Genomic DNA, 144,179 nt, shown 5'->3' with positions numbered 1-144,179 from the left:
GTGACTAAAAGCCCAGCTTAACAACTACACACTCCATTCTGTTGCGAAAGACCCGAGGTCTTTCAGACCACGTTCTGCACTATTATCAAAAAAAAGGGAGATTAAAACCACCGGCTGGACCAAGAGTGAGCGACAACTAACCAAGACTGAGAGCGACCACAAAGAGAAGCGCCTTTTTAATCTCAGCCTTTTCTGGTGGCTGTTACTCAAACACGACTAGCAAAGGAAACAGTAACGGAAACATTAAACACGCCGTTTGAGCTTGAAGTGGAATAATCTCTCTCCCCCCCCCCCCCCGACTCTCAGAGAGAGAGGAAAAAAAAAGCGAGAATGATGTGTAAAACTGCTCCCGTTCTGATCTGGTACCCTCCCCAGCCGGTTTATCTCTGTGTGTGTGTGACCCCCCCGGCCGCCGCGGTGCCTGTGAGAAACTAGTTCAAACCATTTCGACTCCACTCCAAATGACCTCAGGGAACCACCAAGTACCCAAACCACACACAGACAGACACAGAGAGAGAGAGCAGAAACTTACTCTAAACCCACAACCATCTCACACACACACGGGGGGGGGGGGGGAGATAAGGCGCCGACACTCATTTATTAGAGAGAGAGACAGTGAACTCCGTGCTGGCCGTGAGGGACAGGGAGGAGGTGGTGGTGGTGGAGGAGGACAGCTCTCCCCTCTCTATATTAATGAAATGTTAATGGCTGCTTTAGCCAGCGGCTACGGCACTCTCCTCTCACCCAGCTCCTGCTAGTTAGTGATCTCGCTGACCGCCTGCCCCCCATCTTTATTTACACTCAAATTTCCTCTAACTCGACCGACTCTCTCACACACAAACACAAACACACTCACACTTCTCTTCGTACTTACTTTGTTGGTGTTCCTTTTTTTAAAAAAAAAAGGTATTTTCCCCCTCACTCGCGTTCCTAAATCTCCTCCAGTTAAATTCACTGCTTTTATAATATTTTTTTAAACAGTTTATTACAGGTTATTTTTCTCTCTTCCCCCGGCGGCGCTCCCACTCGTGTTTTATACTTGTGATAATCTTCTCACTCGCCGCCTGTCCTCATTCACTCCCTTTGTGTTATTTCTCTCTCACCAGAAGTTGGAGCCCCGGCTTCCCCCGCGCGTGCCCGCCGCCGCTTCTTCCCTCCTCCCCCTGAGAGCTCCAAACCCGCGCGTGCGCGTCCACCACAACCCGCGCGGCCCCGCCACTCCTCCCTCCCCGTCAAACCCAACGGACAATCCGGCTCGCCCCTCCCCCACCATCCCAGTTGCGTACGCGTCACCCCCGTCCCCGCGGCTTCCCAGCAACCTCCGGCCCCCACTCCCCGACTAACCCGGAGGGCGTTCTCGCGCCGACGCAACGTGCGCGCATCCTGTGTGTCACGTCAGAGGGGCTGCTTTGCATGTGCGCCCATTGCCGCCCCCGGATTGGACGTTTAGCCACCCCCGCCGCGCGCGCGGGCGGTGAGAGAGGGCACGCGGCCGCGAGCGCCAGGAAACGGGATTCTATTTTGAAAAAAATTCAAACGGCAGGATTCGGGACGTTAACGGCGTGGAGTCACCACCCACCTCCCCCCGGGCAAGGAATGGTCTCCACTGCTTCCTCCAATCTTTCACATTCCCTTTTAAAAAAAACACAGGCAAAGGGAGAGATTCCTTGAAGAAACGAAATGTTGTTCTCTGATGTTTATCGATGGGATGGACGGTTGGGGGGCGATGGGAGAGAGTGGGGGGAGGGGGTAATGGGAGAGAGTGGGGGGAGGGGGTAATGGGAGAGAGTGGGGGGAGGGGGTAATGGGAGAGAGTGGGGGGAGGGGGTAATGGGAGAGAGTGGGGGAGGGGGCGATGGGAGAGAGTGGGGGGAGGGGGCGATGGCAGAGAGTGGGGGGAGGGGGCGATGGGAGAGAGTGGGGGGAGGGGGTAATGGGAGAGAGTGGGGGGAGGGGGTAATGGGAGAGAGTAGAGGGTGGGGGTAATGGCAGAGAGTGGGGGGAGGGGGTAATGGCAGAGAGTGGGGGGAGGGGGTAATGGGAGAGAGTGGGGGGAGGGGGTAATGGCAGAGAGTTGGGGGAGGGGGTAATGGCAGAGAGTGGGGGGAGGGGGTAATGGCAGAGAGTGGGGGGAGGGGGCGATGGGAGAGAGTGGGGGGAGGGGGCGATGGGAGAGAGTGGGGGGAGGGGGCGATGGGAGAGAGTGGGGGGAGGGGGCGATGGGAGAGAGTGGGGGGAGGGGGCGATGGGAGAGAGTGGGGGGAGGGGGTAATGGGAGAGAGTGGGGGAGGGGGCGATGGGAGAGAGTGGGGGGAGGGGGCGATGGCAGAGAGTGGGGGGAGGGGGCGATGGGAGAGAGTGGGGGGAGGGGGTAATGGGAGAGAGTGGGGGGAGGGGGTAATGGGAGAGAGTGGGGGGAGGGGGTAATGGGAGAGAGTGGGGGGAGGGGGTAATGGGAGAGAGTGGGGGAGGGGGCGATGGGAGAGAGTGGGGGGAGGGGGCGATGGGAGAGAGTGGGGGGAGGGGGCGATGGCAGAGAGTGGGGGGAGGGGGTGATGGCAGAGAGTGGGGGGAGGGGGTGATGGCAGAGAGTGGGGGGAGGGGGCGATGGCAGAGAGTGGGGGGAGGGGGCGATGGCAGAGAGTGGGGGGAGGGGGCGATGGCAGAGAGTGGGGGGAGGGGGTAATGGCAGAGAGTGGGGGGAGGGGGCGATGGCAGAGAGTGGGGGGAGGGGGCGATGGCAGAGAGTGGGGGGAGGGGGCGATGGCAGAGAGTGGGGGGAGGGGGCGATGGCAGAGAGTGGGGGGAGGGGGCGATGGCAGAGAGTGGGGGGAGGGGGTAATGGGAGAGAGTGGGGGGAGGGGGTGATGGCAGAGAGTGGGGGGAGGGGGCGATGGCAGAGAGTGGGGGGAGGGGGCGATGGCAGAGAGTGGGGGGAGGGGGCGATGGCAGAGAGTGGGGGGAGGGGGCGATGGCAGAGAGTGGGGGGAGGGGGCGATGGGAGAGTGGGGGGAGGGGGCGATGGGAGAGAGTGGGGGGAGGGGGCGATGGGAGAGAGTGGGGGGAGGGGGCGATGGCAGAGAGTGGGGGGAGGGGGTGATGGCAGAGAGTGGGGGGAGGGGGCGATGGGAGAGAGTGGGGGGAGGGGGCGATGGGAGAGAGTGGGGGGAGGGGGCGATGGGAGAGAGTGGGGCGATGGGAGAGAGTGGGGGGAGGGGGCGATGGGAGAGAGTGGGGGAGGGGGCGATGGGAGAGAGTGGGGGGAGGGGGCGATGGGAGAGAGTGGGGGGAGGGGGCGATGGGAGAGAGTGGGGGGAGGGGGCGATGGGAGAGAGTGGGGGGAGGGGGTGATGGGAGAGAGTGGGGGAGGGGGTAATGGGAGAGAGTGGGGGGAGGGGGTCATGGGAGAGAGTGGGGGGAGGGGGTCATGGGAGAGAGTGGGGGGAGGGGGTCATGGGAGAGAGTGGGGGGAGGGGGTCATGGGAGAGAGTGGGGGGAGGGGGTCATGGGAGAGAGTGGGGGGAGGGGGCGATGGGAGAGAGTGGGGGGAGGGGGCGATGGGAGAGAGTGGGGGGAGGGGGCGATGGGAGAGAGTGGGGGGAGGGAGGGGGCGATGGGAGAGAGTGGGGGGAGGGGGCGATGGGAGAGAGTGGGGGGAGGGGGTAATGGGAGAGAGTGGGGGGGAGGGGGCGATGGGAGAGAGTGGGGGTGATGGGAGAGAGTGGGGGGAGGGGGCGATAGGAGAGGGTGGGGGAGGGGGTGATGGGAGAGAGTGGGGGGGGAAAGGGCGATGGGAGAGAGTGGGGGGGGAGGGGGCGATGGGAGAGAGTGGAGGGGGAGGGGGCGATGGGAGAGAGTGGGGGGGGAGGGGGCGATGGGAGAGAGTGGGGGGGGGAGGGGGCGATGGGAGAGAGAGGGGGCGATGGGAGAGTGGCGGGGGAGGGGGCGATGGGAGAGAGTGGGGGGGAGGGGGCGATGGGAGAGAGTGGGGGGGAGGGGGCGATGGGAGAGAGTGGGGGAGGGGTGATTGGAGAGAGTGCGGGGGAGGGGTGATGGGAGAGAGTGGGGGGGATGGGAGAGAGTGGGGGGAGGGGGCGATAGGAGAGGGTGGGGGAGGGGGCGATGGGAGAGAGTGGGGGGGAGGGGGCGATGGGAGAGAGTGGGGGGGGATGGGAGAGTGGGGGGGCAGGGGGGGATGGGAGAGTGGGGGGGAGGGGGCGATGGGAGAGAGTGGGGGGGAGGGGGCGATCGGAGAGAGTGGGGGGGAGGGGGCGATGGGAGAGGGTGGGGGGATGGGAGAGAGTGGGGGAGGGGTGATTGGAGAGAGTGCGGGGGAGGGGTGATGGGAGAGAGTGGGGGGGATGGGAGAGAGTGGGGGAGGGGGGATGGGAGAGAGTGGGGGGGAGGGGGGATGGGAGAGAGTGGGGGGGAGGGGGGATGGGAGAGAGTGGGGGGGAGGGGGGATGGGAGAGAGTGGGGGGGAGGGGGGATGGGAGAGAGTGGGGGAGGGGGTAATGGGAGAGAGTGGGGGAGGGGGTAATGGGAGAGAGTGGGGAGGGGGTAATGGGAGAGAGTGGGGGGGAGGCGGGATGGGAGAGAGTGGGGGAGTGGGTAATGGTAGAGAGTGGGGAGGGGGTAATGGGAGAGAGTGGGGAGGGGGTAATGGGAGAGAGTGGGGGAGGGGGTAATGGGAGAAAGTGGGGGGAGGGGGATGGGAGAGAGTGGGGGGAGGGGGATGGGAGAGAGTGGGGGAGGGGGCGATGGGAGAGAGTGGGGGGAGGGGGCGATGGGAGAGAGTGGGGGGAGGGGGCGATGGCAGAGAGTGGGGGGAGGGGGCGATGGCAGAGAGTGGGGGGAGGGGGCGATGGCAGAGAGTGGGGGGAGGGGGCGATGGGAGAGTGGGGGGAGGGGGCGATGGGAGAGAGTGGGGGGAGGGGGCGATGGGAGAGAGTGGGGGGAGGGGGCGATGGCAGAGAGTGGGGGGAGGGGGTGATGGCAGAGAGTGGGGGGAGGGGGCGATGGGAGAGAGTGGGGGGAGGGGGCGATGGGAGAGAGTGGGGGGAGGGGGCGATGGGAGAGAGTGGGGCGATGGGAGAGAGTGGGGGGAGGGGGCGATGGGAGAGAGTGGGGGAGGGGGCGATGGGAGAGAGTGGGGGGAGGGGGCGATGGGAGAGAGTGGGGGGAGGGGGCGATGGGAGAGAGTGGGGGGAGGGGGCGATGGGAGAGAGTGGGGGGAGGGGGTGATGGGAGAGAGTGGGGGAGGGGGTAATGGGAGAGAGTGGGGGGAGGGGGTCATGGGAGAGAGTGGGGGGAGGGGGTCATGGGAGAGAGTGGGGGGAGGGGGTCATGGGAGAGAGTGGGGGGAGGGGGTCATGGGAGAGAGTGGGGGGAGGGGGTCATGGGAGAGAGTGGGGGGAGGGGGCGATGGGAGAGAGTGGGGGGAGGGGGCGATGGGAGAGAGTGGGGGGAGGGGGCGATGGGAGAGAGTGGGGGGAGGGAGGGGGCGATGGGAGAGAGTGGGGGGAGGGGGCGATGGGAGAGAGTGGGGGGAGGGGGTAATGGGAGAGAGTGGGGGGGAGGGGGCGATGGGAGAGAGTGGGGGTGATGGGAGAGAGTGGGGGGAGGGGGCGATAGGAGAGGGTGGGGGAGGGGGTGATGGGAGAGAGTGGGGGGGGAAAGGGCGATGGGAGAGAGTGGGGGGGGAGGGGGCGATGGGAGAGAGTGGAGGGGGAGGGGGCGATGGGAGAGAGTGGGGGGGGAGGGGGCGATGGGAGAGAGTGGGGGGGGGAGGGGGCGATGGGAGAGAGAGGGGGCGATGGGAGAGTGGCGGGGGAGGGGGCGATGGGAGAGAGTGGGGGGGAGGGGGCGATGGGAGAGAGTGGGGGGGAGGGGGCGATGGGAGAGAGTGGGGGAGGGGTGATTGGAGAGAGTGCGGGGGAGGGGTGATGGGAGAGAGTGGGGGGGATGGGAGAGAGTGGGGGGAGGGGGCGATAGGAGAGGGTGGGGGAGGGGGCGATGGGAGAGAGTGGGGGGGAGGGGGCGATGGGAGAGAGTGGGGGGGGATGGGAGAGTGGGGGGGCAGGGGGGGATGGGAGAGTGGGGGGGAGGGGGCGATGGGAGAGAGTGGGGGGGAGGGGGCGATCGGAGAGAGTGGGGGGGAGGGGGCGATGGGAGAGGGTGGGGGGATGGGAGAGAGTGGGGGAGGGGTGATTGGAGAGAGTGCGGGGGAGGGGTGATGGGAGAGAGTGGGGGGGATGGGAGAGAGTGGGGGAGGGGGGATGGGAGAGAGTGGGGGGGAGGGGGGATGGGAGAGAGTGGGGGGGAGGGGGGATGGGAGAGAGTGGGGGGGAGGGGGGATGGGAGAGAGTGGGGGGGAGGGGGGATGGGAGAGAGTGGGGGAGGGGGTAATGGGAGAGAGTGGGGGAGGGGGTAATGGGAGAGAGTGGGGAGGGGGTAATGGGAGAGAGTGGGGGGGAGGCGGGATGGGAGAGAGTGGGGGAGTGGGTAATGGTAGAGAGTGGGGAGGGGGTAATGGGAGAGAGTGGGGAGGGGGTAATGGGAGAGAGTGGGGGAGGGGGTAATGGGAGAAAGTGGGGGGAGGGGGATGGGAGAGAGTGGGGGGAGGGGGATGGGAGAGAGTGGGGGAGGGGGCGATGGGAGAGAGTGGGGGGAGGGGGCGATGGGAGAGAGTGGGGGGAGGGGGTAATGGGAGAGAGTGGGGGGAGGGGGCGATGGCAGAGAGTGGGGGGAGGGGGTGATGGCAGAGAGTGGGGGGAGGGGGTGATGGCAGAGAGTGGGGGGAGGGGGCGATGGCAGAGAGTGGGGGGAGGGGGCGATGGCAGAGAGTGGGGGGAGGGGGCGATGGCAGAGAGTGGGGGGAGGGGGTAATGGGAGAGAGTGGGGGGAGGGGGTGATGGCAGAGAGTGGGGGGAGGGGGCGATGGCAGAGAGTGGGGGGAGGGGGCGATGGCAGAGAGTGGGGGGAGGGGGCGATGGCAGAGAGTGGGGGGAGGGGGCGATGGGAGAGAGTGGGGGGAGGGGGCGATGGGAGAGAGTGGGGGGAGGGGGCGATGGGAGAGAGTGGGGGGAGGGGGCGATGGGAGAGAGTGGGGGGAGGGGGTGATGGCAGAGAGTGGGGGGAGGGGGCGATGGGAGAGAGTGGGGGGAGGGGGCGATGGGAGAGAGTGGGGGGAGGGGGCGATGGGAGAGAGTGGGGGGAGGGGGCGATGGGAGAGAGTGGGGGAGGGGGCGATGGGAGAGAGTGGGGGGAGGGGGCGATGGGAGAGAGTGGGGGGAGGGGGCGATGGGAGAGAGTGGGGGGAGGGGGTGATGGGAGAGAGTGGGGGAGGGGGTAATGGGAGAGAGTGGGGGGAGGGGGTCATGGGAGAGAGTGGGGGGAGGGGGTCATGGGAGAGAGTGGGGGGAGGGGGTCATGGGAGAGAGTGGGGGGAGGGGGTCATGGGAGAGAGTGGGGGGAGGGGGTCATGGGAGAGAGTGGGGGGAGGGGGCGATGGGAGAGAGTGGGGGGAGGGGGCGATGGGAGAGAGTGGGGGGAGGGGGCGATGGGAGAGAGTGGGTGGAGGGAGGGGGCGATGGGAGAGAGTGGGGGGAGGGGGCGATGGGAGAGAGTGGGGGGAGGGGGTAATGGGAGAGAGTGGGGGGGAGGGGGCGATGGGAGAGAGTGGGGGTGATGGGAGAGAGTGGGGGGAGGGGGCGATAGGAGAGGGTGGGGGAGGGGGTGATGGGAGAGAGTGGGGGGGGAAAGGGCGATGGGAGAGAGTGGGGGGGGAGGGGGCGATGGGAGAGAGTGGAGGGGGAGGGGGCGATGGGAGAGAGTGGGGGGGGAGGGGGCGATGGGAGAGAGTGGGGGGGGGAGGGGGCGATGGGAGAGAGAGGGGGCGATGGGAGAGTGGCGGGGGAGGGGGCGATGGGAGAGAGTGGGGGGGAGGGGGCGATGGGAGAGAGTGGGGGGGAGGGGGCGATGGGAGAGAGTGGGGGAGGGGTGATTGGAGAGAGTGCGGGGGAGGGGTGATGGGAGAGAGTGGGGGGGATGGGAGAGAGTGGGGGGAGGGGGCGATAGGAGAGGGTGGGGGAGGGGGCGATGGGAGAGAGTGGGGGGGGAGGGGGCGATGGGAGAGAGTGGGGGGGGATGGGAGAGTGGGGGGGGAGGGGGGGATGGGAGAGTGGGGGGGAGGGGGCGATGGGAGAGAGTGGGGGGGAGGGGGCGATCGGAGAGAGTGGGGGGGAGGGGGCGATGGGAGAGGGTGGGGGGATGGGAGAGAGTGGGGGAGGGGTGATTGGAGAGAGTGCGGGGGAGGGGTGATGGGAGAGAGTGGGGGGGATGGGAGAGAGTGGGGGAGGGGGGATGGGAGAGAGTGGGGGGGAGGGGGGATGGGAGAGAGTGGGGGGGAGGGGGGATGGGAGAGAGTGGGGGGGAGGGGGGATGGGAGAGAGTGGGGGGGGAGGGGGGATGGGAGAGAGTGGGGGAGGGGGTAATGGGAGAGAGTGGGGGAGGGGGTAATGGGAGAGAGTGGGGAGGGGGTAATGGGAGAGAGTGGGGGGAGGCGGGATGGGAGAGAGTGGGGGAGTGGGTAATGGTAGAGAGTGGGGAGGGGGTAATGGGAGAGAGTGGGGAGGGGGTAATGGGAGAGAGTGGGGGAGGGGGTAATGGGAGAAAGTGGGGGGAGGGGGATGGGAGAGAGTGGGGGGAGGGGGATGGGAGAGAGTGGGGGAGGGGGCGATGGGAGAGAGTGGGGGAGGGGGCGATGGGAGAGAGTGGGGGAGGGGGCGATGGGAGAGAGTGGGGGAGGGGGCGATGGGAGAGAGTGGGGGGGGGTGGGAGAGAGTGGGGGGAGGGGTGATGAGGGAGAGTGGGGGGAGGGGGGATGGGAGAGAGTGGGGGAGGGGGTAATGGGAGAGAGTGGGGGAGGGGGTAATGTGAGAGAGTGGGGGGAGGGGGCGATGGGAGAGAGTGGGGGAGGGGGCGATGGGAGAGAGTGAGGGGGGTGGGAGAGAGTGAGGGGGGTGGGAGAGAGTGGGGGGAGGGGTGATGGGAGAGAGTGCGGGGGAGGGGTGATGGGAGAGAGTGGGGGGGAGGGGGGATGGGAGAGAGTGGGGGGGAGGGGAGAGAGTGGGAGAGGGGTGATGGGAGAGAGTGCGGGGGAGGGGTGATGGGAGAGAGTGGGGGGGAGGGGGGATGGGAGAGAGTGGGGGGGAGGGGGGGATGGGAGAGAGTGGGGGGAGGGGGGATGGGAGAGAGTGGGGGGAGGGGGGATGGGAGAGAGTGGGGGAGGGGGTAATGGGAGAGAGTGGGGAGGGGGTAATGGGAGAGAGTGGGGGGGAGGGGGGATGGGAGAGAGTGGGGGAGGGGGTAATGGTAGAGAGTGGGGAGGGGGTAATGGGAGAGAGTGGGGAGGGGGTAATGGGAGAGAGTGGGGGAGGGGGTAATGGGAGAGAGTGGGTGGAGGGGGATGGGAGAGAGTGGGGGAGGGGACGATGGGAGAGAGTGGGGGGAGGGGGCGATGGGAGAGAGTGGGGGGAGGGGGCGATGGGAGAGAGTGGGGGAGGGGGCGATGGGAGAGAGTGGGGGGGTGGGAGAGAGTGGGGGGAGGGGTGATGGGAGAGAGTGCGGGGGAGGGGGGATGGGAGAGAGTGCGGGGGAGGGGGGATGGGAGAGAGTAGGGGGGATGGGAGAGAGGGGGGTAGGGGGGATGGGAGAGAGGGGGGCAGGGGGGATGGGAGAGAGTGGGGGGAGGGGGGATGGGAGAGAGTGGGGGAGGGGGTAATGGGAGAGAGTGGGGGAGGGGGTAATGGGAGAGAGTGGGTGGAGGGGGATGGGAGAGAGTGGGGGGGAGGGGGGATGGGAGAGAGTGGGGGAGGGGGTAATGGGAGAGAGTGGGGGAGGGGGTAATGGGAGAGAGTGGGGGGAGGGGGATGGGAGAGAGTGGGGGGAGGGGGGTGGGAGAGAGTGGGGGAGGGGGATGGGAGAGAGTGAGGGAGGGGGGATGGGAGAGAGTGGGGGGGAGGGGGGATGGGAGAGAGTGGGGGGGAAGGGGGATGGGAGAGAGTGGGGGGAGGGGGGATGGGAGAGAGTGGGGGGAGGGGGGATGGGAGAGAGTGGGGGGAGGGGGGATGGGAGAGAGTGGGGGGAGGGGGATGGGAGAGAATGGGGGAGGGGGATTGGAGAGAGTGAGTGAGGGAGGATGGGAGAGAGTGGGGGGGAGGGGGGATGGGAGAGAGTGGGGGGGAGGGGGGATGGGAGAGAGTGGGGGGGAGGGGGGATGGGAGAGAGTGGGGGGAGGGGGGATGGGAGAGAGTGGGGGCGAGGGGGGATGGGAGAGAGTGGGGGGAGGGGGGATGGGAGAGAGTGGGGGGGAGGGGGGATGGGAGAGTGGGAGTTGGGGGGAGGGGGGATGGGAGAGAGTGGGGGGGAGGCGGGATGGGAGAGAGTGGGGGGGAGGGGGGATGGGAGAGAGTGGGGGGGAGGGGGGATGGGAGAGAGTGGGGGAGGGGGTAATGGGAGAGAGTGGGGGGAGGGGGATGGGAGAGAGTGGGGGGAGGGGGATGGGAGAGAGTGGGGGAGGGGGATGGGAGAGAGTGAGGGAGGGGGATGGGAGAGAGTGGGGGGGAGGGGGGATGGGAGAGAGCGGGGGGGAGGGGGATGGGAGAGAGTGGGGCGAGGGGGGATGTGAGAGAGTGGGGGATGGGAGAGAGTGGGGGGGAGGGGTGGGAGAGAGTGGGGGGGAGGGGGGATGGGAGAGAGTGGGGGGGAGGGGTGATGGGAGAGAGTGGGGGGGAGGGGGGATGGGAGAGAGTGGGGGGGAAGGGAGAGAGTGGGGGGAGGGGGGATGGGAGAGAGTAGGGGGAGGAGGGATGGGAGAGAGTGGGGGGAGGAGGGATGGGAGAGAGTGGGTGGGAGGGGGGATGGGAGAGAGTGGGGGGGGAGGGGGGATGGGAGAGAGTGGGGGGGAGGGGGGATGGGAGAGAGTGGGGGGGAGGGGGGATGGGAGAGAGTGGGGGGGAGGGGGGATGGGAGAGAGTGGGGGGGAGGGGGGATGGGAGAGAGTGGGGGGGAGGGGGGATGGGAGAGAGTGGGGGGAGGGAGGATGGGAGAGAGTGGGGGGAGGGGGGATGGGAGAGGGGGGGGAGGGGGTGGGAGAGAGTGGGGGGGAGGGGGTGGGAGAGAGTGGGGGGGAGGGGGGATGGGAGAGAGTGGGGGGAGGGGGGATGGGAGAGAGAGGGGGGATGGGGGATGGGAGAGAGAGGGGGGATGGGAGAGAGTGGGGGGAGGGGGGATGGGAGAGAGTGGAGGGAGGGGGGATGGGAGAGAGTGGGGTAGGGGGGAATGGGAGAGAGTGGGGGGAGGGGGGAATGGGAGAGGGTGGGGGGAGGGGGGATTGGGAGAGAGTGGGGGGAGGGGGGAATGGGAGAGAGTGGGGGGGAGTGGGAGAGAGTGGGGGGGAATGGGAGAGAGTGGGGGGAATGGGAGAGAGTGGGGGAATGGGGGGGAGTGGGGAATGGGAGAGAGTGGGGGAGGGGGAATGGGAGAGAGTGGGGGGAGGGGGGATGGGAGAGAGTGGGGGAGGGGGTAATGGGAGAGAGTGGAGGGAGGGGGGATGGGAGAGAGTGAGGGGAGGCAGTAATTGCACAGAGTGAGAGGCAGGGGTTAATGGGTGAGAGGGAGGGGGTAATGGGAGAGAGTGGGGAGACGGGGTGATAGGAGAGTGAGAAGGAGGGTGTAATGGGAGAGAGGGAGGGGGAATGGGAGAGAGTGGGGGATGGGAGAAAGTGAGGGAGGGGGTAATGGGAGAGAGTGGGGGAGGGGGTCATGGGAGAGAGTGGGTGGGAGGGGATAATGGGAGAGAGTGGGGGTAGGTGGTAATGGGAGAGAGTAGGGGGTAGTGGGGGGAGGGGGTAATGGGAGAGAGTGCGGGGAGGGGGAATGGGAGGGAGGGGGGATGGGAGAGAGTGAGGGGAGGCAGTAATTACACAGAGTGAGAGGCAGGGGGTAATGGGAGAGATGGAGAGGGTAATGGGAGAGAGTGGGGAGCCGGGGTGATTGGAGAGAGTGAGAAGGAGGGTGTAATGGGAGAGAGTGAGAGGGAGGGGGAATGGGGGGGAGGGGGTAATGGGAGACAGTGGGGGGAGGGTAATGGGAGACAGTGGGGGGAGGGGGGTGATGGGAGAGAGGGAGGGGGTAATGGGAGAGAGTTGGGGGAGGGGGTGATGGGAGAGAGTGGGGGAGGGGGTAAGGGGAGAGAGTGGAGTTAGGGGGGATGAGAGAGAGTGGGGGAGGGGGAATGGGAGAGAGTGGGGGGAGGGGGGTGGGGGGAGGGGTTGGGAGAGTGGGGGGGAGGTGGGATGGGAGAAAGTGGGGGAGGGGGTCATGGGAGAGAGTGGGGGAGTGGGTAATGGGAGAGAGTGGGGGAGGGGGTAATGGGAGAGAGTGGGGGGAGGGGATAATGGGAGAGAGTGGAGGGTGGGGGTAATGGGAGAGAGTGGAGGGTGGGGGTAATGGGAGAGAGTGGGGTGAGGGGGTAATGGGAGAGAGTGCGGTGAGGGGGTAATGGGAGAGAGTGGGGGAGGGGGTAATGGGAGAGAGTGGAGGGAGGGGGGATGGGAGAGAGTGAGGGGAGGCAGTAATTGCACAGAGTGAGAGGCAGGGGTTAATGGGTGAGAGGGAGGGGGTAATGGGAGAGAGTGGGGAGACGGGGTGATAGGAGAGTGAGAAGGAGGGTGTAATGGGAGAGAGGGAGGGGGAATGGGAGAGAGTGGGGGATGGGAGAAAATGAGGGAGGGGGTAATGGGAGAGAGTGGGGGAGGGGGTAATGGGAGAGAGTGGGTGGGAGGGGATAATGGGAGAGAGTGGGGGTAGGGGGTAATGGGAGAGAGTAGGGGGTAGTGGGGGGAGGGGGTAATGGGAGAGAGTGCGGGGAGGGGGAATGGGTGGGAGGGGGGATGGGAGAGAGTGAGGGGAGGCAGTAATTACACAGAGTGAGAGGCAGGGGGTAATGGGAGAGATGGAGAGGGTAATGGGAGAGAGTGGGGAGCCGGGGTGATTGGAGAGAGTGAGAAGGAGGGTGTAATGGGAGAGAGTGAGAGGGAGGGGGAATGGGGGGGAGGGGGTAATGGGAGACAGTGGGGGGAGGGTAATGGGAGACAGTGGGGGGAGGGGGGTGATGGGAGAGAGGGAGGGGGTAATGGGAGAGAGTTGGGGGAGGGGGTGATGGGAGAGAGTGGGGGAGGGGGTAAGGGGAGAGAGTGGAGTTAGGGGGGATGAGAGAGAGTGGGGGAGGGGGAATGGGAGAGAGTGGTGGGAGGGGGTGATAGGAGAGAGTGGGGGAGGGGGTGATAGGAGAGAGTGGGGGGAGGGGGATGGGAGAGAGGGGCGAGGGGGATGGGAGAGAGTGAGGGGAGGGGGATTGGAGAGAGTGAGGGGAGAGAGATGGGAGAGAATGGGGTGAGGGGAATGGGAGAGAGTGGGGTAAAGGGGGTAATGGGAGAGAATTGTGGGAGGGGGTTGGGAGAGAGTGTGGGAATGGGGGATGGGAGAGAGTGGCGGCAGGGTGTGATGGGATAGAGTGGGGCGGGATGGCAGAGAGTGGGCGGAAGGGGGTAATGGTAGAGAGTCGGGAAGGGGGTAATGGGAGAGAGTGGGGGGGTAATGGAAGAGAGTGGCGGGTGATGGGAGTGAGTGGGGGGGGAGAGGGTGATGGGAGAGAGTGGGCTGAGGGGTGATGGGAGGGAATGAAGGAGGGGTGATGGGAGAGAGTGGGGGGAGGGGGTGATAGGAGAGAGTGGGCGGGAGGGGTGATGGGAGTGAGTGGGGGAGGGGGTGATAGGAGAGCGTAGGGGGTGATGGGAGAGATTGGGGTTCGGGGATGATGGTAGAGAGTGGGGGTGATGGGAGAGACTGATGTGAGAGAGTGGTGGGGAGTGGGGATGGGAGAGATTGGGGGGAGGGGGTGATGGGGGAGAGTGGGAGGAGGGGGTAATGGGAGAGAGTGGGGGGAGGTGATGATGTGAGAGTGGTGGGGAGGGGGTGATGTGAGAGAGTGATGGGGAGGGGGTGATGGGAGAGAGTGGTGGGGATGGGGGTGGGAGAGAGTAGGGGAGGGGGTGATGTGAGAGAGTGGTGGGGAGGGGGTGATGTGAGAGAGAGGGCGGGAGGGGTGATGGGAGTGAGTGGGGGGGGTGATGGGAGAATCTCAGGGAGAGGGGTGATGGGAGAGAGTGGGGGGATGGGGAGAGTGGAGGGAGGGGTGTAGGAGAGTTGGGGGAGAGGAGATGTGAGGGAACGGGGGGGTTGGGGAAGAGTGGGGACTGGGGAGAGTTTGGAGGGGATGGGAGAGGGTGTGGGGTTGGTGAAGAGTGGGGGGAAGAGGAGGCAGGGGAGAGATGGCGGGAGGTGGGAGAGGAGATGTGGGGGAACTGGGGATTGGTTGGGGAAGAGTGGTGACCGGAGAGAGTTTGGAAGGGATGGGGATAGTGGGGGAAGGGGAGGGATGTGGGAGACTAGGGGTCCGGGGAAGTGGGAGGTGGGTGAGGGGGATATATGGGGACTGGGGGTGTTGGGGAAGAGTGGGGATGCAGGGGAGAATGGGGCGGCAGTGAAGGGTGGGGGGTTGGGGGAATGAGGGCCGGGGAGATTGGGGGTTTGGGGAGGAGTGGGGGGCAGGGAAGAGTGGGAGGTTGGAGTGAGGGGCAGGGGAGATTAGGGGTTGGGGAAAGTGGGGTTGCAGGGAAGAGTGTGGGGACCAGGGGAGAATAGGGGGCATGAGAGAGGTGGGTAGGGTGTGTGGGGAGAGTGGGCTGGCCATGGGGAGGAGATGGGGGGCACGGGTGAGAGTGGGCAGGGTGTGGGTGAGAGTGGGGTTGGGAGAAAAGGGGCAGTGGAAGGATGTGAGAGTGGGGGGAAGTTGAGGGGAGTGGGGGCACAGAGGGGAGTAGGGTGGCGGTGAGTGAGAGGGATGTGGGGGTTGGGAGACAGTGGAGTGTTGGGGGAGAGGGAATGGCTAGACTGGGGGATGGGGTGTGGGAGAGTGGGGGCAAGAGATGGGGATGAGGGAAAACTGGGAAGGAAGTAGGGGGAGCTGGGAGTGCATGTGGGTAGGGGGAGACTGGGAAGGGCCTGAGAGAGAGGGGTGTCAGGGTAGGTGGAGGAGATGGGAGAGTGGTGTAGCGGGGATGGGAGAGTGGCATGGGGGATGGGAGAGTGGCATGGAGCTGGGGGGAATGGGAGAGAGGGTGGAGAGTAAGGGGGGATGAGGGAAGAGTGCAGGGAGACCGGCAGAGGATGTGGGAGAGTGGATATAGACTGGGGGGGACGTTGGGTGAGAGAGAAGAGAGTGGGGGTAGAGGGAGGGAGGAGAGGAGTTGGGGGAGTCAGGGGGGAACTGGGGGAGTATGTATGGGATGGCAGGAATGGGGGAGAGGATGCATGAGAAGTGGGGGCATAGGGGACAGGAATAGTGGATGCGAGAGAGGAAGTGTGGGGGAGTAGGTGGGAGGAGGGGACAGAGAGGCAAGGGGGAAAGGGTGATGGGTAAGGGAGTGGAGAACGGTGAGGGGTGATGGGGAGAAGTGGGGTGGGATGGGGAGGCAAAAGAGAGAGGAATAAGGAGTTGGAGAGAGATATAAGAAGGAGGTGAGATTGGGGTGGGGAGATGGACTGAGGGGTAAACAGAAGGGAATGGGAGAAGTGGGACGAGGGAAAGAGTGGAAGGGGAATGGGGGCGCTAAGAAGGGGACCAAGAGTACAGTATGGGATGTGGTAAGTGGAGGTGAAGCGGGTACAGGGCGAGGTTGGCAGTAGTAGGGAGGGAGATGGAAGAGAGGTGGAAAGGGACAGAGGAGGTGGCTATGTAAGAAGGAAGGGAAAGAGGAGAGGAAAGGAACGTGTGGAAATGGTGGGGAAAGGGGATGGGTGAAAGTTGAGGGAGGGGATTGGCAAGGGCTAAGAGGAGCAGGTGAGAGGGTGAGGATAGGGGGTTGTTGATTCGAGCCCGTAATGGATCGGAGGTAATCGGGCTTGATGCCTGTACCTCTTGTCGCACCCAGTCGGCCATCCTGGGTACAGGGCTGTGGAGACCACACCGTCGAAGTGAAATTGAAACCAGGCTGAAAGTTGCCCATTTAATTTGACCCTCCCGCCTCCCCGTTTGGTGTCATTCTGATTTGTTGCTCTCGGCCCCTGGATGACCGCGGCTGAACAATCAAACGGACTCGCATAGTTCCCATGAATGCAGTCGCGATGGAACGTTAACATGTTCAATTCAGTCAAACTTAACAATCGTGTGTTTAAATCAGATTGGCACCTCACTCCCATATCCCCAACCCCATAATAAACATGGGAGTCTATAGGGCATCCAGGAAGTTTTGCCTTTAAATAAGCGTGTACTACATTTTTGCCATCTGCTATCGCCTTCTCATGTGGATAATCTTGCAACAACCGACGCAGAATCGGTTTCAAATTCAGCTCTTTGACGTAAGTTAACAAGTCACAAGGTGCAATAACCTTTTGTGGAGCAGGTGCATTGTACGCCAGGGTCAACCATTTCAAGTGTACGGAGTACACAATACTCTGAACTGTCAGCTCCTCAGTTTTCTGAAGTTTCTTGTTCAAAACGCTATAACCTTGTAATCAAAGAATTATAATGTTCTAATTGTGTATTTTTAATTAAGTGTGACAATCAAAATCTGTTCTTTTGAAGTTATTAATTTAGGATGATGTATTTGTGATGCAATCTGTATGGGAAAAATGTATTTACCAAACTATGTTATATCCGTACTTCCTATCCATATACTTATATGGTAGCTTTAGAATTGCAATAGGGTTAGGCCTATCACATAATAATGTGTAAACAACTAAACTTATTTTTGTGAAAATAGCTATGTTTTACAAGTTATTTCCACTGACAGAATTAAGCACAAGCCAGAAATATTTGCATATAAAGCTTGCATCTTTGAAATCCTCATCGCAAGCTCTGTGTAAGCAAGAAGGTTGATGAAAGTAGTATGGTAGATATTTACTACATGGACTTTCGCAAAGCCGTTGACAAGATTCTGCATGGTACACTGGTTAGTAAAGTTAGATCACATGGGATCCAGGGAGAGCTAGCCAATTGGACAGAAAATTGGCTTAATAGTAGGAGGCAGAGGGTGGTAGTAGATGTTTGTTGTTCAGACTGGAGGCCTGTGACCAGTGGTGTGTCATAGGGGAAAAAAAAAACGAGGTCCACTGTTTGTTATTTATATAAAATATTTGGTTGAGAGTGTAGAAGGCATGATTAGTAAGTTTGTGGATGACACCAAATAGAGTGAACTTGATTTCTAAGATAGAACATGATCTGGAACAACTGGGCCAGTAAGCTAAGGAATGACACATGGAGTTTGATTTAGATAACTGCGAAGTGTTACATTTTGATAAGCCAAACCAGGGCAGGACTTACACAGTTAATACAAGGTCTTGGAGTGTTTTGATCAGAAAGACCAAGGAGTGCAGGTCCATAGTTCCTCAAAAGTGGTGTATCTGTAGACAGAGTGGTGAAGAAAGTATTTAGCTTGCCTTCGTTGGTCAGAGCACTGCGAACAGGAGTTGGGACATCATGGCACAGCTATACAAGAGCTGAAAATGTGTTGCTGGAAAAGCGCAGCAGGTAAGGCAGCATCCAACGAGCAGGAGAATCGGCGTTTCGGGCATGAGCCCTTCTTCAGGAATCCTGAAGAAGGGCTCATGCCCGAAATGTCGCTTCTCCTGCTCCTTGGATGCTGCCTGACCTGCTGCGCTTTTCCAGCAACACATTTTCAGCTCTGATCTCCAGCATCTGCAGTCCTCACTTTCTCCTCACAGCTATACAAGACATTGGTAAGACCACATTTGAGTATTGTGTACAATTCTGGCCAACCTACTATAGGAAGGATGTTGTCAAAGTAGAAAGAGCGCAGATAAGATTTACAAAGGATGTTACCAAGATTAAAGGTTTGAATTAGAAGGAGAGGCTGGATAGGCTGGGGCTATTTTCCTGGAACGTAGGAGCTGAGGGGACCTCATAGAGATGTATAAAATAGTGAGGGGCACAATTAGGGTGAATAGTGAAAGCCTATTCCCCAGGACAACAAAGTCCAAAATTAGAGGGAATAGGTTTAAAGTGAGAGGGGAAAGATTTAAAAGGAAACCGAGGTGCAACTTTGTCATATAGAGGGTGGTGCATGTATGCAACAAGCTGCCAGAGGCAGAGGCAGAGGCAGATACAATTACAACATTTAAAAGGCATTTGGGCAGTTACATGGATAGGAAAGGTTTAGATGGATAGGAGCCAAATGCGGGCAAATGGGTTTAGTTCACTTTATGAAATCTTGGATAAGGTGGGCAAAAGAATCTGTTTCCATGCCGTAAGACGATGACTCTCAGCAGATGTAATATTTGCAATATGCCATTTAACAGCAGGCATAAAATAGTATTTTAACATTGGAAGGGAAAAGCAGCAACAGTTATTGTTAGTTCACAAATGGCAACAAGTATCAAATTCATTGTGTTGCATTTATTTGGATGGGAAACCACGTTTCCAGCAATGATGTATATTCTGTACAGGAAAGCTCTTTTTAAACACACACTAAAACAGTGCTGCTCTTAAATTTTTCAATTCCTTTGCAGTGGAAAAAAAAAACAAAAGCAATTTTTGCTTTTATATAGAGCTTTGCTACGTACTACCTTCAAGGTAAGTGCTAAGTCCAAGTAAATCATCCTGCCAGTTTTATTTATCTCCTATATAAATACCAAGAATAGAACTTGCATTTTATTTGGTGCCTTTCACTAACTTAAGCCACCTTCACAATTTAATTACATGTAAACATGGGGACAGGAGTAGGCTATTCAGCTCAGTAAACCTGTTTCACTAATTCATTAGATTTTGACTGTTTCACATCTTCTCTCTAATAATTCACTTTTGTTCCATATCCCTTGATGACCGTATCGAACAAAAATCTCAGTCTGAGTAGAAAATTTCACTTGATCTAGCACTTACAGGGTATCATAAAAAGTATTTTTCTTTTAATCAACTTGTTCAGAGATGTCATTACACACCTCTGGTGTAGGTGGAAAATGAAAACCAAGCCTCCTTGTGTAGAGGTATGGACATTACTGCCGCTCTACAAATTGAACCATAGCCAACACTACATCATTGGCATTAAAAGTTGGAGTTTAGATAGAATGAAGCTTTCAAGAACGAAAATAAACTGCAGGTTTTCAGCACTTAGCTGCTGCCGATAGACAGTTTCTGTTAGATATTATTAATTGCCGAGATATAAAACTAGGTTGTCATAGAAAATTTAATTAATTTTTTATGTGAATTAACTGCTGTCTTTGCCTGTCTGACGTTTGTGACAGTCTCCAGTTTAGGGATAATTAAAAATAAATCTTTAACAAAATGCTAGTCTAACTAACCATGATCAGAAAAGTATCAGATTATCATAAAAAAATGCTGCCCTTACCGATCTGATGTTCTGTTTTGGCCCATAATGTCATCCACTTGTCCTACCCATATTCGGTAGGGATGGGGCAATGGGAGTTAGCAGTATTCACTCTGGTTCCCATGAAATATCAAGACTAGCAAAGGCAAAGTAAAAAGGGATGATCACCTTATGGGGTTTGTATTATAGACCCCCTAATAGTCAGAGAGAAATTGAGAAACAAATTTTTAAGGAGATCTCAGTTATCTGTAAGAATAATAGGGTAGGGGATTTTAACTTTCCAAATATAGAATGGGATTGCCATAGTGTAAAGGGTTTAGATGGAGAGGAATTTGTTAAGTGTGTACAAGAAAATTTTCTGATTCAGTATGTGGATATACCTATTAGAGAAGATGCAAAACTTTTTTTTCCCCTATGACACACCACTGGTCACAGGCCTCCAGTGTGAACAACAAGCATCTTGGGAAATAAAGCAGGGCAGGTGACTGAGGTGTCAGTGGGGGAGCACTTTGGGGCCAGCGACCATATTTCTATTAGTTTTAAAATAGTGATGGAAAAGGATAGACCAGATTTAAAAGTTGAAGTTCTAAATTGGAGAAAGGCTAATTTTGACGGTATTAGGCAAGAACTTTCAAAAGCTGATTGGGTGCAGATATTTGCAGGTAAAGGAATGGCTAGAAAATGGGAAGCTTTCAGAAATGAGATAACAAGAGTTCCAAAGCAAGTATATTCCTGTTAGGGTGAAAGAAAAGGCTGGTAGGTATAGGGAATGCTGAATGACTAAAGAAATTGGAGGTTTTGGTTAAGAAAAAGAAGCAAGCATATGTCAGGTATAGACAGGATAGATCAAGTGAATCCTTAGAACAATATAAAGGCAGTAGGAGTATACTTAAGAGGGAAATCAGGAGGGCAAAAAGGGGACATGAGATAACTTTGGCAAATGGAGTCAAGGAGAATGCAAAGGGTTTTTACAAATATATTAAGGACAAAAGGGTAAATAGGGAGAGAATAGGGTCCCTCAAAGACCAGCAAGGCAGCCTTTGTGTGGAGCCGCAGGAGATGGGGGAAGATACTAAATAAGTATTTTGCATCAGTATTTATTGTGGAAAAGGAGATGGAAGATATAGACTGTAGGGAAATAGATGGTGACATCTTGAAAAATGTCCATATTACAGAGGAGGAAGTGCTGGATGTCTTGAAACACATAAAGGTGGTTAAATCCCCAGGACCTGATCAGGTGTACCCCAGAACTCTGTGGGAAGCTAGGGAAGTGATTGCTGGACCTTTTACTGAGATATTTGGATCATCGATAGTCACAGGTGAAGTGCCGGAAGACTGGAGGTTGGCTAGCGTGATGCCACTGTTTAAGAAGGGTGGTAAGGACAAGCCAGGGAACTATAGACCAGTGAGCCTGACGTCAGTGGTGGGCAAGTTGTTGGAGGGAATCCGGAGGGATAGGATGTACAAGTATTTGGAAAGGCAAGGACTGATTAGGGATAGTCAACATGGCTTTGTGCGTGGGAAATCATGTCTCACAAACTTGATTCGTTTTCTGAAGAAGTAACAAAGAGGATTGACGAGGGCAGAGCAGTAGATGTGATCCATATGGACTTCAGTAAGGCATTCGACAAGGTTCCCCATGGGAGACTGGTTAGCAAGATTGGATCTCATGGAATACAGGGAGAACTAGCCACTTGGATAGTTCTGGCTCAAAGGTAGAAGACAGAGGGTGGTGGTGGAGGATTGTTTTTCAGACTGGAGGTCTGTGACCAGTGGAGTGCCACAAGGATCGGTGCTGGGTCTACTACTTTTCATCATTTATATAAATGATTTGGATGTGAGCATAAGAGGTATAGTTAGTAAGTTTGCAGATAACACCAAAATTGGAGGTGTAGTGGACAGCGAAGAAGTTTACCTCAGATTACAACAGGATCTTGACAAGATGGGCCAATAGGCTGAAAAGTGGCAGATGGAGTTTAATTTCGATAAATGTGAGGTGCTGCATTTTGTGAGAAAGCAAATCTTCACAGGACCTATACACTTAATGGCAAGGCTGAAAAAGAGACCTTGGAGTGCAGGTTCATAGCTCCTTGAAAGTGGAGGCGCAGGTAGATAGGATAGCGAAGGCTGTGTTTGGTATGCTTTCCTTGACTGGTCAGAGTATTTGAGTACAGGAGTTGGGAGGTTATGTTGCGGCTGTAAGGGACATTGGTTAGGCCACTGTTGGAATATTGCGTACAATTCTGGTCTCCTTCCTATCGGAAAGATGTTGTGAAACTTGAAAGGGTTCAGAAAAGATTTACAGGGATATTGTCAGGGTTGGAGAATTTGAGTTATAGGGAGAGGTTGAATAGGCTAGGGTTATTTTCCCTGGAGTGTCAGAGGCTGAGGGGTGACCTTTATCGAGGTTCACAAAATTATGAGGGGCATGGATAGGATAAATAGACAAAGTATTTTCCCTGGGGTAGGAGATTCCAGAATTAGAGGGCATAGGTTTAGGGTGAGAAGGGAAAGATTTAAAAGAGACCTAAGAGGCAAGTTTTTCATGCAGAGGGTGGTACATGTATGGAATGAGCTGCCAGAGGAAGTGTTGGAGGCTGGTACAATTGCAACGTTTGAAATGCATTTGGATGGGTATATGCATAGATAGGGTTTAGAGGGATATCAACCATGTGCTGACAGGTGGGACTAGATTGGGTTGGGATATCTAGTCGGCATGGACGAGTTGGACTGAAGGGGTTTTCGTGCTGTACATCTCTATGACTATGTTAAAAATCACACAACACCAGGTTATAGCCCAACAGGTTTAATTGGAAGCACTAGCTTTTGGAGCGCTGCTGCTTCATCAGGTGGTTGTGGAGGACACAATTGTAAGACACAAAATTTATAGCAAAAGTTTACAGTGTGGTGTAACTGAAATTATTCATTGAAAAATACCTTGATTGTTTGTTAAGTCTCTCATCTGTTAGAATGACCATGTTAGTTTCACTCTTTCATATGTAAATCACAAAACGTTTTTTAAACGTTGTATTCTCAGATTAACTTTAACAATTATTGTCAGCCCAGATAATGTGTTGAAGGTGTTCGTCCCCTGTGTGCTGTTGTCTGTGCCATAATGTTTAGACTGATTCTAATCTAAAAAATTAGTTAACACATGGATTCATGGAGTTTTTGAACAAAGTACAATGTAACTCTGCAAGTACAAATTCACCCCACAAACATATGTGTATGTGTGCACGCGCATGTGTGTATCTGGGGTGGAGGGTTGTGAGTGTGTATGTGTGTATAAAGGGTCCTAAGTCTGTGAGAGTGTGTGTGTGTTTGTGTTTGTTTATAGTGGTCACCTGTGGTGTGACATGAACCCAAGGTCCCGGTTGAGGCCCTCCCTATGGGTACAGAACATAGCTATCAGCTTCTGCTCGGCCACTTTTCGCTGCTGCCTGTCCCAAAGTCCGCCTTGGAGGATGGTCACCCGAAGGTCCGAGGTCAAATGTCCTGGACCGCTGAAATGTTCTCCAACTGGGAGCGAACACTTCCATAGCCTCTGCTCGGTTTCACCAATGTAACTTGGTGTTGTGTGATTTTTAACTTTTTACACCCCAGTCCCACACCAGCATCTCCATGACTGTCTTGTTCAAAAAATTCCATGTGCTCCTGGAAGTAATTTGGGTCTTCTGATCTGATATCATAACAATACAGCCAGAATGTAGGAGTTTCAGCAAGTACCCTGAGAAAAAAGCGCTGAAAGTCAACATGGGTTCCCTCAGATAGGAGAACTTACAGTAGTAATCTTTGAGGAGAAAGTGAGGTCTGCAGATGCTGGAGATCAGAGCTGGAAATGTGTTGCTGGAAAAGCGCAGCAGGTCAGGCAGCATCCAGGGAACAGGAGAATCGACGTTTCGGGCATAAGCCCTTCTTCAGGAATGAGGAAAGTTTGTCCAGCAGGCTAAGATAAAAGGTAGGGAGGAGGGACTTGGGGGAGGGGCGTCGGAAATGTGATAGGTGGAAAGAGGTCAAGGTGAGGGTGATAGGTCAGACTGGGGTGGGGGCGGAGAGGTCGTCAAATCCATCAAATTCAGCACCGCCTTCCTAACCTGCAATCTTCTTCCCATTAGCATAGAGGTGGTAGGTGAGGCTCGAGGCAGCATCATGAACTAGTTCGGATGTACACCATGACCTGGTGTCTAGTTTCTGATCCCAGCTGTTAATCATTATTCAGGCAATGGCCTAGTGGTATTATTGCTGAATTGTTAATCCAGAGACCCAAGTAATGTTCTGGGGACCTGGGTATGAATCCTGCCACAGAAGATGGTAGAATTTGACTTAAATAAAAATCAGAAATTAAATGTCAAATGATGACCATGAATTCTTTGTTGATTGTTGGAAAAACTAATGCCCTTTGGAAGAAAACTGCCATCCTTACCTGGTCTGGCCTACATGTGATTCCAGGCCCACAGTAATACATAGAACATAGAACAATACAGCACAGAACAGGCCCTTCGGCCCACGATGTTGTGCCGAACTTCTAACCTAGATTAAGTACCCATCCATGTACCTATCCAAATGCCGCTTAAAGGTCGCCAATGATTCCGACTCTACCACTACCACGGGCAGCGCATTCCATGCCTCCACCACTCTCTGGGTAAAGAACCCACCCCTGACATCTCCCCTATACCTTCCACCCTTCACCTTATATTTATGTCCCCTTGTAACACTCTGTTGTACCCGGGGAAAAAGTTTCTGACTGTCTACTCTATCTATTCCTCTGATCATCTTATAAACCTCTATCAAGTCACCCCTCATCCTTCGCCGTTCCAACGAGAAAAGGCCGAGAACTCTCAACCTATCCTCGTACGACTTCCTCTCCATTCCAGGCAACATCCTGGTAAATCTTCTCTGCACCCTCTCCAAAGCTTCCACATCTTTCCTAAAGTGAGGCGACCAGAACTGCACACAGTACTCCAACTGTGGCCTAACCAAAGTCCTGTACAGCTGCAACATCACTTCACGACTCTTGAATTCAATCCCTCTGCTAATGAACGATAATACTCCATAGGCCTTCTTACAAACTCTATCCACCCGAGTGGCAACCTTCAAAGATCTATGTACATAGACCCCAAGATCCCTCTGTTCCTCCACCTGACTAAGAACCCTACCATTAACCCTGTATTCCGCATTCTTATTTGTTCTTCCAAAATGGACAACCTCACACTTGGCAGGGTTGAACTCCATCTGCCACTCCTCAGCCCAGCTCTGCATCATATCTAAGTCCCTCTGCAGCCGACAACAGCCCTCCTCACTGTCCACAACTCCACCTATCTTCGTATCATCTGCAAATTTACTGACCCACCCTTCGACTCCCTCATCTAAGTCATTAATAAAAATTACAAACAGCAGAGGACCCAGAACTGATCCCTGCGGAACTCCACTTGTAACTGGGCTCCAGGCTGAATATTTACCATCTACCACCACTCTCTGCCTTCGACCGGTTAGCCAGTTTTCTATCCAATTGGCCAAATTTCCCTCTATCCCATGCCTCCTGACTTTCCGCATAAGCCTACCATGGGGAACCTTATCAAATGCCTTACTAAAATCCATGTACACTACATCCACTGCTCTTCCCTCATCCACATGCTTGGTCACCTCCTCGAAGAATTCAATAAGACTTGTAAGGCAAGACCTACCCTTCACAAATCCGTGCTGGCTGTCCCTAATCAAGCAGTGTCTTTCCAGATACTCATAAATCCTATCCCTCAGTACCCTTTCCATTACTTTGCCTACCACAGAAGTAAGACTAACAGGCCTGTAATTCCCGGGGTTATCCCTATTCCCTTTTTTGAACAGGGGCACAACATTCGCTACTCTCCAGTCCCCTGGTACCACCCCCGTTGCCAGTGAAGACGAGAAGATCATTGCCAACGGTACTGCAATTTCCTCTCTTGCTTCCCACATAATCCTAGGATATATCCCGTCAGGCCCGGGGGACTTGTCTATCCTCAAGTTGTTCAAAATGTCCAACACATCTTCCTTCCTAACAGGTATCTCTTCTAGCTTACCAGTCCATTTCACACTCTCCTCTTCTACAATACGGTCCCTCTCGTTCGTAAATACTGAAGAGAAGTACTTGTTCAAGACCTCTCCTATCTCTTCCGACTCAATACACAGTCTCCCACTACTGTCCTTGATCGGACCTACCCTCGTTCTCGTCATTCTCAGGTTTCTCACATACGCATAAAATGCCTTGGGGTTATCCTTGATCCTATCCGCCAACGATTTTTCATGCCCTCTCTTAGCTCTCCTAATCCCTTTCTTCAGGTCCCTTCTGGCTATCCTGTATCCCTCCACTGCTCTGTCTGAATCCTGTTTCCTCAACCTTATGTAAGCCTCCTTCTTCCTCTTTACCAGACATTCAACCTCTCTCGTCAACCAAGGCTCCCTCACACGACCATTTCTTTCCTGCCTGATAGGTACATACATATCATGGACACGTCGTATCTGCTCTTTGAAAAAGTTCCACATTTCCACCACATCCTTCCCTGACAGCCTAAGCTCCCAACGTATGCTCCTCAAATCCTGCCTTACAGCATCGTAATTTCCCTTCCCCCAATCTATAAAATCAGTAATGTGGTTCACTTTTAACTATGTTCTGAGCAATTAGGGATGGGCAATAAATGGTAGCCTAATCAGCAATCCTCTCACCCCATAAAGTGAAGTAAGTCATATTGGACAAGCCAGCTCCCAGAGGATCCCAACCAGCTTTGATAGATCTACATTTAATTTTTGCAGTCAGTAACCATGGCAGCTTGTCATTGAAACATTCATACAAAGCTGATTTTTTTAAAAAAAATAGAATATATGTTTTTAGTCAAAAGAGAAAAACAAGAAATGAGAACTATTTTAACGAACAGAAAAACAAAGTTTTATTAGTTGCACAAAACCATTCTTTTACAGATACTCAATTTAAAAAAAATGACTGAACTCTCCTGTATTCTCACTGTCAGTTTTGGGGAGTTTCATGGAGAGTGTCCTTGCACATTTTCTGAAGCACTTCTGCTCTGCTCATTTTATTAAACCCACCACCACTTCTGCAGTGCACCCTTGCACCATTTTGCATTCAGCAATAGCAGAAATGCATGCCCATGCTAGAACTTCAGTGTTCGCAGTCAAGGGTGCCATTTCAAGTGCTGCTCGCCTGGTCTAAGGTTGCCATCTGGGTCAGTCAGGTGTCCAGTCTGATTGATTGATTTATTGTCATGTACCGAGGTACAGTGAAAAGCTTTATTTACAAGCAAATCAAAAAGAGTTAGAGGCATACAGGTTACATTGCACAGGCCACGAGATAGGCGAGATTAGCATTATTTAAGGCTAGAGAGTTCATTCATCAGTCTAATAACAACTGGGAAGAAGCTGTTCCTGAACCTGCTGGTGTGTGTGCTGGCTTCTGTCTGATGAAAGAGTTTGTAGGTGAGCATTATCATGATCCGATGAGTCTTTGATGATGTTGGCAGCCTTACTGTGGCAGTGAACTATGTAAACGGAGTCCATGGATGGAAAGTCAGCTTTCGTGACGGTCTGGGCTGTGCACCACCTTCTGTAGTTTCTTACAGTCCTGGGCAGAGCAGTTGTCATACCAGGTCATTATGCACTTGGACAGTATGCTCTCAATGGTGTATCTTTAGAAGCTGGTGAGAGACCTTATGGACATGCCACATTTCCTGAGCCACCTGAGGAAGAGGAGGCGCTGCTGTGCCTGCTTGACTGTTGCATCTATGTGGGAAATCCAGGACAAGCTGTACTCTGAGGAAGTTGACGCTTTCCACCTTCTCAAGCTCAGTCCTGTTGACGTAGATGGGGGAAGTGTTCTCCTCCTTTCTTTCTGAAGGTAATGATCAGTCCTTTAGTTTTGCTGACGTTGCGGGAAATGTTGTTCTCATTGCACCATGTCACCAAGTCCTCGATCTCCTTTCTGTATTTTGACTCGTCGTTGTTAGATATCTGTTCCACTGCAGTGTCGTCAGCAAACTTGTAGATGGTGTTCATTTAGAATTTGACAACAGTCGTGGGTATAGAGAATACAGTATGGGGCTGAGGATACATCTTTGGGGAGCTCCAGTGTTGAATGTTATTGGGGAGGAGGTGCAGTTGTCCATCTTCACTGATTGCCGTCTGTGGGTAGAAAGCTGAGGATCCAGTTGCAGAGGATGGAGCTGAAACCAAGGTCAGAGTTTCAAGGTCAGTCTGGAGGGATCATGGTGTAGAGGTAGAGCTGTAATCAATGAGTAGACGTCTGACGTGGGTGTCCTTGTTGTCCAGATGTTCCAGGCACGAGTGCAGGGCTACAGATATGGCATCTGCTGTGGACCTTTTATGTCAATCGGCATACTGTAAGGGATCAAGGCAGGCTGGGAGACTGGAGTTGATGTGGACCATGACCAATCTCTTGTACACTTCATGATCGAGGTCAGAGCCATTGGACGATAGGTATTAAGGCACCGTGCATGTGCTTTCTTAGCTACAATGATGGGCACCTTGAAGCAGGTGGGGGCTTTGGTTTGTAGGAGGGAGAGGTTGAAGATATCGGTGAATACCACTGCCAGTTGGCCCACACAGGAGCTGGGAATACCATCCAGGCCCTGTTTCATTGGGTCAACTCCCAGAAAGTCCAATCTGCAGCGGTGACCAAGGGAACAGGTGTCAACAAGCCACTGGCATTCTGCTCAAACTGAACATAGAAAGCATTGAGTGCATCAGAGAGGGATGTGTCTTTGCCTGCTATTGTGCTCTGCTTCATTTTGTATCCTATATTGAAGAAATGTAAGGCAATGCTGTGTATTGTTACCTCATACACACATACTAACTCTGCCAGTACACCTACCTTCCGCCAAGGCTCATGGTCTACAAGTCTGGTGCATGCAGGATCATCCTCCAATGGCTCCCCTACCCCAGTACTAATTCTTCCTGCAGTCTGCACTTCCTACTCACTCAGGCCATACCACCTTTCTTATCTGAAAACAGACCAAGCTCCATGACGGACTATAATCCCTCATTACTGGACTAAGGCCTGCTTCCCTTAAACGTTCAGGCACATTCATTTAGTTGAAGTATGTTTTCCAGGAAAGTTGCTGTCCTGTCATAGATGTAATGCTACAGCAATATCCCCATTCCTTGATTGTTTTGTACTAGCAAAAATCACAAGCTGCCCAGCTTCTTTCCTGAACTGAAAGGTGATGAAAGCATTTAAAAGGTAAAGGTAGAAATCCAGTGAGCATCCAAGTAAATACAAAGAAAATCAGCAGTTATACATTAAAAACAATGTTAATAAATTGATACAATGAGTGAAATGGCAATTTGGAAAGTACGGAGCATAGCAATATTTCCTGAGCAGTCAGTAGATGCAAAACTGAGGCATTATGATACACTCAGATGGAAGGGTATAAATGTTTTGCAACAATTTGGTAATTAAATTATTCTCGTATCAATGTGGACATAGAATTCTACAATAGGATAAAAGTGAACAAAAAAAGGGCATGACAAAGACATTCCAAAGAATGATCAACAGTGATCAAAGAATGATGGCTGAGTGGTATTATCACTGGACCTTTAATCCAGAGACAGGTCCCAGGGACTCATGCAAATCCTGCCACTTCTGATGGTGAAATTTGAATTCAGGAGAAAAAATAGTGACTACAGAATTCCATGACGACCATCGTCACTTGTCAGAATAGCCCATATGGTTTACTGATGTCCTTTAGGTTGGGAAACTGTCATCCTTCCAGGTGATAGAGGGCAGAGGTTCATAAAGTGTATCAAAGGAGTGAGAGGCGTTGCTGCACTGCAGCTTATGAGGGTGTATACCACATGCTGATGCCAGAGGAAATCAGTAATGAAAGTAATAGATGAGGAGCCAGTCAAGTCTGTACCCAAGTCTTGGATGCTGGAGCTGCAGCTATACGAGAAATCTTAACTACTAGATACCCTTTTTAAGTGAGGATCAATTTAATTCAATGATCTATTATTTTAACAATATGGACCTTGTATTCCAGTTACCTGGTGTATCCTCTTATGTTTTAAAAAGAGGAGCATTACTTTAGTAAACTTTCAGATCTCTTCAAAACTTTCAGATCCAAAGATGATATGGAAGCGCCAGTGTTGGACTGGAGTAGACAAAGTTAAAAACCACACAACACCAGATCATAGTCCAACAGGTTTATTTGGAAGTATAAGCTTTTGGAGCACTTCTCCTTCATCAGGCAGCTGTGGAACAGGATCATAAGACAGAATTTATAGCAAAAAGATTAATGTCATTTAACTGAAGCAATATATTGAACAAACCTAGATTGCTGTTAAGTCTTTCATTTTTAGAATGGGTTGCAGGTTTCCCTCAATCCCATGCCTATTTTCTGCAATAGCCTATCATAGGGAACCTTATCAAATACCTTACTAAAATCCATATACACCACATGAACCACTTCACCCTCATCTACCTGTTTGGTTACCTTCTCAAAGAACTCAATAAGTCTGAGGCACAACCCTACCCTTCAAAACTTTTTTTTTCCCTTTTCTAGATGATTATAAATCCTGTCCCTTATAATCCTTTCCTAATGAAGGGCTTATGCCTGAAACATTGATTCTCCTGCCCCTCAGATACTGCCTGAGCTGCTGTGCTTTTCCAGCACCACACTCTCTACTCTTTTAATTCTTTCCAAAGCTTTACCACAACCAAAGTAAGGCTCACTGGTCTATAATTACCAGGGTTGTCTCTACTCCCCTTCTTGAGCAAGGGGACATTTGCTATCCGCCAGTCTTCTGGCGCTATTCCTGTCAACAGTGATGACAAACATTAAAGCCAAAGGCTCTGCAATCTCCTCCCTGGCTTCCCAGAGAATCCTAGGATAAATCCCATCCAGCCCAAGGGACCTATCTATTTTCACACCTCCTTGTGAACCTCAATCCAGTCTAGCCTAATTGCCTGTATCTCAATATTGTCCTCGACAATGTTGTCTTTTTCCTGTGAGAATCCTGTTGAAAAATATTCATTTAGTGCCCCTCCTGTCTCTTTGGACTCCACACACACAACTTTGCACTACTGTCCTTCAATGGCCTTAAATCTTACCCTAGTTATTCTTCTATTCCTGATATACCTATAGAAAGCTTTAGGCTTTTCTTGATCCTACCTGCCAAAGACTTGTGTCCCGTCCTGGCTCTTAGCTCCCTCTTTAGGTCTTTCCTGGCTAACTTTTAACTCTTAAATGCTGAATCATCTGAATCTCTTGTCAAGAGGAAGAAATTTCTTTAGTAAACCACAGCTCACTTGCTTGACCACTTCCTCCCTGCCTGACAGGTATATACTTATTCAAGGAATAGCTACTGCGCGTCCTTGATAAGAATGCAAAAGTACAGCACAGAACAGACCCTTTGGCTCACGATGTTGTGCCGAGGTTTAATCCTAATGTAAAATATAGTAACTTAACCTACACACCCCTCAACTCACTGCTATCCATATGCATGTCCAGCAATCGCTTAAATGTCCCCAATGACTCTGCTTCTACCACCACAGCTGGCAATGCAATCCATGCATTCACAACTCTCTGCGTAAAGAACCTACCTCTGACGTCTCCTTTATACCTTCCTCCTAATATCTTCAAACGATGACTCCTCGTACCAGTCAATCCTGCCCTGGGGAAAATTCTCTGGCTATTGACCATCTATTCCACTCATTATTTTGTACATCTCGATCAGGTCTCTCTTCCTTCTTCTCTCCAGAGAAAAGTCTGAGCTTATTCAACCTTTCGTCATAAGACAAGCACTCCAGTCCAGGCAGTATCCTGGTAAACCTTCTTTGCATCCTCTCCAAAGCCTCTATCTTTCCTATTGTAGGGCGACCAGAACTGGACACAATATTCCAAATGTGGTCTCACCAGGGACTTGTAGAGCTGCAGCAAAACCTCAATCCCCCTGTTAATGAAAGCCAAAACACCATATGCCTTCTTAACAACCCTATCCACTTTGGTGGCAACTTTGACGGATGTACTTGCACACCCAGAACCCCTTATTCTTCCACACTGCCAAGAATACGGTCTTTAATCCTAGATGCAGCATTTGAGTTTGACCTTCCAAAATGCATCACTTCACTTTATCCAGTTGAATTCCATCTGCCATTTCTCAGCCCAGCTCTGCATTCTATCAATGTTGCGCTGCAGCAGCCCTCTATATTATTGATGGCACCTCCAACCTTTGTGTCATCTGTAAATTTACTAACCCACCCCTCAACCTCATCCAAGTCATTTATAAAAACTACAAAGAGAAGAGGCCCAAGAATAGAGCCCTGCGGGACCCCACTCAACACTGACCTCCAGGCAGAATACTTTCCATCTACAACCACACTCTGCCTTCTGTCAGCCAGCCAATTCTGAATCCAGATAACCAAATCCCCCCGTATCCCATACTTCCTGACTTTATGAGCCTACTGTGGGGAACCTGATCAAATGCCTTGCTGAAGTCTATATACACCACATCCATTGCTCGACCGTTGTCGACCTGTCTTGATACCTCCTCAAAGAACTCAATAAGATTTGTGAGGCATGACCTGCCCCTGACAAAGCCACGCTGACTGCCTTTTATTTGGCAAAGCATAGTGTAAATCCGATCCCTCAATTCTTCCCAAAACTTTGCTGACCACAGACATTAGACTGACTGGTCTGTAATTGCCAGGGATTTCCCTAATACCCTTCTCGAAAAGAGGAACAACATTCACCTCCTTCCAATTCTCGGGTATGACTCTCGTGGAGAGGAAGGAGGCAAATATCGTCAGTGGCTTAGCAACCTCCTTGTTTCCCGGAGCAGCCTAGGATAAGCCTGGTCTAGCCCTGGGGACTTATCAATCTTAATGTTTGCCAAAATTTCCAGCACATCAACTTCATCAATCTTGATCTGGTCAAGAGTGTATCGCAGCTTCTTTAAGTTTTCATTTTCAAGTTCCCTTTCCTTGGTGAAAACCGAAGCCAAAAAAAACTCATAGGGCTTCCCCTATCTGCTAAGACTCCACACACAAGTTCCCTCCGCTATCCCTGATCGGCCCTACCTTCTCCCTGATCATTCTCTTATGCCTCACGTACGTGTAAAATGCCTTTGGGTTCTCCCTATTCCTTCTTGCTAAGCCTTTTTCATGCCCCCTCCTGGCGCTCAGTCCATTTTCTGAGCTCCTTTCGAGCAAGCCTGAAATCTTATGAAGCTGTGCTAGATTCTTGCTTGCTTCACCTTACGTAAGCTGTCTTCTTTATTTTGACGAGAAGTTCTTCTGTTCTTGTTATCCAAGGTTCCTTATTCTTACCCTTTCTTACCTGTCTCAGAGGAACAAATTCATGCATCACTCGCAACTGCTCCTTAAATAGTCTCCACATGTCTGCTGTGCCTTCTCTGTGGAACAATTGCTCCCAGTCTGTACTTCCCAACTCCTGTCTGATAGCTTCATAATTTCCTTTTCCCAGCTTAAATATCTTCCCTCGGTAACTGCTCCTTTCCCTCTCCAAGGCTATGCTAAATGTGAGGCAGTTGTGATCACTTTCACCAAAGTGTTCTCCCACCACGAGGTCTGACACCTGTCCTGGCTCGTTGCCGAGCACCAAATCCAAAATGGCCTCTAACCTCATTGGCCTGTCTACATACTGAGTAAGGAAACCCTCCTGAACACCTGACAAAAACGGCTCCATCCAAACCATCTTCACTAAGGAGGTTCCAGTCTATATTGGGAAAGTTGAAATCACCCATAACAACAATCCTGCTACTTCTACATTTTTCCAGAATCTGCACGCCTATGGGATCTTCAATCTCTCTACTGCTATTAGGTGGTCTGTAGAAACCCCCCAATGCGGTGGCTGTTCCCTTGCTGTTCCCAACTTCCACCCATACTCAGTAGACAAACCTTCCTCAACAATCTTAGTTTCTGTAGCTGTGATAGACTCTGATTAGCAATGCTACACCCCCTCCTCTTTTTCCACCCTCCCTGTTCTTTTTAAATGTTCTAAACCCTGGAACACCAAGCAACCATTCCTGCCCCTGTGGAACCCACGTCTCCATTATGGCCACAACATCGTAGCCCCACGTACTGACCAGTGCTCGAAGTTCGTCACTCTTATTTCTGATACTCCTTGCATTAAAGCAGACACATTAACCAATCCCTTTGTTTCATCATGTGAGAAACCTTCCTGATAGATTCAATACATCCTGTCACTGTCCCATCTGCAACTGACCCCCTCTCAGACGTGTGGCTCTGATTCCCAACCCCCACCAAACTATTTTAAACCCTCCCGAATCACGTGTGCAAATCTCCCACCCAGGACATTTGTACCCCTCCAGTTCAGGTGCAACCCGTCCTTCGTGTACAGCTCCCACCTTCCCCAGAAGGTATCCCAATGGTCTAGTTATCTGAAGCTCTCCCTCCTGCACCAGCCTTGCAGCCACGTGTTAAGCTGCATTTGCTGACTGTTCCTCATCGCACTCTCTCGTGGCACCGGTAGCAAACCTGAGATCACTACTATACTCTTCCTGCTCTTCAGCTTCCAACCTAACTCTCTGTCGTCACTTTTCAGATCCTCAATCCCTTTCCTGGCTATATCATTGGTGCCAATATGTACCACGATTTCTGGCTGCTCACCCTCCTCCTTCAGAATCTTGTAAACGCGATCAGCGACATCCCGGACCCTGTCACCGGGGAGGTAACATACCTTCTGGGAGTCCCGTTCCTGACCACAAAATCTCCTGTCAATCCGTCTAACTATTCTCCCTCCTTTCCTTCTGAGTCACAGTACCAGGTTCAGTGCCAGAGACCTGACAACTATAACTTTCCCCTATTAGGCTGTCCCCACCAGCAGTATCCAAAACGGCATACTTATTGCTGAGGGAAATGGCACAGGGGATCCCTGCACTGACCGTCGGTTCCCTTTCCTCTCCCTGACGCTAACCCAGCTGTCCTTATCCTATGTCTGGAGAGTGACCACCTCCTTGTACATCCTCTCAATTTCCCCCTCAGCCTCCTGGATGACCTGTAGTTCATCCAGCTCCAGTTCCCTAGCTGTTTTCAAGGAACTGGAGTTGGGTGCACTTCCTGCAGATGAAGTCGGCAGAGACACGTGAAATGTCTCTCACCTGCCACGTTCTGCAGGAGGAACATGCAACTGCCCTAACATCCATATCCCGCTACTCTGAAAGCCCACACAGAACAAAAAGAGAAGAGACGAGAAACCTGAAAACTTACCTAGTTTACAGGCTTTTAGTAAAGTTAGAGGAGGTGGGAGGAGGGCCTATGGCGTAAGGTCTCAGGTTTAGCTGTCACCCACTTAAAACCTTCCTAGAAGTCCTTCGTTCCTCCCTCGCACCTCTCGGCAAATGGAGGCTCTGACGCTTGCAGTGTTTTAAATGGTTAGGCTCACCTTTCAGAAGCCCTTCACTACTCCATCACACCTCTCAGCAAAATAAGCTCATTTCAATTGTGCCCATCCCTGCACTTTCCTTCCCCAGCCTCCATCCTAAACCTTGCCTAATCACATCACAATTGCCTTTCCCTCAGCTATACCTAATCCTTTTCTATCACTAAAGTAGACATAACCAAATTGTGGTCACTATCAAAGTTGAAACTTTATTGCTGGAACAGCACAGCAGGTCAGGCAGCATCCAGGGAACAGGAGATTCGACGTTTCGGGCACAGGCCCTTCTTCAGGAATGAGCAGAGAGTGTTCAGCAGGAGAAGATAAAAGGTAGGGAGGAGGGACTTGGAGGAGGGGCGTTGGAAATGTGATAGGTGGAAAGAGGTCAAGGTGAGGATGATAGGTCGGAGTGGGGTGGGGGCAGAGAGGTCAAGAAGAAGACTGCAGGTCAGGAAGGCGGTGCCGGGCTGGAGGGATTCGGCTGAGACAAGGTGGGGGGAGGGGGGGATGAAGAAACTGGTGAAGTCCAAGTTCATCCCCTGTGGTTGGAGGGTTCCCAGTCGGAAGATAAGACGCTCCTCCTCCGACCGTCGCGTTGTTGTGGTTTGGCGGTGGATGAGTCCAATGACCTGCATATCCTCGGTGGAGTGGGAGGGGGAGTTGAAATGCTGTGCTACAGGGTGGTTGGGTTTCCATGTACAGCGCATCATCCGCCGTCACTTCCGCCACCTCCAAACAGACCCCAGCACCAAGGATATATTTCCCTCCCCTCCCCTATCAGCTTTCAGTAGAGACCATTCCCTCCGCGACTCCCTTGTCAGATCCACACCCCCCAACCGACCCAACCTCCACTCCCGGCACCTTCCCTTGCAACCGCAGGAGGTGCAACACTTGCGCCCACACCTCCCCCCTCACTTCTCTCCAAGGCCCCAAGGGAAACTTCCATATCTGCCACAGATTCACCTGCACCTCCACCCACATCATCTACTGCATCCGCTGCAGCCAGTGTGGCCTCCTCTATATTGGGGAGACAGGCCGCCTACTTGCGGAGCGATTCAGAGAGCACCTCTGGGCCACCCGGACGAACCAACCCAACCACCCTGTAGCACAGCATTTCAACTCCCCCTCCCACTCCACCGAGGATATGCAGGTCATTGGACTCATCCACCGCCAAACCACAACAACGCGACGGTCGGAGGAGGAGCGTCTTATCTTCCGACTGGGAACCCTCCAACCACAGGGGATGAACTTGGACTTCACCAGTTTCTTCATCCCCCCTCCCCCCACCTTGTCTCAGCCGAATCCCTCCAGCCCGGCACCGCCTTCCTGACCTGCAGTCGTCTTCTTAACCTCTCCGCCTCCATCCTACTCCGACCTATCACCCTCACCTTGACCTCTTTCCACCTATCACATTTCCAACGCCCCTCCTCCAAGTCCCTCCTCCCTACCTTTTATCTTCTCCTGCTGAACACTCTCTACTCATTCCTGAAGAAGGGCCTGTGCCCGAAACGTCGAATCTCCTGTTCCCTGGATGCTGCCTGAGCTGTTCCAGCAATAAAGTTTCAACTTTGATCTCCAGCATCTGCAGACCTCACTTTCTCCTGTGGTCACTATCACCCAAGTACTCAGCTACCTCCACATCTAACACCTGGCCTGGTTCATTACCCAGTACCAAATCCAATATGGCATTGCCTCTTGTTGGCCTGTCTATATACTGTGTCAGGAAACCCTCCTGCACACAATGGACAAAAACGACCCATCTAAAGTACTTAATTATAGCGTCTCCAGTCAATATTTGCAAAGTTAAAATCCCCCATAACAACTACCCTGTTACACTCACTCCTATCCAAAATCACCTTTGCAATCCTTTCCTCTACATCTTAAACTATTCAGAGGCCTACAGAAAACTTGGTGTCTTCTTTCCAGTTTCTAACCTTAACCAATACAACCTCAGTAGATGAGTCCTCAATGTCCTTTCCGCCACTGTAATACTGTCCTCAACTCTGGATGTCGGTTTGCTTGCTGAGCTGGAAGGTTCATTCAGATATTTTGGCACCGTACTAGGTAACAGCTACGGTGAGCCTCCAGGTGAAGCTTCATCCAGAGGCTCACTGAAGATGTTATTTAGTAGGGTGATGAAACTCCTGAAAATGAACCTTCCAGCTCAGTGAGCAAACCTACATCCAGAACCTCAACCTGAGCTACAAATCTTCTCAAAACTCACTAACTGTCCTTGGCTAACAATGTCACACCTCCCCTCCTCTTACCTCCTTCCCTGGTCTTACTGAAACATCTAAGCCCCAGAAACTGCAACAGCCACTCCTGTCCCTGCTCTATCCATGTCTCCAAAATGGCCACAAATTCAAAGTCCCAGGTACCAAATCATGCTGCAAGTTCACCCATCTTATTCCAGATACTCCTTGTGTTGAAGTAGACACTTAAAACTACTTTCTTGCCTGCCGGTACATTCCTGCAACCCTAAAACATTTATGACCTTCCTACACTCAACTTCCTGTACACTGGAGCTACAATTCAGGTTCCCACCCCCCTGCCAAATTGGTTTAATGATTGAGAAACTTTATCAACCATAAAGGAGTATTTTGAAGATATAACAAAGTGGATGAGGAACTTGTAAATGTAGCATACTTGGATTTCCAGACGACATTTTGTATGATGCCATACTGAAAGTTACTAAGCAAATTAGGAGCTAATGGTATAGGGGCTACCATTTCAAACTGAGAATTAGTTAATGTAAAAGAGAAAGGCCAGGGTTTTAGGCTTGCAAGCTGAAACTAAGAGTCCCATAGGTATCAGTTTTGGGGTTGCAACTATTTACAAATATATCAATGACTTGGATGAAGAGACCAAATAATGTTAGCCAAACATGGTGATGAGAAAGCTAAAGGAGTAGAGTGAGCTGTCAAAAGAAGACAGTCTATAAAAGGACTTGGTTGATAAAGTATGAGAGAAAATAGGAATGTCCACTTTGGCAGGAAGAGAGTAGTAAAATAATTTAAAATGGAGAAAGATGACATTCATTTAGAAATACTTTGCACCCAACTCCACTTTTTAGAATTTGTTCCTTTTGGCCCATACTTTAGGTCATCACTTCAGTGCAAGACTGAGTGGATTATATAATTGAAAATATCATCTTTTAGATGACATGAAATAAATCCTGACCTGAAGAAAATTTTATGATTCCTTGCCAATCCTCCAGTAACCAAGGTACACAATGCAGATTATCCAGCAATCTTCAATTTGTTCACATGGGGCCTCACTGTCCACCTTGATTACTGCATTTATCTACATAAGCAGTGATACCTGTTACAAGTGGGGATGGTGGTGTTTGGTGGAGGTTGGTAATTTCTGATGGAATTTCTGAAGGAAGCAGAGTGCCCAGTCATCTCAACGGCTTTAGCTAACATTAAGTCAGGAATAGGTCAGTTAATGAATTTCACTCTGCTCCATTCCCAACTCCAACAAGAATTGTGAAGTCAAAAACTGAACTGCACAAGACTCAGTAACAAGAGAAGGCAGAGGCTCAGTATTTTGTGATAAGTAGCTTCTCTTGTGATCCCATTAATCCACAAGTCAGGAGTATAATACTGACCACTCACCTGGATAGGTTCAGCTGTAAAATACTACTTGGATAATGGTTAGTAGTTAATTTTATTGGTACATCTGTGACTAACTTAAAATATTCCTTCCATCACTTTGGCTGTAACAAGCACAGTTTAAAGGATGCACTACAGATACTCACCAGGTTGCTTTGACAACAGCTCCTAACCATTCAATAGCAACCATCAGAAACAGTAACTGCTACTCTGCCCTGACTTAGGATATCCACGTTGCAAAATCACCAAATATCAATATTCTTCCAATCCCATGTTAACAGTGTGGGAGGGAGCACAATCACACAGGGCTTGAAGTGGTTTAAGAATAAAGCTAATCACTAAATCAAAGACAAGTAGCAATGGCTTGGTTGATAGCACTCTTGTTTCTGAAGCAGAAGATTCTGGGTTCATATCCAACTCCAGGATATCAGATCAGAAATCAAGGCCATCATTTTGGGGGAGGGCTGTCTTTCAGATCAGACATTAAACCTAAGCCGAGTCTTCTCTCTCTGGCAAGTCGAGAAGTTCCTGTGGCAATATTCTGAGTAAAAGGGGAATTATCCCAAATAATTATCCCCCAAATCTTCACAAATATTTATCCCCCAAAGTTACAAAAAACCTCAGGTTATTTGGTCATTGTCTCATTGCGAATTGTGCAAAATTGTTGTGTGACATCTGATCTTAGTTTAAGGGAGCTGACAGTTGGTTGAATGCCAACCCAATAAATAAAGCCTAGAATTGAAAGCTGGTTTTACTTAGTGATCATAAAACCATTTTGTAAAACTCCTTTGGTTCATGAATGTTTCCTTAGAGCAAGAAATCTACCCCCCATCCTTAGCTGATTTGGCGCACATCTCCAGATCTATAGCAAATGATTGACTAATAATTGCTCACTCCAATGGTCGAACAAAATACACAGTTCAATGGAATTTAGAAAGAGACATCATTGGGGTATCTTGAAAGAATTATTTACAAAAATCATTGAGATATTTTCCCCACCTGATTTGTTATTTTGTGTTTGTTTACAAAAAAATGCATAAGTATTTTAGGATCAACTTTATTTCACATGATTACACATATACAAGTCCTTTACTTATTTCAAATGCACCAGCTGCGTGGTTTGTCTGGCAGGTGAAAACCCATTATGGTCAAATCACCGAACTAAGCTATGGAAAAATACACATTGGTATTGTACCTGTGCCCAAAGTGGAGTATGCACACAAACACACTACATTTATGGAGGTTGAGGAAAAGGTTGACAGAAGTCAAGTGTATGGTGCAACCGTAATATGAAAGCTTAGAAAAACTGCAAACAAGGATGGTCAAATTCGCATAACTAATGAGTGAGCACCCTCTAAATTTCAACATTTGAGCGTATTGTTACAAGCAAAACTTGAGTCAATAATTAAAAAGTGTTGAAATACAGTGCTGTAACAACCACTTTTGATCAGTGGAAAGTCAATAATATACCTTATGTGATTTTGAAAATACTTCCAAGTAAATTTGAAAGACTACTTGAAAGATAATTACTTATTCTATTTAAAAATGGTGAGCCAAAACTAGAATGTGTTGGCACGGAAATGGTTGAGACCAGGATCTTACTCATTTAATATACACAGTTACAATGGAAAGAGCATAGGGTAGTCTAGAATTGAGATAATGGATCGAAAGACTGCTACATCTCAACAAAAATTAGACTGATTAGAATTTCCTGGAATAAGAATTTTACAGAAGGAAACCTTCAGCCCACTGTCGTGCTCTGGTTTTCAGAGAGCTATCCAATTACAGTAGTTCAGGGAAATATGGAAAATAAGAGCCAGACCACGTCGTAAGACCATAAGATACACGAGCAGAATCAGCAATTTTCAATATTATTGAATGCCTTGCTGAAATTGCTAGATTTACAGTGTGCGAGGTTTGGACCACAGTTCTTCAGTAATATGACTGGCGCATGGTCAGAACTCAGCCTTTGTTCTATCGGTGTTTAGTTGTTTTTTGATAGCAAGTGAAATAAATCAAACTGGCAAAGATTAGCATCCATGGTGGTGGAATGGTTTTGGTACTGATTTGCGTGCCTCCTCCATCATAGAGGATGCTTTTTTTGGGTTAGTTATTTAATTGTCCACCACCATTCAAACTGCAAAGGTAATGTTTGAAGCCAGTTTACTATTGCAGACTTTCATACAATAAGGGCTTGGCATCACATGGAATTATTTCCCAAGACTGAACTTTATGTACAATTAACACAATCCACTAAACAGTGATACTTGAGCACTTTCAAAGATACACATGATCTTTAATTCAATAATATGACTAAAGATGACAGTGTGAGAAGTATGCAATGCATTACTTTCAAATAATTTCACCCTTAACCACATACCCCAGTTTTCCAGGTATTACCTCAGGTGGTGATTCATATGAATTTAAGAAAACTACTGTTCAACACTTAAAAATCTACAATTTCGCACCTGACCTGAATCCTATATATTGTATTTTATAACCCTCAGTTTACAAAGTTTAACTCAAAGCAGAACTACATTTGGCTTCCTGAGAGACCAATGTCTCAATAACTATTAGATAGAAAACTCAAAATCCATAAATAGATTGCGAATTAGTTACAGCTTCTCTCAACATGAACTTTGGGTAATGGCAATTATGAATTTGAACAGTTTTTAATAAGTTACATCAATGTGAACTCTTACTTGTACAGAATATTACAAGTGGTTAATGACAGCAAATGTTAACAAGATACTCCACCAAAAGTTCACGACACGGAACCCCAGCCTTCCTGTACCAGCAGTAGATTACTAGACAACTGGAAATCTTGTAGGGGTTACTTTTCTACAGCTAGTCACACCACTAGGTGACGTCACTTGGAAAACAAAACATTTCACAATTTGTAAAATGGGACAAAAATGGTACCTATTATAATAATTTGAGTGTGGGACAGAAAGAATTACTTTGCTTCCAGAAGGAAGCATTTCCACAAGGAGCAAACCAGAAATTAAATATGATAGGGATAGCACAGCCAAATCCAATCTTTTCAATACTGGAACACTGAAGAAGTCACAATTAAAATTTAATGAATGATACTTTGAGAGCAAAGGATAGACACCTTGTATCCACTCAGCACTCTCCCAAAATCAAGCAGAATTCAAGATTTCTTCTTTCCTTTTCTCCATGTTTCAAACAAAATTATTTGAGCATTAATTTACAGTTTAAAAACTTGCATGGTGAGAGGACATTGAAGCAGCTCTTATGGATGTAAGATTTTGCGAAGTCTCAGCAACATCTGAAATTCCATGATGTTTTAACAGAACAAAATGCATTAGATGCTAAAATATTTACCTTTTTATACTGATTTGTAGCGTGGTTAAAAAAACAAACCATAGCATAATATTTTAATGATCCTACTCGAAAACGTTAGCAGCCTTTGGCTACATTCACTTACCTGCATTTGAATAAGTGACAGATGTGAACACCATAGCAGGCAAAAGGCCTTAACTGAACAGCACCCTAGGGCAATATTAAATGCCGACAACCTTAGTACGGTTGTCAGCAGTTCTGGAACTGCTTTTCTTTTTTCAAATTGAAAACAGAATCATGCAGATGCTGTTGTAAGGAGTGACATTTCTAACTAGAGATCAGTGTCATTGAATATGTTCTTATTGGCAACCATATCATTGTAATTTTACCTCATTCACTTCAATATACTGCTTCCTCACTGCTCGTTTATCTTAAACCAGCTTTGCTGATTAGCCAAGCACTTTCCAGTAGAATTAAAAAATTGTCCAAAATTAAAGCCATATTTGCTAGTATGAAAAAATGACAAGCTCATTTAACGTTTAAGACCACCATTCAATTTAAAGAGTCTTGGCTTATAAACAATACCTTATTGACTGTGTATAGATTTGGGTTCACAGAACTATAGCCTGTTCAGTTTGTCAGGTTGTTTCATTTTGGCAGGTTTATTAAGTTTATCACCCCTGTACAATAAACAAATCTTCACTGAAAACAGAATAGACTACAATGAAAGAAATGCTTTACACCACTTTTACATCTAATTTTAAAGCTAGTGTTTAAATTTACTAATCAAAGAAATACATGCAGATAAAAATGTATTGTGTAATGAGAAAAAAGATCTACTTTTTTTAATGCACCATCCCAAACATAAAACAAAATAACTTTCTTTCAGCTGCCATTTGTTTTAATCTTAAGCTATTCTTTAAGGCAAACCACTGATCCATTTGTGTTGGGATGCTCTAAAGAAGCGAAATAGACAATTTGGCATTAAAACAGATGATATGAAATTTCTAACAATGTACATTTACCAGGAGTTACATTTGCGTGTTACGGACTTAAGGTTGCGGTGGTAGCATGGGGAGGGAAAGCATGTAGTATTGAGACCAAAAGTCAAACCATCTCAAACTCAATAGACAAAGCTTTAGTCTAGAACAATACTGGCATTTTAAGCTGAAGTAGTTTAGAAGACACTGATGGTCTGCTTAACTATGAAGGGGTTTCAGCTTGGCCAACATACGCCCCAAGCTTGTATTTGAACTATATATACACAAAGTGGATGATAAATACAGAATTAAAACAGTCCTCTAGCGATTCTCCACAGCATTTGAAATTTGACAGCTTTTACAGTTTAATGTTATGAAACAATAACAGTAATAGGAATTTTAACCCACACAATTAAAATATTCAGATGTGATTTGTAGTGTTTAATACAATTCATTTTGTAGTCAAGGGCAAAGTAGGCAAAAGAACAACCAGAAAAAAAAACTGTAAATAGGTAAGAGTACAATTTTCAAATCCTGTCTAAGCAAATATTAGCTTTCTGCTGAGAACAGTATGTACGACAAGTTTTACAAGGTTTATGAAGGACTTCCCAGATATCTCCTATTATATAAACCATATATTAATGGCTTCATGTTTTGGACTGGTGTAGGAGAGGGTGAAAAGGTAATAGGCCCAAATCAAGCAGATAGATAACTGAGCAATCTCAACAGCAACCTCCACCAGCCTGTTGCCCTCCATGGCTGCCTGAATGTGACGCATTGGTAGCAGCGTGCTGCGGTCCAATTTTGATTCCATTTGCCTTGAAGAGAGAGAAAATAAAGTTACAAAGTGGCATACATGGAATGAATTCAACACATGGAAATTGTCAGTAGAATTTTGTAAACATCACCTAAGCATTTTCATCCTAGTAAATACCAAAGTACTGTACTGAAGCATATTTTAGAAGTCCATTAATTCTGCCTAAGAAAATGATCTAGATCACAACCAGGTCTTCAACATAGCACTGAATGGATTCACCACAAAATGAATTTCTCAAGTTTTACCACTGTTACTCAATTAGAATGAGTTCATTTCCCATTTTGTCACTTACAAAATAAGCTGGCATTATTTAATGAATTTGATAGAGACAAACCAAGTCTTACATTTTCTTTGTTTCATCAAAAACTGGTTAAAAGCTCAATGTGTAGCTTGAGTATTTGCCTCCCCATGGTGACATTACTTCTGCCATTAATTATGGGACATTGCAAGAAACAGATAATTGACCATTTGAAAAAGATAAATACATCTTAAAGTTTGGACATACCCGATTTGATCAGTCCAAATATATGTTGGCTACCTGGGAAAGAACCTGAAGCGATCACCTGGCAAAGTAATTTAATTATATTCCACATTTCATATGGTCCGTTCTAGTTTTGTTTACAGTAAAAAGGATTAATTAAGAGGGAGGTGTGGAAGGAAACTTTTAAACTACTGACATGCTAAAGATTAACCCCACAAGTCAATGACATGGATGAACTGAGTGCGCTTATTGTTAAAGTTCCAGACTACAGAAGACAATTTTAAGGTCAATAACATTTAGGAAGAGAAAAGAGATTTATTCAGCATACAGCTTAAGTTTAGTCACTTGCTCTGTTAGTTTTTCTTCACAGGAGTTGTGTTCTCCAACTTTTCTACTTAATTCTAAACTTTAGTTTGACGGAAGTAGGACAATTTACATAAATTTGACATTTTAGATGACTCCGACATCTGTGAGAACAAGCAGAATTTCCTTACATATTTTTGCTAACTTGAATTCCAGAACACCAAAATAATCTTAACGCTGCATTCATTCATGCAGCAGCAATAAATGCAACTGAACAAGTCATATAAACACAATGGCCACAAGAACAGGTCAGAGGCTGGGAATGCTGCAATTAGTAACCCAACTCCTGACTCCCTACAGCCTGCCCACCATCTACAAGGCACAAGTCAGGACAGTGATGGAATACTCCCCACTTGCCTGGACATGTGCAGCTTCAACACTCAAGCAGTTTGACACCAGCCAGGGCAAAGGTGCCCACTTGATTAGTACCACATCCCTTTCACTCCCTCCACTACCAATTCCCAGCACTGTCCTACTATCTGCAAGATGCACTGTGGAAATTCAAAGATCGTCAGACAGCACCTTCCAAACCTATGACCACTTCCATCCAGAAGGACAAGGGCAGCAAATACATGGGAATGCCACCACCTCTAAGTTCCCCTCAAAGCCACTCACTATCCAGACTTGGAAATACATCACCGTCGCTTCACTTGTCACTGGGTCAATATCCTGAAGTTCCTTCCTTAAAGGCATTGTGGATCTACCTATAGCACATTGACTGCTGTGATTCAAGAAGGCAGCTCACCACCACCTTAAGGGCAACTAGGAGATGGACAATAAATGTTGGCCCAGCCAGTTATGCTCATGTCCCACAAATGAAGAAAAACAATTTTAATCAAATTGTAATTAATATACAAATACTACTCCTGCTAGGGTCCAAAGCTCCACAGAAATATCACTTTGGTCTATAACCAACCCTTCTGCCAAATACAGCAACAGTTAGATGGTAATGTGATGGTGTATGATGCATTTGGGCAAATGATAGAAGCTCGTGCTCAACATAAATATCTTGCAAAGCCCCATTTCCAATTTTGCAAACCACCCCATTTCCAGTTTTACTACTTACAGGCTGCATGATTTTGCTCTTAATAGCTTCAACCTTCAAGATGACTTCAAACTAAAGGGCTGTACAATGAGTAAATGGATATATAACTATACAATCCAGAGTGGAGCAAAATCTCAGATTTCTAAGGCTGCAAATGTGATTTGTCTTTACAACTTAGCAGAGGAGAAAAAATGGAGACAATACTGGCAGACAATGAGATCTGAAGTTGCCATTGATATCTCCTGCTAATTAAGGTGAATTAGTTCAAGTCCTTCTTTGTTGTTTCCTGGTCAAGTTGCCAAATGACAGTGTTCAGGTTCAAGTGTAGAATATGCCTACAGCAGAATTTTACATGGTCATGAGTATTTTTTTGGAGACAGTTAGAAAACTAAAGTCATTTCAAAAAAATTCATAGATTAATTATGTACATGGATACAGCAAAAAACAAATGAAATTATAAGCCAATTTGCATATTCAAAATGTAAAATTCAGCCTCTATGGTCATCTGAAAATAAATAATCCAGCTTCAGTTATCCACAAAATATAACTCTCAATCACATAATTGCATGAGCAGTTTTATATCCCTAATAAATGACCAGACAGCTTTTGAAAAATGAAAAACAACCTACAATAGTCATTATATAACTCATGCTGAACAGGTGCTCCACATAAATAATTCCCTATTGTGTAAGTGAGCAGAATATAAAAATGCTGATTCTCCAGGCACCAATTCTTTTGCCAGTTTGAATCAACTGTACATGCCAAGAGTACGAGTGTTCTATGTCATCAATAATCTCAACACTCCCCAAAGACATGGCAGTCTGCCAAGAACCCACACGCGTTGCACAGAGGACTTTCATTCATCAAACACAGACTTATCTCAACACTTACCAGTTTAAGTGGTTACACCTTAAACCTACTTTTTTTGTAGAAGTCATGGTTAACACAATAAAGTTTGCTTCGAAGAAAAGAACACTATGATAAATCTCAGGTTTTTCTAATGCTTGGCAGTCCGTCCATTTTTACATTAGCCTTGGGGTTTCTGGCAGCAGTTTTGTATTTACACCAGATGATGTGGTTTAAGTTCACTATAACTCCTTATTGAATACATGCCCCATGGCTCACTAGTTTCACCCATCTGAAGCACAGTCTTGGCACTCAGCCAGTTAACAAATAATGAGGGCTAATGGCTACCGACAACAAATCCTGAAGCATCAGCAAGCAAAGATGGCAACTTACAAAATATCTCAAAACATGTTTTCTTTAAAATTGTACAGAATGTCACTGACATTGCAATATTATAATAAGATGCTGTTTACAAAATAAACATCCTTTGTTAGGATCCAAAATAATGCACTTCCTTTGTAATCTGCTATTATTTTAGAATTAATTTTATATAGTAAATCCCAAAAATGCAATTCTGCAAAAAATGTGCTCTTCACTCAGTTTTGTTTGTCAGGGTCAGGGGGCACAAGCTCTGGCCACCATGGAACTTGGACAGAGTTATGACAGCTGTATCCCCGTGAACAGGGCCCTGCTCTCTCAATTCTCACCGAAGGGTTGCAACAATTTTCAAACCTTAATGAGGTCACAGTGAGAAAAATTTGGAAATTCGATTTGAACTGTTTTAATCAAGTCAATAGAAGAAGCTTTCGAACTGAAGCTGTCACAATGTTATCTTGATTTTGTTCCAACAGAAAGGGCAAATGCAGAATGTCTTCAAGAATTACAACAACAAACTATTACTAAAATCAAAGGATCATTCTACTTATTGAATAGAAACAGCCAACAAGGTAATAATAGGTAGAACAACTTTGTGATATAATCTCCCCATAGGCATGGAACCTATTTTACTTGAATTCTAGAGATCCATCCCTCTTGCAGTCACATTCCACACAAACTATAAATTCAGCTTCTGCTTTACAACAAGGGACACTGCATTCCTGTAACTAGAACTAACCAAGTGTAAAAGCATCTTTATGGCTACTGAAGGGTTGATGCAGATATTACTATGGAATCCCCAACTTGAAGCTTAATTAATGTTCAGATTTAAAAACAGCAATGGACAAAGATTGTTCAAAACAGTTAAATGCCACTTCGTATAACAGATTTAATTACAACTTCCACTAAGAACTGAAAGAGCATCACCCATAAACATTAGAAATGATCATGTGTATTTAGTTCTTGGCAATGACTGCAATCTATTACAACTACTGCTGTATATAGGAAGTATATTTAACAATTCTTCAGAATGTGTATTTGAATCAAGTTTATAAAATATGACAGAATTAAGGCAAGAAAAAGCATTGCTTTTTACTATTTGGAGAAATGAAATTCTAATCAAAAATTACCTATAATGATTTGTCACAGTTATTTGGAATGACTGATTAGGTCATTCTGTTCTGTTGGGGCAGCACGGTGCCTCAGTGGTTAGCACTGCTACCACAGTACCAGGTCCCAGGTTCGATTCCAACCTCGGGCAACTCTGTGTGGTGTTTGCACACTCTCCCAGTGTCTGTGTGGGTTTCCTCCTTGCGCTCCGGTTTACTCCCACAATCCAAAGATGTGCAGGTTAGGCGAGTTGGACATGCTAAATTGCCCATAGTGTTCAGGGACGTGTAGGTTAGGTTCATTAGTCTGGGGTAAATATTGGGTGGGAGAACGGATCATGGTGGGTTACTCTTCGGAAGGTCAGTGTGGACTTGTTGGGCTGAAGAACCTGGCTCCACACTGTAGGGATTCTAGGTCAGATAATACATCTACTTCAAACTGAAGACAGAAGTGGTCATAGATCACAGAATTTAATTAGCCAGTATCACCTAAGAAAGATGGAATACCAAACTAGCAAGAATCAAATTGTGTTGCATCCTGCACACTAGCTTGTGTTACCAGATTGATTTTGGAGTTGCAGAATATGTAAAATTCACATCTTCCTTCAAATCCAATATCGTCAAAAAGGGGGAAAAAAGTAATTCAGAGATAATCCCACTATCTATGTGCCTGACCCTAACCAGACTTAAGCCTAAGATAATTCAAAGCTAATGCCTGTAGCTTGCTCAGAGGAGGATCATGGTACCCACAATAACTGTCTGGCTACTTAGCCCACACAAAAAAAGTTATATCTCATGCAGGTGACAAGATGGCCTTCAGGAAAGAGGAATATAATCCTATTAATGATGCACTGACATTTCCCATCTTTTAGCATGCTCTTCAAGTGAAAGGCAACATTGTTTAAATTGCATTATTACTGTCCAATTAACATCCATGTTCCCATTTACACTGATAAATACTACTTAGGTCAACATACCCCTTCATGTGTCAGATCTTGCCTACTCCGTGCAGAAACTACTGAATGGTTCTACCAGATTATACATCTGGATCTAATTGACAACTTAACTGTCAAAGAAACCAGACCATGGTTTTATGTCACCAACTCAAATTTATAGCATTATTAAATCAAGAAATTTGTACAATGCTGCTGCTTTAGGAACAGTAGCCTGTTCTTCATGGCAAAACATTTAATCTTCAATATACAAAACACCTTATTCACCTGACACTAAAGCTAACTTGAACCAACCATTTTGATACAGCTCCAGCTTTAGCCTTTTGTTTCTGTTTGGTCAGATCACCCTCTAGTGTTGGATCAGGAGATTACTCTAAGCAGGATGCATTTCTAATGTAAAATTAAAACTTCAACTGGATAGTGCCCAACTGATGCCCTCTTTTTTGGAATGTTTGGGATAGCTGACAAGTATTCACACACACTGGTGTTTCCAAAATAGGGCATACCCCTAAGGCAGGAGGAATCTGGTAATTTTCTAAACCTCCGATCCAAATGGACTCAGGAGATTATCCTTCAAATTTAACTACAAAAGCAATTTGAACATGATAATTTACTAAATCAGAGAATAATGAAAGAGCTAAAAAGTTCTTGTGGTGCAACAGCAATGTCCCAACAGCCGAACTAGGAGACCCGAGTGCAAGTCCTGGTGCTCCAGACTTGTGTAATAACATTGCTTTATAGATTGATTAGAAAGCATTTATGAGGAGATACCAGCAACATCCAACATACTTACCCAAGAGAATGCCAAGGGATGCAAATGAGTTCAGCTCAGATTTTAATCATATCCAGTTGGGCCATCCAATCATAACAGATCATCTGACTTGTACTGGTGTTAAAGAATGAATGGTATAATGGGTATAAAGAGATGGACCAAAGGAAATTCATTTTTTTTATTACTGGCCCTGTTGGAGGTAAGGTGACAGAAAGGTTTCTCCTAGAACCAAGAGCAGCAAAACTTTAAATGCAAAGTACAGTGGCTCAGTGGTCAGCACCGCTGCCTCACAACACCAAGGACCCAGGTTCAATTCTAGCCGCATGGGACAGTGTGTAGAGTTTGCACAATCTCCCCGTGTCTGGGTGCACTGTTTTCCTCCCTTAGACCAAAGACACGCAGGTTAGGTGGATTGGCCATGGGAAATGCAGGGATAGGGTGGGGTGACAGCCGGAGTAGAATGTTCTTTGGAGAGCCAGTGTGGACTTGTTGGGCTGAATCTAGGGATTCTATGAATTCTAATGATACCAAGACTTCTTAAAAATGAAACTTGCTGATGCAGATAATGCATTATAGCAGCTATTTGGAGAAAGGTGTCTACTGGACAGGGAGCAAGCAGAAAAAAGTAGTGAAAACCAAATGCATCTGTGTAAATACTTGCATTTTCCCTTTCTCTTTCAAAAGAAAGAGCACCAAGCAAAATTTAAAAAAAAAATCACACAAGCTATCTTTATAGGATTTTGATCAACCAATTCCTGCTGGTTGTAATAATTTCACATGAACGAACCAATGATATGTCAATGAAGCCAAGGTAGTTCTTTATATAAAGAAAGAGAGCAGAATCATTCCTTCTGGGTTTATTTTCAAGAATAGGAAGGGTTTGGAGGGATATGGGCCAGGTGCTGACAGGTAGGAATAGATTGGGTTGGGATATCTGGTAGACATGGACAGGTTGGACCGAAGAGTCTGTTTCCATGCTGTACATCTCTATGACTCTAGTTATGGAAATTCAAAACCAACCAAGTCCAAACACAGACTACAGCACACAGTTATTATTTCTTCCTGTTAATCCACAAAACGTAATCATTGGTTGCTTTTATTCCTTGGTTCCCCCCTCCCACCCCAACCTATGATGTTGAATTCCCTTTAATGTGAGTAATACCTTTTGAGAAAGAATCAATTTTGACTTGAAGGAAAAATTGAGATTTCTACAATGAAGTTGTAAGATATTGAAAGAGCTTTCCTCACTAATACAGATTTCTTTTGACTGACATCAAGTCACCTACAGATTTGAGAATCATACATATTAAAACAACAATGTGGAGTAACGTCAGTTCGAAATAGATGACAAAATTAAGCAAAATCATTTTTACCTCATTATTTATGTCAAAGACGCCTTCCTGTATTTTCTCATATATCTCCCTCGCTGTGTTAATAAATGCCTGAAATTAAAAAACAAGTACAATTGTTAAAAAATTATTTCAACAATTCTTATTTCCATTAGTAACTTCATACGTAATCAAAGCACTGAGAAACTATTCACTGGGAAAGAGTGGTGCAGTAAATTGTTACACTATCATTTCACCTTTGGGAGCAGAATTTGAATCCAGCTTCAATGGTCTTTCCCCATACTATAAAATGACCATATCAAAATTAATTGGAATAATCCAGCTCCAGTGGGCATGATTCCAGGACAAAAAAATACTCCTATTTCAGCCCAAGCTAGCAGCATAAATGTTGTTTCAGCAATGCACAAGGATGGCTGGGGTTCGAGATCCCAACAATCTCAAATTAGATCTTAAAATTTAAGAATTGTATGCTCAAGTACCATATTACAGCAGAATCTACAGAAGCGTGACTATCCAACGTTTCAATCTGATTAATTTAACCAAAGTATAAGGACTAAAAAACCTGACAAGGTATTTCTCCTCGTGGTTAGGGTTAAATAAATCTCAGCATCACATGCACATAAGGTACATACCCATTTGTAGTTACACTTTAGAATGTGGAATAATATAAACACATCAGAACAGATTGGCTTTCAAACATAGGCTAAGGACTTGGGCCTATCGCAGCTGACTAACTCTGAACTAGCACTAATGGAGTTTTAATGTATAATGGGTAGCTGGAAAAGGCAGGGTCGGAAATGGGAACACAGGCTAGCGTAAGAATAGGAAATTCAAAGGAAAAGCTAGGCTACAAAAGAAAGCTCAAAAACAAACATGAGAATGATTTGAAGATGCCAGTGTTGGACTGGGGTGTACAGTTAAAAATCACAACACCAGATTATAGTCCAACAGGTTTAATTGGAAACACTAGCTTTCGGAGCGCTGCTCCTTCATCAGGTGGTTGAAGCAGCCTGAAGGAGCAGCGCTCCGAAAGCTAGTGTTTCCAATTAAACCTGTTGGACTATAACCTGGTGTTGTGTGATTTTAAACTTTAAACATTAGAATGAGAATTCTAAAATTAGTATGAACCAGACAGAGTCTCGGAGGTAAATTTCATGGAGATCAACTGTGAAAATGACAGGAGACAAACTAGAGACACATGTCGTCAAGTTTGGCAGAGAGAGAACTGGTGAAACAAAGGGAGGGTGAGGAGTAGCAAAGACGGTTAAATTGATGGTACTGATCTATAGCCATTATAAAAAACAGTAAGGGATATCCCTATTGTAAGATACTGGGAAAACGTGGAAATACGATTATTGAAAAATCCCTATAAAAATGCAGTTTAGAGAAGAGACAGATGAATCAGGTACGGACAGCGAACAAGACAGAAGGCAGAGATAATGGACATACTTGTTTAGGTTTGCAGGTCAAGGAGAAAAAAAAATGGGGATGGCAGAGTGTGGGGTCACGTTACACAGCAATTGGAATTACAGCAGGAGTGTGCATATCGCTGATGGTGAATATCAACAAGCTCCACCATACAGGGCACAAAGATCCTGCTGCTGGGGAAGCAATAGTTTTTAAAAAACTCTAAATCCTGTTTTCTAAGGAAGGAGAACAGGAAGAAAAGGAAGGAAAGAAGACAGACCATTTTTCAATAGCAGAAATAAAAATAAGGATAATTTGCAGAGTAAGAGAAACAGCAAAAAGAAGATACATCGTACAGTTCTGCTCCTCCATTGAAGAAACTGGATGAGAGAAGATAAAGAGTTAAAATACAGAGAAGAACTGCAGTGGAACAAGTGCATTTGGAGTTGAAGGGAAGACAAGTGGGCAGCACGGTGGCACAGTGGTTAGCACTGCTGCCTCACAGCGTCAGAGACCCGGGTTCAATTCCCGCCTCAGGCGACTGACTGTGTGGAGTTTGCACGTTCTCCCAGTGTCTGCGTGGGTTTCCTCCGGGTGCTCCGGTTTCCCCCCACAGTCCAAAGATGTGCAGGTTAGGTGAATTGGCCATGCTAAATTGCCCATAGTGTTAGGTAAGGGGTACTTGTAGGGGAATGGGTGGGTTGCTCTTCGGCGGGGCGGTGTAGACTTGTTGGGTCGAAGGGCCTGTTTCCACACTGTAATCTAATCTAAATCCTGTTGTAAAAGAACGGAGATCAATTTATGGGAGGGGCTAAAAAAAGTTTAAAGTTTTATTCTAATCATCTTGGTCAGTTAGCAAGAGAACGGCAGGGCCAGAATATGCCGTCAGGCAAAGTAGTTCTGTTCAATAATGATTTCAGATGTACATCCAGGAAGAAACTCAGGATAAGTTCAGAGCAAGTAGCCCAGTACAGGCTAAGGTGGGGATAGGATAAATTGTCTGAATTACAAAACTGATAGGTGTTTGAACCTTGATTGGTAAGCCCATTATTCCACCTGCAGCAATGGCACCGGATATTACTGGGTTTATATTAAAGACAACTTCCTAATGCAATAAAAAAGGGCCCACCAAAACAATTGCATTTTCTAATTAACAGAACGTATGCAATTTTATGCTTGCCTTTGCCTGCAGCAATAAAACTGTTTATTTGTTAGTGCATTATAGAGTTCAGCCATTACTGTTGGAACCTAGGGATATTAGTAAAGGCCACGTGAATAATCAAAAGTGTATATTTAAAAATCTCAAGAATTTACCTCAAATCACGTTTGTAGGGTACCCTGGGGAATGATAAGCTTTCAAATGTGTTTGGGCTCTGAATAAGTGAATTTGGCTTCCAGCCAGTGCTAAACTTAATACTTCCATATTTCAACTAATGCTTCTCTGTAAAAGAGAACCAATGTTTTGAATAATATATACTTTACCCCAATGACTTTACAAATTACACTAATTGGAAATTACAGTTTCAAGTTCCATATTCTTCTACACAGATTGAGTTCCACCTAGGGGTCTGCAAGTCACTTATTCACATGGCAATTCAAACATGATGCTGAAAGTCCCCAGACTCCGTTTTGATAAGTTTATGTACACAACCACTTAACTACCAGTGTGTATGACAGAACCTGTGACATGAGTTCTTACATTATTATACATTTCAATTAGGCATATGCCTGACATGTTTAAGAAGCTGCTCACTGCCAGAGGCAAAACAGGGGTTACTAGAGTTGGGTATAATATACAGATGTTCAGCCAAATTTGGATTAAAGGATCAAATTTATGGCATTAAAAACTGTTATGAATACATGCAGTCCTTTAAATCATTTCCCAGTAGCTCCACAACTGCTTCAATTTAGTTTCACTAATTACTAGCGGACACTTTTGACACCTGATGGTCAACTTTTCATATTTAAATCTAAAATAATCAGACTTGTGTTATGCTCTCAAGTGAGCAAGCACGACCATAATAGCGTAGGGATTATCCTGTGTTCTGGCTCACATTTACTGGAATGAGCATTATGAGTTAATTGGGTCACATTAGTAGAGAGCTCACTATGTATAGAGGCAGCTTTGTCCCCTAAATTATAAGGCTCATTAAACGTCCAGAGTATTTTGTTGGTTGCAAAGTACTTTGGCATATAGATTATGAAATATACTAACTAAATGGGAATAAGAATATGCCAGTAAACCCATACGGCCTGCCTTTCAATATGATCACGGGTGATCTAACACCAATACAGTTTTCCTACTCATCCCATAAAAACCAGGAGGTCACTGGTAACCAGAAATCTGTCAATATCTACCTTAATTATACTCAAAGACTGAACTTGAACATCACTCTGCAGTAGAGAATTCCAATGGTTCACAACACCCCGAATAAAAATGATTTCTCCTCAGCTAGAACACAAGTTGCATTCGCCGAAGCTTTAAATTGTGCCTCCAGGTTCGAGATCACTCAACTGGGGAATTACTTTACTTGCAACTACCCTTTCACAAAGTGGTCATCTTTCATTCTCCGAGACTCTACAGAATGTGGGCCATGTTTGCCCAATCTCTCCTCAGTCCCACCATCCCAGGAACAAGTCTGGTGAACTTCTGCTGCACTCCCTCCATTGAAGTCTCTTGATCTCATCAAGTATTAAAATTGCAAACAGTACTCCAGTACAATCTAGCCAAGCTCCTATACAGTTGAAGCAGAAACTTTACTATCCCTGTACACAAACTCTGAAAACACACCCTAACAGAGTCTTCCTAATACCGTACTGCATTTGCACGTTAGCCTGGAGTGATTTATTGACAAGGAGATACATAATTTTTTGAAAGTTGCATTAGAGACACAGGCTGGTTAAGGTATTTAGCATGCTTGCCTCCATTACTCAGACTGAGTAAAGGACTTGGATGTCATGTTGCGGTTGTACAGGACGCTGGTGAAGCCACTTTTTGAATACTGTGTATAGTTCTAGTCACCCGGCTAGAGGATGGATATAATTAAAATTGAAGAGGATGCAGAAAAGATTTATCAGGATGTTGCTGGAGGGTTTGAGTTACAGGAGACGCTGAATAGCAAAAAATCTTTTCCCTGGAGCAGAGGCTGCTTCTTGTAGAGGTTTTAAAAGAAAAATCACAAGGGGTATAGATTAGGGAAAAGAATTTTTGCTATTCACTTGAGTAGGGCAGTTCAAAAGTGGAGGCGAGAGGAGAAAGTTCTCAGGGACCTTATGGGCAACTTTCTTTTTGCAGAGGGTAATTTGTACGTGAAATGAACTGGCAGAGGAAGTGGTAGATAGAACATTTAAAAATGATGTTGGACTGGGGTGGAAAAAAAGTTAAAAATCACAACACCAGGTTCTAGTCCAACAGGTTTATTTGGAAGTGCTAGCTTTCAAAGCACTGCTCCTTCATCAGGTAGCTGTGGAGCAGGACCATAAGACAGAATTTATAGCAAAAGATTACATGCAACTCAAATGATATATTGAGCAAACCGAGAATGAACAAAGAACAAATACAGCCCAGGAACGGGTCCTTCAGCCCTCTAAGCCTGTGCCGGTCCAAATCTACTGTCTAAACCTGTCGCCCAATTCTGAAGCATCTGTATCCCTGTGCTCCCCACCTACTCTTACATTTGTCCAGATGCATCTTAAATGAATCTTCGGAAATAGAACCAGTCTGATTCAAGTTTGGGATACACACAGACTCTAACCTCTCACCTTTAATATTCTATCTGAGCTGAAAAGAGTCAGCATGGAAACAGACCCTTTGGCCCAACTTGTCCACGCCAACCAATTATCCTAACCTAATCTAGTCCCATTTGCCAACATTTGGCCCATAACCCTTGGGCTACAAACCTCATTCCTGATGAAGGGCTGATGCCTGAAACATAGACTCTCCTGCTGCTTCAATGCTGTCCAACCGGCTGTGCTTTTCCAGCACCACATTCTTCGACTCTGCTTTCTTTACAGATGCTGCCAGAGCTCCATTCCTCCAACAATTTCTGCTTTTGTTTCAGATTTCCAGCATAGCCGGAGATGTATACTATGGAAACAGACCATTCGGTCCAACTTGCCCATGCTGACCAGATATCCCAACCTATCTGCAGTTCTTAGTTTTTTTTTAACACTCAACCAGTTTGTACAGTTTGATGACACACTGGGCCAGGTGCGACTTGAATCCAAACTCTTACAGGGTACAGACACTGTCAGTGCGCTACATGACCCTAAGCCAACATTTACTGCCCATCCCTAATTCCTTGAGGATCAGCAGTGAGCTGCTTCAGCCACTACAGCCATGTGGCGAAATTACACTCAGTACTGTTAGGAAGGGAATTGCAGGATTTGACCCAGTGAGTGAAAGGACAGTTCTAAAAGCACATGCACCTGGTGTCTTGGTCTTCTGGTTTGTCATCAAGGGTTTAGAGGGAGCCTTGCTGCAGTAAATCTTACAGATTGTACACATCACTCACTGGTGAAAATGTTTAAGCTGGTGCATTTTTTTGGACGGTCTAAAGTTTGAGCATTGTTGAAACTATACTCAAAGTAGGAATGTTACATCACACTCCTGACTTGCACCTCGCAAATGGCGAATGGGATGTGCAGAGTCTGGCTGAGGTACTCACTGTAGAATTCCCAGTCTCTGACCTGCTCTGGTCACAGTGTAACATGTTGCCTGCCCAGCTATGTTTCTGCTCAACAGTAACCAAGATGATGAGGAGGGTGGGACATAACGATGGTAATTAGATTAGATTAGATTACTTACAGTGTGGAAACAGGCCCTTCGGCCCAACAAGTCCACACCGACCCGCCGAAGCGAAACCCACCCATGCCAGTGAACATCAAGAGGAGATGGTCAGATTGCCTTGTTGGAGGCAGTTATTGTCTGGTACCCATGCAGCACAAAATGCAAACATTGTTCATTAGCCCACGTTTGAACATTTGCCCAGTTCTTGCTAATTACAGACAAAGACTGCTTCAGTATTTGCAAAGTTGTGAATGGAACTGATTGGTACTACAACCAATGAATATTCCAACTTCAAGGAGGACACTGAATATTCCAACTTCAAGGAGGACACTGAATATTCCAACTTCAAGGAGGACACTGAATATTCCAACTTCAAGGAGGACACTGAATATTCCAACTTCAAGGAGGACACTGAATATTCCAACTTCAAGGAGGACACTGAATATTCCAACTTCAAGGAGGACACTGAATATTCCAACTTCAAGGAGGACACTGAATATTCCAACTTCAAGGAGGACACTGAATATTCCAACTTCAAGGAGGACACTGAATATTCCAACTTCAAGGAGGACACTGAATATTCCAACTTCAAGGAGGACACTGAATATTCCAACTTCAAGGAGGACACTGAAAGCAGCTGAAGATGGTTAGCTCCAGGATACTAACTTGACAAACTTCTCCAAAATGTGCTGTGGCTGAGATGATCAGCTGTGAGAAACCTTCACTATCTTTATGCTAGGTATGATTCCAACCAGTAAAAGATTCTACTTCCACCTAGCCATGGTTGCAAGATCTCCTGGCTGTCTATAGGACACCGCTTCTGCCTTTTAACATGTAAATCTTGTGTTGTAGCTTCAGCAGGTAGCGAACTCATTGTAGGTATATAAATATCACCATTCTAAAATATAATTGGTGTTGCACCTACCATTCTCTCCCACCCACCTGACTGAAGGAACGTCAGTCCCCTACTTTGACAGTAATGGATGAGGGAGGAATATGGAGCATGCCATTACAAATTATGGCTGAATGCAGTTCTATTGCTCGTGTTCACAATACCTCACTGACAAGCTGTTACATGTGTTCTGAATCTAACCTATTTGTCATGGTGGTAATTAACACAATGGAGAGCATCTTCAGTGCAAAAATGGGACTTTATCTCCACAAGGGCATATACAACTTACAAACAATGATTTGATGAGCATGACTATGCCAAGCTGCTGCATGAAAAACTGGCAAGAAATTTAATGGATCACTTTGCAGGGCTAGAGGTGCCTTTGCTGTTTCCTGGACCAAGTAGTTAATTTGGTTTTATTAGTCAGAGATGTACAGCATGGAAACAGACCCTTCGGTCCAACCCGTCCATGCTGACAGGATATCCCAATCCAATCTAGTCCCACCTGCCAGCACCCGGCCCATATCCCTCCAAACCCTTCCTAGCCATATACCCATCCAAATGCCTCTTAAATGTTGCAATTGTACCAGCCTCCACCACATCCTCTGGCAGCTCATTCCATACAGGTACCACCCTCTGCGTGATAAAGTTGCCCCTTGGGTCTCTTTTATAGCTTTCCCCTCTCACCCTAAACCTATGCCCTCTAGTTCTGGACTCCCCGACCCCAGGGAAAAGACTTTGTCTATTTATCCTATCCATGCTCCTCACAATTTTGTAAACATCTATAAGGTCACCCCTCAGCCTCCAATGCTCCAGGGAAAACAGCCCCAGCCCGTTTAGCCTCTCCCTGTTGCAGAGATCCTCCAACCCTGGCAACATCTTTGTAAATCTTTTCTGAACCCTTTCAGGTTTCACAACATCTTTCCAATAGAAAGGAGACCAGAATTGTACACAATATTCCAACAGTGGCCTGACCAATGTCCTGGACAGCCGCAACATGACCTCCCAACTCCTGTACTCAATACTCTGACCAATAAAGGAAAGCATATCAAACACCTTCTTCACTATCTTATCTACCTGCGACTCCACTTTCAAGGAGCTATGAACCTGCACTCCAAGGTCTCTTTGTTCAGCAACATTCCCTAGGACCTTACCATTAAGTGTATAAGTCCTGCTAAGATTTGCTTTTCCAAAATGCAGCATCTTGCAGTTACCTGAATTAAACTCCACCTGCCACTTCTCAGCCCATTGGCCCATCCAGTCAAGATCCTGTTGTAATCTGAGGTAACCTTCTTCGCTGTCCACTACACCAATTTTGGTATCATCTGCAAACTTACTAACTGTACCTCTTATGCTCGCATCCAAATCATTTCTATAAATGACAAAGTAGATGGCCAGCACTGATCCTTGTGGCACTCCACTGGTCACAGGCCTCCAGTCTGAAAAACAACCCTCCACCACCACCCGTCTCTGTCTTCTACCTTTGAGCCAGTTCTGTATCCACATGGCTAGTTCTCCCTGTATTCCATGAGATCTAACCTTGCTAACCAGTGTCCCATGGGGAACCTTGTTGAATGCCTGACTGAAGTCCATATAGATCATCAATCTTCTTTGTTACTTGATCAAAAAGCTCAATCAAGTTTTAGAGACATGATTTCCCAAGCACAAAGCCATGTTGACTATCCCAAATCAGTCCTTGCCTTTCCCAATACATGTACATCCTGTCCCTCAGGATTCCCTCCAACAACTTGCCCACCGAGATCAGGCTCACTGGTCTATAGTTCCCTGGCTTGTCCTTACCACCCTTCTTAAACAGTGGCACCATGTTTGCCAACCTCCAGTCTTCCAGCACTTCACCTGTGACTATCGATGATGCAAATATTTCAGCAAGAGGCCCAGCAATCACTTCTCTAGCTTCCCACAGAGTTCTCGGGTACACCTGATCAGGTCCTGGCGATTTATCCACCTTTAACCGTTTCAAGACATCCAGCACTTCCTCCTCTGTAATCTGGACATCTTGCAAGATGTCACCATCTATTTCCCTACAGTCTATAGCTTCCATATCCTTTTCCACAGTATATACGGATGCAAAATATTCATTTAGTATCTCCCCCATTTTCTGTGGCTCCACACAAAGGCTGCCTTGCTGATCTTTGAGGGGCCCCATTCTCTCCCTAGTTACCCTTTTGTCCTTAATGTATTTGTAAAATCCCTTTGGATTCTCCTTAATTCTATTTGCCAAAGCTATGTCCCCGTTTTGCCCTCCTGATTTCCCTCTTAAGTATACTCCTACTTCCTTTATACTCTTCTAAGGATTCACTCGATCTATCCTGTCTGTACCTGACATATGCTTCCTTCTTTTTCTTAACTAAACCCTCAATTTCTTTAGTCATCCAGCATTCCCTACACCTACCAACCTTCCCTTTCACCCTGACAGGAATATACTTTCTCTGGATTCTTGCTATCTTATTTCTGAAGGCTTCCCACTTTCCAGCCATCCGTTTACCTGCGAACATCTGCCTCTAATCAACTTTTGAACGTTTTTGCCTAATACCGTCAAAATTGGCCTCTCCAATTTAGAACTTCAACTTTTAGATCTGGTCTATCCTTTTCCATCACTATTTTAAAATGAATAGAATTATGGTCGCTGGCCCCAAAGTGCTCCACCACTGACACCTCAGTCATCTGCCTTGCCTTATTTCCCAAGAGCAGGTGAAGTTTTGCATCTTCTCTAGTAGGTACATCTACATACTGAATCAGAAAATTGTCTTGTACACACTTAAATTCCTCTCCATCTAAACCCTTAACACTATGGCAGTCCCAGTCGATGCTTGGGAAGTTAAAATCCCCTACCATAACTACCCTATTATTCTTACAGATAGCTGAGATCTCCTTACAAGTTTGCTTCTCAATTTCCCTCTGACTATTGGGGGACTATAATACAGTTCCAATAAGGTGATCTTCCCTTTCTTTATTCTTTACCTTTGAGGCAGTTTGGTACAAGAATGACTTTCTAGATAAGTTCAGGGGGTAGTTAAGAGTCAACAACATTTCTGTGAATCCAGAGCAATATGCAGGCCAGACTGGACCAAGACTAATTTCCTCCCCAGAATTACATTAGTGAACCAAATAGTTTTTATAATTTTGAGACTAGTATTTTCATTTTATTCAAGATTAATTGAATTTAAATTCCCCCCCAGTTGTTTTGATGGCATCTGAAACTATTTCTCCAGAGCGCATGTCAGCATTACTAGCCTTACCATGATACATGTGTGAGGCACATTTTTCACACAAAGGGTGGAGGGGGTCTGGAATGTGCTGCCAGAGGAGATGGTGGAAGCAGACAAGCAGCACCTGGACGAATCCATGGAATAGGAAGGGAAGAGAGGGATACGGATCCTGTAAGTGAGGCAGTTTAAGCATGAAAGAGCAAAAGGTGTCGGTGCAGGTTTGAATGACTGAGCGGTCTCACCCTGTGCTGTATTGTTCTTTCTCTTATAACACAGTGATAGGGCTCCAGCTTCTGAGCAAGAAGCTCCAAGTTAAAGTCCCACCCTAGGGCTTGATGGCCAAGAAATGTGTTCATAAAGCAAACAGGTTAATAGCCAATCTGCAAAACCTTTCAATAAAAGCTAATAGCAGCTGATGAGATAATTTCATGGTCAGCCAAGTGATGGAAAAAGTTGGAGCCTCAACCATCTTGACAGAGGTGGAACGAGTGGAGAGTGTCAAGCTCCTGGGAGTGGTCATCCACAACAAGCTTTCTTGGACTCATGTGGACACACTGGTCACAAAGGCCCAATGTCTCCTCTTCCACAAGAACAGGAAATTTGGCAGGACACCGAATACCCTTGCCAACTTTTATAGGTGCACCATCAAGAGCATTGTTTCTTGATGTATCACTACCTGGTACGGCAACTGTACCATTCAAGATCAGATACTGTTACAGAGTGGTGAACTCTGCCTGGACAATCACGGAGGCCAGCTGCCATCTATAGTAGCCATCTAGCAGGCCCCGCTGTCAAGAAAAGGCCGCCAGCATTCTCTAAAATCCATCCCACCCTGGCAATGCTTTTCTACAACCATCGGGGAGAAGGTAGAGAAGTCTGAACACATGCACCAGCCGGTTTCGTAACAATTTCTACCCTGTTGTTAGAATAATAGAACATAGACGAATACAGCGCAGTACAGGCCCTTGATGTTGCGCCGATCCAAGCCCACCTAACCTATACTAACCCACTATCCTCCATATACCTATCCAATGCCCGCTTAAATGCCCATAAAGAGGGAGAGTCCACCACTGCTGCTGGCAGGGCATTCCATGAACTTACGACTCGCTGAGTGAAGAACCTACCCCTAACTTCAGTCCTATATCTACCCCCCCTTAATTTAAAGCTATGCCCCCTTGTAATACCCGACTCCATACGCGGGAAAAGGTTCACACTGTCAACCCTATCTAACCCCCTAATCATCTTGTACACCTCAATCAAGTCACCCCTAAACCTTCTTTTCTCTAATGAAAACAGCCCCAAGTGTCTCAGTCTATCCTCATACGATCTTCCTTCCATACCAGGCAACATCCTGGTAAACCTCCTCTGCACCCGTTCCAGTGCCTCCACATCCTTCCTATAGTATGGCGACCAAAACTGCACACAATATTCCAGATGCGGCCGCACCAGAGTTTTATACAACTGCATCATGACCTCAGGACTCCGGAACTCAATTCCTCTACCAATAAAAGCCAGTACGCCATATGCCTTCCTCACCGCACTATTTACCTGGGTGGCAACTTTCAGAGATCTGTGTACATGGACACCAAGATCCCTCTGCTCATCCACACTACCAAGTATCCGACCATTAGCCCAGTACCCCATCTTTTTGTTATTCTTCCCAAAGTGAATCACCTCACACTTAGCTACATTGAATTCCATTTGCCACCTTTCTGCCCAGCTCTGCAGCTTCTCTATATCCTGCTGTAACCTGCCACATCCTTCCTCACTGTCAACAACTCCTCCGACTTTCGTATCATCCGCAAACTTGCTCACCCAACCTTCTAACCCCTCTTCCAGGTCATTTATAAAAATGACAAACAGCAATGGTCCCAAAACAGATCCTTGCGGAACACCGCTAGTGACGGCACTCCATGAAGAAACTTTGCCATCAACTACTACCCTCTGTCTTCTTCCATCCAGCCAATTCCTAATCCAAACCTCCAACTCACCCTCAATGCCATATCTCCGTATTTTCTGCAGTAGCCTACCATGGGGAACCTTATCAAACGCCTTACTAAAATCCATATATACCACATCTACCGCTTTCCCCTCATCAACCTCCTTCGTCACCTTTTCAAAGAATTCAATAAGGTTTGTGAGGCACGACCTGCCCTTCACATACTGAATGGACTCAAACTCTCAACATTCGCCTGTACCTGCGTTTTTGCTTTTGCTGCTGTTTACCTATTATTTACTATCTATGCCACTTAACTCTGGTCTGCTTGTATTGCTCGCAGGACAAAGCTTTTCACTGTGCCTCAGTACACGCGACAATAAATTCAAATCAATTGGTTATCCACAGCTCCAAGCCATAGTATGTAAAAGTGCATGTTAATACAGTAACAGAACCCATGATTTGTAGATACTACGACCATTTTTATACAGACATTGACTTACATCATGCTTCCTAATAGTGTCATTAGGAAGAGGAATAACGATGAATCATTTCTTTGCTCAAATCTTAATACACAGCAGAGAACACTTACCTCAAGTGACATGGTCACAAATCAGCAAACTGATGAGACAAGGAACTTCTAGGTTCCCCCCACCCCCACAGAACACAGCCAATGCCCCTGAAGAATGCCATTCGATCATCTAACAGAATTCACCAGTAAGCCTGATTCTGCTTGCAAACATTCCTAGCTACAAACGTTTCCGTAAACTCGTGACAATTCTGTGACATTCAATGTCTCAATGCTCTCATGCAACTTCGATAACCAAATCAGAATTAACACGCAAACACCCCTACTCTTATCAAATGTTGCCTTGCTGATAGTCTTATTTATTCATCACTAAAGCAGATATATGACTGTTTTGTTGCTTATGGACACTAGCTGTGCACAAATTAGTTATGTTTTTCTACATTACAACAGTTATCTCCACCTCAAACTGAGTTCAATGGCTGTGAAACACCAACGTTTTGATGTGGTAGAGAACTACATAAATAAGCCATGTTTAATCAAGCTATTTCAAATTTCTTCACTCAATTAACCACTTTAGAGGTGCACTGACTTGTGCATAGAAATGTCCCAGTTAAGTTTAAAAAAAAGCACTGAAAGACGAGCTGAGAGAAGTGTGTTCAAACAGGTAAAGTTAAATGAGATTAAATATCAGTATGTGGTGACAGAAAAATCAAAACTTAAAGACAGGCTAAGAATAATGGGTTAAAAATATTCAGAACTGAGATGAGGAAGAACTTCTTCAGACATGGGAATCTGTGGAATTCTCTATCACAGAAAGGTAGGGACCGGTTTGTTAGTTATATTCCAGAGAGAACTGGACATAGGTTTGTGGCTAAAGGGATTAAGGGATATGGAGAGAAAATGGGAATGGGATAGTGAGATTACATGATCAGCCATGATCATACTGAATGGTCGAGCAGGTGCAAAGGACCGAATGGCCTACTCCTGCACCTATTTTCTACTTTTCTATCTTAAGGTAAACAAACAACCAAATAATGACAACTCAGCTCATCCCTACAAACTTGGATAGTCACAGTGTCTCTCAGACACTCTTATTCCACCACCCCCCACCCACATACATACACACACGTGTGCGCAGTTTGTGAGGTTAATTTGTCCTTTGAGAATTGCATTTTATTTTGCTCAAAAACTGTGAATCCATGTAAGATTCTGCAAATCCTTTTTTAAAAATAGAATCAGTCTGAATATTGGGGCACAGACAGCCTCACACAGGGCACCTCACACTTTCAATGCATTATCTGACGACATGGCACATATTGTTAAAGTTCACTTAAGAATTAACTTAAAAATGTTCTGGGATTTACATATGAAAGAGCTGAAACCAATATGGTCATTCTAAAAGTTGAGAGACTTAAACAATCCAGGTCTTTTTCAATATATAATTTCAGTTACATCACACCGTTGTGGGCGGTACGGTGGCACAGTGGTTAGCACTGCTGCCTCACAGCGCCAGAGACCCGGGTTCAATTCCCGACTCAGGTGACTGACTGTGTGGAGTTTGCACATTCTCCCCGTGTCTGCGTGGGTTTCCTCCGGGTGCTCCGGTTTCCTCCCACAGTCCAAAGATGTGCGGGGTCAGGTGAATTGGCCATGCTAAATTGCCCGTAGTGTTAGGTTAAAGGGGTAAATGTAGGGGTATGGGTGGGTTGCGCTTCGGCGGGTCGGTGTGGACTTGTTGGGCCGAAGGGCCTGTTTCCACACTAAGTAATCTAATCTAATCTAAACTTTTGCTATAAATTCTGTGTCTTACAATCTTATACTCCACAACCACCTGAAGGAGCAGCGCTCCGAAAGCTAGTGCTTCCAATTAAACCTGTTGGACTATAACCTGGTGTTGTGCGGTTTTTAACTTCATACCCCAGTCCAACACCAGCACCTCCAAAGCTTGGATAGTCAAATATGTGAAGCAACAATTTGGCCATGTTACAATACTTTCTCAAAGCAAATGATCAGCATCAGCAGCAATTAGATTTTTTGCTAATTTGTTTCTACTGATTCCTAATTGCTGCTGAAATTGGAAGTTTAAAAGCTTGGGTTTAAAATCTGGAATTGTTAGCATGTTCGGTTAACACTGGCTTTGTATGTCACTTTCAAATCTGTCCAAATTCTTTGTTGAATTATGCAACATTTTCTGCATCAACTACTCCCAGTGACAAAGAATGCCAAGCTCCAAGTCTTAATTCTTCTCTTCACTATAGATTTGGGATGTTGATAAGTCAATTCATACACTCTATAATGATAATCACATTCTTTCATAATCTCAAAATCCTTTACCATATTTTTATGGTTGCCTCAGTTTTGTAAAATTAATAGTTTGTCTCAACTCTTTGCTCATTCCTATCAACTAAGGACACAACAGATCCTTGCTAACGACAATTCAATGTATCCCACATGATCAATCGAATGGTAAAATAGGTCTGAGCAGCTGCATTGCCTACTCCTGGTTCTGTGCTTCTACGAGAATCAAATAAGCAAGGCTGCCAAAATTTTGAGTAAATCTCTTTTCTAAAAGGAGTAAAAAAGTAGTTATACTTTTTAGCATATTTGAGTTTGGCTATTTTTCTGGACTTGGGATACATTGAATTGTCATTAGCAAGGGTCTGTTGTGTTCTTAGTTGGTAGGAATGAGTAAAGAGTTTAGACACATTAAACATTTTACAAAACTGAGGCAACCACAAAAATATAGTAAAGGCTTTTGAGATTATGAAGGAATGTGGTTAGCATATCGAGTGCATGAATTGATGACATGGCTGATCTCAACTTGGCCTCAACTCCACTCTCCTGCCTACTCTCCTTGGATGCTGCCTGAACTGCTGTGCTCTTCCAGCACCACTAATCCAGAATCTGGTTTCCAGCATCTGCAGTCATTGTTTTTAACCTCTTTACTCTCCATAACTCTTTAATCCATTACCAAATTAAATATCTGTCCATATCCTCAAATTTACTCAACGCCCCAACATCCACACTGGGGAAGTGATTTCCACGGATTCACAAACCTTTCAGAGGTAATTTTTTCTCATCTCAGCATTAAATCTGCTACCCCTTGTCCTCAAACTATAACCTCTCATTCTAGATTGCTTCATGAGGAAACATCTCGCATTCTCATTAATCCCCTATCCCACCTTCTGCGCCTCAATTCAATCTCCTCACATTCTTCTAAACTCAAGTCTATCGGCCTAAACCGTTCAATGTCAACACAAGAGAAACTCCATATCCCTAGGATCCATCTAGCAAACCCTCTAAACTGCCCCCAATACATTTACAACCCTTAAATAAGGAGACTTGAATGGATTACAATACTCTGGGTGCAGTCTCAGTATTGCTTTGTACCCTATTCTTTTAGCAACTAAATGTGAAACTTCAATTTGCCTTCTTCATTACCTGCTGTACCTGTATACTAATTTCCCATGGTTTACGCACAAGGATACCCAAAGCACTCTGATGTTTCTCTCCATTTAGATAGAGCCATAGAGATGTACAGCATGGAAACAGACCCTTTGGTCCAACCTGTCCATGCCAACCAGATATCCCAACCCAATCTAGTCCCACCTGCCAGCACCCAACCCATATCCCTCCAAACCCTTCCTATTCATATACCCACCAAATGCCTCTTAAATGTTGCAATTGTACCAGCCTCCACCACATCCTCTGGCAGCTCATTCCATACATGTACCACCCTGTGAGTGAAAAAGTTGCCCCTTAGGTCTCTTTTATATCTTTCCCCTCTCACCCTAAACCTATGCCCTCTAGTTCTGGACTCCCCAACCCCAGGGAAAAGACTTTGTCTATTTATCCTATCCATGCCCCTCAATTTTGTAAACTTCTAGAAGATCACCCCTCAGCCTCCGATGCTCCAGGGAAAACAGCCTCAGCATGTACAGCCTCTCCCTCTCGCTCAAATCCTCCAACCCTGGCAACATCCTTGTAAATCTTTTCTGAACCCTTTCAAGTTTCACAACATCTTTCCGATAGGAAGACCAGAATTGCTCGCAATATTCCAACAGTGGCCTAACCAATGTCCTGTACAGCCACAACATGACCACCCAACTCCTGTACTCAATACTCTGACCAATAAAGGAAAGCATACCAAACACCTCCTTCACTATCCTATCTACCTGCAATTCCACTTTCAAGGAGCTATGAACCTGCACTCCAAGGTCCCTTTGTTCAGCAACACTCCCTTCGGACCTAGATGATAAGTTGTTTCTGTTCTTCCATCCAAAGTGGATAACTTTACTTCTCCACATTAAACTCCATCTACCACATTCCTGCCCATTCACCCGACCTATCCACATCCAATTGTAAATTTATTTCTTCGTCACAACTTACTTTCCCACCTATTTAATGTTGTCTGCAAATTTGACACTAGTATGTTTTACCCCCACATCCAAGTCATTAACAAGATAGTAAATGTGGGGCCCGACGACCAAACCCTATGGCATTCCACGAGTTATACTTTGCCAACCAGAAGACCCATTTATCCTGATATTTCTACTTGGTCCTTTAGCCAATCCATTATCTACGCTAATACATTCCCCCATACACCATGTGCTCTTACGTTATATATTAATCTTTTATATGACACCTGAATAGCTGCCTTCTGCATACTACATCTACAGGATCCTCAACAGCTATTGTACTTGTTACATCTTCAGAAACTCTCACAAGTTAGTCAATCATGATTTACCATTCATAAACCATGCTGACTGATGGACTGTATTTTGACTTTCCAAACGTCCTGTTATTACTTCCTTAACAGATTCTCACAATTTGCAACTAAGCATATTAAACTGATTAGTCTGTCATTTCCTACTCTTTATTCCCTGCTCTTTTTCAATAAGGGCATCATATTAATATTTTTCCAATCCACTGGAACCTTTTCTACATCCAGGGAATTTTGGAATATACCTGTGCCAATAGTCAGTACTTTTTTCCTAGTGGTTGAGTTTTGTTTAAGTTCCCCTTTCTATAACTGTTACCATGGGGATTGTACTGGTCTCCACCATGAAAACTGAAGTAAAACTAGTTTACTTACTCTGCCATCTGTGTTCCACACTAAATCCACAGTCTCATTCTCCAAGCGATCAACATTCACTTCAGTTACTCTTCCCTTTTTATATACTTGCAGAAGCTTTGCTGTTTACATATTTTGCACTGTTTTTAGTAATTTACCATTGCTTTTCTATGACTTTAGTAACCTTTTGATCTTCAGAAATTTCCCAATATGCCAATCTGCTACTTATTTTATAAATATGGCATTTGTTAATTTGGTCTTTGCAATATATCAACATCCTTGCTTAGCCATGGATGATCGTTTCCCCCTTTTGCTGAATGGAATATACTTTAGCTGGCAGCAATTCCGTACCTCAGCAAACAGGTGCCACTGCTCATCAACTGTCTAGTCTTTAGTTTTCTCACCCAGACCATTAAGGCAAGATCTATCCTCATATTTATGTAATTACCTTTAACTCCAGACTCCCACTAATGAGGAACTCGTTTCTTGCCTTCAAACTGAATTTGAAATTCTCTCATACGATGATCACTTTCCCCCACAGGATCCTTTACTACGCACTCATTAATGAATCCCTTTAAAGAAGGACTAGAATGCTAAACTTTGAAATTTATTTTCTAAGAAGATTTTAGATCTTGATACCTTTGTACTGAAGATGTGCCAGAAAATGGTGACTTTGTACACTCCACTGTACACTCACCCCTGTACTTGAGTACTTGACAATAGATCTAATTCTCATTACATAATATCAAATCAGAATAGCGTGCTCTTGATTGGTTCCACAATATGGAACAAATGGAATATTCAGTATGTTTGAACTAGACATCTCCTCCAGTAGTTATTAAGAGTTCAGACTGAGAAAACTTTCCAGCTTATGACAGGATATACAAGATGGAGATGGCTGGCCCATACAGAAAAATTGCTGTTCATCAGCAATGCAAAGGTCAATTACAAGACATTTGAATATTCAATTCATTTATTTTTAAACAGCTTATTTTGGACTGAATTTTAAATATATCAAATAATGAAGTTGCTAAGCAATGCAAAACTGCATTTTTTTTTTTACACCAAAGTTTTGCCACAAGAACAAGCATTTTCAATGTAAGAGTAAACGAAATCTTGCCTCATTCGGATCAAACACTGGTAGGAACACATCTGGATTATTGTGTGCAGTCCTGGCCTTCACCACTAAGGAAGGATATATTTGAGTGTGGGGAGTGCAGTAGAGACTCACCAGATTGATTCTTGGGATGGGAGGACCATTCCCAGATTGGAGATCGAGGAGAACGGGCCTGTATTCAAGTTTGGACGAATGAGGGGCAATCTTAGAAAGCTATAAAATTCTCAGAGTTAATCCATAAACGAGCTCTTTCTCAACTGCAGCTGTTTAGACATGACCTCCTCTCCCTCGTAGCCCTACACACGGATGAAAAAAACCACCATTTCGACTGGGACAACACATCTATCAGGCTAAGCAAAGACATGCCAGACAATTCCTAGAGGCCTGGCACTCCAACCACAATGCCATAAACAAACACACAGATCTAGATACCATCTATCAACCCCTCAGAAAACAAACAGGAAATGACATCACCACAAACCCCAGGAACCACATCCAGGAGAAAGATATAAATAGAAAGCAGGAGACAACAGCTTTGTTTCACTTGGAGGTTGCCACTGATGTTACCGAGCCAGGTAATGAAATGTCTGGATATCAAACCTACAGCTCAGTGAGCAAACCTACACCCTAAACCTCAAACTGAGCTACAAATCTTCACAAACCTTGCAGAGGTTTAGAACTAGAGAAGACAATTTCACAAACGTCAAGCCATTATTAGGAGTGGCACGGTGGCTCAGTGATTAGCACTGTTGCCTCACAGCACCAAGGTCCCAGGTTCGATTCCAGCCTCAGGCAAGTGTCCATATGGAGTTTGCACATTGTGTCTGCGTCGGTTTCCTCTGGGTGCTCCGGTATCCTCCCACAGTCCAAAGATATGCAATTCAGGTGAATTGGCCATTCTAAATTGCCCATAGATTAGGTGCGTTAGTTAGGGAAAGGACAATGGGTGGGTTACTCTTCGGAGGATCGGTGTGGACTTGTTGGGCCAAAGGGCCTGTTTCCACACTGTAGGGAATCTAATCTAAAAAATTATTAGGACAGAGATGTGGAGGAGCTTCTTCAGAGTCTGGCAAATCTTTTGAACTCTGTAGCCCAGAGGGCTGCCATTACACTCAGTCCAAGACAGACTAATGGATCTCTTGTTACAAATTCCATCAAGGTCTATGGAGAAAGTGCAGGAGATGGCATTGAAATCAATGCTCGGCCAAGATTAGAATGAAGCAGGCATGGGTGACTAAATAGTATTCTCCTACTTCCTGTTACAGGAGCATTTCTAACAGATTCAAGGGAAAATGTTTAGTCGGCTTTGGTACAATAGTCTATAGGGACAAAGCTAAGACACACCCTGGATTTGTGTAATGGGATCTTATCTGCACCCTTCAGCTTCAGTTATATTCCAAATTATTGGTAATGATGCTGCAACCTATCAGGGCACCTGGGACCTTTGAGTGTAACGGAACCAACACTTGAGCCCTTTAATGAAGGGCACGGATAGAAATAGAAACAGGCAGAGAAGAAAATAGAATAAATTTGGCTAAATTAGAATAGAGAAATATCATAATAGACTGGATTGAGAAAGGTAATTAGCAAAGACAAAAGAACACAATTTGCACATACCACATAAAACAATTAAGTATCTGCAGAGTGTGACCTCAGTTCAAACTACTGCCTTTCAAGATGACAACTCACTACCATCTTGCAAGGCAATAAGAATGGATGATAAATGCTGGCCTATCCAATAACACATGTGAAAGAATAAATAAAAATTAGAAAGGACCTTGTGCATGATATACCAATGCTAGGTTTATGGTAATTTTATTTTACATGCACTCTGCAATGCAAGAATCTCTTCAAAACACTTGGAGCAACTGAAGATGCCATTTTTGCATGGTTCATAGAAAATCAACAGCTGTGTGTTGACTGACTATTTATGACAAAAATTGCTAATAGAATAAATGTTTGCTAATTTCACCAGAAAATTCTGACTCATATGGTGGTGCCATAGTTTAAATAAACTTTTGTTTTACAGGTAGTGAAAAATACTGCCCTCTGCTGGCAAGATGAAAAAATTCAAATGGTATACACAATTACACAGTCTAATGAGTTCAGAGTCCATTTAGAAATGGAGGCTGTAGAGCTTTAACCTTAACAAATGGCTATTTTAATTCATAAATACGGTGTCATTTTTTAAAATGGAATATAACATTCCTAAAGTGTATTAAAGTTTTGGTCATCTGTTTTCAGCTACAACTTGCCAGAGAGGTCAAAGTAACTTCTAAACACTGACACTCAAATTTCAATTACAAGTTCTACAATAAGGGGGAGGCAGGTGTTGCAAGATAATCAACCTTTCAAGGAAGAAACAATGCAATCTATGCTTTCATATTATACGGATCTTAAGTGGGTTAAGCTAATGTCAATCATTTTCCTCCAACTACTCATCTTAACTCAGTGACCTACTCTCTTCCCACCACATTGGAATTAGAATCAAAGCTATTCGGTGGCGGTAGTGAGAGGAAGGGAAACGAAAAGGAAAAGGAGTGAGAGGAAGTAAAAGAAAACGTGAGCTTAAAAGAATGGAATAAAATTGTGTAAGAAAGGAAAAAAACTAAAATCTAGTTATCAATCCTTTACATATGAGAAGTGGAGGGAAAATACACAAAGTGACCTTTGAGTTGTATTAGATTATTGTAACGTACAAAATAAGGTTGTAAAGAGATGACAGTGGACAGTGGCGTGCTGCACCTATAGGGATGTCCGAATCAATGCTAATGAACCTGCTAAGTATTTTGTCCCATAAGGCAGTCATGTCCCCTACGGTAGGTAATGAAGCAAAGGTGACTCAGACAGGTGAAAATGGCGCAGGTCGATTTGTGAAGCATCAGCCGCTGCTGCTGTCCAATAGAATGAAGGGAAGTCTCTGAATGAATGATATAGGAAGCACTGAGGTAGGGGAGCAAAGATGGCAGAGATAGGAGGAGAGAACTATAAATAAATCTGTTAAGGGGGAAATAAATACTGTCTTTTCAAGCTGGGAACTCTGAAGGCTATATTACCTCCTATTAGTAGGGAAGTAATAGAATTTTGCCTGGCAAGGAGTGACATTGCATTCTGGAAATGTTAAGATTGAGGGGGCAAGTATTCATTTACAACAGGGTAAACCCTCCTGCTTAATTTAAAACCAGCAACACAAAAGATTTATCCCCTGCAGTAAAATCCAGCCACTGGATTTTAAGTAAAAAAATTAACAAATTTCTTAAAGTATAACAGAATTAACTAACCACTTCATACAATATTTTGCTCTAACCTATCTTTTAGCTCTCCTCCTACATTATTGGCCTGATAAAACCCCCAATTAAAATTTACAAAACATTTCAAAAACCAGGCAGCTTTAGAACATAGAACAATACAGCACAGAACAGGCCCTTCGGCCCACGATGTTGTGCCGAACATTTGTCCTAGCTTAAGCACCCATCCATGTAGCTATCTAATTGCCGCTTAAAAGGTCACCAAAGATTCTGACTCTACCACTCCCACAGGCAGCGCATTCCATGCCCCCACCACTCTCTGGGTAAAGAACCCACCCGACATCTCCCCTATACCTTCCACCCTTCACCTTAAATTTATGTCCCCTTGTAACACACTGTTGTACCCGGGGAAAACGTTTCTGACTGTCTACTCTATCTATTCCTCTGATCATCTTATAAACCTCTATCAAGTCACCCCTCATCCTTCGCCGTTCCAATGAGAAAAGGCCTAGCACTCTCAACCTATCCTCGTACGACCTATTCTCCATTCCAGGCAACATCCTGGTAAATCTTCTCTGTACTCTCTCCAAAGCTTCCACATCTTTCCTAAAGTGAGGCGACCAGAACTGCACACAGTACTCCAAATGTGGCCTAACCAAGGTCCTGTACAGCTGCAACATCACTTCACGACTCTTGAATTCAATCCCTCTGCTAATAAACGCTAATACATCATAGGCATTCTGACAAACTCTATCCACCCGAGTGGCAACTTTCAAAGATCTATGTACATAGACCCCAAGATCCCTCTGCTCCTCCACCTTACTAAGAACCCTACCGTTAACCCTGTATTCCGCATTCTTATTTGTCCTTCCAAAATGGACCTCACACTTGGCAGGGTTGAACTCCATCTGCCACTCCTCAGCCCAGCTCTGCATCATATCTAAGTCTCTTTGCAGCCGACAACAGCCCTCCTCACTATCCACTTTAGATGCTAGTCTTCAGATCTTCCGGTCTCTTTTCTCCCTGGTTAGGATATCTGCATTACAGGTTACTGATTGAAAAGGGACATTCAGAGAAATATTTTTTCAAGCAGTCTCTTACATGCTAGGACGTGGCAGATCTCCTCTAAACTGTTCAATTTTCCCCAGTCTTATACTCCAGAGCATCAGATTGTATCATTGGCTTTTAAGATTGAATTAAGTATGTTGTCAATCTTGATTGGGGTTTGATATGTTGCTTTGGGTATAATTTAAACTGATTGGCTAAATTTGAATTTATTTTCGTCTCCAAGCAATGAACTAATTGAGTGGTTCGACCAAGTGTTACACTGTTACCATTTTTGAGTACACAGTGCTGAGTCCGGTAGTTCTGCTGCTTTTAACTCAAAGGTATACCCACATCTTCATAACAGTCCATACAGAACTAGAAATAAGGACCTGCTGACGGAGTTCGAGGAGCTAGGCTTCCAAATTAAGCAATTCCTGTTTTATAATCTGATCAATTTACAAATTTGCATAGGATCAACACGGTTGAATGAATAGCTGAAAAGATGCTGCACTGGTACTGAAGAAACACGATCTGTTAGGATGGGTTCCATTTAACCTAGCTGGGATTGGTGTCCTAGTGAACAATCAACTAGATGTGGAAGGAGGTAGGTGAAAGGTTCAGGTGGAAAGTTGGGTCAGTAGAACTTGGGTGGTACAGATGGGCAGTTTAACAGCAGCAAGATTTTACATTTCATCCTGAACATAAAAACCCCTGAACGTCCTTCTCTAAATCATCAAATCAAAAATTTCACACAAAGTTACAAATGGTGGTATGACAGCAAATGACCAAAACAATTGAAGTAATGTGCATATTCAAGCAGGAGGTAGCAGAGGACTTTAGGAAGAGAATGCCAAAGCTTGAGGCTTAGCAATTGAAAAGGTGGTCAACAATGGTGCAGCAACAAATTAGATACACTCATCACATCACATTAAGTATAAACAGATGGTTGAGGCTCTCAAATTATAGCAATGTGAAAGAAACTGCATACAGTCCGATTCAATTTCGGACACAGGCTGGGGAGAGGAATGGATTTGATGGCGAAAGAGCTGAAGACAAGGGCTCTGAAGTCTTTTTAATATTTAATTTGAGGAAACCACTGCCCATCCAAGATGGGATATTCAGGAAGGCACAAAGGCTGTAAACATCAATACAATAATGAATAAAGTTACATCAAAGAAGAATAAATAGAAGATGCACCCGTGATCCCAGTTCTGTCTTCTATTACTCAACCAATCCTCTAGCCATGTGAGCACTAAATGGCACAAATACATTATGAGGTTGATTGACAGGTCATTTGACATGATTGCTTGGTGACTAGTGTTAGGAATAAACATTCCCAGGGCTTTTATCATTTTAAAATGACAGACAAAATGAAACACAAGGTCGGAAATCAGGACTTCTGGCTGCAAACAATGCGCTTTCGAGATCACACGTGGGGATTACTGCCTGTGTCACAATCAACCCAGTGAACCTTCTCTGGATTGCCTCCATCATTACATCTTTCCTTCGACAAGGAGCAAAATGTTCAGTCTTCCAAATCTGGTCCGACTGCTGCCTTGTATAGTTTTAGCAAGGCTTCCATAATCTTAATACTCCATTCCTTTCGGAATGGAAACCAACATTCTACTTGCCTTCCCTATAACCTGCTGAACTTGGATGCTAGCCTTTTGTGATTCATGCACAAGAATCCCCAAGTACTTCTGCGCTGCTGGTTGCTGCAGTTTTTCTCTATTTAACTAATATTCAGATTATGTATTCTTTCTGCCAAAGCACATAACCTCATGTTTTCCCATATAAAATTTTCCATCTGGCAAGATTTTGCCCACACATGTAACTTGTCTGCATCCCTCTGTAGACTGTCATGCTCAGGACTTGTCTCCCCACGTAGTTTTGTGTCATCCACAAACTTGGCCATTGTATGTCCACTTTTCTCAAAGTTATTAACATATTACAATTGTGACTCAACCTGATCCATGTGGCACTCTACTAATTTCAGGATGCCATCTTGAAAATGTACCATTTATCATAATTGTGCCTTCCATCAAATCAGCCAATCCTCTGGTCATGCTACCCCCAACACCATGGATGCTTAAGTAGCCCAACTTGTGGTACCTTATCAAAAGCCTTCCAAAAATCTAAACATATTACACCGATTGCTGCTTCCCCTTTATCTACTTGCTATTACCTCAAAAAGCCACAAATTTATCAGGCATGATTTCTCCTTCATGAAGGTGGTAAAAACAATGACTGCAGATGCTGGAAACCAGATTCTGGATTAGTGGCACTGGAAGAGCACAGAAGTTCAGGCAGCATCCAAGGAGCAGCGAGCCAGCCTTACTGCTTGATTTTAATGCTCTGGTATTAAACCCTTTCAAACAGACTAACATTGCAGATGTTAACTGGCCTAAAATCGGTCTCCATTTTTGAATGATGCCAAAATATTCAAAATTTTTCCACTTACATGTGAAGCTCAGATTATTTTTATTCACGCACAGGATGAAAGTGCCACTTGCTCAGCCAGCCTTTACTATCCAAAGGACATCAGGGAACCAAACGGGTATTTCTAATAAGCGGTAGTAGTTTGAAGGTCATGCTAACCACTGAGCACGGTAGCTCAGTGGTTAGCACAGCTGCCTCACAGCAATTTTTTTTAAAAATTAAATTCAAACACCATCTGTCATGGCTGGATTTTAGATTACCTTCCATACAGTGTGAAAACAGGCCCTTCAGCCCAACAAGCCCACAATGACCCTCCAAAGGGTAACCCACCTAGACCTATTTCCCTCTGACTAACACACCTAACACTATGGGCAATTTAGCATGGCCAATTCACCTGACCTGCACATCTTTGGACTGTGGGAGGAAACTCACGCAGACACGAGGAGAATGTGCAAACTCCACAGTCACCAGAGGCTGGTATCGAACCAGGGTATCTGGTGCTGTGAGGCAGCAGTGCCAACCACTGAGCCACCGTGCCACCTCAGTCCCCAGAACATTGTGGTTCTCTGGATTAATAGGCCAGCAAGAACACCACTAGGTTATCCCCTCCCCAAACTCATCTTTACTGGATACAGCTTGGAGCAGCTGCAGCAGCAGGCAGGGACAAAGGAACCAGGAAGGAAGCTGCAGGAACACAATCTTCTGTGTAGCTCCTGTTGATGTGACAACTTCAAAAAGTGAGGTGGGGAGGGCTCCAGATTAGAGAGTACTGGGCACCTAGCAATTACTGGTTAACACTTGCTTATTCTACAGATTTAAAGCAACGGTAACTGTCAGAGGGTTAGATAGGGTGGACAGGAAGAGCCTTTTTCCAAGTATGGTGATGGCAAGCACGAGGGGACATAGCTTTAAATTGAGGGGTGATAGATATAGGACAGATGTCAGAGGTAGTTTCTTTACTCAGTAGTAGCGGCATGGAATGCTTTGCCTGCAACGTAGTAGATTCGCAAACTTTAAGTACACTGAAGTCATCACTGGACAAGCATATGGACGTAGATGAAATAGTGTAGGTTAGATGGACTTCAGATTGGTATGACAGGTCGACGCAACATCGAGGGCCAAAGGGCCTGTACTGCGCTGTAAGTGTTCTATGTTCCATGTTACAGTTAATTTTTTCATAACCTTAGTGACAGAGTAGCAAGTCTAACAAAATAAGAATTCTAGTCTAAGGCTTGAACAGTAAGTTTGGGAGATGTCAGGAGATGCCAGTCAAATGGAATGTGTAGCTGGTCACACATAGGGAGTCCTGGATGCTGCCAGTGTCCCAGATGACCACTCATGCAGGAAATGCTTCCAGCTGCAGAAGCTTTGGGCGGCACAGTGGCACAGTGGTTAGCACTGCTGCCTCACAGCACCAGAGACCCGGGTTCAATTCCCGCCTCAGGCGACTAACTGTGTGGAGTTTGCACATTCTCTGTGTGGGTTTCCTCCGGGTGCTCCAGTTTCCTCCCACAGTCCAAAAATGTGCAGGTCAGGTGAATTGGCCATGCTAAATTGCCCGTAGTGTTAGGTGCAGGGGTAAATGAAGGGGAATGGGTCTGGGTGGGTTGCGCTTCGGCGGGTCGGTGTGGACTTGTTGGGCCGAAGGGCCTGTTTCCACACTAAGTAATCTAATCTAATCTAATCAAATCAGTGGTTAGAGACGCTGTGGCACAATCATAAAGCTAGGAGTTGAGGGTGGATCCTCAAGGGAGGTGGATTAACGTCCCCAACAGTACCCTTCCACCGACACACTCATTCGTTTGGCCGAACGGGTCCTCACCCTTAATTTCTCCTTCGAATCCTCCCACTTCCTCCAGACCAAAGGGGTAGCCATGGGCACACGTATGGGCCCCAGCTATGCCCGTCTCTCTGTTGGCGATGTAGAACAGTCTATCTTGCGTAATTATACCGGCACCACTCCCCACCTCTTCCTCCGCTACATTGATGACTGCATTGGCACCACCTCGTGCTCCCGCGAGGAGGTTGAGCAATTCATCAACTTCAACACATTCCACCCTGACCTTAATTTACCTGGACCATCTCTGACACTTCCCTCCCCTTCCTGAACCTCTCCATCTCCATTAATGACGACCAACTTGACAGTGACATTTTTTACAAACCCACCGACTTCCACAGCTACCTGGATTACACCTCTTCCCACCCTACCTCTTGCAAAAATGCCATCCCGTATTCCCAATTCCTCCGCCATTTCTGTATCTGCTCCCAGGAGGACCAGTTCCACCACAGAACACACCAGATGGCCTCCTTCTTTAGAGACCGCAATTTCCCTTCCCACGTGGTTAAAGATGCCCTCCAACGCATCTCATCCACATCCCGCACCTCCGCCCTCAGTCCCCACCCCTCCAACCGTAACAAGGACAGAATGCCCCTGGTGCTCACCTTCCACCCTACCAACCTTCGCATAAACCAAATCATCCGCCGACATTTCCGCCACCTCCAAAAAGACCCCACCACCAGGGATAGATTTCCCTCCCCACCCCGTCTGCCTTCCGCAAAGACCGTTCCCTTCGTGACTACCTGGTCAGGTCCACGCCCCCCTACAACCCATCCTGGCACCTTCCCCTGCCACTGCAGGAATTGCAAAACCTGCGCCTACACCTCCTCCCTCACCTCCATCCAAGGCCCTAAAGGAGCCTTCCACATCCATTAAAGTTTTACCTGCACATCCATTAATATCATTTATTGCATCCGTTGCTCCCGATGCGGTCTCCTCTACATTGGGGAGACTGGACATCTCCTAGCAGAGCGCTTTATGGAACATCTCCGGGACACCCGCACATATCAACCACACCGCCCCGTGGCCCAACATTTCACCTCCCCCTCCCACCCTGTGAAGTCCATGGAGGTCCTGGGCCTCCTTCACCACCGCTCCCTCACCAGATGCCTGGAGGCAGAACGCCTCGGAACACTTCAACCCCAGGGCATCAATGTGGACTTCAACAGTTTCCTCATTTCCCCTTCCCTACCTCACCCTAGTTCAAAACTTCCAGCTCAGCACTGTCCCCATGATTTGTCCTACCTGCCTATCTTCTTTTCCTCCTATCCATTCCACCCTCCTCCCTGACCTATCACCTTCATCCCCTCCCCCACTCACCTATTGTACTCTATGCTACTTTCTCCCCACCCCCACCTAGCTCATCTCTCCACGCTTCAGGCTCTCTGCCTTTATTCCTGACAAAGGGCTTTTGCCCGAAACGTTGATTTTGCTGCTCCTCGGATGCTGCCTGAACTGCTGTGCTCTTCCAGCACCACTAATCCAGAATCTGGTTTCCAGCATCTGCAGTCATTGTTTTTACCTTTAGAGGTGGTCACATCACAGCTGAAGGGACTAAAGGACAGATGAGAACCAGACAGTCCAGAAAGAGCAGGCAAGTAGTGCAGGAGTACCGAGGTCGCACTCACTAAACGACACTCCATTTTGGAAACTGAGGAGGGTACTGGTACCTCAGAACACAGTCAGAGCCAAGGTTCTGACAAGTGGCTTGACTGTAGGGGATATGGGAGGAAAAAGGAACAGCAAAGTGAGGAATGAAGTCTTCCATTAATAAATTAGGGAGCTAGTCAGGACCTCAATGGTCATAACACTGGGAGTGATCCAGAGGTTATGGTAGAGTTTAGAAATAGGAAAGTAGGACAGATGAACGTGTGGCTAAAAGGTTGGTACAACATGTCGAAATGGGATGGTCTGCACCTGGATCACACTGGGACCAACATCCTGCAGGTAGGATTTGCTGGTTCAGTTGAGTGTAGTAGGTAAGACTAATCAGTTAATGGCATGGATTAACTTGTGGAACTATGATATTGTTGCCAACACAGAAACATGGTCAAAGGGCTGGCTGGATTGGAAATTCAATATTTTATACCAAAAGATCTTTAGCAAGACAGAGGAGTGTGTAAAAAAAAAAGTGGTGTAGCACTATTAAAATAGTCAGTTACTGTGATAAGGAGAGAGGATAACTCAGAATGGTCCTCAAATGAGGCTTTGTGGGTAGAACCCAAGAATGGTAAGGGGGCAGGAGTACATTATACACCTCCCAAAGAGTAAACAGAAAATACAGCAGCAATTACACACAGTTCACGGAAGTGTTTAGGAGTAATTATCAGGTAATTACAAGAGGAGATTTCAGATTCCCAAAAGAAATTGGGATACTCAGTGTTAAGGTTTTAGACGGATCAGATTTCTTCAACTGTATCTCGGGGAGTTTTTTTAATATATTGGTACACAAAAGGCCCAAGGGATAGTGCAATTCTAGAGAAAGCAGCTAGAAAGGGCAGCACAGTGGTTAGCACTGCTGCCTCAGCACCAGGGTTCCAGGTTCGATTCCAGCCTCGGGTGACTGACTGTGGAGTTTGTACATTCTCCCAGTGTCTGCGTGGGTTTCCTCTGGGTGCTCCGGTTTCCTCCCACAACCCAAAGATGCGCAGGTCAGGTGAATTGGCCATGCTAAATTGTCCATGGTGCTAGGTGCATTAGACAGAGTGAAATGGGTCTGGGTGGGTTACTCTTCAGGGGGTCAGTGTGGACTGGTTGGGCCAAAGGGCCTGTTTGTTTAAGAAGGAAATTGGAGGGAAAGTTAGAACAAGGGAAGTCAAGAAAGACAACTGTATCAATGAGGCAGAAAACTCAAAGGGATCATGCTGTAAGGTTGAGTGAAATAGGAGTTGATGGGAAGGGTGAAAATACTATACATGAATGCACGAAGCATTAGAAATAAGATGGATGAGCTTGAGGCTCTTTTGGAAATTGGCAGATACGATATTGTGGGGATAACGGAGACATGGCTTCAAATGGACAGGGCCTGGGAAATGAATATTCAAGGCTACACGTGCTATCGTAAGGACAGACTGACGGGCAGAGGGGGTGGGGTGGCCATGTTGGTAAGGGATGATATTCAGTCCCTTGCGCGGGGGTGGGAGATGGGGTGGGGGACGACCTAGAATCAGGGGATGTAGAGTCAGTGTGGATAGAGCTGAGAAATACTAAGGGTAAAAAGACCCTCTTGGGAGTTATCTACAGGCCCCCAAACAGTAGTCTGGATGTCGGAAGTAAGTTAAATCAGGAGCTGAAATGGGCCTGTCGCAAAGATGTTACTACAGTTGTTATGGGGGATTTCAACATGCAGGTAGACTGGGAGAATCAGGATGGTATTGGACCTCAAGAAAGAGACTTTGTGGAGTGCCTCCGAGATGGATTCTTAGAACAGCTGGTGCTGGAGCCGACCAGGGAGAAGGCAATTCTGGATCTGGTATTGGACAACGAAGCAGAATTGGTCAGGGACCTCGAAGTGAAGCAGACATTGGGAAGTAGTGACCATAATACAATAAGCTTCAATCTGCAATTTGAGGGGGAGAGGGTACAATCGGAAGTGACAATATTTCTGTTGAATAAAGGGAACTATGGAGCTATGAGGGAGGAGCTGGACAAAGTTCAATGGTGCAATATCTTGGCAGGGATGACAGTGGAGGAACAATGGCGGATATTTCTGTGTATAATGCAGGATCAGTTAATTCTAAAAAGGAAGAAGGATCTTAGGAGGCGGCATGGGTGGCCCTGGCTGACGAGGGAAGTTAAGAAACATATAAAGTTAAAAGAGAAAAAGTATAACATAGCAAAGATAAGTGGGAAAACGGAGGACTGGAAAGCTTTTAAAGAACAGAGGATTACTAAGAAGGAAATACGCAGAGAAAAAAATGAGGTACGAAGGTGAACAGGCCAATAATATAAAGGAGGATAGTAAAAGCTTTTTCAGGTATGTGAAAGGGAAAAAAATGGCTAAGACTAAAATTGGGCCCTTGAAGACAGAAACAGGGGAATATATTACAGGGAACAAAGAAATGGCAGAAGAATTAAATTGGTACTTCAGATCTGTGTTCACTGGGGAAGACACAAGCAATCTCCCTGAGGTAACAGTGGCTGAAGGACCTGAACTGAAGAGAATTGATATTTGCCAGGAATTGGTGTTGGAGAGACGGTTAGGTCTGAAGGTTGATAAGTCCCCGGGGCCTGATGGTCTATACCCCAGGGTACTGAAGGAAGTGGCTCGAGAAATTGTGGATGCGTTGGTGATTATTTTCCAGAGTTCGATAGATTTGGGATCAGATCCTGCGGATTGGAGGGTGGCTAATGTTGTAATGTTTTTAAGAAAGGTGGGAGAGAGAAATTATAGACCAGTTAGTCTGACCTCAGTGGTGGGAAAGATGCTGGAGTCTATTATAAAGGATGAAATTACAACACATCTAGATAGCAGTAACAGGATAGGTCAGAGTCAGCATGGATTTATGAAGGGGAAATCATGCTTGACTAACCTTCTGGAATTTTGAGGATGTAACTCTGAAGATGGACAAGGGAGATCCAGTAGATGTAGTGTACCTGGACTTTCAGAAAGCTTTTGATAAAGTCCCACATAGGAGGTTAGTGAGCAAAATTAGGGCGCATGGTATTGGGGGCAAAGTACTAACTTGGATTGAAAGTTGGTTGGCTGATAGGAAACAAAGACTAGTGATAAACGGCCCCATTTCGGAGTGGCAGGCAGTGACCAGTGGGGTACCGCAGGGATCAGTACAGGGACCGCAGCTTTTTATAATAGATGTTATAATAGAAGATGGTATTGGCAATAACATTAGCAAGTTTGCTGATGATACTAAGCTGGGTGGCAGGGTGAAATGTGATGAGGATGTTAGGAGATTACAGGGTGACCTGGACAGGGTAGGTGAGTGGTCAGATGCAATTTAATGTGGATAAATGTATGGTTATCCACTTTGGTGGCAAGAACAGGAAGACAGATTACTACCTAAATGGAATCAATTTAGGTGAAGGGGCAGTACAGAGAGATCTGGGTGTTCTTGTACACCAGCCAATGAAGGTAAGCATGCAGGTACAGCAGGTAGTGAAGGCGGCTAATAGCATGCTGGCCTTCATAACAAGAGGGATTGAGTACAGAAACAAAGAGGTTCTTCTGCAGCTGTACAGGGCCCTGGTGAGACCACACCTGGAGTACTGCGTGCAGTTCTGGTCTCCAAATTTGAGGAAAGACATTCTGGCTATTGAGGGAGTGCAGCGTAGGTTCACAAGGTCAATTCCTGGAATGGCAGGACTACCTTATGTTGAAAGACTGGAGCGACTGGGCTTGTATACCCTTGAGTTTAAGGCATGAGACCTTCTTCAGGAAGGGCTCATGCCCAAAACGTCGATTCTCCTGCTCCTTGGATTCTGCCTGACCTGCTGTGCTTTTCCAGCAACACATTTTCAGCTCTGATCTCCAGCATCTGCAGTCCTCAATTTACCCTTGAGTTTAGAAGACTGAGAGGGGATCTGATTGAGACATAAGATTATTAAAAAATTGGATACTCTGGAGGCAGGAAACATATTTCCGTTGATGGGTGAGTGCCGAACCAGAGGACACAGTTTAAAAATAAGGGGTAGGCCATTTAGGACAGAGATGAGGAGAAACTTCTTCACCCAGAGAGTGGTGGCTGTGTGGAATGCTCTGCCCCAGAGGGCAGTGGAGGCCCAGTCTCTGGATTCATTTAAGAAAGAGTTGGATAGAGCTCTCAAGGATAGTGGAATCAAGGGTTATGGAGATAAGGCAGGAACAGGATACTGATTAAGGATGATCAGCCATGATCATATTGAATGGTGGTGCAGGCTCGAAGGGCAGAATGGCCTAATCCTGCACCTATTGTCTATTGTTTCTGCACTGTTGGAAATGTAATCTCATAATTGTTCAAAGTGGCAAAGGGGCAATGTTATAGCGATAGTAACCACAACATGGGATGGTTCAAATTTGTTCTGGACAAAGAAAAAGATGGCCTGCAAAAGATGGCTTGGAGTAGGCTTTTTTTGCAGGGGGGGGGGGGGGTGAAAGAGTGGGAGGGGCAGATTGGAAACAGCTCCTTGTAGCTAAGTCCACAGCAGACTAAAGGTTTTGGGGCATGGGTTTGAGCATTCAAAAAAGTACAGGGAAGACTACAGGACTAGCTTGTACCCTGTAAGGAGTATGTAGGGAACAATAAGTTCAGAGAGCCCTGTATGTTTAGGACAATACAGGACTGGATGAGGAAGAAGGGTATTCAGCAAGTCCAAAGGGAACAATTCAGCTGCAGTCCTACAGGAATACAGCAAGTGCAGGAGGGAACTCAAGAAAGCAATTAGAAGAGCAAAATGATAGGCACAGGAAAGGACTAGCAAATAGGAAAGGAAGAGTAGGGGCTATTAGGGGCCAATCTGTATGAAAACAGAACATTGGAAGGGGTTGAATGAATACTTCTCTTCAGTCTTCACTCTGGACAAGGTGAACATAGATACAAAAAGGGACGGAGGTGCTCACACAGTTTCACAGAAAAAGAATTGGAGACTGACAGGTTTGAAAAATAGACAAATCCCTTGGCCTGGATTAATTGCACCAGAGGTTGCTGTGGGAGGAGAGACAAGAAATTGCAGGGACTATCACAAATTTTTTATTCCTCTCTGGCCACAGGGGAAGAGCCAAAGGACTGGAGGACAGTAAATGTGGTTCCACTTTTTTAAGAGGCTTCTGAAGGTGAACCATAAAATTACAGATTGATGAGCGTCTCATGTAAAGGGTAGGGAAACAATTGGAGAAACTGGAGAGAATTAATACCCACTTGAAAAGGCATGAGTTAATTAGGGATAATCAGCATGGCTTTGTCAAAAGGAGGTCATGCCTAACAAATTTGTTAGAACTTTTCCAAAAACGTGATCAAGTATGGGGATCAGGTAAATTCAGTTGATCTACTTTATATGAATTTTAGCAAAGCTTTTGACACAAGTCCCACATGAGAGACTGAGAAGGTTAAAGCACAAGGAATGGAGAGAAACTTGGTGAGATGGATCAGAAACAAGAATTCTGAACATAAAGGTTTGTGTAAATATCCATTAAATCTTTCTTCATGAGCTCTGCTGATTCAAGTAATAGGACAAAGTGTAATGATAAGATGGCTGTTTGAGTGACTGGAGGCTGGTGTCCAGTGATGTACCAGAAGGAGCAGTAATGGGACCCTTATTGTTTGTTATATACAGAAATGATTAGATGAAAATCTGGGAGAAATGTTAAGCAAATTTAGTGAATGGCAGGGCACTGGGTAGCTTAGAGGAACAGGGCTCTTGGGATAATTAACTCCGAGCATATGACTAGGATAGGTAAGGTATATGGAACACTTGCTTTCATCAGCCATGACAGATATAAGAGAAAGGCGGCAATGTTGGAACATACAAAGCATTGGTTAGGCTACAGCTGTAGTACTGAGTGCAGATCTGGTCATCTCACTACACGAAGAATGTGATAGCCCTGGAAGAGATACAGAGGAGGTTCACCAGGATGTTGTCTGGAATGGAGCAATTGAGCAATAAGGAGACACTGGACAGGCTGGTTTCCTTTAGAGTAGAGAAAACTGAGAGGGTGACAAGATAGAGGCATAAGATTGAGGGATATAGACAGGGTGAAGAGAGACCAGCTGTTCCCCTTAGTTGAGAGAACAATGAAAATATCACAGGAACAGGCTCTACAGCCTTCTACGCCTGCACCAAACCAGATCCTCCGTCTAAACCTGTCGCCTATTTCTAAGGATCTGTATCCCTCTGCTCCCTGCCCATCCAAAATGTATCTAGACAGATATATAAATGATGCATAGTTTTGCGGTAAGGGGCAGGCGATTCAGAGGGGATATGGGGAAAGAGCTGTTTCCCCTCAGCGGGAGATGGGAATTTGGAATGCACGGCAGGCCAGAAAATGTACAACTTAAAAAACAAATTGGATTAGCACTTGAAGTATCAACATTCAAGGATATGGGAGAAGTGCAGGAAATTGGGATTAGTACACTTTTAGTGGTAGTTATTGTTGCTGCAGATGTGATGGGCCAAATGGCCTTTTCTGTGCTGTATGACTCCTCTATGACTACAAATCTTATACCATACTCAGATGGTACACTTCTGGGCCAATAACTCAGCATTTCACAGCCTTGAATCAGCAGAGCTCATGAAGAAAGATTTAATGGATATTTACACAAACTTTTATGTTCAGAATTCTTGTGAACACTAGGATGAATTAAACTGCCAAAAGCATAGTGATTGGGTTGAACAGATTTCACTCGTCTACTTATTTCTCTCCACAGGTGCGGCCAGGCCTGAGCTTTTCCAGCAATTTCTGTTTGTCACTTACCTGCTTGTTAATGGAAGTGCCACTACATAGATGTCAGAAAGGATCACACAATCACATTTAAATCTTCAACCCTTCCCTTGTTCCCAATTTAAGAATCTAAATTTTAGATTTGCACTCATTCTGAAATATTGATAAATTAATAAAAATGCTAGATCCTCCTGTCTAATTGTTGGATATATCAATCCTTTTCATAGAGAGTTTTTAAAACAATTGAGACAAATATTATTGTTCAGCCAATTTGTGTTATCATGGTCACTACCAGAGTGTAAGGAGGCAGTCCCATTTTGTAGAATATTTTTATTTCTGAATTTTGAATCAATTTTCCTTGGGTTGCCTCCAAAATAGTGAAAGAATTAAGAAGGGCCAGGTTCTGCTGTAAATTCTCAACAATTGACTTCACTGATCCTTCAACTACCTGTCACTGAAATCTTGAAGATTTATTTCAATATTTCCAATTCTTTTCTGACTTCTCAACTTGCCATTCTTTGCTTCATAATTAGTAAATCAGTGCCTCATTCTTGTTTTAGCTCTCAAATAAACACTGGCCACGCATCCTTTTGTAACATTAGAAAATAACTTGCTATTTAGCGGAATACCTACCTTATTGAGTTTGTTACAATTTGTGTACTGACAGTTCTGCTTAAGTGGATATAACTTGAGGGTAGGTGGAAAATCATATACATGGCTCAGATGTTGCCTCTTAATTGCTTCCTAAGTCTAATTGCTATTCTGGTATGAAGCAACAACATTTATTTTCCTTTTCTCAGTGTAAAGTTTTAACCTTTGTACCATAATGCCTTTGTACTTTAAATAAATTTAATCCCATACCAAGTAATGGGTGTTCATTGCAGTATCCTTAATTTACCCCAACGTTTTCTATGAGGTTTACACCTTGCCCTGTGGTCAGTTAGCTCAGTTGGTTGGATGGCTGGCTTGTGATGCCAACTGCCTGGGTTCAATTTCCACACTGACCGAAGTTACCATGAAGGACTCAATTTCTCAATCGCTTGCCCTGCCTGAAGCATGGTGGCTTTCAGGTTAAACCACCAGATGTCTCTCTATCATGAGCGTGCAGCCCTATGGCTCTCTAGGATGATAGCAACTTTCCACCTTGCCCCACAGAATGAAGTCTGAACAGCTGTCATTGCAGAAACAAATGCCTCAACAGAAGACAAATGGTATTAAGAAATTTGATATCTGTATTCCCCAATACATGCATTTTAATTATCAACGTTTACATACCTGAATGAGAGAACTATAACGCATGCCGAAACAGCAAATATATCGCACATCCCTTCATATGCACCAATCTTCCCAGTGTAAAGATCAAATTGCATTGGAAAAATAAATTTTAATATACTGTACTGGACATGAGCTAAAATCACAACCTCACTGCTGGCACAGGTAAGGGCATAAGGATACAAAGTAAAGCAATCCATACTCGGAAGGCCAGAGAAGTCTTGATATTTTAAAACTCAAAACCTTGTACTGTGTTGTATTCAGTTTTCCACAACAATTTGAATTATTTTCTTCTTTGTAAACATTAGCAATGATAACAGCCTAGCAGCCACTGATAATACATAATGTTCATCATACATTGCAATTAATCTGACATTCAGTACAAGTGTAATTATAGTTGACTGAAGACTTGGCAGACATTATGGATGTATTCTTCATCTGACCTTCAAAGTTAGTGGATGAATAATGTTAAAAATGTTTCATAAAAATGAAAAGTCAAATCAAGTTGAATAGATGAGTACTTTTGCATTAGCTTACTCTTCATCCAAAAGTGCCCTTCCTAGGGTGAGAGGATTGAAACTAAGTATTTTGATGACGAAACAGTTCAAACCAAAAATCACATAATAAAACCAAGCCACTGGATAAGGTCCTTTCTCCAAAAGAGCAGTAAAAGAAACCAGCCCAAAAGTTAAAATGGGCTCTGAGAGCACATTAAAAATACAATACTTCAGTGGACTAGAGATGACTGCCAAAATGAACTATGTAAAATTCCAAAATCGTATTACCTCTTCAACATTAGAAGCAGTCTTTGCAGAAGTCTCCATAAAAATGAGGCCATGCTCCCTTGCAAAAGCTTCCCCTTCATCTTTCTTCACTTCGCGTCTTGATTCTAAGTCACTGTAAGAAAGAGAGTGTTCACCAACATTTAAAACTGTAAGTGTTCATTTTTCTTCGTTTACTTCTCCTGAAGAAGCCATTTCATGTCACAATGCAATTGCACATTCAGTCCAGATTAAAAAAAACACAACATTTGATGCCATTATTCCAAACATTTCACAAAACACTGGTACTTGAATACAAATCCATTAGAAAATGGAGTTTGATGATTTATTAACTCATTTATCTCAGACCAACACCTGCATACTATCACCTCTTCCAAGATCATACAGTAACAATCAAAGTTGAGGTCAGAACAATCTCCGGAAATATAGAATGATTCAAAGGATGGTAGACATTCTTTAAATTAAACAAAAATTGCAAAATTCAAGGAGTCACTAAACTGAGAAAACTTTACCTCCCTCAATGTAATGTAGATCAAAAGACGGTTGCATTTTCATGATATCCTTCCAATTATCAATTTGGACTAGCTCATACTGCAGTTAGTGTATTTTGCCAAGTTCTTTTGTAAAGAGTTCCAAGATATCTTTACATAGTCAATTTCTAGTCACATTCTTAATTTCCACAAACAAAATTAGTTTCATTTTGTTGTAATTCTCTTCCACAGCTACCAAACTCAGGGATACATTTGCAAAGCTATTGTGCAATCATCAAAAGGCAATAAGAACAGCACGAGAACTGAACTATTTTTAAAGACAAAAACAGAACTTGCTAGAAAAGCTCAGTATCTGTGGAGAGAAGTCAGAGTTAATGTTTTGTGTGAAGTGACCCTTGCTCAGAACTAGGTGATCCAAGGACTGAAACATTAACTCCAATTTCTCTCCAGATGCTGCCAGACCCACTGACGTTTTTCAGCCATTTCTCTTTTTGTTTCTGACTTACAGCATCCGCAGTTCCCTCAGGTTTTTATTTACTATTTTTTTTTTTAAAAAGTTCACAGCCACAGAATACAGCATGGAGGTAAATTTCATTCAAAACAGAATTTGATAGGAAACCTGAATGGAAACAAAGTAACTAGAGGGAAAGAATAGGGCGGCACGGTGGCACAGTGGTTAGCACTGCTGCCTCACAGCGCCAGAGACCCGGGTTCAATTCCCGCCTCAGGCGACTGACAGTGTGGAGTTTGCACATTCTCCCAGTGTCTGCGTGGGTTTCCTCCGGGTGCTCCGGTTTCCTCCCACAGTCCAAAGTTGTGCAGGTCAGGTGAATTGGCCATACTAAATTGCCCATAGTGTTAGGTAAGGGGTAAATGTAGGGGTATGGGTGGGTGGCGCTTCGGCGGGTCGGTGTGGACTTGTTGGGCCGAAGGGCCTGCTTCCACACTAAGTAATCTAATCTAAATAGACTGGTACAAGACATAACAGGCCTAAACAGTCTACAGTACTGAAAACATTTGAGGATATTACCCTCACTCTAAGCTTATCATAGACCCGTAGTCAAAAACAGTGTCAACTTTTGCTAGCTAAAATGTTACCTCTTATTTCCAATGAGCATAATGACCATGTTGGAGTTGGAATGCTGGCGAGCATCTTCTAACCAAGTTGTCAAATGATTGAAAGTGTCCCGTCTGTGAAAAAATAGGGAAAACAAGTTTTCATCCTCAATGTTAATTAGTATGCTTTCACATTTAGCATTAACTAAGCCAACTTGCAAATTCATAACTCTTCTTATCCACCTTTTTCTGATCTCCCTTTCAGATACTTTGATGCCAAGCTACAATCCTATTTCTCCAATCATTTGTTTGGATTGCTTCAATGGCTTTCATCCCAACCACAACAGACAACCTACTTGGTCAAAGACAGCGGACACCATTCCTCCTTGATTATTCTACTATAACCTTGATCATTGCCCATGTCCTCCCTTTTGTGTTCCACTCCACACTCAACATATTGTGGTTCTACAATTATCTACTCCAAAGTTAAGACTTCTCCCACAAAATCAGAATGGTCATCTTTCAGATATTCCAAGATTCAATCTTCAGCCCCATCTATGGTGCCTACAGATGTCACATGATCAGTGGAAAGCTGGTCATAAGCATAAGGTTAGCTTCTACATTTTGCACCAAACATACCCTTCTGCCACCATCTTCAATTCAAGACATGCCACATGTCTGGTTACCTTGTTATCAGCAGGTAAATCAACAAGGACCAAATGTGCCCAGTTTACCTCCCACCAGAAATTAACTCAATGAATGGCTGTCTGGAGAAGTTCAACCGAACAAGTCTGCATCATAAAATTAACTTTAGACAAGACATTCCACCACCTTACTACCCAGCTGCCTCGGTATATCACAGTGCCCTATTTCTAGGCTTAAAAACCTCTGTTGCTTCCTACATCTCTAGTTGAAAACTCCAACACTTACAACTCGCAATTGACAAATTAATCTAACTTTATTGGTGTCCCACACTATTCCATCCTCAACCATGGTGGCTCAGTGGTTAGCCCTGTTACTTCATAGCAGCAGGGACCCGGGTTAGATTCCAGCCTCAGGCAACAGTCTTTGTGGAGTTTGCACGTTCTCCCTGTGTCTGCGTGGGTTTCCTCCTACGCCTATAAATTGCCCAGTGTTCAGGGATGTGTAGTCATGGGTGAAAGTAATAGGGGAATGGAAATGGATCTGGGTGGATACTCTACGGAGGATTGGTGTGGACTTGTTGGGCTGAAGAGCCTGTTTCCACATGGTAGGGATGAGATTAGATTCCCTACAGTATGGAAACAAACCTGTCAATCAAAGTCCACACCGACTCTCCATAGAGTAACCCACCCAGATAAATTCCCCTACCCTATATTTATCCCTGACTATTGCACCTAACACAATGGGCAATTAAGCATGACCAGTTCACCTGACCTGCACATCTTTGGACTGTGGGAGGAAACCCACACAGACATGGGGAGAACGTCTGTCTGTATGGAGTTTGCACAGTCACCCAAGGTGGGAATCGAATCCCTGTCCCTGGTGCTGAGAGGCAGCAGTGCTAACCACTGAGCCACCGTGCCGCCCCTATTCTAACTTCATCCACTGGTCCACTATTAAAAGCCACTCTTCCAACATTGTCAGCAACTGAGCCACTGACTGGTGAACTGAATTTCTTTTCCCTACAACCTGCACACCACTGCCCCAACCAATTACTGGGCAATTTTCAGTCATAGTCATCTGCCTCTCTTCCAAAAGTATCTTCAAAGCTCACTTTGCTCAATATATCTTTGGATACCTATTTTCCCAGGTCCTTCAGACAAGCCTAACATTCTTGCATCATACTATTTTGCAAGAATAGTTGCCACACCATACGGCATAGCATAAGGAAATTAAGCCCCGCTATTCCTGCAGTCAGTACAGATGTTAAAGACTTTGTTTTAAAACTGTAAACTCCCCAGATTAGACCCAGGTTTTTTTTTAAAAAACATTATTCATCACAGGAAGGGAGCATCTCTGGCTAGGCCAGGATTTAATGCCAATCCCAGGAGGCAGTCAAGAGTCAACTACATTACTTTGTATCTGGAGTCACATGGAAGCCAGATCAGGTAAAGATGGCAGTTTCCTTCCCTAAGAGGATATGAGTGAACCAGATGGCTTTTCCTATGATTAATAGATTTGTGGTCACCATTCAACTCTCAATTCCAGATTTTTAAATCAAATTCAAATTCCACTATTTGCCATGGCAGGAATTGAATCTGGGTCCCCAGAAGAACCTTACATGGATCTCTGGATGAACAGTCCAATGATAACACCACTAAGCCACTCCCCCAGAGAGAACTAATAAATTATAAATTCTAACAGGTAAACAATTATGAACTGTTGACATATAACTAGTTAAAACTAACTCCTTTATAAACCTCCCCCTACACACAGGCAAAAGAGTTATGGGTGGACAGAATCACTGGGAAGTCAGTTCAATGGTGATTGTCCAGAGTTTGTGGAGATGACCCTTTGATTTTCAGGACATCTTCCTTTTCCAGATAATTTTGCTTGCAGTAGGCACACAATAGCTGTTTGATATTCATAAATGTCCGACTTATTGATTAAAAGCCACAGCTTACAGCGACTGATCGGGGAAAAACAATCTGGCTTCCTTTGGACTGGAGCTTATTTTTTTCCCTCTAGCAAAAATTTAGTACTCCTGATGGCTGGAGGTCTGATGGCTTTTGGCCAAATATTCATACCCAGAAACTGTGCAGCTATTTGGGAGCCAATCTCCGTTGTTAGCGGGCAGAAAACCTGTCAGTCAACAGCTTATGGAATGGTGACCTGTTGGCAGCTACTTGTCTCCGGCCAAACTCACCTTGGACACACACCCCCAATTACAGCCCTTTTGCAGACTTTCCTCCATTGCTTGGGCAAACAACAGTGCAAAACATCACTTACAATGAATGTCAGGTAACTTGCTTTTTAAAAGCGTAGCAACCTTTTTCACAATCTTTGGTTTTTAAAACAGTCCTTTTTCCATTTCAGTCCACAATAAAAAACACAAAAATAAAAAAGGTACAATCTTTACATACTGTATCTTCCTTGCCTCATCTCTCTGCTCCTACATCCCCTGCCAACACAATGAAAAATAAAAGCACAGAAAACTTCCAATCCAAACAAAACCCCAGGTCCAACTAACCAGCTGAAACACAATCTCTGGGGTCAGCAGTACGCTATTAACAGTACCCAGTCACCTCATTCAACTCCCATGGTTTGGTTGAGATTCACAGAGCTGGTCCTTTTTTGCCTACATTTTTACACCCACGAAATTTAAGGGAGACTTGTAAAATTATACATTTGTTATTAAGTTTGCCTTTGTTTATTGAAGCTTGGTGAGTTTCTTTGACCACTATTTAAGATAAAAGTCACAAATTAACCACCTTGGTAATTAAATTTATAATACATAGCTCATGGAAAGGGGAGGCTCAATTTTCAGTGCACATCTCCCATGTCAGGTGACAATAACTTTCTTTGAAGTCAGGGCAGCATTTCACTAAGTATGGCATCAAAGCACCTACAGTCAATGGGAATTGGCAGGGAGGCTCTCTGCTGGTTTAAGGTATACCTATCATAAAAGGATGTTGCTGCAATTGGTGGAAGTCAAAAATCTCAATAGGAGTTCTTTAGAGTAGTCTTTTAAGACCAACCATCTTCAGCTGCTTCATCAATAACCCCCACCATCACAGGATCAGAGGTGGGGTTATTTGCTAATGACTGCATTAAGTACAGCACTATTCACAACGCAGAGATATGGATGCATATGCAGCAAGACCCAAACAATGTCCATGCTGAAACAGACAGGGACCATCTCCAACAAGAGACAGTCTATTGCCACAGCTAAATCCTAGGGTTACCACGGACTAGAAACTGAACAGTCATACTGAGACAGATTACAAAAACAGAATAGACACTAGGAATCGTGCAGCTGATTAACTCACTTTCCAACTCCCCAAAGCCTATTCACCATCTACAAGGTAGAAGTCAGAAGTGTGATGGAATACTCCCCACTTTCCTGGATGGGTGCAGCTCCAACAACTCTCCAGAAGCTTAACACCATTCAGGACAAAGCAGCTCTCTTTGGTACCCAATCCATCAGTATGAATATTCACTCAATAGCATGGAAACTAAGGTTCCTTCAATGGCTATAACTGTGACCTCTCCAACCTGGAAGGGCAGAGCAGATGGAGTATGGCAATACCGCTATATGCAAGCTCTCCTCCAAGAGGCACACCATTCTGACTTGGAAAGAAACTTGCAGATGGTTCTTTCACTGTTAGAGAGTCAAAATTCTGGAACTTCTTTCCTAACAGCACTGAATGTCCCAGACCTAAAGGGCTAGTGATTCAATTAGGCGATCAATACCAGGCCAGTCCTAGAGACTTTCACATTTCCTTTAAATGAATATAAATTAAAAAAAAGCCTGATGAATTTACAGATGACTTCACACAAGAGCTTCACCTAGGAATCAGATCAGGAAGACTAAACAAAAAATTCAGTCCTCACTGAAACAGCTTTACAAAAGTACCTTTATCCACAAAACTGGAACACTGGAAATATGAGTGAGAAATTTTCCTGAAAAACTTTCATGTATTTCTTCGTACAAAGTGGGGCTTAAAACACAGGTCTAAGTCAGAGTTAGCAAAAGCAAAATAAAGCTGTCCAAGAGCACACCTAAAATCTGATGCTTCATCATGAACTGCTACAATTGATGAAAAGTATGCAACACATGCCCTCTTCTGCTGGTACCCCACACTGCCTCCAGCACTACCACAAATGGAAAGCTGGGCAATATTTAAAATCATTTTGGAATGCACTCCCTGGGCGGGTAGCTAAGGCATAAACCCTCTCTGTTTGAGAAGGTGCTTGGATGAACACATGAAGTGCCCTAACAGTCAAAATTATGGGCCAAATGCTGGAAAGTGGGGCTAGTATATATTTAAAACAAAGACATATTGCTGGTGAAACCCTGCTTTCTTCCCCTTAGATGCTGCTAAACCTGCTGAATTGCTTCAACAATTTCTGTTTTTGTTTTCGATCTCCAGTATCTACAGATTGTTTTATTCTAGTTTAGATTTCATAGTTTTTGTCAGTGCAGACTCGATGAGCTAAAGAGCCTCTTCTGCACTATGATTTAATGCTTCCAAAAGGTCTTATTCAGATGAGCTGAAAACAGACCTAAAATGTCTTTAGCTCAGTTTTTTTTTTAGGGATGGGGGGCGGGGGGTGATGCTGCTATGCTGGAAAGCCTCAGGACAGCAAGGGACTAAAAACACTGACATGAGGCCAACTAATTCTGCCAACAAGGTAGTGTATGTAAGAGCTTAAGCAAGTCCCAAATACAATGATCTTTCTGAATAATGGGAACTTAAAATGGTATTGTCATGCATTAACAGTGAAATGACTGAAATAACACTGACTGAAGTGAAGTGCTCTAACTGACATCACTAACACCAATTTCACCACATTCAAGTGGCTCACTATTTGAAGCATTTGTTCAACCAACAAATAGGTTGGTTAGGAAACAATAGGGAATGAAGTAAATTTAGATAGAGTTACCAAAGTTATTGTAATTACACTAAACAAAATGCAGGATAACTTTACTGAAGTAAAACTAAGTTACTTTGATTTCACTGAATATTTAACTACACTCTACAGTATACTGTTACTTAGCTAGAACCCATTTTGTTTATGTGACTAATTTTTTTCAAAAAAGCAAGTTTAAAGCCGCCATTGAAAACCAACTGCAGTTATAAGTTACCTCGTAATGTCATAAACTAGCAAGGCACCAGCAGCTCCTCTGTAGTAAGATCTTGTGATGGAACGGAAAGACTCTTGCCCAGCCTGTTGAAACAAACAAAACACCCACTCTTGTTACATATCCAAGGAACATATGATCAACAGATTACAAACCATGCACTTGTTCACAGGTGAATTTATTAAGTGCGAAGTTCACAACACATTAATCCTTTCTTTTAACCCTCTGACAACATTTAGTTTACCTCGTTGATTTTAACATTTAGTTGTTGCTTAGACAAAATGCATCGCGCAGCTTAAAGCTAGGAACTGGCAATATGCTTTTTCAAGCACTTGCACATTAAAAGGGGCAGAAAACAATGGGTGGACAAGCAGACAAAATGGAATGAAAGTAGCAGAGAGGCCAAACAGACATGGGAAGAGTACTTATAGCAGTTACTATGTGGGAACTAAAACCTTTACAGTAGTAAAAACCAACCAGTCCTAAAAAAGTAAATGCAGAGAGTTTATAGAATGATGCAGAAACCATGATAATGCTACTTCAATTATCCTAATATAAATTAGAATGAAGAGGATAAAGTGTGAAAGAGATTCTGAAGCATAGTCAGGATAAATGCTGATTACAGAAAACTTTCAAATTCAACAAGGAGCAGCAATGTCATTCTGCTGCAACTGAGTCAGCCCTTGGTTAAAACAAAACATCTACAGATGCTGGAGATTAGAAATCTGCCTCAGCTGGAAACACAAACGCCTCATCATCCGCCTCGGAACACTTCAACCCCAGGGCATCAATGTGGACTTCACCAGTTTCCTCATTTCCCCTCATCCCAGTTCCAAACTTCCAGCTCAGCACCATCCCCATGACTTGGTCTACCTGCCTATCTTCTTTTCCACCCTCCCCCCCGAACCTATCACCTTCATCCCCTCCCCCACTCACCCATTGTACTCTATGCTACTTTCTCCCCACCCCCCTCCCATTTATCTCTCCACCCTTCAGGCACTCTGCCTGTATTCCTGATGAAGGGCTTTCGCCCGAAATGTCGATTTTCCTGCTCCTTGGATACAGTCTGAACTGCTGTGCTTTTCCAGCGCCACTCTAACCCACATTCTCCCGTGTGCACAGGTTTCTGCCAGGTGCTTTGGATTCCTCCCACAATCCAAAGATATGCAGGCCAATGGATTGGTCATGCTAAGTTACCCAGGTGGCTCATCCATGGGTAATGTAGGATTGCAGGGATAGGTATGGAGGTAGGTCTGGGTGGAGTTGATGGGCCTAATAGAATCCTTAGCGTGAAAGCATACTATGAAGCACAGACTAGGCTTCACAACACCCATGTGCTGCCTATAGGGAAAAAAATCCAAGCTTCCAGTTGCCTGCCACTTCACCACCCCACCCTGTTCCCTGACCAACATCTGTCTCAGGCTTGCTGCCGTGTTCCAGCTGAAAGAACAGCACCTTATTTTCTACTTGGGAACCCCGCAGCCTTCTGGACTTAATATCAAGTTCAGCAATTTTAGGGTTTGAGTACCCTTCCTCATTTTATGCCACCCCCCCATACACCAGGCCTGGTCACCAGCTGGGCTACCACTTAACCCATGGTCAGCCACTCAGTCCCTGTTAACAGCTATTAATTCCTCCAACTAATATTTAACCACTCCTGTGTCTGCCCAACTGTTTTTAGAACATAGAACATAGAACAATACAGCGCAGTACAGGCCCTTTGGCCTTCGATGTTGCGCCGATCCAAGCCCACCTAACCTATACTAACCCACTATCCTCCATATACCTATCCAATGCCCGCTTAAATGCCCATAAAGAGGGAGAGTCCACCACTGCTACTGGTAGGGCATTCCATGAACTTACGACTCGCTGAGTGAAGAACCTACCCCTAACTTCAGTCCTATATCTACCCCCCCTTAATTTAAAGCTATGCCCCCTTGTAATACCCGACTCCATACGCGGGAAAAGGTTCACACTGTCAACCCTATCTAACCCCCTAATCATCTTGTACACCTCAATCAAGTCACCCCTAAACCTTCTTTTCTCTAATGAAAACAGCCCCAAGTGCCTCAGCCTTTCCTCATACGATCTTTCTACCATACCAGGCAACATCCTGGTAAACCTCCTCTGCACCCGTTCCAGTGCCTCCACATCCTTCCTATAGTATGGCAACCAAAACTGCACACAATATTCCAGATGCGGCCGCACCAGAGTCTTATACAACTGCATCATGACCTCAGGACTCCGGAACTCAATTCCTCTACCAATAAAAGCCAGTACGCCATATGCCTTCCTCACCGCACTATTTACCTGGGTGGCAACTTTCAGAGATCTGTGTACATGGACACCAAGATCCCTCTGCTCATCCACACTACCAAGTATCCGACCATTAGCCCAGTACCCCATCTTTTTGTTATTCTTCCCAAAGTGAATCACCTCACACTTAGCTACATTGAATTCCATTTGCCACCTTTCTGCCCAGCTCTGCAGCTTCTCTATATCCTGCTGTAACCTGCCACATCCTTCCTCACTGTCAACAACTCCGACTTTCGTATCATCCGCAAGCTTGCTCACCCAACCTTCTAACCCCTCTTCCAGGTCATTTATAAAAATGACAAACAGCAATGGTCCCAAAACAGATCCTTACGGAACACCGCTAGTGACGGCACTCCATGAAGAAACTTTGCCATCAACTACTACCCTCTGTCTTCTTCCATCCAGCCAATTCCTAATCCAAACCTCCAATTCACCCTCAATGCCATATCTCCGTATTCTCTGCAGTAGCCTACCATGGGGAACCTTATCAAACGCCTTACTAAAATCCATATATACCACATCTACCGCTTTCCCCTCATCAACCTCCTTCGTCACCTTTTCAAAGAATTCAATAAGGATTGTGAGGCACGACCTGCCCTTCACAAAACCATGCTGACTATCCTTGATCACATTATTCCTATCCAGATGTGCATAAATCCTATCCCTTACAATTCTCTCTCAGACTTTGCCCACAACAGAAGTGAGACTCACCGGCCTATAGTTACTAGGGTTATCCCTACTCCCCTTCTTGAACAAGGGAACCACATTTGCTATCCTCCAGTCTTCTGGCACTACTCCTGTAGACAAAAAGGACATAAAAATCAAGGCCAATGGCTCTGCAATCTCCTCCCTTGCTTCCCAGAGAATCCTAGGATAAATGCCATCAGGCCCAGGGGACTTATCTATTTTCACCTTTTCCAGGATTTCCAACACCTCTTCTCTACATACCTCAAAGCCATCCATTCTACTTATTTGTGACTCAGTATTCACATCGACGACAATGCCCTGTTCCTGAGTGAATACTGACAAAAAGTATTCATTCAGTGTCTCCCCAATCTCTTCCGCCTCCACACGCAACTTCCCACTACTATCCTTGACTGGACCTATTCCTACCCTAGTCATTCTTTTATTCCTAACATACCTATAGAAAGCCTTAGGGTTTTCCCTAATCTTACCAACTAAGGACTTTTCATGTCCCCTCCTTGCTGCTCTTAGCTCTCTCTTCAGGTCCTTCCTGGCTACCCTATACCTCTCAATCGCCACAATTGAACCTTCACGTCTCATCTTGAGATAGGCCGCCCTCTTCCATTTAACAAGGGATTCCAATTCCTTATTAAACCACGGCTCCCTCGCACGACCCTTTCCTCCCTGCCTGACAGGTACATAATTATCAAGGACACTCAATAGTTGCTCCTTGAACAAGCTCCACATATCATTTACACTCTTGCCTTGGAGTCTACTTTTCCAAGCCACACATCCTAAGTCATGCCTCACCGCATCATAATTTCCCTGACCCCAGCTATAACTCTTGCCCTGTAGTACACACTTATCCCTCTCCATCACGAGAGTAAAAATCACCGAATTATGGTCACTATCCCCAAAGTGCTCACCTACCTCTAATTCTAACACCTGGCCTGGTTCGTTACCCAGAACCAAATCCAGTATGGCCTCACCTCTTGTTGGCCTGTCTACATATTGTGTCAGGAAACCCTCCTGCACACATTGGACAAACACTTTCTCTTTGGGCTCTACCTTATTTACTCTACTCACCCACTGCCCCTCTCTGAATTAAAAAAAAACCCTTTGAGCAAGTTCTGAAGGGTCATTGGACCAAAAACATTAACTGATTTCTCTTCGTAGATGCCGCCAGACCTGCGGAGCGTTTCCAGTGATTTCTGTTTTTGTCTCCAATTTTTTTTTGCTTTTGAAGACTCTGGTAAAAGTTCCTTGAGAACTACTTTAATACTTTCAGCAGTTATGTTTTTGGATTTCAGATGCTCCTTTTTCCATTCTTACCAGCTCCTAATGACAGTCACATTGTAACATTCCTGCCTATATTTGGGTTGATTTTTTTTTTTAAGAACTGTTAAATAGGAAAACCCTCTTACCAAAGAGATTATATACATACAAATTAAATCTTAACAGAATCAATAAAGATGTTTGTTATATTTATGAATAACTATCCCATACCATTGCCAAATTGGAAATTGTAAATATTCAGTACAAGGTAAATTATTGGAATGAAAATCAAAATTCTAATCAGAATTCTAAAATTATAGCTGAAAAGGAAGGCGAGAGATTTGTAACTGACAAACAGGTTGTTGACTTCAGGAATGTTTATGGAACAGGAGAGTCACGGGAAGGGGCAAACTGGCAGCATGATCAATAAGTGCACTAAATCAAAAACTGAAGTTTTGCTATGCAGAGAATGCCCTACATTTACCAAGCACACTAAAATTAAAGTGTACAATTAGAATATATTTAAATTGGGATAACTGTAACACAGTCTAGGCAGAAGAGTGAGAGACACCTGGAAATATACATGCAATTAGGACCATAAGACAATGGAACTGAAGTAGGCCATTCAGCCCATCAATTCTGCTCTGCCATTCAATGAGACTCTAGCTGGTCTGCTGATCCCAAATTCCACTTTCTCCATAACCCGAGCACAAACATGATTGGTAGGTCATGTAATTGGTGAAAGCAGCATATGGAGCTCCTGTCTTTATCAGGAGGGGATTATGGAACAAAAGGATGAAATTATGAAGCACCTTCAAGCGTTCAATTCTGTGCATCATTGCAAGAACAAAAATGAAGGCTTGCAAGGGAGCAGAAAATAATTAAGGATGAAATTCTCTTGAAATCAGTTACATGAACAGGTTAAGGTAAGCAACCATTGTTTTATCAAAGTGAAGACTGAAAGAAAATTTAGAAGAAGTGGGCAAAATCAATAAGAGGTTTAAGTAGAAAGAAAGAAACTGGTCCCATTGAGGGCAGGGTTGACAACAAGATGACAGATGAAAAGGGATTGGTTAAAAAGGTGACAAGGAAGGGTTTCTTCAAAGAAAAAAAAACTTCACAAGGAATGATGATCTGGACTGCAACACAAACTGTTGGTGAGGTAGGTTCAATTGTGGCCGTGAAAAGGGAATTGGATAAGTTAAAGGAAAGTTTACAGTGCTACTGAAAGAGCACAGGGTAATAAGGACTCAGTAAATTACCTTTGCAATGAGCAAACAGTGGCTCAAATGATGCTGTAACCTTTGTATGATAACATGAAGGGAATTAATGAAGGAGAAACCATTCCACGAGCAGAAGGCTGACCAAAGAATAAATACCAAAGACAAATGGCATAAGAACCTCAAAAGGGAACCTCTCCTGTACAGCATGATTTGGAATACAATGTGAAAGGTGGTGGAAGCAAACTGAACAGGAATTTTCAGACTGGAATTAGCTACAGAGTCATTGAGATGTACAGCATGGAAACAGACCCTTCAGTCCAACCCATCCATGCTGACAAGATATCCCAACCCAATCTAGTCCCACCTGCCAGTACCCAGCCCATATCCCTCCAAACCCTTTCTATTCATATACCCATCCAAATGCCTCTTAAATGTTGCAATTGTACCAGCCTCCACCACATCCTCTGGCAGCTCATTCCATACACATCACCCTTTGCGTGAAAAGGTTGCCCCTCAGGTCTCTTTTATATCTTTCCCCTCTCACCCTAAACCTATGCCCTCTAGTTCTGGGCTCCCCCAACCCCAGGGAAAAGACTATTTACCCTATCCATGCCCCTCAATTTTGTAAACCTCTATAAGGTCACTCCTCAGCCTCTGACACTCCAGGGAAAACAGCCCCAGCCTGTTCAGCCTCTCCCTATAGCTCAAATCCTCCAACCCTGGCAACATCCTTGTGAAACTTGAAAGTGTTCAGAAAAGATTTACATCTTTCCAACAGGAAGGAGACCAGAACTGCACACAATATTCCAACAGTAGCCTAACTAGCGTCCTGTACAACCGCGACATGACGTCCCTACCCTGTACTCAATACTCTGACCAATAACTGAAAGCATATCAAACGCCTTCTTCACTATCCCATTTACGTGCAACTCCACTTTCAAGGAGCTATGAACCTGCACTCCAAGGTCTTTGTTCAGCAACACTCCCTCGGACCAACCCATTAAGATGGGTAAGTCGTGCAAAGATTTGCTTTCCCAAAATGCAGCAGTTTGCATTTATCTGAATTAAACTCCATCGGCCACTTCTCAGCCCACCTGGTCCAGATCCTGTTGTAATCGGAGGTAACCTTCTTCACAGTCCACTACACCTCCAATTTTGGTATCATCTACAAACTTGCTAACTCTACCTCTTATGCTCACATCATTTATATAAATGACAAAACGTAGTGGACACAGCATCGATCCTTGTGACACTCCACTGGTCACAGGCCTCCAGTCTGAAAAACAACCTTCCACCACCACCCTCTGTCTTCTACCTTTGAGCCAGTTCAATATCCAATTGGCTAGTTCTCCATGTGTTCTGTGAGATCTAACCTTGCTCACAAGGCTCCCATGGGGAACCCTGTCAAACGCCTTAATGAAGTCCATATAGATCACATCTACTGCTCTGCCCTCATCAATCCTCTTTGTTACTTCTTCAAAACACTCAATCAAGTTTGTGAGACATGATTTTCCATGCACAAACCCATGTTGACTATCCCTAATCAGTCCTTACCTTTCCAAATACACGTACATCCTGCCCCTCAGGATTCCCTCCAACAACTTGCCCACCACTGAGGTCAGGCTCACCGATCTATAGTTCCCTGGCTTGTCCTTACTATCCTTCTTAAACAGTGGCACCACGTTAGCCAACCTCCAGTCTTCCGGCACCTCACCTGTGACTATCGATGATACAAATATCTCAGCAAGAGACCCAGCAATCACTTCTCTACTTTCCCAGAGTTCTAGGGGTACACCTGATCAGGTCCTGGGGTTTTATCCACCTTTATGCATTTCAAGACATCCAGCACTTCCTCCTCTGTAATATGGACATTTTTCAAGATGTCACCATCTATTTTCCTACAGTCTCTCTCTTCCATATCCTTTTCCAGTAAATACTGATGCAAAATACTCGTTTAGTATCTCCCCCATTTTCTGCACCTCCACACAAAGACTACCTTGCTGATCTTTGAGCGGCCCTATTCTCTCTAGTTACCCTGAATGGATTAATCAGAAGTGGCTTTCACAGGAATGAGGCAAATGGTTTCTGCCTGCGCTACATAACTCAATACATCAAATAAAAGATCCTGCAAGGTGCATGGAGACAGGGGCAGCCAGCAAATGCGGCAATGATTGGAAGAAACATCAGCCAGAATTCTAATCTTTCCACCCCATAAAGTGAAACAGACCAGCAGCCCAAGGCAGATCCTCATTCGTCTGCCCTATAACCACAATGCAACTATTCTAACTGAATCCCTACACCACAATTTTATGAAATAATTCACCACAACTCGTTTTTTTCTACAACTGAGCTTTTAGAAACATTTTAAATAGAAGAGTCCTCTCACAAATAGTCATTAAAGTAAAAAGACAAGAATTTAACTATATATAGGAAACATTTTCAGAAAGCAGCATAAAGGTCAAACCTAATTCAACTGATTTAATGATTTATGTCTACCATATATTTAAGCTCCAGTCATATGTACTAGTAATGTGAACCAGTCTAGCAATTGGATACATTATAAACAATTTGAAATTTAGAAAAAAACTTACAGTATCCCAAATCTGAAGTTTTATTTGTTTTCCATCGATGGTTATCATTCGAGCACCAAATTCTACACCTGAATTCAAAGTGAAAAAATAACATTAATGGCTAAAGCCTAAGACAATTTTGTAACAGCAAACTATGTATTGGAGCGATAGAGTGAAAGGAAATACAAATTTCTAAATTTAAACACAAAGCTTCTTTCCAAATTAGTGACATTTAGCATTCTACACAGAACCCAATACAAAATACAACTGAATGCAATTCAAGATAATTAATTTCAAAAGGTGACAATTTAATATTGGATATATGAAGTTTAAACTGCTCATTTCATCCATTTCTGATTTCAAAATTTTATTAATCTCCATAAATAAGCTGTTCTGTTGTACGAATTTCATGTGCAACACCATTCCATAAATGCTTAAATCCACCAAAACTTCAATTATTGGGATGTTTACCAAATTATTATACAGCAGCTGAGCGAAAGTGAGGACTGCAGATGTTGGAGAGTCAGAGTCGATACCAACCTACTCACTATCTCACATCCCAAGAGCAGATGGGACTTCAATCTCGGCCTTCTGGTTGAAGAAAGAAAGGTGGGGAGAGGAGGTTGAGGATTAACCATAATAGTGTTAAGTGACCAAGCAGACATGACCTTATGACCTGTTATTTCTTAAACCTATATGTATAATCATTTGCCGAAACGTGTGGCACTGGAAAAGCACAGGTCAAGCAGCAAGCGAGCAGCAGGATAGTCAATGAAGGACTATGCCCTAAACGTCAACTCTTCTGCTCTTGCCTTGGTCACTTCACACTATTATGGTTAATCCTCAACCTCCTCTCCCCACTTTTCTTTCTTCAACCAGAAGGCCAAGATTGAAGTCCCATCTGCTCTTGGGATGTGAGATAGTGAGTAGGTTGGTATCGACTCTGACTCTCCAACATCTGCAGTCCTCACTTTCTCTCAGTTGCTGTATAATTCATGTACAAGGACCCATAAATTCTCTAAATACCAATAGCTACCAGGATTTAAAAAAATTTTGTTATTCAATTCTAACTAAAGTGGATGGATTTTCCACATCTTACTCCATCTTCTCGCATCCTGAACAATTTGCATCCCCTTAGCTTTTCATTTTGTCTTCACAGCTTACTTCTTGCTTTGTAAAATTAAAATTAAACTTAATATTACTTTATCTGTTCATCCAAATCACTAATAAGAATAGCAAATAGATGATCTACCAGTTACATCCACCCATCCTCAAAATGGCTGGTTTGCGTCTAGTTGATTTGTTAGTTAATAATCCTCAATCCATGCCATCCTCCCAACTCACTGAGCCCTACCTAATCTGTCCATTTTAATTGTGGACTCCAGTCAGACCTCTGAAACAGCAAAGGGCAAAGAACTTAAGGAACACTTCAAACGTTTGACAATGCACAATACACAACCATCTCTCTCCAGCCTGGAGGCTTCCTGCCTTCAGTCCTGAAGAAGGGCTTTTGCCCAAAACGTTGATTTTCCTGCTTCTCGGATGCTGCCTGACCGGCTATGCTTTTCCAGCACCACTAATCTAAAAACTGATTTCCAGCATCTGCAGCCCTCACTTTTGCCACAATACACAACCCTCCAGACAACTGAATTCAATAATTTCCAATCATAATTAATATTTGTTTCTTCCAAATGGTGGTGCTTGCAGTGGTTTCTCCATAACATTTAAACTTCCTCTAGCCTCATTTTATGTTTCCTTGGTCTATCCACTTTTGCCATGCAAAAGACATTGTCATTTAATATTTCTGGCCTTTCACAAAATCACTGACCTTACCCTTTGTCCTGCCCCCTGCCATTCAACATTGGTTGGGTCCGGTGTAAATGGTGACAAGCCAGTAGAGGGGAAATGGTGACAAGCATCACTGATGAGCTGGCTCAGGTCTAATGGACTCTTGTTAAGCTATATCTCTATTTTTCTTATTCTTAAAATTATTCAAAATGGCAATGCATTGTGGCAACAGGGGAAAAGATTTCACTACTTTACTGTGTTTTCCACTGTAAAATACTCCTGACAAAATCATACATATTATTCCTTCCTAGTCCCTTTACCTGCATCAAATCTGTTACACCTCTAACTTAAAACATTACCCATTCCTCCATTGACAGATGCTACCTGACCACATGAGCATTTCCCATTTCTAATTTAAATTTTCTGAATCCAGTATTTTGCTTGAGCGGAATATAGGGGTGTATACTGGGGGGTGCAATGAATTACTGCAGAGACACCAAGGGCATTCTCACAATCTAGCAGGATGTCATTTAACTGCTTCACAGTGTTACTGAGGTTTAATCTTTCTGCAGATGTATATGGTAAACTATTTTTAAATGAAATTTCTATCGGGAGAGGCAAGACGACAGCCAAAGAGATAGAGTATACTATGTACTCACCAATGGTAAGATCATGTACAGGTTGAAATCGCTTGTCTGTAAACTGTAGTAATAAACATGACTTGCCCACACCTGCAAACAAAAATTCCTAGTGTTAAATTCTGTACACTCTGATAAAGAAATGCAAGGGCAAACTGTACCACAGTAACACTATTTCACAGAAAATAAACACAATGGATTACATATTCAAAGCAGATCAGACAAACCCAGCCACAAACTGTACATTTACAAATATTACTAGTTGGTAAGGTCTAGCCAAGTTCTCAACATTGGCTGTGGACGCCAGTTAGCTTTATGGCAGCATCAGGTCAAAACATGGGCAAGGAGACTCTGTTGTTACCAAGTACTTAGCTGACAAATAAAGTCTCCTCCATATTGAGTAGCACCTTTGAGAAAGGAAGACAGGCAGGTGGTAATGGCACAAAACATACTTCAGATCCCCATCCAAAGTCCATCATTAAGAATGGCTTGGTAGAACCACTCCTCAGGTGACTGAGCTCTAAAGGTTGCTAGACAGTCTGTGGCTGGGGTTTAAGAAACCAGCAATAAGGAAAAACACATTTGGCCTCATCTTCACCAATCTGACTGCAGCAATTCCAATTTCAAATGCTTTCTAATTTGTACTTTGTATTTTCTCTACTCCATCCCCCTTCACGTTCCAGTATTCCGTATTTCACTCGTAATTGGTCTAAGCACAAAGCCGAAATGCTGACATGCCTCCTCAGAATATCTCTACTGAACATTATTGATCTTTTCATAAATTGCTGTTGGAATGCTGGATTTAGCTGTGTGGATATCACTTGCTCACAGGCTCTCACTTTGGGATTTTACAAAGCAAGCTAGCATGAATAAGACATCCAAATGGTGGTAAGCTCTCTACAGCTTCCCTCCATGGAGGGCACACATGCTTCAACTTGGAACAAATCAGATTGAAGAATGGGCTGGCATGTTGAACCAGGAAGTTAAGTTTTAAAAACGCTGAAATACATGTTAAAAATGGAGGCTGAAAGCAAGAGAGAGAAAGAAAGAGAAAGTGGAGTGGTACAAGTCAGAACAACTTGGAGATTCATAATTTATGAAGCATGCATTCCTCACAACAAGCTTTTCTTTGCTAACCCACCACTAAATCATCTGTTTGACTATTTTGATTACTCCCACAAGGTGGGTAATTTGCATGACACTCATAACTCCCCTCAAAATTCTAGCCTATGCTTTTATTTGGCTTAAAAATTTACAAGTAATTATGGAAAAGCATAGGTCTAGTTGACAAGTTAAAGTTCCTTAGGGTGGGAGTTTGAAACTAAAGGGGCATAGTTTTAAGGTGGGAGGAGCAAGTTTTAAAAAAGGACAAAGGCCAACTTGTTTTTTTTTAAAAAATACTGAGAGGCTAGTGTGTGAAATGAACTGCCAGAGATGGTGTTGATTGCAGGTACAGTTTCAGCATTTAAGACATTTGGATAAGTACTCAAAAAGGAAAAGGTTTGGAGGGATATGGGGCAAACACAGGCAAGTGGAATAGCTTACAGAACTAATTTACTTTGGGATGGACGAGTTGGACTGAAGGGTCCGATTCGATTCAGTATGACTCTATTCTAAATTGGGGCAACACTAACTGACGGTATTAGGAACTTTCAAAAGTTGGTTGTGGGAGGCTGTTCTCAGGTAAAGGGACATTTGACAAATGGGAGGCTTTCAAAAAAAAAACATAACGAGAGTTCAGGGCCAGCATGTCCCGGTTAGTGAGAAAAGGCATGGCTGGCCAGAGTAGGGAACATTGGAAGACTAGAGATATTGAGGCTCTGCTCAAGAAAAAGGAGCCAAGCGTCAGGTACAGACAGCTTGGATCAGAACATTGGGAGTTTACTTAAAAGGGAAATCTGGAGGGCAAAAAAAGGGGACATGAGATAGCTTTGGCAAATAAAGTTCAGAAAAATCCAAACAGATTCTATAAGTACATCAAGGACAAGAGAGTAACTAGGGAGAAAATAGGGCTCCTTAAAAGTTCAGGAAAGTCATCTATGCATGGAGCCATAGGAGACAGATAAAATCCTAAACATTTGTCAGTATTTGCTCTGAAGAAAGAAATGAAAGATAGGCAACTCTGGGAAATAATGTCTTCATGTCTTGAAAACAGTCCATATGACAGAAGTAGTGCTGGAGGTCTTAAAATGCATAATAGATAGATAAATGCCCAAAGACATTCTGGAAAACTAGGGAAAAAATTGCAAGGTCTATAATCATCAACAACCACCACAGGTGAGGAGCTGGAAAACTGGTTGGTGACTAATGTGGTGCCATTATTTAAGGCAGGCTGCAAGAAGCCTGGAAACTGTAGACCAGTGAGCCTTACATCAGTGATGGAAAAAATTCTGAGAATCTACATGTATTCAGAAAGGCAAGGACTGATTAAGGATAGGCTGCATGGGAAACTGTTCTGCACAAACTTGATTCAGTTTTTATTTGAAAGGGTGACCAAGATGATGGATGAAAGCAGAGCGGTAGACATTGCCCGCATGGACTTCAGCAAGGCTTTCGACAAGGTTCCACATGGTAGATTCATGACTAAGGTTAGATCATATGGGATCCATAAGGGTCAGTGTGGACTTAGTGGGTCAAACAGCCTGCTTCTGTACTGTGGGAATTCTAGGATACCGTAAGCGCAAAAAGCAGTGAAGGTGGATTCAAATACAGCAGAGATGTCTTGCTGCAATTGTACAGGGTCTTAGTGAGACAACGTAAGAGGTACTGTACACAGCTTTGGTCTCCCTATTGAACGAGGGAGTATAATAAAAGCTTACTAGTCTGTCTCCTGGATGACAGAGAGCCTGGTCAATCAGGTCTATATTCACTTGAGTTTAGAAGAATGAGGAATGATCTCATAGTAACCTATGAAATCTAACAGGACTAGAAAGAATAAACACAGGATGTTCCTGATGACTGGGGAGACCAGAATCAGGGTCAGAGTTTAAGGCTATTTGGTGGGCCATTTAGAACCGAGATGAAGAAAGCTTTCAGAGAATGGTGAGCTCATCAAATTCTCTGCCTTGGGAGGTAATTGAGGCCAAAGTGTTAAATGCTTTCAAGGAGTTAGATTAGATCTTAAGAGCAGAAGAAATCAAGTTTGGAGGAGAAAGGAGGAGTGAATTAAGTTTGATGATTAGCCATGACATATTGAATAGTAAAGCAAGCTCAAAGGCCTGAATGGTGCTTCTGGTTTCTATGCATAAAAAGGTTTAAAAGGATGTTGCCAGGTTTGGAGGATGCTATAGGGAGAGGCTAAATAGGCTGGGGCTGTTTTCCCTGGAGTGTCACAGGCGGAGGGGTGATCTTATAGAGGTTTATAAAATCTGAGGGACATAGATAGGGTAAATGGACAAGGCCTTTTCCCTGGGGTGGAGAGTCCAGAACTAGTGGACATAGATTTAGGGTGGGTGGGGAGATTTAAAAAGGGACCCAAGGGGCAACGTTTTCACGCAGAGGGTGGTGCGTATATGGAATGAACTGCCAGAGGAAGCTCATCCACTCCCCTCTACCTCAAACCCTCCAACCCTGGCATCATCCTTGTAAATCTTTTTTGAACCCTCCACAAGCTGCACTGCAGAAATTCAAAGAACCTCAGGCAGCACTTTACAAACCCATGACCATTTCCATTTGGAAGGGCAAGGATTGAGATACACGGGAACAACACCCTATGCAAGTTCCCCTCACTATCTTGGCTTGGAAATATACTGTCAGCTGTTTCCATGACTTGAATGCTTGTGATGCAGTCCTACCAAATCTTGAGAATGCTGCAGGAGTAGTGCTATTGGAAGCACTCTAGAAGACATCTGTGGCAGCTCTACAGAATCCATGATTCTGTGCAGGACAGAAAATAGTCGGGTGGACGATAGGTTTGCCCCGAGACTGACGTGCACTGCAAGGCTCAGGTTACTTCACACACAGTCTGCCAAATTGGCTGCTTGCTTTCAAACGTTTGTCCACTTTTTGTCGATGGCAGCAAAGAAATGACACACCAAATAGGTCAACTGTTGGACAACATTCAGCACAGTACTAATGGCATTATTTTGTGGTCTATATTCATCTTGAAGTGCAGGTTTTGATTTTAAAAATGCATTTAATAAAAAGACCTGTGCCTCAAAAATGTTTTCAGACTGTGAGCTAGCAGTGCATAACTCAGGTGAAATGCTCACTGATTAGTTTTTCCGTGTGAAAAAGTCTGAAGATACTAAAAGACGAAAAAACTTCCAGTCTGGAAGCATTTGTAAATTCCCTCCGAGATCATACTGATGGCCATTAAAGGTCAGGGCCTATACATATCATTACTTCACACCATTGGCCACTTGAGTTTCTGATTCTCCAATGTTGCGTTTGACTTGTCCCTCCTGATGTTCAGAAAACTTCAAGTCATAAACCTAGTGACCAAACATTATGCGAGACTTCTCCCAAGTTCATCTTTGCTCAGTGTCAAATGTTATGGTGATGGCTACAAAAATGAGGTAAAGATCTATGACAAATCAGTGAAAAACATGGAGGGTTAAAGAGTGTCCCAGCACTATGTCTGTGATGTGCCTTTACTCAAAATAAATTCTCACTTCCCAGGGAGCCAATGGTCTCCACAAGCCAATTCAGACATACTGTAGTCAATATCTTTCCATAAATATAAAGGAGGGTGATACCAAGGTCATTGCAGCAATCCAACTTGTGTCCAAGGTAATGCTAATCGCAAAGATCATGTGGAATCCTTCCCTACTCCTCGCAAGTTGTTACAAAAAATCATGGAGCTGGCCTGTAGGGTAGGGTCACCATACTTCAAGACTTTAGAGATGGAATTCCATCAACTTTGGGGCTCTTGTTACTTTTCACTTCACTGATGTGGATCCAGGTTCTTCCAGAGTGGCTGTCAGCTTTCTTGACAGATCGTTATTAGATGCAGTGGATAGCATTTCCATACATTTTTCCAGTAATAAAGTACACAGGCTTTCAAAATACACTGACCTGCACTCCAAGATTGACTTGACAGTGTATAATGCTTAGCTATTGCAACTCTTCAGGTTGGTTTCAACTCAACATGCTGGCCTACACAGATTTGAAAACTTGAGGTTTTTTGCCAGCATCCTAACAGTCAAGATTTTGCTGCAGCTGTGATTCACAGTCATTTTGGACATTCCTCAGTTTACTTGCAAGGGCGTTGCAGATTTGACAGTAGACTGTATTTTCCTCTTGCTTGGCTGACTGAATCTGATGAGCTGACCTTTATATTGGGAGCAAATCTGGGATTTCTGACATTTCAATCATTGGGAATAGCTAGTACTGCAGCTTTGTGCACCCAGCACAAAATACAACCACCTGCTTTTCAGGTGAATTAGTGAACTGCAGTAGGATTCTGATTAGACAGAGGTAGTTACTATCATGACCACACACCAGGGTTATCTTCAGAGTGCTCTCGGAACTAAGAATTTGTATATACTCGTTTGCTACCCTCTTATCTTCTGAATGTTTTCAGTTCAAAAATATCCAAGTACAAGATCAAAAGGTTTGTTTTTATTTTTAAAATCACTCCCAACATATGGGAGTCACTGGCTGTGCCAACATTTATTGCCCGTCCCTAGTTGCCCTTGAGGTGGGAATGAGCTGCCTCCTTGAACTGTTACATTCCATGTGCTGTTGGTATGCCATTTATGGACAAGTTTCCTAAGTAATTTAACAATAGTTGTGCAGATAGAAAAATTATGAAGCGAAGGCTAAAACAGATTTAAACAAAGGATATGAGTTACGTATAAACCAAAAATTAGCTGAACTTCTATTGCTGCAGATTTAGTTTGCTTGAAGGGTCTTTATCCTAAGTGATGGGGTTGATAACAGTCCGATTCAGCAGGTGCATTGCAGTTGAGGGTTGTTCCTACAAACGGGCTAGGTAGAACAGCTCCTTAGAGAGAGAGCAAGACACTCTGTTGCACTTTGATGGCACTGCAGGGATGTCTCTTGGTAGCCTCATTCAGCACAATTGCTCTGGATACCCTCACGTCTCCCTGCTGAGAATGGCTGCTTCAAGACATCACCTGAATTTCAGACTTCTATACAGTTCAAAACTTCATGATGGCAATTCCAAATTATTGAATCATGCTTCCATACTAGATACAGATCTAAAATGAGGTTTGCAGGACCAATGCATCTACTGCATTTTAGTGAGATAACTTTAGAAAATTAATTGTCACCAATTTCAGCTTCACTGGCTCTCATTTGGCCAGGTATTTTAAAGGTTGGAAGGGTAAATCACACATCCACGTAAGCCACTGCCAGTTAGTACTGCTTACTACTGGAAATATTAACTTAATTTCTAAAGGACTGAATTTCTTCTTGCTATAAGCAGCCTCATTCCAAACCAGCTGAATCTATAAGTGTAATTATCTGACTTCTGGCAGAAAGACAGGATCGCTTTATGAAATATGGTTAACACCACATTTAAATGCTAAACCAGATGGCACGAAACTACATGTTACATAACTTCATATTAGTGCTTAATTTTATTCATGGTCAACTTTAAGTTTAGAAGAGAAGATGATGTGGGACACTGCATTTTGAACAATGAGAACAGATTTAAATGTTTTGCACACCTTGGTTATGACAAGAGAAACACCAATCCTCATATTGAGAGAAATAGGATAAGCAACAAACTGGAAAAATCTTCAGTTACTGACTTAAGAATCAAATTTCATAACTGTTAGGTTTATAGGTGCAATGTCTGCAGCATTCCTAAGTTAATAGAAAAATAGATTTGGTTACAATCGTACATAGCAATAAATTTGGTACAGTGTGCTGTACATTAACTATCATTTCCTATCTCTGCACATTAAAAGTAACATTTTACACAAGCTCTGGTGATACCGATACAGTCCTGCATTGATCATGGTGATTTCACCTTCACATACCTGAACATATCTAAGTGGCAAAGGTAGACTTGAGGACGAGCTCAGAATACATTAAGGAAACAACATTTCTTCAAACAGTAAATTTTGCAAACCAGTGAATAGCCAATTTTAGACCTGGTGGTGCATAGTGAAATAGGATTAATGATCTCAGTGCACGCAGCTTTAGCCAAACTTTGTACTAGATTTAAGGATGCGAAATGTGGATCTGAAAAGTGTCTAAAAATGTAAAGCACAATGTCATTGCAAAGGTAAAAACAACAGTTGGTTAATTTAACTGAATGGGATTAAAATGTACTTAAAAATTGTGCCAAACAAGATATTTAGTTAAAAATATTTTTCACATAGAAACACACTTTAAGAGTGAGATGAACCATTGGTGACAAAGGAATTTGATGATACACAAGCTTGAACTAGCAATAAACATAAAAAGACAGTAAAACCTTCTGCAAATAAATCAGTACAACTGAAGTTAACAGGAGTTCCTTCGAAGCAGAGATGGGAAGAAAGGAAATAACAGTGAACAAATACCTTGCTCCTCTGTCAAAACAAATCACCCCAAGAACAGAAAATCAAGGACAAGTGGGAGAAAAAGTACTCGGCAGACTATTGTAGCGAAAGGCTGAGTGCTTAAACTCATTAAAAAGGTGGTCTCAGAAATATGGATGCATTTGGTTGCAACCTCCAAATGTCCAGTGATGAAATAATCCCTGTGATTAAAAACTGAAAATATATCAAGGGAGGGTGATTCACAGAATACATTTCATCAGGAAAGTACTGGAACCGATTTGAAAAGCAGTAGCAGATTTTTCCAAAATCTTAAGACATTTAGAAAATTACAAAATAAACAGACAGAATTATATGGTGTTGAGAAAGGGAAACAACGTTAAAGCAATTTTGAGGATATAACGAGCAGAGTAAATAGCAAACACGAATTGTAGACCTGGATGCCCAAGAGGCATTCAATAGTCTCCTGCATAAAAGAAAAACAATGGAGGTAGATTTTGGGTATATTAACATGGCTTGAGGACTATAATTTGTAAAGGGCTATTGTGATCAGTGTTGGGGCTTCAACCACAATTTATATTGATGACTTGAATGAAGGGTCTGAGTGCATTGATGCCAAATTTGCCATCATAGAAAATCAGGTGCAAGACCAACCAGAGAACATAGAACATCACAGCGCAGCACACGCTCTTCGGCCCTCAATGTTGTGCTGATTTGTGAAACTAATTTAATGCTCATCTAACCTACATCGTTTCATTATTATCCATATGTCCAATGCCTGTTTAAATGCCCTTAACGCCAGCAAGTCTACTACGGTTGGAGGCAGGCTGTTCCACACCCCTATTACTGAGTAAAGAAACTATCCCCAAAATCTGTCCTATATCTATCACCTCTCAATTTAAAGCTAATGTCCCCTCGTGTTAGCCTTCACCATCCGAGGAAAAAGGCTCTCACTGTCCACCCTATCTATCCCTCTGATTATCTTATACATCTCGATTAAGTCACCTCTCAACCTTCTTCTCTATAACAAAAACAGCCTCAGTTCCCTCAGACTTCCCTTCCATACCAGGCAACATCCTAGTAAATCTCCTCTGAACCCTTAAAAGGATCAACATCCTTCCTAGAATGCGGTGACCAGAACTGTACGTAATACTCCAGGTGCAGTTCCAGTCTTCTGGCCTTATACAGCTGAAGCATGACCTCATGGCTCAAACTCAACCCCCCTACCAATAACCACCAACACACCATATGCCTTTTGAACAACCCTATCAACCTGGGTGGTAACTTTCAGGGATTTATGCACCTGGATACAAATCTGTTCATTTACATTGCCAAGAATTTTACCATGAACACTGTGCATTCCCGTTATTTCTTCTGAAGTGAACTACCGCACACTTTTCCACATTAAACTCCATTTGCCACCTCTCCGTCCAGCTCTGCATCTTATCTATGTCCCTCTGTAACCCGCAACATCCTTCTGCACTATCCACAGTTTTGCCTTACCTTAAGTGTTATCCAAAAATTTATTAACCCACCCTTCTAAGCCCACATCCAGATCATTTATAAAAATGACAAACAGCAGTGGCCTCAAAACAGATCCTTGCGGCACACCACTGGTAACCGAGCTCCAGGATGAACATTTCCCATCAACCATCACCCTCCGTCTTTTTTCAGCTAGCCAATTTCTGATCCAAACAGTTAAATCACCTTCAATCCCAAAACTCCAATTTTGTGCAATAGCCTACCGTGGGGAACCTTATCAAGCGCCTTACTGAAATCCATATACACCACATCAACCACTTTTCCTTATCTACCTGTTTGGTCACCTTCTCGAAGAAGTCAATAAGGTTAGTCAGGCATGACCTACCCTTCTCAAAACCGTGTTCACTGCCACTAATCAAATTCTTTTCCAGATGATTATAAATCCTCTCTTATAACCTTTTCCAACACATTACCCACAACCAAATTAAGGCTCACTGGCCTATAATTACCAGGGTTATCCTGACTCCCCTTCAACAAGGGAACAACATTTGCTATCCTCCAATCTTCTGGCACTATCTTGTCATTGTCTACAGGAATAAAGATCAAAGCCAAAGGCTCTGCAATCTCCTCCCTGGCTTCCCGTGAATCCAAGGATAAATCCCATCCGGCCCAGGGGTCTTAGCAATTTTGGAAGATCTGAAAATAGATAAAAACTCCTCTTTGGATGAGAAAGTGAGGGCTGCAGATGCTGGAGGTCAGCTGAAAATGTGTTGCTGGAAAAGCGCAGCAAGTCAGGCAGCATCCAAGGAACAGGAGAATCGACGTTTCGGGCATAAGCCCTTCTTCAGGAACTTTCCTCATTCCTGAAGAAGGGCTTATGCCCGAAACGTCGATTCTCCTGTTCCTTGGATGCTGCCCGACCTGCTGCGCTTTTCCAGCGACACATTTTCAGCAAAAACTCCTCTTTGTCAACCTCACTCCCATGTAATCTTGCAGCCAGTGTCTCTGTATTATCACTAATGTTATCTTTTTCCAATGTGAATCCTGATGAAAACTATTCATTAAGCACTTCCCCCATGTCCTCAGATTCCACCCACAACTTGCCACTATCTTTGATTGGCCCTAATCTTACTCTAGTCATTCTTTTATTTCTGACATACTTATAGAAAGCCTTTGGGTTTTCCTTGACCCTATCCAACAACTTCTCATGCCCCCTCCGGACTCCTCTTAGCCCTCTCTGGATCTTTTGTGGCTGATATAACACTCAAGCCCCCTAACTGAGCCTTCACGCCTTATCCTCACATAAGCCTTCCTCTTGAGAAGCACTTCAACTTCTTTAGTAAACCATGGCTCCCTCTCTTGACAACTCCTCCCTGCCTGATAGGCATATACTTATCAAGGATCGGTCGCAGCTGTTGAAGTGGGAGATGGCATGGGGCAGGCTAACACTAGGTACATAGACACACAAGATGGCTACTGAATCATAAGTTGGTCACTTGACACACAAGATGGCCAGCAGATCACAATATGGAGACAGACAGCAGAGCAAACAGACACTGCCTGGGACCACCAGAATGCCAGCACAATGCACTCTCAGCCTAGTTGATTAGTTTAAGGCAGGTGGGGGAAAGAATACGAGTAGCGTACACTGCTCAAAGTGTCTGGGTCCAGCCAACACCCTTGATAAAAATGCTAACAGTTTGATATGGACTCAATACAAAGTGATAATAGCCAGGGCTGCAGTAATCATCCTCTCAGGAAGAGCGAATAGCGCCCATTACTACAGCAAAGGACTTTCACACAGACATTGAAACTGACAGTGTCTCCGCTGAAACTTAATTCCAGTGCAGTCATTGTCAAAGGCTGCACTGGAATTGACAATGACTGCATCAAAACTATCAACGATTCTGCAATGTTTACAACAAACAAACAAACAATTACAGAAACAATAACCTCACTGACCTATTATATCACAGAATGTACAAAAGTATCTTGACATGTGCTCCGGGTTGAGAGAGGAATCACAGCTGACCACTCTGCTGTCAGTCTCTCTCTCCCTGGAACTCCGGTATTTCTTGTACAATAAACGGTCATTGAACCCTGACTCTGATTCAGAGGTTGACGATTTTTTCCCCATAACACTGTTCCTTGAATAAGCTCCACATTTTTCAAGAGTGACCGTCCCCTGCAGTTTCCTTCCCCATTCTATGCATCCTAAACCTTGCTTAATCACATCATAATTGCCTTCCCCCCAGTTATACCTCTTTCCGTGCAGTATATACCTATCCCTGCCTGTTGCTATTATAAACACAACCAAATTATGGTCACAATCACCAAATCTAACACCTGGCCAGGTTCATTCCCCAGTACCAAATCCAATATGGTATCACCCCTTGTTGGCCTGTCTACACGCTGTCAGAAAACCCTCCTGCACACATTGAACAAAAACTGACCCATCTAAACTACTTTAACTGGAATACAATAGTTCAAGTCCCCCAAAGCAACCACCCGGTTACTCTTGCTTCCATTGGGAATCACCTTTGCTATCCTTTCCTCTACATCTCTGCAACTATTCGGAGGCCTATAGAAAGCTCTCAACAGGGTGACCTCTCCTTTCCTGCTTCAACCTCAGCGGATGAGTCTTCAAACATAGTATAGTTAATAAGTTTGCAGATGACACCAAAATTGGAGTTGTAGTCGACAGTGAAGAGGGTTACCTCCAGAGTACAATGGGATCTTGATCAGACGGGCCCATGAGCCGGGGAGAGGTGTTTGGTATGCTTTCCTCTTTTGGAAAGAGTATAGAGGACAGGAGTTGGGAGGTAATGTAGCTTCTGTACAGACATTGGTTAGGCCACTTTTGGAATATTGCTTGCAATTCTGGTCTCCCTCCTATCAGAAGGACGTTGTGAAACTTGAAAGGGTTCAGACAAGATTGACAAGGAAGTTGCCAGGGTTGGAAGATTTGAGCTATAGGGAGAGGCTATATACCTCTTTCACAACATCTTTACGATAAGAAGGAGACCAGAATTGCATGAAGTATACCAACAGTGGCCCAACAAATGTCCTAGGGTTGGATCTGGGATAAGGTTGGGTTGGGGGGGTGGGGAGAGAGAGGGGAGGGGGAGAGAAGAGAGAGGGAGAAGAGAGGGGAGAGAATAAGGAAACTGGTGAAATCCACATTGACCCCATGTGGTCGGAAGGTCCGAAGGAGAAAGAGGTGGTGTGCTTCCGCCAGGAGTCATGTGGTTGGGGTTTGCAAGTCGAGGAGCCCCAGGACTTGCATGTCCCTGGTGGCGGTGGTGGGTGGGGTGGGGTGGGGTGGGGTGTGGGGGGGGGGGGGGGGGGGGGGGGGGGAGAGGAGGAGGAAAGAGTTAAAAAGGGTTCAGCCACCATGTGGTGGGGTTGTTTAGTGCATGTGTCCTGGAAATGTTCTCGGAGATGTTCCACAAGTCGGTGCCCTGTTTCCCCAATGTAGAGGAGTCCACATCAGGAGCAGACACAAACGACGTGTGGAAGGGCAGGTAAATTTCTGTTGGATATGGAAAGATGGAGGTAAGTGGGGAGAGGTGTAGGTGCAGGTTTTGCACTTCTTGTAGTGGCAGGGGAAGGTGCCAGAATTGGATGGTGGGTTGGTGGGGGGCATGGACCTAACAAGGGAATTGTGAAGGGAATGGTTTCAACGAAATGCAGATAGGGGTGAGGAGGAAATATATCCCTTGTGGTGGAGTCTGTTTATAGGTGGTGGAAGATGTAATGTATCCAGAGGTTGGTGGGTGGAGGGTGAGGCCCGGGGGGGGGTCCTTGCTGTGAGTGGAGGGGTGGGGTTCAAGGACAGGAGGTGTGGGAAGTGAAGGAAATGCGCTGGACAGATCATTGGCCATGTGGGAGGGAAAATTGTGGTCATTGAGGGAGACAGCCATCTGAGATGTTCTATGATGTAATTGGTCCTCTAACTCCAGGATTAGTGGTTCGTCAAGGTAGATATTGAAAGTTTGAGGAAGGTACTGAATATAAAAGCAGTGAATAAATGCTGGAACTGTACAAGATATTGGTTAGATTGCAGATGGAGATTCAGGTTAAGTTCTGGTCACTAGAAAGGACACTTGCTGCACAGAGCGTAGAGGAGGTTGACAAGAATTACATCAGGATTTGAAAAGTGTAGGTGTAAGAAAAGATCACACAAGCTAGGGTTGATTTCCTTAGAATGGAGGAGGCTGAACTTAAATCCAGGTCTGTAAAATAATGAGGGCTTGGATAGAATAGACAGATTTCCTCTTGCAATTCCTGAGGGCTACAGATTGAAGTTTTGTCGAAGAATTAGAGGAACATTAGGAAAAGCTTTTGCACTCAGTGGTGGGGTCTGTAATTTGCTACCCAGTTTGCCGAGGGGAAGAAACCTTCAGCTTAAAAATGAGCCTGAATCTTCACCTGAGGTTAAGTCAATCAGCTGGCACAGGGTCAGCACATTGGCCTATTTGAGTTTGTGCGTGTTTCCCCTACAGTAAGAATCAAGCACTGGAGGGCACACTTTTGCAAGAAGAAAATCCCCTTTTAAGACTGTGATTAATAGACAGATTCTTGCCCTATCATGGAGTAAAGATTTATGTAAAATAGTCAGGTAAGTGGAGCAGAGGCTAAGATCAGACAGAATGAATGCCAAAGCAGGCTCAAAGGGCTGGACGGTTTACTACTTCTGTTTACATTTTGTTCTTGCAGGTCTTTGAGCTTTCAGTGAGCACATTTGCAAAACGCCACTTCTCTAAATTAGCTGTTGCAGTCCCCTCTATGTAGCTGCAGTGATAAAATAAACAGCGACTCAACAGTACATCATCTCCCCCTTGAGCAGATGCATAAATGAGAATACAGGTGCAGTTGATGCAGCCTGGCCAAGGAGCATCCTATAGGCATCAGGCACACCCTTCTAATTATTTAAGATTCTAACCCATACTGCACACTAATTAGAAATGTTACTTTGAAATCAGTTGGCATTAAACGCTCCAATAAAATGTCTGAATTAAAAATTAAACATCTTATTAGTATAATCCAAATTTCATTATTGTATTCTAATTGCACTGTAAGTAGGAATTCAGTACAGTAATAATCATTGGCTACACTTTAGTAAATTTTGGGTAATGGAATTTTAAATGCTGTAACTTTTACCATGTGTCATGACTACATATGTTGAATGGATTCATCTCACTGTCACAGGGAAAATGCATATCCCCACTGGCAAGGCAGTTCCTTGGGTGACTAAGAACCATTCAAGCCAATCGATAATGGGGCAAATTAAATCAATGTAATCTAATATGCAGAGGGGGACAGAAATCCAGTAGATTTTTATTGGGCATAATTGGCACAGGGATACCTCTGTGCCAAAATGTCCAAGTCCCAGACAGATCAAATATTTTGAACAAGATTTGATGGTGGGTATGTGCAATTTTCATGCCATGCACCTTTCGATATCCAGTTTAAAAATATATCATCCTTTCAAATTTAGGATTAAAGCTGACATTTTAATGACAGATCACCAAGAATGCTTACCACAAATCAGTTACAGCCTGTTGCTGCTTAACAAGTGCACAAATCAGAGAACAAACTCATTAATGCTCTTCCCTTTCCAGCCACACCCAGTCCTCCAAAAGACTGAACTTCAGAAAAAGTCTCTAATGCGAGGTCCACACTGCTTTAAAAAGATAGATGTCTGCAAAACTCAAATGTAAAAATAATAATTGATCATGGTAGGGTTTTTTAAAAAAAAACTTTTTCACTTTTAAATGGGCCAAAGCACGAAAGGCTTAGAGAGGGGAGAATTCTTTATGTCTCCAGGAGGGCTTTTTAAGCCAGTACAAAATGTCAGGAGACAGAGCTCATTTTCAGAAATGAAGCTGGGCAATTAGTAGGTGCAGCTGTGGGGGCAGTATTTCAGTGACACTGACCATAACTCAGCAAGATTTAAGATAGTTGTAGATAAGGACAATAGCATACCAGAAATAAAAAGGTTCTGAATTGAGGGAAGGCCGATTTCAATAAGACAGGACCTGACCAAAACAGACCAGGAGCAATTCCCTACAAGAAAATCCATACCAAAGCAGTGGGAGATATTTAAGGGTCAACAGTGAGAATGCAGGACTAACGTGTTCCCATAAAGATGAAGATAGGACTAAGTGCAGAGAACCATGGATGGTTAAGGATTGGATAAGGAAAAAAGGGAAGCTTATGGGAGATTCAAAACAGGAGATACGGTAGAGGAAAAGAGTGCAGGTGGTCACTTAAGATAAAGTATGACAAGTAACAGTAGGAAACATCCAAAGGCACTTATTTGCATTTTAAGGGTAAGAGAATAATTAGGGAAAGAGTATGACCTATCGTAGTATAGCTGAGGCTTTAAATGAGTACTTTACATCTGCATTCACAAATGGGATATAGGCCTAGGAATCAAGGGAATTGTGATACACTTGAACAAACTAGCATGGAGAGGGAGGATATATTAATGGTTTAGTAAGCTTTGAAGTGGTGAGAAGTATCCAAGGGCTGCATTAAATTCAAGAGCTTGGAGGTTGTGGAGATATATATATAGTTCATTAGGGCACAGCTGGAGTACTGCAGCAGTTCTGGTTTCTTACTATCGAAGGATGTGATTGCACTAGAACCAAGGTTGGAGAGATTCAGCTATGAAGAGGGATTAGATGTATGGGGTTGTTTTTCTTAGAACATGCTAAGGGGTGACCTGAAATGAGATATACAAAGTTCTGAGAAGCATAGACAGTGTAGACAGGAAAAAAAAACAAGCCCTTTAGTGGAGGGACAAATATCTTTAAAACTGTGCCATTGAGTTAAGAGACAGAAGGTTGACAGGGAATCAGGGAAAGAAAATTCACCCAAAAGGTTGTGTATCTGAAACTGTCTGAAAAAGAGGGGGCAGAGGCAGGAACCCTCAAGAACTATTTAAGTGAACACTTAAAACACCATGGTATACAGAAGACTATTATTGCTGGAAAATGAGATTGCGACAGATAGAAATTTGACAAACTGGCACAGGTACAATGAGCTGTAGAGTCTTGCTCCATGTTGTAAAAACTGACACGCTAAAGTTCAGGCAGCACAAAAATGAATTAATGATGAATATTTGTCCTAGAGATTAAAAGAACCCACATGGTTGATGCCATATCAAAACCACTTTTCTCTCAACGGATATACAATAATAAAAGTGAAATAGCCAACTATTACCCAACTCTTCCACTTTAGTCTATGGTTACCTAGTTGTATTCTTCCTCAGTTGGGCCACAAGACATGAAGATGACGCTGTAGAAGTCAATAAATAAGGTGTCCAGTTAATTGTTGCTGAGTATACATTAGCCTTTCTTTAAAGTGAGCTAGCTTGAAGTATTCAATTATTTAAACAATCACCAAGATTCACCATATCTCCTAGAAACTGAAAAAACTGCAGTATCATATTACATAATGGTTCAAACTTTGATTATTTTCAGCTTTAGTTTTGTCTTACTAAAATTGAATTCTTTCACATGACAAATTAAACAAATTCCCCTCCCCTTCCTGGACCACTCCATCACCGGCAACCGACTAACCACGGATATCTACTACAAGCTCACCAACTACCTCAGCTACCCAGACTACACCTCCTACTACCCTAGCTCCTGTAAAAATGCCATCCATTTTTCCCAATTCCTCTGCTTCATCTGTTCCCAGGCTGACCAACTCCATTATAGAAAATACCAGATGGCCTCCAAGATCGCAATTTCTCTTCCCACACAGTTGAGTGCCCTCCAGCATATTTCTTCCACTTCTCACAGCACCGCCTTTGAACCCCACCCAATACAACAAAGAGACCCTCCCACCTTCCATCCTACCAACCTTCACAACATCACATCCTCCGCAACCTAAAAACAGAAGTATATTTCCCTTCCTACCTCTATCAGCCTTCCTGAGACACCATTCCCTCTGCAACTCCCTTGTCAAGTTCACACCCTCCACCAGCCCGCACCACACTCCCAGCATCTTCCTCTGACACCCACAGAAAGTGCAAAACTTGTGCCCACACCACTCCCCTCACCTCTGTCCAAGGTCCCAAAAGGATCCTTACGCAGCCAACAGAAATTTACCTGTACCTGTAATGTCATCTACTGCATCCGTTGCACCTGATGTGGTTTCCTCTACATCGGGGAGACTGGACGCCTACTTGTGGATTGTTTCAGAGAATATCTCTGGGACACCCGCACCAACCAACCCCACTGCCCCGTGGCTGAACACTTCAACTCCCCCCTCCACCAAGGACATGAAGGTCCTGGGCCTCCTCCATTGCCAAACTGTCATCACTCAATGCCAGGAGGAAGAACGCCTCATACTCCACCTTGGGACCCTACAAACACACTGGATCAATGTGGATTTCAACAGTTTCCTCATTTACCCCTCCTCCACCTTATCCCAGTCCCAAGCCTCCAACATGGCACCGCCTCCCTTTCCTATCACTACATTCACCCCACCTGACCTACTACCTGCATCTACGTATTGCATTCTCAGCTACCCCCCCCCCCCCTTTTCAAAGAACTGCAATAAATACTACACAAAAGAAAATTCCCAAACCCTTCATGAAGTCATGTGTTTTATAGTACTTTGAATACTCAAGTGTAGTCACTGTTCTAACAGGGAAAGGCAGTGATCAATTTACACAGAAAGGCTGCACAATCAATCGTGAAACAAGTTACAGACAATCTGCTTTTGCGATGCTCAAGAGGAGAAACCATCAAGGCAGAAAAACACAATTGAAGTTATTCCCATGACAGAAGATGGATGGACAATTTTAGTCTGAAATTGTTTAGAAAATGCAGTAGTAATAAATGTCATTTTGGATTATTGTTGAATTCTTTGAAGTAGAGCTTGGACCCACAATATTCAGCTTTTCTGTCTGCCACTGAAACTCAGTTGAAAATTCCCTCAAAGCTGGTTAGGATTTCTATATTATCCAAAGGGAAATAGCAGTTATTCAAATTCAAATAGCCAGGAACTGGTGAAATTGTCAGCCACTTGACTGACAGAAGGAATCAAATACCAGTGGGCCCACAAGCTGAAGCTTCTGACTCGCAATTCTGGATTAGCTGAACTTGTGGATGCTCGTTATGTGACTGTGCCAACAAGAGTTGCGTTAGACAGCGCTAGAGCACAAGATGACAGACAGGGCTGTAGCAATGGTAGCTACATCTACATCTTGAACGAGTATGCAAAAACTACATATTTAATGTGGATGACACCAGAAAGTGGTCAGCTTTTCTCATATCATTCCTTTCCTTCATTAAATGTTTCAAGATGCAAAGAATATTCCACGACAATGGTCTGAGACATGGACAGTACCAAAGAAGTTGACACTTGTTGTGATAGGCAAGTGACATTATGTTGCATGTCAAGATACTAGCCATGCAATACAAAGCAAACAAAACCATCTTGTTGAGCTGAAGCATTTAAGGTTTATATCAATAAAGTGGACAAAAATGTACCAACAGAAGAAAAGGGAGATAATCACTGTGATGCCTGCTGAGTCCCATCAATGCCCACTCCTCAGGCAGATTTCTTAAGCCGAGAGCACAAAACTGTAGAGATGCACTGGAATTTTGTACGGCAGCATGAAAACATGTCAGCAATGTTGTCAAACACAGTAGACATGTCCAAAAAGACAAGGCAAAGCAGAAAGCAACCATTTTGTTTCTCCAGAACTGCTTCGTGCAATCTTTCCCCAATGCTTCTCATTGCCGTTATCATGCAAGGTCAGACCATGAACAAGTTGAAAAATTAAATTTTCACTTGTTCACTTTTTTTGGACATTTTATAAAGCAAACCAAGATACATGGCAACCTCGAAGCTCCACTTATCACAAATTTTTGGGAAAACTTTGATTTTAATTAATTGAAAGAACTCATTCTTGAATCCCACACAAATTAATTATTATACTCCGTACATCTAAGCATTTTAGCATTATTACAATTTCTTATTCTCAACAAGATTGGTTCACAAATTGCACCAACACATTACAATATCAAACCAATAGAAAGCAGCCAATACAAAGCAATAGAATCTCACTTGATATGGACTGCTCAGTCAGACACTAATTAGAGGAGGAAAGAACAAAATAAAAAGGTTTTAATTCTTCAAGTGATTAACAAGATTTCCTTGTTGCTCTCGGCAATGTAAATACAATAAGTCACACCTACCATTTTTATTCTTGGCCAAGAGCTCTAAACAAAGTTTTGAATTCAGTCCTACTTATTTCCATGTTAAGCCAAATATTACAAATTAAGAGTCAAAGCAAAGGAGGCCATCTGGAAGATATCCCAAAGGAATGTGCTTTTAAAAATGCTGTGATTGCTGTAATGTTGGAAGATACAACAACCAACTTGTGCACATACAGGGCCTGGGTTTAATATCACAACTGAAAGATTGCATTCCCTCAGTACCGCACTGAAGAATCAAGTTTGATAATGTGCTCAAGTCTCTAGGATGGGTTTGAGTATTTGAGCTTCCAAGTTGGGTGAAGACTCTGACCCACAAGGCAGAACGGACACCAAAAATACCAAACAATTGCCAAAAATTACTTCTAAAGCTTGTAACCTTTTGTGAAATAATGGAACAGGTGTAGTGATTCGTAAACAGTCTACGCTTTCACAGTAAAATATAATTCAACACTGGCAAACACAATCAGCTTCCATTAAAACCTTGTTGAGGCAGTCCTGTTGCAAATTATCAAATTTGGTGTATTTTCAGTAACTATACCGCAGAAAGAGAAGCAGGGTGCTTATGCAGATTTATGATTCTTCAAATGTGTAATTTGCCCATACAACTTCATAAGCATCACAGTTGTGGTACAATTGTCAGCAGTTGTCATTTGCTGGAAAACATTTTCAAATAAAAACAAATATTTGGATTGGGTAAGGAATCATTATCCAGACAGCACCATCGATATCACCATGAGAGAGACAATTGATGCATAACAAAAGGATTAATGACGCTACAGAAGAGGTTAAAGGTAAAAGACAGACCTCCATGATCACCACAGCAGGTACAATATTGAGCCTGTGCTCAACTTTATTCCATACCATACTCTTGTCAATCTCGACACTTGAGCTGGCTCCTCTGGCATTACATGAACAAGAAAAGTGTCTCATTAAATAGTGCCCACTTTCTGGCCAAACCTGCTTGAAGTCAATATTCAAGATATGTTGTACTCAAAATTACGAGACTGAGGTCTGCAGACGCTGGAGATCAGAGTTCAGAGCGTGTTGCTGGAATAGCACAGCAGGTCAGGCAGCATCCGAGCAGAAAAATCAGATTTTCTTGCTCTTCAGATGCTGCCTGACCTGCTGTGCTTTTCCAGCAACACACAACTCTACTCAAAATTAATTTGCAGGAAGTTTTCAGGATAATAGTTTGATGTTATAAGGGCTCTGTAACAGGCTAACAGGGCATTTCAGTAGGACACAGACAGAAGTAGTAACTACTGAATTAACACCCAAAAGAGAGATAGCCAAGTGCATGAATGATAACCACTCCAATGATTAGAAATACATTAACTCAATCACGGCATCACTGTCCTGGAAAAATAATTTCTGAACAAAACTGACAGGATAAGAAAGTGAGAGCTGAAACGTTGAATTGATGCTATGGAACTTTGATATTTCATGTTCCAGAGTCAAAATCTTTTGAATTACATTTCTGAAGTCACTTGCGAGATCAAATAATTAAAGCTACTTCAACTGCCCAAAGTACTTGAAAATGAAATGTTTGTTCCTACTTCACATTCTCCACATTAACATGCTAGGAAGGAGAAACCCTTTCTTCAGCACTGCAATAGCCTCACTTGTTCAAGTCTAATTCTACCCCACCTTGTCCAGCTTAACTTTCCACAGGCATTTTCAGTTGACTGGTCCTTGACATCACTTATTAGAAGGATTAAGAGCACTCAATTTGTAATTTGGCATGTCATTTCCTGATTTGTTTGCCAATCAAAACCAATTGATTTATGGTGGTTCTTGTAGAGACTTCGCACAACATTTCTTCAATCCTTTCAGCTAAACAGGTGACTGAGCACCGATTGTTAAACCCATGCCACACACAATTACATCAGAGCTCTCGGTTACTCCACCTGCCATTTTTGGATTTGTTAAATCTGTTATTAGCTCACAGGACATGGGTGTCACTGGCTAAACTAACATTTATAGTCCATCCACAATTGCCCTGAAGGGGATGGTGAGCTGACATTTCAAACTGTTGCAGTCTTTGACATGGAAGGACACATACAATGCTAAAATGGGAGTTCAATGATTTTGTCTTAGTGGGACTGAAGGAACAATATAGTTTCAAGTTAGGATGGAGGCTGCTTTAGATAGCAACTGCCACGGGTAGTATTCCCATATATCTGCTCATTTTCTTCTTCATGGCTGAAGCTGTGGGCTTGAAGTGAGTTTGGGGGACTTGACAAAGGTTTAAAGTTTCTTAAAATAAAGAAGCCCAGATTACATAATTTATTCAGAAGCAGTCTACATCCAAATGGAGCAAGACCTAGAGACATGATACAGAATTAGGCTGACAAGTGGCAAACAACATTTGCACCACATAAATGCAAGGCAATGGCCATCTTCAATACAGAAGAGTCTAATCATCACTTCTTGACTTTGAATGTCATCACCAGTGAATCGCCCACTTAACCTGGAGTTACCACTGACCAGAAACTGAACTAGACGAGCCACAAGCACTAGGTCCGAGCTAGAAATATGCTAAAAATCTTGTAGTGAGTAAATCGGCTTCTGACAACCACACTGCCCAGCCCCCACAGTCAGTATGGCAAGAATCAAGAGTATGATAGGAAAGTGGAGTATTCCAAGTGCAGTTCCATTAACACCCAAAGCTTGACAACATCCAGGACAAAGCAACCCACTTAATTGATACCCCATCCTCAAAATATTCACTCCATCCACCACAATGCTCATTAGCAGCAGTTTGCACCATTTATGAAATACACTGTGGTATTTCACTCAGGGCCCTTAGACACTACCTTTGAAACTCATTATCATCTGGAAGAACAAGGGCAGCCAACTCATGGGAACCCCACCACCTGCAAGTTCTTCCCTAGGTACTCACTATCCTGACAATATATCACCATTTGTTCATTATCACTGGGTCATTCTCCTGGAATTTCCTCCCCTTGTCACTGCAATTAGACTGCAATTACAGCAAGTAGACTGCAGCAGTTCAAGGCAGCAACTGACCACCTTCTCAAGAACAACCAGAGATAGACAAATACTGGTCCTGCCAGTGACACCCACATCCTATGAATGATTACAATCAGTCAATGTAACTCAACTGACATACAATTCTATAGAACTACCTGTTTATTTTTACAACATGGTCAGCATGATACTTCAGTTGCCTTTAATTTGTTTTTTTTTTACTTAAGTATTGAAAATTTTTTATGTAATTACTCTTCCACAGAAAACAAAGCTTTCTGAACTGTTGCCATGAACAGCAGCAAAACATTACTCTTTTGAGAACAGTCCTTACCATAGAAATTGTCAATTTTACAACTGTGCAGCATTAATTCAGAAGGAGCACTAACATGGTTGGTATCAGGCTCCTGACATCAGGTCATTAGGAAATCTAAACATTTTTCAGAGGACCATTACATTTTGATGCCCACTATAGGTACACATGTGCACTAATAAGCAACAAGCAGGGAGTGATTTTTGAAAGGTAAAATCCAAATAGATCACAGCATTCATCAGGGCTGATTCACAAGTATTTTTTAAAAATAAAATCAACCATTGTTAGAGACACCACCTTATATGTGGGTGCTGTGTAGAAAGCAGTTTTATTGTTACTAAATGTTACTTTTAAAAGGTGGTAATGAGATGTACATAAAATGAAGCAAATTATATTGACAAAGGGTGGAACACCCAGACCACTGAACTGTCACTTACTGTGTGCCGTACATATTACATGCTACCAGCATTTTATTTTCTGCCATCTCACCAATTCTTCCAAAATTGTCAGACAGCCTCACATTTAATTTTCGTTCCTCCCTTGGAGATCCCACAACGCCCCAAAACCATACCCAAAAAGCCGGTTCTGCAAAATTCAGCAAAAGCATCACCCAATGGGCGCGACGGGATTATTCTTCCAAAAAGCCACAGACCATCTAAGGGAACCTCTCTCTCCGCCTAGTGCCAGCTCACTCCCCATGATGGAAGTCCCGCTGATTCTGGCTTCAGTCGGAATGAAACTATTTACAACGACTGCAACGGGGTCAGAGCCTTATTCATCCCGAAGTCCTGGGGAAGCCGGTTGTTGACAGCGGTGACCCCCCCCCCCCCCCCCCCCCCCAGAACAGGGGAGGAGAGAAGGCCTGGAGCCAGGCAGGGGACTAACATTAAACAGAGAGCCCGGCGGCACAGTGAGGCCTCGGCCTCGAGTGAAGGCCACAACTCGGCTGTGCCCCCCGAGACCTGGGCCTGGCCCCTCTCTGCCTGGACCCAGCTCCCCCCCCGCCCCCGCCCCGGGGTATGGAGGGGGTGGGGGGGGGAGGTAGCTGCTTGCCCCAGCCCCGGAGGCTGCTGAAGGCGCTGGGCCGGACCAGGGTGAGGTGGCAGGCGCTGGGCCCGCGGGAGGACGGAGCCTCCCGGTGCCGCTTTCCCCGCAGCCCGGCACTCGGAGCTCACCTGTGTCCCCAATAATGATGTACTTGAAGAGGTAAGCGTACGCCATCCTGAGCCGGTGCCCGTTGCGCACTCGAACCGCCGCCGCCTCAGCAATAACAGGCTCCTGCCGACGTCAGCACCGGAACTAGGAGAGCTGCACCCTCCTCAGACAGCGCCAGTCCACACACCAGCGGCACCTAATGGAACTACCGCCACAGACAGCGCCAGACCACACACCAGCGGCACCTAATGGAACTACCGCCACAGACAGCGCCAGACCACACACCAGCGGCACCTAATGGAACTACCTCCACAGACAGCGCCAGACCACACACCAGCGGCACCTAATGGAACTAACGCCACAGACAGCGCCAGACCACACTCCAGCGGCACCTAATGGAATTACCTCCACAGACAGCGCCAGTCCACCCACCAGCGGCACCTAATGGAACTACCTCCAAAGACAGCGCCAGTCCACACACCAGCGGCACCTAATGGAACTACCTCCACAGACAGCGCCAGACCACACACCAGCGGCACCTAATGGAACTACCTCCACAGACAGCGCCAGTCTACGCACCAGCGGCATCTGTTGGAACTACCACCACAGACAGTTAAAAATCACACAGTACCAGGTTATAGTCCAACGGGTTTAATTGGAAGCACTAGCTTTTGGAGCGCTGCTGCTTCATCAGGTGGTTGTGAATTATTGATGTTGAGTGTCAGGAGTGTTCGCTCCCAGTTGGAGAACATTTCAGCGGTCCAGGACATTCGACCTCGGACCTTCGGGTGACCATCCTCCTTCGGGACAGGCAGCAGAGGAAAGTGGCCGAGCAGAAGCTGATAGCTATGTTCTGTACCCATAGGGAGGGCCTCAACCGGGACCTTGGGTTCATGTCACACCACAGGTGACCACTATAAACACACACAGACACAAACAGAAACTCACAGATACTCCTCCACACACTCACAGACACTCCTACACACACACAGACAATCACAGACACTCCTACACACACAGACAATCACAGACACTCCTACACACACACAGAGACACTCACAGACACTCCTACACACACTCACAGACACTCCTACACACACACAGACACTCCTACACACACTCACAGACACTCCTACACACACACAGACACTCCTACACACACAGACACTCCTACACACACACAGACACTCCTACACACACAGACACTCCTACACACACACAGACACTCCTACACACACAGACACTCACAGACACTCCTACACACACAGAGACACTCACAGACACTCCTACACACACTCACAGACACTCCTACACACACACAGACACTCCTACACACACTCACAGACACTCCTACACACACACAGACACTCCTACACACACAGACACTCCTACACACACACAGACACTCCTACACACACACAGACACTCCTACACACACAGACACTCCTACACACACACAGACACTCCTACACACACAGACACTCACAGACACTCCTACACACACACAGACACTCACAGACACTCCTACACACACTCACAGGCACTCCTACACACACACAGACACTCCTACACACACAGACACACACAGACACTCCTACACACACACAGACACTTCTACACTCACAGACACTCCTACACACACTCACAGACACTCATACACACACACAGACACTCCTACACACACACAGACACTCACAGACACTCCTACACACAGACACTCCTACACACACAGACACTCACAGACACACCTACACACACACAGACACTCACAGACACTCCTACACACACTCACAGACACTCCTACACACACACAGACACTCCTACACACACAGACACTCCTACACACAGAGACACTCCTACACACAGAGACACTCCTACACACACAGACACTCACAGACTCTCCTACACACACTCACAGACACTCCTACACACACACAGACACGCCTACACACACAGACACTCACATACACTCCTACACACAGAGAGACACTCCTACACACACAGACACTCACAGACACTCCTACACACAGAGACAATCACAGACTCTCCTACACACAGAGACACTCCTACACACACAGACACTCACAGACTCTCCTACACACAGAGACACTCCTACACACACAGACACTCACAGACACTCCTACACACACAGACACTCCTACACACAGAGAGACACTCCTACACACAGAGAGACACTCCTACACACACAGACACTCACAGACACTCCTACACACAGAGAGACACGCCTACACACACAGACACTCCTACACACAGAGACACTCCTACACACAGAGACACTCACAGACACTCCTACACACAGAGACACTCCTACACACACAGACACTCACAGACACTCCTACACACAGAGACACTCACAGACTCTCCTACACACACAGACACTTAGACTCTCCTACACACAGAGACACTCCTACACACACAGACACTCCTACACACACACAGACACTCCTACACACACACAGACACTCCTACACACACACAGACACACACAGACACTCCTACACACACAGACACTCCTACACACAGAGACACTCCCACACACACAGACACTCACAGACACTCCTACACACACACAGACACTCACAGACACTCCTACACACACACAGACACTCACAGACTCTCCTACACACACTCACAGACACTCCTACACACACAGAGACACTCCTACACACACAGACACTCACAGACACTCCTACACACAGAGAGACACTCCTACACACACAGACACTCCTACACACAGAGACACTCCTACACACACAGACACTCACAGACACTCCTACACACAGAGACACTCACAGACTCTCCTACACACACAGACACTCACAGACTCTCCTACACACAGAGACACTCCTACACACACAGACACTCCTACACACACACAGACACTCCTACACACACACAGACACTCACAGACACTCCTACACACACACAGACACTCACAGACACTCCTACACACAGAGACACTCCTACACACAGAGACACTCCTACACAGACACTCACAGACACTCCTACACTCACAGACACTCCTACACACACAGAGACACTCACAGACACTCCTACACACAGAGACACTCACAGACACTCCTACACACACTCACAGACACTCCTACACACACACAGACACTCCTACACACACACAGACACTCACAGACACTCCTACACACACTCACAGACACTCCTACACACACACAGACACTCCTACACACACACAGACACTCCTACACACACAGACACTCCTACACACACAGACACTCCTACACACACACAGACACTCCTACACACACAGACACTCCTACACACACAGACACTCACAGACACTCCTACACACACTCACAGACATTCCTACACACACACAGACACTCCTACACACACACAGACACTCACAGACACTCCTACACACACAGACACTCCTACACACACAGACACTCACAGACACTCCTACACACACACAGACACTCACAGACACTCCTACACACACTCACAGACACTCCTACACACACACAGACACTCCTACACACACACAGACACTCCTACACACACACAGACACACACAGACACTCCTACACACACAGACACTCCTACACACAGAGACACTCCTACACACAGAGACACTCACAGACACTCCTACACACACTCACAGACACTCCTACACACACACAGACACTCACAGACACTTCTACACACACTCACAGACACTCCGACACACACACAGACACTCCTACACACACACACAGACACTCCTACACACACAGACACTCACAGACACTCCTACACACAGAGACACTCCTACACACACAGACACTCCTACACACAGAGACACTCACAGACTCTCCTACACACACAGACACTCACAGACTCTCCTACACACAGAGACACTCACAGACTCTCCTACACACACAGACACTCACAGACACTCCTACACACAGAGACACTCACAGACTCTCCTACACACACAGACACTCACAGACTCTCCTACACACACAGAGAGACACTCCTACACACACAGACACTCACAGACACTCCTACACACACACAGACACTCCTACACACACACAGACACTCACAGACACTCCTACACACACTCACAGACACTCCTACACACACACACAGACACTCCTACACACACAGACATTCACAGACACTCCTACACACACACAGACACTCACAGACACTCCTACACACACACAGACACTCCTACACACACACAGACACTCACAGACACTCCTACACACACTCACAGACACTCCTACACACACACAGACACTCCTACACACACACAGACACTCCTACACACAGACACTCCTACACACACAGACACTCACAGACACTCCTACACACACACACAGACACTCACAGACACTCCTACACACACTCACAGACACTCCTACACACACACAGACACTCCTACACACACAGACACTCCTACACACACAGACACTCACAGACTCACCTACACACAGAGACACTCCTACACACACAGACACTCACAGACACTCCTACACACAGAGACACTCCTACACACACAGACACTCACAGACACTCCTACACACAGAGACACTCCTACACACACAGACACTCACAGACTCTCCTACACACAGAGACACTCCTACACACAGAGACACTCACAGACACTCCTACACACAGAGACACTCCTACACACACAGACACTCTCAGACTCTCCTACACACAGAGACACTCCTACACACACAGACACTCACAGACTCTCCTACACACAGAGACACTCCTACACACACAGACACTCACAGACACTCCTACACACAGAGACACTCCTACACACACAGACACTCACAGACACTCCTACACACAGAGAGACACTCCTACACACACAGACACTCACAGACACTCCTACACACAGAGAGACACTCCTACACACACAGACACTCCTACACACAGAGAGACACTCCTACACACACAGACACTCACAGACTCTCCTACACAGAGAGACACTCCTACACACACAGACATTCACAGACACTCCTACACACACAGACACTCCTACACACAGAGAGACACTCCTACACACAGAGAGACACTCCTACACACACAGACACTCACAGACACTCCTACACACAGAGACACTCCTACACACACAGACACTCCTACACACAGAGAGACACTCCTACACACACAGACACTCCTACACACAGAGAGACACTCCTACACACACAGACACTCACAGACACTCCTACACACAGAGACAATCACAGGCTCTCCTACACACAGAGACACTCCTACACACACAGACACTCACAGACTCTCCTACACACAGAGACACTCCTACACACACAGACACTCCTACACACAGAGAGACACTCCTACACACACAGACACTCACAGACTCTCCTACACAGAGAGACACTCCGACACACACAGAATTCACAGACACTCCTACACACACAGACACTCCTACACACAGAGAGACACTCCTACACACAGAGAGACACTCCTACACACACACTCACAGACACTCCTACACACAGAGAGACACTCCTACACACACAGACACTCCTACACACAGAGACACTCCTACACACACAGACACTCACAGACACTCCTACACACAGAGACACTCCTACACACAGAGACACTCCTACACACAGAGACACTCACAGACACTCCTACACTCACAGACACTCCTACACTCACAGAGACACTCACAGACACTCCTACACACAGAGACACTCACAGACACTCCTACACACACAGACACTCCTACACACACACAGACACTCCTAGACACATACAGACACTCCTACACACACACAGACACTCCTACGCACACACAGACACTCCTACGCACACAGAGACACTCCTAGACACATACAGACACTCCTACACACCCACAGACACCCACAGACACTCCTACACACACAGACACTCCTACACACACAGAGACACTCCTACACACTCCTACACAGAGAGACACTCCTACACACTCACAGACACTCCTACACACACACAGATACTCCTACACACACAGAGAGACACTCACAGAGAGACTCACAGACACTCCTACACACACAGTTACTCCTACACACACACAGAGACACTCACATTCACTCCTACACACACACAGAGACACACACAGACAATCCTACATACACTCACAGACACTCCTACACACACAGACACTCCTACACACACACAGAAACACACACAGACACTCCTACACACACAGACACTCACAGACTCTCCAACACACAGAGACACTCCTACACACACAGACACTCACAGACACTCCTACACACAGAGACACTCCTACACACACAGACACTCACAGACACTCCTACACACAGAGAGACACTCCTACACACACACTCACAGACACTCCTACACACAGAGAGACACTCCTACACACACAGACACTCACAGACACTCCTACACACAGAGAGACACTCCTACACACACAGACACTCACAGACACTCCTACACACACAGACACTCACAGACACTCCTACACACAGAGACACTCCTACACACACAGACACTCACAGACTCTCCTCCACACAGAGACACTCCTACACACACAGACACTCACAGACACTCCTACACACAGAGACACTCCTACACACACAGACACTCCTACACACAGAGAGACACTCCTACACACACAGACACTCACAGACACTCCTACGCACACACAGACACTCCTACGCACACACAGACACTCCTAGACACATACAGACACTCCTACACACCCACAGACACCCACAGACACTCCTACACACACAGACACTCCTACACACACAGAGACACTCCTACACACTCCTACACAGAGAGACACTCCTACACACTCACAGACACTCCTACACACACACAGATACTCCTACACACACAGAGAGACACTCACAGAGAGACTCACAGACACTCCTACCCACACAGAGACACTCACAGACACTCCTACACAAACAGTTACTCCTACACACACACAGAGACACTCACATTCACTCCTACCCACACACAGACACTCACAGACACTCCTACACACAGAGAGACACTCCTACACACACAGACACTCACAGACACTCCTACACACAGAGAGACACTCCTACACACACAGACACTCACAGACACTCCTACACACACAGACACTCCGACACACAGAGACACTCCTACACACACAGACACTCACAGACTCTCCTCCACACAGAGACACTCCTACACACACAGACACTCACAGACACTCCTACACACAGAGAGACACTCCTACACACACAGACACTCAGACTCTCCTCCACACAGAGACACTCCTACACACACAGACACTCACAGACTCTCCTACACACAGAGACACTCCTACACACACAGACACTCACAGACACTCCTACACACAGAGACACTCCTACACACACAGACACTCACAGACACTCCTACACACAGAGAGACACTCCTACACACACAGACACTCACAGACACTCCTACACACAGAGACACTCACAGACTCTCCTACACACAGAGACACTCCTACACACACAGACACTCACAGACTCTCCTACACACAGAGACACTCCTACACACACAGACACTCCTACACACAGAGAGACACTCCTACACACACAGACACTCACAGACTCTCCTACACAGAGAGACACTCCTACACACACAGACATTCACAGACACTCCTACACACACAGACACTCCTACACACAGAGAGACACTCCTACACACAGAGAGACACTCCTACACACACAGACACTCACAGACACTCCTACACACAGAGAGACACTCCTACACACAGAGACACTCCTACACACAGAGACACTCCTACACACAGAGAGACACTCCTACACACACAGACACTCACAGACACTCCTACACACAGAGACACTCCTACACACAGAGACACTCCTACACACAGAGACACTCACAGACACTCCTACACTCACAAACACTCCTACACACACAGAGACACTCACAGACACTCCTACACACACAGACACTCCTACACACACACAGACACTCCTAGACACATACAGACACTCCTACACACACACAGACACTCCTACGCACACACAGACACTCCTACGCACACAGAGACACTCCTAGACACATACAGACACTCCTACACACCCACAGACACCCACAGACACTCCTACACACACAGACACTCCAACACACACACAGAGACACTCACATTCACTCCTACACACACACAGAGACACACACAGACAATCCTACATACACTCACAGACACTCCTACACACACAGACACTCCTACACACACACAGAAACACACAGAGACACTCCTACACACACAGACACTCACAGACTCTCCAACATACAGAGACACTCCTACACACACAGACACTCACAGACACTCCTACACACAGAGACACTCCTACACACACAGACACTCACAGACACTCCTACACACAGAGAGACACTCCTACACACACACTCACAGACACTCCTACACACAGAGAGACACTCCTACACACACAGACACTCACAGACACTCCTACACACAGAGAGACACTCCTACACACACAGACACTCACAGACACTCCTACACACACAGACACTCACAGACACTCCTACACACAGAGACACTCCTACACACACAGACACTCACAGACTCTCCTCCACACAGAGACACTCCTACACACACAGACACTCACAGACACTCCTACACACAGAGACACTCCTACACACACAGACACTCCTACACACAGAGAGACACTCCTACACACACAGACACTCACAGACTCTCCTCCACACAGAGACACTCCTACACACACAGACACTCCTAGACACATACAGACACTCCTACGCACACACAGACACTCCTACGCACACACAGACACTCCTAGACACATACAGACACTCCTACACACACAGACACTCCTACACACACAGAGACACTCCTACACACTCCTACACAGAAAGACACTCCTACACACTCACAGACACTCCTACACACACACAGATACTCCTACACACACAGAGAGACACTCACAGAGAGACTCACAGACACTCCTACCCACACAGAGAGACTCACAGACACTCCTACCCACACAGAGACACCCACAGACAATCCTACATACACTCACAGACACTCCTACACACACAGACACTCACAGACACTCCTACACACACAGACACTCACAGACTCTCCTACACACAGAGACACTCCTACACACACAGACACTCACAGACACTCCTACACACAGAGACACTCCTACACACACAGACACTCACAGAGACTCCTACACACAGAGAGACACTCCTACACACACAGACACTCACAGACACTCCTACACACACAGACACTCACAGACACTCCGACACACAGAGACACTCCTACACACACAGACACTCACAGACTCTCCTCCACACAGAGACACTCCTACACACACAGACACTCACAGACACTCCTACACACAGAGAGACACTCCTACACACACAGACACTCAGACTCTCCTCCACACAGAGACACTTCTACACACACAGACACTCACAGACACTCCTACACACACAGACACTCCTACACACACAGACACTCACAGACACTCCTACACACAGAGACACTCCTACACACACAGACACTCACAGACACTCCTACACACAGAGACACTCCTACACACACAGACACTCACAGACTCTCCTCCACACAGAGACACTCCTACACACACAGACACTCACAGACACTCCTACACACAGAGACACTCCTACACACACAGACACTCACAGACACTCCTACACACAGAGAGACACTCCTACACACACAGACACTCACAGACACTCCTACACACAGAGACACTCACAGACTCTCCTACACACAGAGACACTCCTACACACACAGACACTCACAGACTCTCCTACACACAGAGACACTCCTACACACACAGACACTCCTACACACAGAGAGACACTCCTACACACACAGACACTCACAGACTCTCCTACACAGAGAGACACTCCTACACACACAGACATTCACAGACACTCCTACACACACAGACACTCCTACACACAGAGAGACACTCCTACACACAGAGAGACACTCCTACACACACAGACACTCACAGACACTCCTACACACAGAGACACTCCTACACACAGAGACACTCCTACACACAGAGAGACACTCCTACACACACAGACACTCCTACACACAGAGACACTCCTACACACAGAGACACTCACAGACACTCCTACACTCACAAACACTCCTACACACACAGAGACACTCACAGACACTCCTACACACACAGAGACACTCACAGACACTCCTACACACACTCACAGACACTCCTACACACACAGAGACACTCCTACACACAGAGAGACACTCCTACACACAGAGACACTCCTACACACAGAGACACTCCTACACACAGAGACACTCACAGACACTCCTACACTCACAAACACTCCTACACACACAGAGACACTCACAGACACTCCTACACACACAGAGACACTCACAGACACTCCTACACACACTCACAGACACTCCTACACACACAGAGACACTCCTACACACACAGACACTCCTACACACTCACAGACACTCCTACACACACACAGAGACACTCCTACACACACAGACACTCCTAGACACATACAGACACTCCTACACACACACAGACACTCCTACGCACACACAGACACTCCTACGCACACACAGACACTCCTAGACACATACAGACACTCCTACACACCCACAGACACCCACAGACACTCCTACACACACAGACACTCCTACACACACAGAGACACTCCTACACACTCCTACACAGAGAGACACTCCTACACACTCACAGACACTCCTACACACACACAGATACTCCCACACACACAGAGAGACACTCACAGAGAGACTCACAGACACTCCTACCCACACAGAGACACTCACAGACACTCCTACACACACAGTTACTCCTACACACACACAGAGACACTCACATTCACTCCTACACACACACAGAGACACCCACAGACAATCCTACATACACTCACAGACACTCCTACACACACAGACACTCCTACACACACACAGAAACACACACAGACACTCCTACACACACAGACACTCACAGACTCTCCTACACACAGAGACACTCCTACACACACAGACACTCACAGACACTCCTACACACAGAGACACTCCTACACACACAGACACTCACAGACACTCCTACACACAGAGAGACACTCCTACACACACAGACACTCACAGACACTCCTACACACAGAGAGACACTCCTACACACACAGACACTCACAGACACTCCTACACACAGAGAGACACTCCTACACACACAGACACTCACAGACACTCCTACACACACAGACACTCACAGACACTCCGACACACAGAGACACTCCTACACACACAGACACTCACAGACTCTCCTCCACACAGAGACACTCCTACACACACAGACACTCACAGACACTCCTACACACAGAGAGACACTCCTACACACACAGACACTCAGACTCTCCTCCACACAGAGACACTCCTACACACACAGACACTCACAGACACTCCTACACACACAGACACTCCTACACACACAGACACTCACAGACACTCCTACACACAGAGACACTCCTACACACACAGACACTCACAGACACTCCTACACACAGAGACACTCCTACACACACAGACACTCACAGACTCTCCTCCACACAGAGACACTCCTACACACACAGACACTCACAGACACTCCTACACACAGAGACACTCCTACACACATAGACACTCACAGACACTCCTACACACAGAGAGACACTCCTACACACACAGACACTCACAGACACTCCTACACACAGAGAGACACTCCTACACACACAGACACTCACAGACACTCCTACACACAGAGAGACACTCCTACACACACAGACACTCACAGACACTCCTACACACAGAGACACTCACAGACTCTCCTACACACAGAGACACTCCTACACACACAGACACTCACAGACTCTCCTACACACAGAGACACTCCTACACACACAGACACTCCTACACACAGAGAGACACTCCTACACACACAGACACTCACAGACTCTCCTACACAGAGAGACACTCCTACACACACAGACATTCACAGACACTCCTACACACACAGACACTCCTACACACAGAGAGACACTCCTACACACAGAGAGACACTCCTACACACACAGACACTCACAGACACTCCTACACACAGAGAGACACTCCTACACACAGAGACACTCCTACACACAGAGACACTCCTACACACAGAGAGACACTCCTACACACACAGACACTCACAGACACTCCTACACACAGAGACACTCCTACACACAGAGACACTCCTACACACAGAGACACTCACAGACACTCCTACACTCACAAACACTCCTACACACACAGAGACACTCACAGACACTCCTACACACACAGAGACACTCACAGACACTCCTACACACACTCACAGACACTCCTACACACACAGAGACACTCCTACACACACAGACACTCCTACACACTCACAGACACTCCTACACACACACAGACACTCCTACACACACCCAGACACTCCTACACACACAGACACTCCTACACACACACAGACACTCCTACACACACACAGACACTCCTACACACACAGACACTCCTACACACACAGACACTCACAGACACTCCTACACACACTCACAGACACTCCTACACACACTCACAGACATTCCTACACACACACAGACACTCCTACACACACACAGACACTCACAGACACTCCTACACACACACAGACACTCACAGACACTCCTACACACACACACAGACACTCCTACACACACACAGACACTCCTACACACACACAGACACACACAGACACTCCTACACACACAGACACTCCTACACACAGAGACACTCCTACACACACAGACACTCCTACACACACAGACACTCCTACACACACAGACACTCACAGACACTCCTACACACACTCACAGACACTCCTACACACACACAGACACTCACAGACACTCCTACACACACTCACAGACATTCCTACACACACACAGACACTCCTACACACACACAGACACTCACAGACACTCCTACACACACACAGACACTCACAGACACTCCTACACACACTCACAGACACTCCTACACACACACAGACACTCCTACACACACACAGACACTCCTACACACACAGACACACACAGACACTCCTACACACACAGACACTCCTACACACAGAGACACTCCTACACACACAGACACTCACAGACACTCCTACACACACTCACAGACACTCCTACACACACACAGACACTCCTACACACACACAGACACTCCTACACACACAGACACACACAGACACTCCTACACACACAGACACTCCTACACACAGAGACACTCCTACACACACAGACACTCACAGACACTCCTACACACACTCACAGACACTCCTACACACACTCACAGACACTCACAGACACTTCTACACACACACAGATACTCACAGACTCTCCTACACACACTCACAGACACTCCTACACACACACAGACACTCCTACACACACACAGACACTCCTACACACACAGACACTCACAGACACTCCTACACACAGAGAGACACTCCTACACACACAGACACTCCTACACACAGAGACACTCCTACACACAGAGACACTCCTACACACAGCGACACTCAGAGACACTCCTACACACAGAGACACTCACAGACTCTCCTACACACACAGACACTCACAGACTCTCCTACACACACAGAGAGACACTCCTACACACACAGACACTCACAGACACTCCTACAGACACACAGACACTCCTACACACACACAG

At 45.5% G+C, this 144,179-nt stretch overlaps 2 protein-coding genes across 2 annotated transcripts in view; both read right to left on the bottom strand.

Moving 5' to 3' along the window:
* The window catches only part of chd7 (chromodomain helicase DNA binding protein 7), a 352,687-nt gene extending 351,456 nt beyond the window's left edge, over positions 1–1,231 (bottom strand). Inside the window, exon 1 of the mRNA XM_043689312.2 lies at positions 875–1,231. The gene's annotated coding sequence lies outside the window, so the exon portion shown is untranslated. The remainder of the gene's footprint in view (positions 1–874) is intronic.
* Positions 1,232–40,780: 39,549 nt separating this feature from the next.
* On the bottom strand, positions 40,781–130,498 carry rab2a (RAB2A, member RAS oncogene family). Its single transcript, XM_043689313.2, has 8 exons — positions 130,357–130,498; positions 106,722–106,793; positions 104,296–104,363; positions 96,210–96,292; positions 90,461–90,553; positions 88,875–88,986; positions 50,926–50,994; positions 40,781–43,609 (listed from the first exon to the last, which is right to left on the bottom strand). Exons 1-8 carry the CDS (start codon positions 130,400–130,402, stop codon positions 43,514–43,516), a joined length of 639 nt encoding a protein of 212 aa, XP_043545248.1. The 5' UTR covers positions 130,403–130,498; the 3' UTR covers positions 40,781–43,513.
* Positions 130,499–144,179: the final 13,681 nt, after the last annotated feature.

This window comes from Chiloscyllium plagiosum, unplaced genomic scaffold (genome assembly GCF_037043375.1).
Source record: "Chiloscyllium plagiosum isolate Xiang-an unplaced genomic scaffold, Cpla_swu_hap1 HiC_scaffold_4, whole genome shotgun sequence".
In the NCBI taxonomy this organism is placed as follows: domain Eukaryota; kingdom Metazoa; phylum Chordata; class Chondrichthyes; order Orectolobiformes; family Hemiscylliidae; genus Chiloscyllium; species Chiloscyllium plagiosum.
Note: the sequence above shows the minus strand (reverse complement) of the source record. Positions and strands in the feature narration are given on the sequence as shown.

Coding starts and splice junctions, on each gene's coding strand:
- rab2a (XM_043689313.2), bottom strand. CDS start 130,402: ATGGCGTACGCTTACCTCTTCAAGTACATCATTATTGGGGACACAG. Junction 104,364..106,721: donor TGTACATGATCTTACCATTG/GTGAGTACATAG, acceptor CTTTGAATTCAG/GTGTAGAATTTGGTGCTCGA. Junction 50,995..88,874: donor CTGCTTCTAATGTTGAAGAG/GTAATACGATTT, acceptor TTTTAATTTCAG/GCATTTATTAACACAGCGAG.